This window comes from Lemur catta, chromosome 16 (assembly GCF_020740605.2).
Source record: "Lemur catta isolate mLemCat1 chromosome 16, mLemCat1.pri, whole genome shotgun sequence".
NCBI classification, from domain to species: Eukaryota; Metazoa; Chordata; class Mammalia; order Primates; family Lemuridae; genus Lemur; species Lemur catta.
Genome location: NC_059143.1, coordinates 11,533,060 through 11,677,238, shown reverse-complemented (window position 1 = coordinate 11,677,238; position 144,179 = coordinate 11,533,060). Strand labels below are relative to the sequence as shown.

At 41.2% G+C, this 144,179-nt stretch overlaps 3 protein-coding genes and 1 long non-coding RNA gene across 9 annotated transcripts; 3 read left to right on the top strand and 1 right to left on the bottom strand.

Annotated features, from left to right (window-relative positions):
• Positions 1-33,420: 33,420 nt before the first annotated feature.
• LOC123621703 lies at positions 33,421-35,683 on the top strand. Its single transcript, XM_045527615.1, has 4 exons — positions 33,421-33,942; positions 34,202-34,289; positions 34,846-35,445; positions 35,556-35,683. The coding sequence occupies exons 1-4, from the start codon at positions 33,421-33,423 to the stop codon at positions 35,681-35,683; spliced, it is 1,338 nt and encodes a 445-aa protein (XP_045383571.1).
• Positions 35,551-43,360, top strand: TGIF1 (TGFB induced factor homeobox 1). Of its 5 annotated transcripts, none has more exons than XM_045527390.1 (4): positions 37,601-37,748; positions 37,844-39,856; positions 41,296-41,522; positions 42,308-43,360. In XM_045527390.1, exons 3-4 carry the CDS (start codon positions 41,340-41,342, stop codon positions 42,881-42,883), a joined length of 759 nt encoding a protein of 252 aa, XP_045383346.1. In that variant the 5' UTR covers positions 37,601-37,748; positions 37,844-39,856; positions 41,296-41,339; the 3' UTR covers positions 42,884-43,360. The 5 variants fall into 5 exon arrangements, with proteins under 5 accessions (XP_045383344.1, XP_045383346.1, XP_045383348.1 ...); XM_045527392.1 differs by having other exon boundaries at positions 37,601-38,317; positions 39,778-39,856; XM_045527391.1 differs by having other exon boundaries at positions 37,601-38,317; positions 39,756-39,856.
• An 8,229-nt stretch (positions 43,361-51,589) lies between these two features.
• On the top strand, positions 51,590-58,707 carry LOC123621563. 2 transcript variants are annotated; one of them, XR_006729184.1, is made up of 3 exons: positions 51,590-51,664; positions 54,757-54,869; positions 58,274-58,707. It is a non-coding gene; the product is annotated as an uncharacterized LOC123621563 (long non-coding RNA). The 2 variants fall into 2 exon arrangements; XR_006729183.1 differs by lacking the exon at positions 51,590-51,664 and having other exon boundaries at positions 54,578-54,869.
• A 12,250-nt stretch (positions 58,708-70,957) lies between these two features.
• On the bottom strand, positions 70,958-143,456 carry LOC123621702 (disks large-associated protein 1-like). The gene is made up of 7 exons (XM_045527614.1): positions 143,303-143,456; positions 140,668-141,041; positions 130,956-131,047; positions 104,298-104,719; positions 81,649-81,740; positions 77,256-77,408; positions 70,958-74,355 (listed from the first exon to the last, which is right to left on the bottom strand). The coding sequence occupies exons 1-7, from the start codon at positions 143,454-143,456 to the stop codon at positions 74,146-74,148; spliced, it is 1,497 nt and encodes a 498-aa protein (XP_045383570.1). The 3' UTR covers positions 70,958-74,145.
• Positions 143,457-144,179: the final 723 nt, after the last annotated feature.

The window sequence follows — 144,179 nt, the reverse complement described above, 5'->3', positions numbered from 1 at the left end:
TGAGACTTTCTATGTGACAGAGAAACCAACTTCTGTCCAGTTATTTTAGTGACTATTAAAGCAGCCAAAGCAGTATCCTAATTACTGCAGGGGCCATGCCTCACTTAGACCAGTGGTTCTCAAAGTATGGTCCCTATACCAAGAGCACCAGCATCACCCAGGAGCTTGTGGGAAATGCAGATTCTTGGGCCCGAGCCCACATCTGCTAAGTGGGAATATCTGTGAGCATGTCCCCAGCAACCTGTATTTCTAACAAGCCTTCCAGGTCATTCTGTGCGTACCCAAGTTTGAGAAACTCTGATTAGCCAAGGCTGGATCCACTCTGTCTGGGTGAGAAATGGGGCAAGCCTCCCTGTGAAATTTATGGCCACGTGGAAGAGGATGGACGCTGGAACAAAATCTGGGTCCTTTTAGGTTCTGTTAGGTGAGGTTGGGATGGACGCTGGGTAGGCAACAAATAGCATCTGCCACTGTTATAATGAACATAGGTCATTGATTTTCAGCTTCTAGAATCAACCTAAAGATGACTTTATAGTTTCAAAACAGAATTTAAATGTCATGGCCAGGGATAATATGAAAGTACAGAAGACAGACTGAATAAAGGAAATCAACAGGAGAGGTGGGGGGACAGGGAGATGTTGGTCAAGGGTACAACGTTTCAGTTAGACGGGAGGAGTAAGTTTTTGAGAACTATTGCACAGCACGGTGACTACAGCTGACAATAATGCATGTATATTTCAAAATGGCTAAGAGAGTAAATTTCAAATGTTCTCAACACAAAAAATGACAAGTATGTGAGGTGATGTGTATGATAATTAGCTTGATTTAATCACTTCACATTATATACATATATCAAAACATCACATTGTACTTCACAAATCTATACAATTATAATTAATCAATTAAAAATAAAAAATAAGGCTGGGTGTGGTGGCTCACACCTGTAATCCTAACACTTTGGGAGGCCGAGGCAGGAGGATGGCTTGAGACCAGGAGTTTGAGACCAGCCTAGGCAATAGTGGGGCCCCATTTCTACAAAAAATAAAAACATCAGCTGGGTGCAGTGGTGCACTGTAGCCTGGGTGACAGAGCAAGACTCCGTCTCAAAATAAACAAATAAATTATAAAAAGAGGAGAGGTAAAAGCAAATGGGGTGAAAAGAGATAACGTCCACAGTTGACATCACGAGATATGAAGGCGCTGATTTAAAATTATAGATGCAACTAAAAGAGGAACTCAAAATGAGAATATAATTCTACAGGGAGAGGGGGCTGGGTGAAAGTGAGCTAGATCATCTTTCAGAGTAGGAAGTTGATAGGTAATTTCAGAAAATACTCTATCAAGAAATAGCTGTGTTAGCATATTATTTAAAGACATGAAGTAATCACCATAAGAATAAAAAACAGAGACAATTAAGAGCCGGGCTTGGTGACTCACACCTGTAATCCTAGCACTCTGGGAGGCCGAGGGGGGAGGATCGCTCGAGGTCAGGAGTTTGAGATCAGCCTGAGCAAGAGCAAGACCCCATCTCTACTAAAAATAGAAAGAAATTACCTGGACAACTAAAAAAAAAAAAATGTATATATATATGGAAAAAATTAGCCGGGCATGGTGGCACATGCCTGTAGTCCCAGCTACTCAGGAGGCTGAGGCAGAAGGATTGCTTGAGCCCAGGAGTTTGAGGTTGCTGTGAGCTAGGCTGATGCCACAGCACTCTAGTCCAGGCAACAGAGCCAGAATGTCTCAAAAAAAAAAAAAAAAGAGAGAGACGATTAAAATAGCTAATAACAATGTTGCCTCTCGGGATGGGAACTGTGGGAGGAGTACTGCTGGTTTTCATTATCAGTCCTTCTCTACTACTTGATTTCTTTTATAAACCAAGGGCACGCATTGCTCTGATGAACTATTTAAAAATTATGCTTTCAGAGGGGCTACAGACAAGGTGGGACAGAGTCCTCCTACTCTGAGAATTTCTTTGTAAAGCTCTGCTTTGTCTAGGAAGGGTCACAGAATGTTTGCAGAGCCTTGGCCGGACCTGTCTTGTGAGGCAGCTTTACACACGGTTGGATGGGACAGGGTGTCCGACAAAAGACCCTCTCCTCATTGGCATAATCCTCCGGACAGCTGTGCTGGGTGAATTGGAAGCAGCTCAGAGCAGTCTGTTGGCAGGCTTGCTGCTGTCACCTTTTGTAGAATTCCCTTTCCGGACCACCCTGCCTTCTCGTCCAACGTCAAGCACACGGCCTTAATGGGTCATGGATGTTTTCACCCAGACAATCCTCCTTAGTAGCCTCTCAACCCCAATCAGGCAGCAGAATGTTCACATCATGGAGAGTCATAATATTTCAACAATCCTTGGCCACGAAGTGCACGTCCAGGTAGTAACGGTAGTCGAGTATGTTGTAAGAAGACCAATTAAACCACATCTGTGTCTTTAAATCTAGCTGGTATGTTTCCTCTTACCATACTGTCATTTTTGTGATTTATTCTGTGCCCAAAAGCTGATGTCAGGCTCTCTGCTTTCAACACCAAGTAATTATGGCTGCAAACGGGGGAGGATGAAGTGGTTTGAGAGCCGCGAGGCAGGCCGAGGGCAGCGGTTCCCAGATTGTTTCCGGTGGAGCCGGGGTGCTGCAGAGACACTCATGGAGGCGTTCTAGGGACTCTGGATCCTACCTCACTTAATCAGAGTAGCTCATCACATACCGTCTTATGCAGTAAGGCTCAGTTCCACAACTGGTTTCAGGGGGAGAAGGTTTCAGGATGACTCCTTGCAAGCCAGTGGTGCTGTGAAATAGACAATGGGCTAGGACTGAGAGGCTCTGGGTTTGATCATTATTTTTCTTATCTCCTTCGTGGCTCCACAGCCATGACTATGAATAAGTCATATTACTTTTTTGACTCAGTTTCCTCACTTGTAAAGTGGAGATCACGGTATCTGCTTCACCTATGTTACACTTTGTGAACTTTGTTAATCAGATAAAAAGGATAAATTCTAAATTATTATAAAAATACAAAGGATTATTACCTAATGTACCCAGCTCCATGAACTCCTATATGGTTTTTATAATCCTCTCTCTTAATTAACTACTTGACCCTTTGAGTTGTTTCCCAGAAATGATGGACTCAAACTCCTGGCCTCAAGTGATCCTCTTGCCTCTACCTCCCAAAGTGCTGGGATTATAGGCGTGAGCCCCCACACCAGGCCTGAAATGTATTTTCTACAAGACAAAGGAGTTGAGATTCTGAAGTCCCCAGCGCAGGCTTCCTGAAGCCAAGATTCACCAGTCCCCACAACCTGCCCCCCATGCAGGTAGTCCCTTGTGAGATACACCACGGTCTGCCCCAAGGCACACAGAGCCTCCTTTAAAAGCCCATGACCTCCCTTGGACGGAGAGACAGATTTGAGGCAGCTTCTCCAGTTCTCCTGGCAAATTAAAAATTCCTTTCTTTCTTGGCAATCCTCGTAGTCTCAATAATTAGATCTGTGTGAAGAGCAACTGGATATACACTGAAACCCCATTGTGGTTTTGACAATACTAGGAGGGAGAAGAACACAATCTCAGAACAGTTATTTTATTTTGGTTACATGTTACTAGAGCACTACCCAGACATTTTTTTTTATAGGTGGACCAGAAACACTATGGACAGTTGACATAGTGTGGGGGTAGTTTTTTTTTTCTTTTTGCACACTCTTTTCTCCCAGTGATTATTATTGCACATATAAATGAAACCTGTAGTAACCCTGGTGGTAACTGCTGTTCTTTTTGCTGCAATTAATTTCTCTAAAGACAGTGATAAGCGTCCTGAAATCAACGGGCTGTGCGTGCACCCCCTGCTCCCAAAGGCACGCTTAATCTTAAAGGCAGCCATTCAGTTCATACGACATGGAGGACACAGGATGTGGCAAGGTCATAAAATTACTCAGACCACAGCTCAGATGTGCAAGGAATGTAGTTCATCTTCCCTGTGACTGCTCATTTACAAGCACACCTGCTCCTCGTCACCTCCCAGCTAGCCAGGGAAAGGCTAGATTGAATCACTGTACAATATTTTCACTTCTTTCCACTTATACAGTGTAAACATTTGGTCCATTCAAAGTTCAACTTCCCGCTAGGGCTGATTAATACCTTTATCTGGTGGAGTAAATGTCTTTAAAATACTTGATCTCTCTGATTTAGTTTCCTCTTCCTCTTGCTTGATTTGGGAGAAAGGACGGGACTTACTACATCCTTGCAATGCCTGCAGGATGGAAGGGTGCTTGCATGGTCCACTGTCTCAGGCCCCTTCTAGCCTCAGAAGCAAGGCCCCCTTCCTGCTTGGTGGCTGCGTGCCCTGCTGGTGCGGAGGGAGAAGTCTACTGCCAGAGTAATTGATGGCTCAGTCAGTGCCCTGTGGGCTCTTGAGTACGGTCGTTCCCTCCTCGCGTGTGGCACACCCTCCACCCAGGCGCTCCCCCAGCGGGTCCACTCAAGCTCACGTGCCGGGTCCTCTCACCCGTGCCCCATTGGAATCCACAATTCAACCACCTCTGTGTCTTCCCCAACCCATAAGACCTGCAAGTTCACACTGAAAACAAACAAAAACAGAAACAAAAACAAATAAGATGTCACCGGACATAGTGGTTACTCCAAAATACACTGCGACCGTTTTCTAATGTCAATAAATATTCTAGAATAGTATTTATTTTTTAATTTGGAAAGAAAAAAAAAAAAAAGACCTGCAGGAGCTTCCGAGTCTGGTGACACCCGTTGGGGACCTAGAGCAGCTTGGGCAATGGTGCTCCATTCTCCTCTGCCCCAGACACAATGCATGACCTCACCTCAGCCCCCAGAGAGAAGCCGGGACCCTCTAACCGCCCACCCCCTTACCCTCGCTCGGGTCTTCCACCTGCGCTGACCTAGGTGGACGGGGGCTGTGCCCCTCCTCCTCGTGTCTGAAAGAACCTTTGGCTGCACCACATCCTCCTTTTTGTAGGGGTGACTCCTGCCCGCGGGGCAGGGTGGGCGGGGCTCAGGAAACAGTTACCAGCTTTTCCTAAGGAAAGACGGTCAGGAATCTTTCAAAAAGGCATCTGTTTGTTGGGAGGAAGAAACCTCCAGGACAACAGGGATTTGCCGGGCAAAGGCCAGGCCCCGGTGCAGACCGGAGACCACCCTTCACAGAGGGCCGCAGCGACCCCGAAGGGTCTGGAGCTCAGTCCCGGCCACTCCGCCCCGCGCCCGCAGGAGCCCCGGGTCATAAGGGAAGAGGCCCCGGTAGGAGCAGGACGTGGCCCCATCCTGCTGTCTCTGTATCCTCAGCACCCGGCGCACGGTCTGGCCCGTTAAAGGTTTTCAGACGATACATTAAGGCGAATGAACTAATTCTGGCCTTCGCCGTGAACTCACTGTTTGACCTTGTCCAGTTTCCTCGCGTGAGTTTCAGTTTTTTCCCTCCATAAAGTAGAGCTGAAAATACATAAAACTGACCTCACAAGGTTCTTCCAGGTATGAACTAACAGAATGTATTGAATGTCCCTTGGTCGACTCAGACTTGTTGGGGATAAAAGATACCTAATTCTCAAATTTACTCAGATATTAATAGCGTAGTGTCTAAAAAGGAATGCTATTTAATAATTTCCTCATTGGCATTCTTTTATTTAATAGAGTAGAAAAGAAGTCTTTTTTCATGAGATTAATAAAAGTACTTTCATGTTAAAGGAGGAAAGTGTGGCTTATGAACATTTTATTCTTCTTGGCCTGGCCCTCGTACAATCAAGTTTGCTAATTACTGCCCAAAGGTTATCTCCTGCGCCACTCATTATTCTAAAAAGATTTGTTTAGCATCATTAGCTAATAAGTTCCTGTCCCCAGAATTAAGATTTGATTCAAATTTTATTAAACCTGACATTTTTGTGACACTGAATCTTTCCTTTCTTTTCTCTCCACTGTAGTTTAACTGTTTATAGAAAACACACAGTGAAGGTGCTGATTTTTAAAACTTTGTCCTGCCATAATAATCACGATAGTGATAAAAATTATAGTAGTATCTTACAGTATTAAGTAAATGCCAGGCACTATGCTGTGGGTTTTACATGTATTTCCCCCATGAATCTTCACAATAATCCTATAAATTAATTATAGTTTTTATTCTAATGTGTGGATGAAAAAACTGAAGCCCAGTGAGATTAAATAACCTGCCTGAGGTCACACAGTTTATTACTGAGCACTAATTAATTCTCTTAGGTTTTCTAGATACACAATCATATCATTTATACAAAATGACAATTGTGTCTCCTCCTTCCAAGGCTTATGCCTCCTATTTTTGTTTCATATTGCACTACACTGGTTATAATTATAGTAAAAATGTCAAATAACAATTATTATCTCTTATATATTCCTAAACCTTGGCACTTGGATATGAGTATATGATGCTGTAGTCAACTTCAATAATGATAATAATAATCCTTAACATTAATTGTGCATCCAAGCAGTCTAAGTCTAGAATCAATATTCTCAATAAAGCGACTAATTCAGGAGCTACTATAGCTTGTTCTAGCATATTCCATGCCACATTTGCATGACCACATGTTTCAAACCTTCTCTTTCACCACCTCCCTTGAGTTTTCTGGCTTTGTAGCCAGACGTCATCTCTAAGTCTAGCCCAGATGGGTCAGCAAACCTATTTACTCTGGATCTTATCTCGTACTTCCTTACACCACTTCCAGTAATGGCCCTTTGGCACTACCCAGTGAAATTAAATAAAGAGGTGGCCCATCTCTGTGTCTTCTGTAGACCTTAGAGCTCCATCCTATTTAAGCCCACAGTTTCCTTTTACCAACAGACCCCAGTGAAGTCTCTCCAACATCCCTTTAAAATATCTTTAAAAACATAGAAAACTAGAAATTGGCAAGCTTTTTTTTTTTTTTTTTTTGAGAGAGACAATATCACTCTGTAACCCAGGGTAGAGTACAGTGGGTGTCATCCTGGCTCACTGCAACCTCAAACTTCTGGGCTCAAGCCATCCTCTTGCCTCGACCTCCCCAGTAGCTGGGACTACAGGCTCACACCATCACACCCAGCTAATTTTTTTTATTTTTAGTAGAGATGGGATATTGCACTTGCTTAGGCTGGTCTTGAAAACCTGACCCCAAACAATCCTCTTGCCTCGGCCTCCCAAAGTGCTAGGATCACAGGCACAAGCCACTGCCCCAGGCCTGGGCAAGATTTTTTTATTAATTAAAAACCTACAATATGTAATGTCAAAAAGGCTAAGGAGAAAGTGATGCTCTTCTACACTACACTTCTATATTCTTTCTAAAGGGCAATTTGACAATGCACATAAAAAACAGTTTCACATATTCTTTGACTCAGAAATCTCACTTGGAATTTATCCTAAGTATATCATCATGGATAAGCACAAATATATTTCTACAAAGATGTTTATTTCAATATTCTTCATGGTGGTTAAAATTTTGTAGCATTTGAAAATACATGCCTGACAATGTATCATTTGTACATAAATTATGCTACATCCAGAGGAAATATTTCATAACAAGGAAAAGTTCGTGATATATACTATTAGGTGAAAAAAGTATATCACAACTCAACATGTTAAGTATAATCTCATTGTTGTTTTATATAGGTATATCTATTTGTATATAACTATGTTACTCTAAATTTATCTACCTACCTATGTGTAGATCTATCAGTATAGAAATGACAACAGAAAACAATAATATATATACTTCCAAATATTTATCTCTTAATAATGTGATTATGTAGAAATATGTTGTATTTCTTAATTTTGTTCTCTGTTTTCTGAATTTTCTACAATTGACATATATTACTTTTGGGATAGAAAAAGACATAACTCTTATTCTGAAATAAAATTTTAAAAAAAGAAAGAAAAAGAGTTACTCTTAACAGCTTTTTGTTTAGTTAGGCTAAAGGCTTAAATAAGACAGAAGTTGTTTTTTTCTCTCTCCCTGAACTGTCTACAGGTCAATGCTCTAGTGCTACACTGAAGCTATATTACATGCAGTTATTCAGGGATCCAGATTTCTTTCTTCTTGTGCTGCAGTTATCTAGGTTGGTGTCCTTTCTACCTGGTAGAAGCTGGCTAACCTCCACATCCACCCTCCAGCGCATGGGAGGAGGCCAGGCTAAGTAGATTTGTCTTTAAGGGGATGACCTGGAAGTTGCACCCTTCATTTTCACTCAGCATTTGCTTGAACCTGCTGAATGTGACCATACCAATCAACAAGGCAGGCTGGGATCTGTAGTCTCCAGCTGCCAGCCATATACACTTGTCTCTTGGTTCATGGGGGATTGGTTCTAGGACCCTGCTCAGATACCAAAACGTGTAAATGCTCAAGTCCCTTATACAAAATGGCATAGTATTTGCACATAACCTACACACATCCTCCTGTATACTTTAAACCATCTCTAGATTATTTATGTATACCTAATACAATGTAACTGCTATGTTAATAGTTATTATACTGTATTGTTTAGGGAATAATGACAAGAAAAAAAAGTGTGTACATGCTCAGTACAGATACAGCCATTTTAGGCTAATGTCCATTTTCCATCTAATATTGGTTGAATCTACAGATGTGGAACCCACAGATACAGAGGGCCAACTGTATGCATGTGGGTATGTGTATATATGTTCAGTAAAAATTTAGAGTGAAGGGATTATTACTAAAGAGGAGTAGGAATAAATAGTGGGAGACAATTAATGGACTCTTCCTTAGATATTAAAAAGCTACGATAGTTATAATACTGTGATACTGTTATAAGAATAAATAAAACAATGGAGCAGGGCAGGCCCGGTGGCTCATGCCTGTAATCCTAGCATCCTGGGAGGCCAAGGTGGGAGGATCACTTGAACTGAGGAGTTTGAGACCAGCCTGAGCAAGAGTGAAACCCCATCTCTACTAAAAATAAAAAAAAAAATAGCCAGGCATGGTGGCACATGCCTGTAGTCCCAGCTACTCGGGAGGCTGAGGCAGGAGGATTGCTTGAGCCCAGGAGTTTGAGGTTGCTGTGAGCTAGGCTGACGCCACGGCACTTGCTGAGCAGCAGAGTGAGATTGTCTCAAAAATAAAAATAATAAATAAGTAAATAAATAAAAAACAGTTGAGTGGACTAGGAAAACCAGAAATAGACTCAAATTCATACAAGATTAAACCATATAAATTAGGATGGGGGAGAAAATGAATTATTCAATCAATAATGTTGAGAGAACAGGAAAACCATTTGAAAAAAACAAAGTTAGATGTAGTGACAAAATGCATTCCAAATATATTAAAGACTTAAAGTGCTAGAGGGAAAGATTGATGAAAATGGCCACCAGATCGTGACCTCTGCTTTAATTGACTCCCTATTCCGTAGATCTCTGGACCTTACCGAGCTTAATTTATTTTCCTTGACCTTCAGCAACCAGAACTGCAAACCATACACCATGTGTAGAAGACCATGCTTGTATTAGGTAAGGAGACTGCTTTCTATTTTTTTGTTTGTTGGTTGGTTAGTTGGTTTTTGTATCCTTTCTTATGAAGTGGTCTTTTTTATGTCGACCTTCTTTGTTGATAGGTAAAATGCATAAACTAGTAATCTACATAATGACTTCTAATTCCCATCACTGAACTACCCTAGGTATGTATCTGATTCTGTTTGTTCCATATGATAATTAGTTCTCCACTCATCAAGAAAACAACCCAAATAACCTGACTTAAAAATGGGCAAAGGGCTGGGTGTGGTGGCTCATGCCTGTAATCCTAGCACTTTGGGAGGTGAGGTGGGAGCATCACTGGATTCCAGGAGCTGAGGTTGCAGTGAGCTATGATGACGCCACTACACTCTAGCCAGGGCAACAGAGCAAGAACCTGTCTCAAAAAAAAAAAAAAAAAAAAGTAGGCAAAGGACTTGAATAAACATTTCTCCAAAGATGAAATACAAATGTCCAAAAAACATACGAAAAGAGACTCACCATCAATAATCATTAGAGAAATACAAATCAAAGCCACAATGAGATATCACCTCATACCCAACAGGAAGACTGCTATAAAAAAAACAAAAAACAAAAAAACGAAAGAAAGAAAGAAAAAAAGAAAGAGAAAGAAAGCAGAAAATAAGAAGTGTTGGTGAGGATATAAAAAATTGGAACCCCTATGTACTGTTCATGGGAATGTAAAATGGTATAGACACCATGGGAAATAGTATGGTGGTTCCTCAAAAAGTTAATAAAAATAAAACTACCATATAATCTAGCAACTCCACTTCTAGGTAAATATCCAAAAGAATTAAAAGCAGAGTCTCAAGCCAGGCTCTGTGCCCTGCACCCATAATCCTGGCAAGTTGGGAAGATCACTTGAGCCCGGGAGTTCAAGGCTGCAGTGAGCTGTGATTGCACCACTGCACTGCAGCCTGGATGATAGAGTGAGACCAAAAAAAAAAAGTAACAGGGCCTCAAAGATATTTGCATACCTATGTTCATGGCAGCATTATTCACAATAGCCAAGGGATGGAAGCAAACCAAGTGTCCATCAGTGAATGAATAGATAAACAAAATGTGGTGTATACATACAGTAGAATATTATTCAGCTTTCAAAGTGAAGGAAATTCTGTCACATGCTACAATATGGATAAACCTTGAGGACATTAAGCTAAGTGAAATAAGCCAGTCACAAAAGGACAAATAACTATATGATTTTGCTTATATGAGGTATCTAAAATAGTTAAATTCGGCAGGGCGCAATGGCTCACGCCTGTAATCCTAGCACTCTGGGAGGCCGAGGCGGGAGGATCATTTGAGCTCAGGAGTTTGAGACCAACCTGAGCAAGAGCGAGACCCTCTCTCTACTAAAAATAGAAAGAAATTATATGGACAACTAAAAATATATATAGAAAAAATTAGCCGGGCATGGTGGTACATGCCTGTAGTCCCAGCTACTTGGGAGGCTGAGGCAGGAGGATCGCTTGAGCCCAGGAGTTTGAGGTTGCTGTGAGCTAGGCTCACGGCCATGGCACTCTAGCTCGGGAAACAGAGTGAGACTCTGTCTCAAAATAAATAAATTAATTAATTAATTAAATTAAATAGTTAAATTCATACAAACAGAAAGTAAAATGGTGGTTTCCAGGGGCTTCAGGGGAGAGAGAAATGAGGTGGTATTGTGTAATGGATATAGAGTTTCAATTTTGCAACATGAAAAAATTATGGAGATCTGTTGCAAAATAATGTGAATGTACTTAACACTACTGAACTATACACTTAAAAATAGTTAAGGTGGTAAATTTTATATTTTTTTACCACAATTAAATTTTTTAAAGTAATCTCATCACAGCGTTTGTGCTTTCAGATTGCAAGAATCAGAGATAGCAATTTCTTATACTTGAGCTGTCCAACATGGTAGCCACCAGCCACATGTAGCCATTAAGTATTTGAAGTGCCTTAATTGAGATGTGCTATGATTTAAAAATACACACAGGAGTTCAAAGACCTCATGCAAAATTTTTTAATATATTTAATAATTTTTATATCAATCACATGTTTAGTAAAATATTTTGGATATACTGGATTAAGTAAAATATATTATTAATATTAATTTCACCTTTTTTATTTTTTAATGTGGCAACAAGACATGGTAGAGATTTTGGAATTATCAGAATGGGAATTTAAAATAACTATGAATAACATGCCAAGAGATCTAAGGCAAAAAGTGGACAACATGCAAGAACAGATGGGTAATGTAAGCAGAGAGGTAGAAACTCTAAGAAAAAATTGAATTAAAATGCTAAAAATCAAAACCACTGTGACAGAAATGAAGAATGTCTTTGATGAGTTCATCAATAGATTGGGCATGCTGAGAAAAAAGGAAAATCAGTGAGCCTGAAGATATGTCAATAGGAACTTTCCAAACTGAAAAACAAATAAAAATAATAAATGTGCAATGAAGGATTAAAAAAGAAAAAACAACTAAATATTAATAATTAATAAAATTTAAAAAGGAACAGAATATCCAAGAACTGTGGCATAATTACAAAAGGTATAATATATGTATAATTAGAATACCTGAAGGAGAAGAAAGTTGAAAAAAAAAAAAGAAATTATTGAAGTAATAATGGCTAAGAATTTTCCAAAATGAATGAGAGACACTAAACCACAGATCTAGGAAGTTCAGAGATTACCATGCAGGATAAACAAAAAAAAATCTACACCTGGGCTAAGTATATTCAAACGGCATAAAATCAGAGATGAGAAGAAAATCTTAAAAGAAGCCAGGGGTGGGGTGGGGGAACACCTTGTCTATGGAGGAACAAGAATAAGAATTGCATTGGCCTTCTCTTCAGAAACCGTGCAACCAAGAAGAAAGTGAAATAAAATATTAAAGCATTGAAAGAAAAACCCAGCAACCTAGAATTCTGTATCCAGTAGAATTATCTTTTCAGAGTGAAGGAAAAATAAACACTGTCTCAAACAAAAATTGCAGGGATTTATCTCCAGTAGACCTGTCTTGCAAGAAATGTTAAAAGATGGAAAATGTTATAAGTCAGAAACTTATATCTACATAAAGAAAGAGTGTTCAAGAAATAAAGCATTGAGAAATTAAGGTAAAATAAAATATTTTAGTTTTCTTATTCTTAACTGATCTAAAAGAAAATAGTTTGTTCAAAATAATAATAGTAATAATATAGTGGATATTATAATAACAACATATAGCTTATGAATAAGTGAAATGTATGACATACATGTTTTAAGGGATGGGAGGAAAAATTGGAAATGCTGTATTATAAAGCACCTGCATTACCCACGAAGTGGTATAGTGTTATTTGAAAGTGGACTTAGTTATAAATGTATATTGCAAATTTTAGAGCAACACTAAAAAATTTTTTACAAAAGTGTAATTGATGTACTAAGAAAGAAGAAAAATAGATTCATATAAATGCTCAATTAAAACTAAAAAAGGAAGGAGTGGAAAATGAAAAACAAAAATAAGAGCAATGAAATAAAGACAACTACAAATATGGTAGTATTAATTCAACTACATCAATAATGACTTCAAATGTGAATTGTCTAAATATACCAATTAAAAGATGGAGACTGTCAAGATGGTTAAAATAACAAGACCCAACTATATGTTGTCTACAAGAAACCCACTTTAAATATGAAGGCACAGATTAAAAGTAAAGGGATGAAGAAAGATATACCAAGCTAACACTAATCAAAAGAAAGTTGCAGTAGCTATATTAATTTCAGACAAATTATCTCCTGCAACATCTTGGAAGCCAGTTCCTATTCCAGTTCCCATTCCAGTTCCCTTAGCTCTAGAAGGACTGTTGTGAAAAGTCTATGTTTATGTACATTGATTGGTTTTTGCTGCTTTTAGCCAAGTCCTATGAGACAGATGAATCCAGGCAAGAATTATCCAGTTGGAAAGCAGAATGGAATGGAATACATTTCTCCTAAGGAGGTTTTGTAAAGCCTTTCTGAAGTGTTGGTTACCAGACAACAGGAGCCAGGAAACATAATAAAGTTGCCTTCCAACCCAAGGCTATTGCTTTACATGGCTCAGAGTATCCATCATAATACTGCAAGTGGGGAGTTTGTGCCATGTACCAGCAAGTGAGTAAATGAGGAAAGTTTTCAGCTTTAAGAACTTTTGCCAGGCAAGGTCTATGGCTGTGGTTACTTGACCAAAGAACTGAATGAAAGTAAATATACCAGAAATAGATTAAGAATCCACAAGACTGGCCTTCAAGAATCTGTAACTCTTCAACTCCTAAACCAACCCCTGAAGCTCCTAAAACTGAACCTACACAGGACCATATTCTTCAGTACCACTTCAGATGTGGCTATGGAGGCTAATCAATGGAAGAAACTTCCAGAAGCAAAGCCAGATGATGACAAGGAGATTTCTTGGTGGAGTCAGGGTCATAGTACTTGGCAGTAGTGGGGGCAGGGAGTCTTTGCAATTCAGGCTCAGTGGGAATTTCATCACTGCAGCAGTCCATGGATTGCTTTTTCCCTCCATTTCTTTTCTTTTCTAAAAGAGAGTTTTAATCAACCTATTCCTAATTCACCACTATCTTTTTAGTGGGTGTAGGTGGGAAAAACATGTTTTAGAGATGCTTGCATGTAAGAGTCCCAGGTAGTCCTGATGAAGAAGACTTCGTATCACTGAGATCCTAGACTCTGAACAGAATGCAGCAGCTGGATGGGACTTTGCATTGTTTTACTTGGAAAGGGAAATGTTTGTGTTTTATATATAGGAAGACGAAGGGGAAGCATGGATCTTTGTTAATCAAGAGTAGACTATAGCCGAGACCGCTAGTTGTCTCTCTGGGCCTTCTCATTTGTTTCTCTAGCACAAGGCTATTCATCCAAAGGCTCTATTTCTCAGACTCCTTAGCAGCTGGGTTTGACAGTGTGACTTAGTTCTAGTTAATGGGCTGTGAGAAGGAGTCATATACAATCATGCACTTCATAACAATGTTTCAATCAATGACAGATCATCTGACTGTGATCCCATAAGATTATAATGGAGTTGAAAAATTCCTGTCACCTGATAGGAATTCTTAATCTATTTCTGGTATATTTACTTCTATTCAATAACGTCACAGCCATTGTAATGTCTAGTGCAACACATTACTCACATGTCTGTGGTGATGCTGGTGTAAACTAACTTACTGTGCTGCCAGTCATATAAAAGTATATCACATACAATCATGTATAATACTTAATACTTGATAATAAATGAGTATGTTACTGGTTTATTTACTATACTGTACCTTTTTATCATGACTTTGGAGTACACTCTTTCTACTTATTAAGAAAAAGTTACTGTGAAACGGCCTGAGGCAGATCCTTCAGAAGGGATTGCAGAAGAAGGCATTGGTATTACAGGAGATGACAACTGCACATGTGTTATTGCCCCTGAAGATCTTCCAGATGCAGAGGTGGAAGACAGTGATATTGACGACCCTGATCCCATGTAGGTCCAGGTTACTGTGTTTATTTGTGTCTTGGTTTTTAACAAAACAATTTAAAAAGTAAAAACAATAAAAAATCTTAAGAATACAAAAAAGATTATAGAATAAGGATATAAAGAAAGAAAATATTTTTGTACAGTTGTACAATGTGTTTGTGTTTTGTTTTGTTTTGTTTTTCTGAGACAGAGTCTTGCTCTGTTGCCCTGGCTAGAGTGCCGTGGCATCAGCCTAGCTCACAGCAACCTCAAACTCCTGGGCTTAAGCAATCCTTCTGCCTCAGCCTCCTGAGTAGCTGGGACTACAGGCATGTGTCACCATGCCCGGCTAATTTTTTTCTATATATATTTTTAGCTGTCCAGATCATTTCTTTCTATTTTTTAGTAGAGACAGGGTCTCTTTCTTGCTCAGGCTGGATGTGTTTGTGTTTTAAGCTAAGTATTATTACTAAAGAGTCAAAAAGGGTAAAGATAAAGTTGAAAGCTTATAAAGCAAAAAAGTTACAATAAACTAAGGTTAATTTATCACTGAAGAAAGAAAAATATTTCTTTGTAAATTTAGCGTAGCCTAATTGTACAGTGTTTATAAAGTCACAGCAGTGTACAGTAATGTCCTAGGGCTTCACATTCACTCCCCACTCACTCAGTCACCTAAAGCAACTTCCAGTCCTGCAAGCTCTGTTCATGGTAAGTACCCTCAACAGGTGTACCATTTTTTAAAAAATCTTTCATAACCATATTTTCCTATGTTTATTTAGTTAGTTATTTTTAGAGACAGGGTACTGCTCTGTCACCTATGCTGGAATGCAGTGACACAATCATAGCTCACTGCATCCTTGAACTCCTGGGCTTGAGTGATCTTTAGATATATTTAGCTGCACAAATACGTACCATTGTGCTACAGTTGCCTGTGGTATTCAGTACAGTAGCCTGCTGTACAGGGTTGCAGCTCAGGAGCCATAGGCCATACCATAGAGCCTAGCTGCACAGTAGGCTCTACCGTCTAGGTTTGAGTAAGTATGTTATGTCACCTAGCAACATGTTCCTTAAAACATATACTTGTCATTGAACATTACATGCCTGTATAACGTATTTTTGGGCTGTTTTAAAAACAGACATGCCTCTCCTTGGTCCTTTCTCCCTTCCCAGTGGCCAAGAGGTTGAGAGGTAGTGAGTGCTGAAGCTGCCATCTCATATTACCACACAGCAGCCATGGCAGAGCAGCAAAATAGGAGTCTCAGTCCCTAACGCCACAGAGCTGCCATTTCGGCCCCAGGGTGCTTATGTTCAGACTGTGACACAGAGGGAAATAAAATTCTTTCATGTTTATTTGGGTCTTTGTTAGAGCAACTCAAGCTGTATCCTAATTAATGCATGTTTAGGATCAAGTACATATCTCATTGTATTCTAACTACTTCTCTAATTATGATTCTTTTTCTTATAAATAATCAGCAATAATAATAATATCAGCTACTAATGTCAAAACTGCAAGGCGGTCCAGTTGCTCGTCACACAAAGATCCAATTATTGAGACAACCAGGATTGCCAAAGAAGAAAGGAATTTTTTAATATGACCTATGTCTTGTTGGGAGAGTAAGAGAAGATGTCTCAAATCCATCGTGAGCTTTTAAAGGAGGGACCACGTGCCTTGGGGCAGGTTGTGGTGTAACTAACAAGGGGCTGTGCATTGGGGGTAGGTTGTAGGGCAGGTGAGTCTTGACATCGGTAATTCTGCCCGAGAGGGGCATTCAGGATCTCAGGTCCTTTGTCTTGCACAAAAAATCCAGCATTTCTGGGAAACAACTCAAAAGGTCAAGTAGTTAGTTAAGGGAAAGGATTATAAAAAAACACATAGGGGTCATTGAAATTTGTTCATGGGGCTAGTTGCACTAATAACATGTAGTAAGTCTTGAGGAAAGAAAAGAACTTTCATCTGAGGAATGTGAGCCCTTTCAAATTATTAGGCCCAGAAAGGCATTGAAATGAGACCACAATTCCACCCTGCTCCAATCTTTGAGCAAGGTATTCATCTCTTGAAACTGCTCACTATTGCCACAAGGAGCTATAAATTAACCTAATAATGCCACACTTGACATTCACCCTATAGCGGAACAATGTATAGGCAATCTCCAATTAATGTTATTTCTGTAAACCAGTGAGATTTCCTGACAAAGGACTTGGATCAGCCTACTCCTTGTCCCCCTTTTGTGCCTTTAAAAATCCACTTGTAACTGCTGCTAATCGGAGTGTTTATTCAGGGCAATTTGAATCTAGGCTCCTGGGTTGCAATCCTCAGCCTTGGCCCAAGTAGACTCCCCACTTATATAAATTTTCAACAGTCTTTACTATAATCCAAAGGCTGAAAGTTCAGCTAAGCCTTGCAGGCTCTGGAACAGGAAATAGAGAAGTCATCAGTAACTGAGGTCATTCTCATATCTGCTTCTGCAAACCAGATTTCTCTGCTGTGATATTGTGAAATACATTTTGGTTTTCCACCAGTTTCCTGGCATACAAATCCTAAAATCCTTGGAAACTCCCCAGTGATAATGTCTTTTTGTATGCTAATGAATTCATCTTTGGCTGAGGGCTCCTGGCTTCAGGATGGTGCCACTAGGGGAGCCGACCACATGAGCAGGGATTAGAACTCTCAGCCAACCCCCAACCTCTTGGAGAGGAGAGAGGAGCTGAAGGTTGAGTCAAACACCAATGATGTAATCAATCGTGCCTACATAATGAAGCCTCCATGACAACCCAAAAGGACAGGGATTGGAGAGCTTCCCAGTTGCTGAACATGGGTGACTTGGCCTAAGGGGACACAGAAGCTCCAAGCTCCTGTGCATCTCTTCCATCCAGCGGATCATCTATATCTTTTGTAATAAACAAGTAAACGTAAGTGTTTCCCCGGGTTCTGTGAGCTCTAGCAAATTAATCAAACCTGAGGAAGGGGTCATTGGAACCCCAATTTATAGCCAATTGGTCAGAAGTATGGGTGACTACCTAGTGACATCTGAAGGGGGACTGAATTCTCTACCTCTAGGTAGATTGTGTCGGAACTGGATTGAATTAGAGGACACCTAGCTGATGTCTGATGTCCGCTGGAGACTCTGCTGCTAATCGATGGCTTACTTGCAGCAGCGTTCTGTGTTGTGACAGTACAGCAGGAGAAACTAAGTGGGTTTTTTTATCGTTTGTTTGTTTGTTTGTTTTATATACATCCTTAAATCTACTATTGTTGGTATATGGCTGAATGTGACTGAGCAGGCCCCAAATTTGAGTGTCCAGAGACAGACTCGGACCTCAGTCCTAATTTCAGAGTCTCCAGGATAAGAAATCTGGCCCAGTTTTGGCTAGGGTCCACTTTTCATTCTGTGAACTCCTACATTGATAATGGAGGAGAAAGTTCTCAGAAAAGGTGTTGGCTGTGTGGATAACCTATAGGTCTAATGCAGGATTAATTTACATGTCTATCTTCTGTATTATACTTTGTTGCTAAGGCTATGGAGAAAGAACAATTCTTGTGAAGTAGAATTTGGCAATATCAAGAAAACCACACATGTTTATTTTTTGACACAGCCATTACACTTCTGGAAAGTTGTCCTGAGGATAAACCTTCAATAATATGAAAATAGGTATGAATGAGATTGGTTCATTGAAGCACTGTTTATAATTGTAGTCGAAATGCCCCCAAATAGGAAAGTAATTAAACTATGGTATATCCAAACAGTGGGGTTCTACGCAACTGTAAGAAAAAATTAGTAAGGATGATCTCTATAAATTGATAAAGTGATTTCCAAAATATATTCTTAAGTGCAAAAAAGAAAGTGCAAAAAATCATCTATGGCAGCAGGGGTCCCTGCAACACTTTCAGGTGGTCCATGAGGTCAAAACTATTTTCTAAATAATACTTAAACATTATTTGCCTTTTTCATTGTGCTGACATTTGCATTGATGGAGTGTGAAACTGTGAAACTACTGGTCCCTTCTCGAATCAAGGCCATTGGCAAGTACTCTCCACTGCCACATACTCTCAGTAATCAAGGAAGAGGAGAAGGAGGAGGAAGGAGAAGAAGAGAGTTTCGCTTAAGAATGTCCTTGATGAAACAGTAAAAATTAGTAATTTTATCAAAACTTGACCCTGAGTACACATCTCTTTACTATTCTGTGTAACTAAATTGGAAATTCACATGGACTTCTGATGCAACAGAGTATGATGGTCATCTCTAGGAAAAGTCTTTCTGCAGTTGTTTGAGTTGCAAGCTGAACTAGCTGCTTTTTCATAGAACACCATTTTTACTTGAGACTGATGGGCAAACTACTGTTACTTAGACATGGGTATTTGACAGTTATTTTCTCAACTGAGTGAAGTGAGCTTAACACTTGAAGCAAAACAACTGATACCAATGAGGTTAAGGATGATACTAAATAAAGTAATTTTGTTACTCTGCAATGAAATGTGTCAACATTTGGAAGATCTGGATAATTTAGGGCAGAGGTCCAGAACCTTTTTGGCACCAGGGACTGGTTTCATGGTAGACAGTTTTTCCATGGGGCTGGGGGGATGGTTTCAGGATGATTCAAGCGCATTACATTTATTGTGCAGTCAAACCTCTCTGCTAATGATAGTCTGTATTTGCAGCCACTCCCCAGTGCTAGCATCACCTCCTCAGATCATCAGGCATTAGATTGTCATAAGGAGCACTCAACCTAGTTCCCTCGTATGCGCAGTTTACAGTAGGATTCATACTCCTACGAGAATCTAACACTACTGCTGATCTGACAGGAGGCAGAGTTCAGTCAGTGATGCGAGCGATGGGGAGCAGCTGTAAATACAGATGAAGCTTCACTTGCTCACTTGCTGCTCATCTCCTGGTGTGCGGCCCAGTTCCTAACAGGCCAGTGACCAGTACCAGTCCTCTGCCCAGGGGTTGGGGACCACAGTTTTAGTGAACCATTATTTTCCAAATGACCAAAGCGTGATATTAGAAAATCATGCATGGTTAGGAAATACAATCAACATACAAGATAGATCAATGGATTTTAATGCAACACACAACAGTTTATTGATATGGGTTCAGAATTCACATTGTGACTAACTTTTAAGAAACTATCACTATTGAGTCTTAGTATGGTATCAAAGAAGAACAAACACAGTTATCTGAAAAGACTATTAAAATACTCTTCCCTTTTCCAACTAGGTATCTCTTTGACACCAGGTTTTCTTTAGATACTTCTACCAAAACAACATATTTCAAGAGATTACTTGAAGAAGGAGACTAGAATCCAGCTGTCTTTATTAAACCAGACATTAAGGAGATTTGCAGAAATGTAAAACAATGCCATCCTTTCTACATTTTTGCTTGAGGAAATGGAGTTTTCCATTTCCTTATAGGCAAATTTTTTTAAATTTAAAAAAAGAAAATGGAGTTTTTACTCATAAACACATGAAATGTTATTCATGTTTATATGTCTTGAGGTTATTATTGTTTTTAATTGAATTACTAAATATTTTTATAATTTCTCAGTTTTAATTCCTAATGCTATAAATGTAATAGACGTAGCCCACATAAACAAAAGCTGTTTGGCTCTTCAATAATTTTTAATAAGGTGAAGAGGCCCTGAGACTAAAATTTCGAGAATTATTACCTATTGCATAATAAAGAAATATACATATGTCTGTATGATCTGAAGTGAATGATTCCAGGGCTAGAGTAGGGAAAATACAATAGAAACTTGGAACATTTTTTTGTGCCAAAAAATAAGAAAACCGGCCAGGCGAGGTGGCTCATGACTGCATTCCTAGCTCTTTGGGAGGCTGAGGTGGGGGGATGGATTGAGGTCAGGAGTTCAAGACCAGTCTGAGCAAAATAGAGACCTTGTCTCTACTAAAAATAGAAAAACTTAGCCAGGCAGCTAAAAATAGAAAGAAAAAATTAGCAGAGCGTAGTGGCGCGGCTATAGTCCCAGCTACTCTGGAGGCTGAGGCAGAAGGACTGCTTGAGCCCAGGAGTTTGAGGTTGCTGTGAGCTAGGCTGATACCACAGCACTCTAGCCCGGGCAACAGAGTGAGACTCTGTCTCAAAAAAAAAAAAAAAAAAAAAAAAGAAAGAAAGAAAAGAAAAGAAAACCCTAAAAAAATGATGAAGGCAAGTCAAAAGAATAAGGGAGCCAGTTTAAGGAGCTCCCACTGGCCAAATTCAAGACAATTTGAACATCAAAATAAATAATAGCTGGGTACCTGTAGTCCCAGCTAGGAGGCTGAGGAGGGAGGATCCCCTGAACCCAGGAGATCGAGGCCAGCCTGGGCAACATAGCGAGACCCCCATCTCAAAATAATAATAATAAGAATAAGAATAGTGATGGATTATGGCCCACTGAATAAAACAGGAACTCCATAAATCCATACTGACATAAATAAACAAGCAAACTAATGGAGAAGGTAAAGCTCTTCCTAATAGTGGAAGACCAACAAATAAATGTTGAAAAAATGATATACCATAAAATTAGCAGGTGAAAGTTTGAAGAATAGGACATCTATTAATACTTTGTTTCAAATATTTATCAGTTGTAAAGGGAGAAATAATAACTCTACAGTGGGGAAGCCTGGCAGACACCACCTCAACCAAATAATCAAAGTTAACATTTCCAGTAAGGGGACCAGCCAAACCTGAAATCATGTGCCACCTAATGCAATGCACTGGCAAGGGCATAATACCACTTTTGTGGTACACCTGTTGAAAATGCACAGCCTCAATCTAATTAGGTGTGTACATCAGATAAAGCCAAAATAAGGGATGTGGTATAAAATAACAGGCCTTCAGTTTCAAAAATGCCAAGGTCAGGAATGAGAAATGCAGACTGTTCCAGATTAAAAGAGACTAAAGAGTATGCTAATTAAATCCAATGTGTGAGCCTAGATTGGATCCTAGTCTGGGAATTTTTGTTTTCTTATGAAGGACATTATTTGACAACTAGGAAAATATGAATATGGTCAGTATATTAGGTAATAGCATTATATCAGTGTTAATTTCCTAATTTTGATAATTGCATTACGTAAGAGGATGTCCTTGTTCTTAGGAAACACACAATGAAGTATGTAAGACACAAAGGGCAACATATCTGCAACTTACTCTCAAGGGATGCAGAATAAAAATACATAGATGGAAAATGATTATGTATTTGTGTAAGTGTGTGCCTGTGTGTGTGTGTGTGTATACACACATGGAAAATACTAAACCAAATTGGGGTAATCTGGATGGTGAAGAGTACCTGGGATTTCTTTGTATTATTTTTACAACTTTTCCATAAGGCTGAAAGGACAACAAAAAATTACAAAACAAAAGTAAATGAGAAAGAAATGAAATTCTGATATATGCTATAATAAGGCTGAACCTTGAAGACATTATGCTTAGTGAAATAAGCCAAACCTAGAAGGACAAATACTATATGATTCTACTTTTATGAAGAACCTAGAATAGTCAAATTCATAGCCATTAAAATAGAAAACCTCCATTTTAGAATGGAATAGAGTATAGAATAGCAGTTACCAGGGGCTGGCAGGAGGGAGAGTAGGGAGTTAGTGTTTAATGGGTACAGTTTCAGTTTTGTTAGATGAAAAGAATTCTGGAGACGGATGGTGGTAATGGTTGCACGGTAATGTGAATGTACTTAATGCTACTGAACTGCACTCTTAAAATAGTCAGAATGTCACTCTGTATGCCTGTATCAAAATATCACATGTACCCTATAAAAATATACAACTATTATGTATCTGTAGTAATTAAAATTTTTTTTTAAAAACCATTAAAAAAGTGGTCAAAACAATCTACCTTATGTGATGTCTATTTTACTACGCATACAAAAATAGCAAATGAGGGTTAACAGTCCCAGGCTTATACTCTAACCCACAATGTCAGTGCTCCTTCCCCTGAACTGACAACAAAATATAGTTTCATTCTGTAAAAACGTTTAAGGAACAGCCTCCTTCCACACCAGAGCTCTTGTACCATCTTGCCAATCAAAGTGAGAAACAGGTCATTTAAATAATCATTATGAGCTGGCTCCGGAGGTAATCTTAATCACTGCAGTAATTAGCCAACAGCGGGACTTCAGGGTGACACTTCCCAAGCCTGCTTGGTGACCCTCAGGAATCAAGTATTTTGCAAGCCCTTCCTTTTCACACCCTTTGACCTCTGCAGTGTGAACAGGAAAAATCGAGCAAGGTAAAAATAGCTGACTTACGCAGTCTAAATTCTGTCACCGGCCTGGCCTGGAGGGGGTTCACTTTCTCATCGACGTTGCTCATTACTTTTTTTACACTCTAAGTGATGGTAAAGTGCCTTCTATACTTTAAGTGTCTGTAGTAATTGCCTGCACAGCAGCAAATACCAAGGCACCGTCAATCTCGTCTTATTTTTAGAAACTTAAAATACCAAGTGAAAAACTCATTTCCATTTTCACAGGCACAATGAAATTTCAGGCCTTTAATCTTTTAAAACCCTATTAACCAGACTCTGCCTTTAATTGATTCTGGAGAAAACTGCAAACTTCACCTTCCTCCAGTGTTGTGCACAGTCATCATTTCCTAAAGAGTAAGGCGGCCATCCCACCTCAATCTAGCAATTTGACCTCCATATACCTTTTGAGGTGTACCTTCCACTATTCCTTCTGCATCTGCCAAAGTATTCTACCAACCTTTAGAATAAATCCCCAAGGCATAGTTGCTGGGTCACAGACTGAACCATTTACAAGACTTTGGATAAGGATTGGTGAGTATGGCTCCCTCCTCAGCTGTGAACAAAGGGCCTCTTTTCCCAGCACTTTTGCCACCTCTGCTTCCTTCAATTGTTGATGACTTCTCTTCCTTTGAATGCCTGAGTGCATTCATTTACTGTGCTGTGTTTATTTATTTTATTTTTATACCAACCAGCTTAATACTTTACACATACTGAGCACTCAAGAGTATGTGTCAGTATTTGTCAAGTGAACAATGTCACTATTTCAGCAGCATTTTTTTTTAACTTAAAAAATAATGCCTATTGCTTTTTGTGGTGATAAAACTAAGACAGTACCAGCTCATTGCAAGAAAACTTGCAAAAGACAGAAAAAAGAATGTGGAGTCATAACCCCACAGCTTGGGCACAGGCATTATTTACATTTAGGGTGACAAATAGTCAAACTTGATCCAACAGATGAAGCTGAATCCCAGAGGAGAAGCTCACAATTTTATTTTCATTTTGTTTTGAATGTCTGTGGACATTCGAATAATGTCTAGAGTGGATGTAGGTTAGAGTGTAAATCTAGAAGCCCCCAGGTTAAATAAAATAAACCCTCAATTTCATTAACCCAGAAGAAAGAGTACAAACTCTTTTTTCATGTCCTCCAAACCTTCTCAACCTTATTTGTCAAGAGCAATCGATAGCTGGCACGACTTCTCTGAGTGTGTAGGTATGGACGTGTGGGGTGATGTGCGTTCCTGTCCTACAGATAATCAATGAGGAATGAGTGTAAACTTCCCATTCCACCACACATTTTCTTTTTTCTAGTTTAGCTACCTATTACCAGATAAGGATTCCCTAACAGTAAATTAGTTAAATCTTCTTTACATATCTTAAAGTCCAACAATACAAAATTTGTGTTCTTTTTTTCCTGGACTAAAATTTATGTTGGAATTTTCTATGCAGAAATGGTTTGCTTACTATTTCCAAAATAATAAGCATGTATTTTGAAAGTGAGTGAAGGAGAAATGGGAAGAGAAAGTGTGTGTTCAAGCTATACTAGAGAGAAAACTTTTTTCTAAACAACATTGTTAGGATGAAAAACAGAGAGGTTACTTGTGAATTGGATTTCAAACTACATGGAAGGGCTTGTATTTCAGATGAGGGGGATGGTTTAAGAAATGCTACTTGAACTCAACAAAATGATGACAGAAGGGAAAGTGTCAGTGGTTACAGAATCATTAATCCCTTTGGAAAATGCACCTTGCGATCAGGCAAGTGACAAGTGACTAGTTTTTAAAACCAAATGGGGGGCTGGGTGAGGTAGCTCACGCCTGTAATCCTAGCACTCTGGGAGGCTGAGGTGGGAGGACTGCTTGAGGCCAAGAGTTTGAGACCAGCCTGAGCAAGAGCAAGACCCTATCTCTACAAAAAAATAGAAAAATTAGCCCGGTGTGGTGTCACATGCCTGTGGTCACAGCTACTTGGGAGGCTGAGGCTGGAGAATTGCTTGAGCTCAGGAGTCAGAGGTTTCAGTGAGCTATGATGATGCCGCTGCACTCCAGCTTGGGCAACAGAGCAAGATCTTGTCTCAAAACAAACAAACAAACAAAAAACCAAATGAGATTCTTGTGAAGCACAAAATATTTAGGACAAATCAAGATTTGTGACTTTCAATGAGGCATGGTGTGTGTAAGAATTATAAGAGAAAGGGAGAGAGAGACAGAGAGAAGGGAAGGGAGGAAGGAAGGATGAACATTCAGATATGTTATCTGAAATTCTCCTACTTTTTCAAATCGAATGGTCTGAATGTTATATTTGAAAACTTTGGAGTAAGGCTGTTTGTGTTTTTATGTCACTATCTGGCTGTTCTGACTAAAAACAGCTCCATACTGGATGTTTCAAATCCTTCTAGACTTTACTCCCCCATCTCTGTATTCCTGTCACACACACACACACACACACACACACACACACACACACACACCACACATACATACACATACACTCACACTCACACACACCGTCGTCCCCAATCTTTTTGGCACCAGGGACTGGTTTCATGGAAGACAATTTTTCCACAGACTGGGGCAGGGGGATGGTTTCGGGATGATTCAAGCGCATTACATTTATTGTGCAGTCAAACCTCTCTGCTAATGATAATCTGCATTTGCAGCTGCTCCTCAGTGCTAGCATCACCGCCTCAGCTCCACCTCAGATCATCAGGCATTAGATTCTCATAAGGAGCCACAACCTAGATCCCTCGCATGCGCAGTTTACAGTAGGGTTCTCGCTCCTATGAGAATCTGATGCAGCTGATCTGATAGGAGGCGGAGCTCAAGCATTGATATGAGCGATAGGGAGTGGCTGTAAATACAAATGAAGCTTTGCTTGCTTAACCAACAGTCACCTCATGCTGTGGGGCCCAGTTCCTAACAGGCCAGGAACCAGTACCAGTCTGCAGCCCAGGGGTTGGGGACCATAGCGCGCGCACGCACGCACGCACGCACGCACACACACACACACACACACACACAGGAGAAGGAAATTATTAGCTTTAAAGTCATTTATAGCCATTACTTTTTTAAAAGGTAATTTTGCCTCTAAAGTTAATAAAGTAAAACTATGTTCCCAGAGATCTGAAAGTGAGATACTGATTTGGTGAATGTGTTTCCTGAACCAAAAAAAAAAAAAAAAAAAAAGTCAGGGCTTGTAGTCTGACAAGTGCAAACACAGGAAATGGAGATAAACATTTGAGAGTAGAACTGTCCTAGGAGAGATTTTGCCTCTACTATTAGTCTAAAATAAGGCTAGAAGAACTAAAAGCATTAAAGTACCATCTAAAGATAAAATATAATTGCTCTCTCTGGCAAGAAGAAAATGTTTAAACATAGGAACTGAAGTAGCTAGAAAGAAAAAGGCAAGAGAGCAGAATTCTGGGACTCCTTAGTCCCATTAATAAACAAATAATTTAGATCAGGGAGGAAGGAATTACTGATTGGGTAAACCAGAGCATTAACTCTGAGAGCTTATCCAGAAATGATATGTCTGGGATTTGCTTCAAAATAACACAGGTGAAAAGGAAGTGTAAGAAGATAAAGATGAAATGAGAGAGGTCGTGAGTTGTAACTGTCGAAGCTGCATGATGGGCATTCATTGTACGAGGGTCTCCTCACTATTGAATATGTTTAAAATTTTTCATACTAAAAAGTAAAGAAAGCAAAACAAACAGAAACACTCTGGGCATGATAAAGTCCTTGTTTCTGCGGTCATCTGGCTATTTTTAAGTTTTTTTTTTAAACAAAATTTATTCAGGACTAATAGATGGGTGTAAATTGCTGCCAATCACAGGGGGAAGCAAAGATAAAAGTATGGACTGATTTAGACATTTATTTCACCGTTGAAGAAGAGCTCTGCTAATCTACTCTGTAAATGTGTTGCTGAGGAGAGCTTCCAAAACGGGTTGGAAAAATAAAATAAACTATATCTAAGTTTTAAAAATAAAGTTTGTCTAAGTGGCTTGGAAGAGAATAAGTTTCCTCCCTTTTAAGGTAATATGGGAGAATTGTTTTGGCTTTTGCATGACATTCTGTGGCGGCCTGATGAACACGCTGGGAGATAACAGATTGTTCTCATTTACAAATACCCCACTAGACTAGAAAGCCTTTACTTAACTCTTACAGGCCTTTCAAGGGATGTGCTGACTGCATTCGTACATTGGGGAAAAAACATCTTGCCCCATTTTCACGTTTTTATGTGGGGCCAAATCTTCTATAAAAATTACTTGCATCAAGATTAATGTTTCCGATTTTGCAGATTTGGTCACCCAAACCCAAAACCATTTGATAAATGGTTTGACAGCATTTGTTCTTATTTCTTATAAAAGGCAATGATAATTAGCTCCCAGAGTGTTATGAGGGGTTATTCACACTCGCTAATGATTAACCACCAATGGCTCTTGGACTGCAGAGTCAGACTTAAAGGCCTCAAACACAACTGTGTCTGGTTTTAGATCCCTGCTTAGGTTTTTATGTGAGATTTGTGAAGATGTCTAGTGTAAATGAGAACCAAGCCTAAATGTCCAATACTTGGGTATTGGTATACAAATTATATCTATAGTTACAACAGACTATTATTTAGTCACTAAAAATGATGATGTAGGCCTCTGTGCCACTCTAAGATTGGGCCCATGTCTTCTCCAATCTCAGCTCAACCCCCAAAAGTAGCCATTGTTCATACATCCCTGAGTATCATTCAGAAAAATATAGGCATATGAAAATTTTACACAAAAGGGATAATAAAATACTATAGAGTTCTTTATACCTTGCTTTTAAATAAAACCAATCTAACACATATTATTAATCTTTCCATATCAACTCCATCTGATTTACTTTATTGTTGTAGTAACAGCAAAATAAAGTTTTCATGTTTTTTTGCCCCATGTTTTTTGGTTATTTTGATTCCTTTTTTTGACAAACTACTAATCTATAGACCTTGCAATTTTATAAACAAAGGGTCCTTCTTGCCTAGAGTTTGTATAAGTTCTTCATAAATTAAGTCAATTGGTATTATGCCTGACATGTGCTGCAACTATTTTTCCAACTTTCTTGGCTTTTGAAAATTTTATAGAATTTTCCCTTAAACATAAGTTCTCTCTAAAACACAAAATGCTTATGAACATTTATATCTCTTACTCATTTCTTGATTTTGTGTTCTGATTAGAAAGACCTTCCCCACTCCAAGATCATATATTTACTCTTGCCTTCTTCTAGAACAGGGTGTCTCACCCTTGGCACTGCTGGCCTTTTGAACAGGAGAATTGGTGCTGTGGAGGGGTGTCCCGTGCACGGGAGACTGTGAGCGGCATCCCCGGCCTCTATCCACTAGATGCCAGTAGCATCCCCTCCTCTCCAGTTGCAAGCATCAAAAATGTCTCCAGACATCATCAAATGTTCCCTGGAAGGCAAAATTGCCACACACACCCTGCTTTGAGAATCACTGTTCTACAGTGTACATAGTTGCGTTATTAGTTACTTTTACATTTCTATCTTGATTCAGATGAATTGCACTTTTGTTAAAGGAGTGAGATGGAGATCCAGCTTTATTTTTAACTACAGGTAGTCAATGATCCCAATTCCATTGATCCTTGTTATGAAAAGCCACCTCTGCCAAAATCTAAATCTCCATATATATTCTAATCTGCCTCATTGTTCTTTGTTTCCTCTTTTTTGTTTTTTTTTTTTTTTTTTTTTTTGAGAGAGAGAGACAGTCTCACTCTGTCACCCTGGGTAGGGTGCAGTGGCATCAGCTCACTCCAAGTTCAAACTCCTAGGCTCAAGCCATCCTCTTGCGTGAGCCTCCCGAGTAGTGGGGACTACAGGAGCACCAGGACTCCTGGTTTATTTTTCTATTTTTAGTAACGACAGGGTCTTGCTCTTGTTCAGGCCGATCTTGGACTCCTGAGCTCAAGTTATCCTCCTGCCTTGGCTTTCCAGAGTGCTAGGGTTACAGGCGTGAGCCACTGTGCCCGGTCTGTTTCCTCTTTATTTATTCTCCAGTACAAAACTTTTACATTTTAATTACAAACTTCAAAATATACTTTAATATTTGAGAGGTGTCCCCCGGCCCTCCATCCCCTAGCCCCCAGCTCTTCTCTTTCAGAATTTCCCTGGCTGTGTTTAATTTCAATGAACTGTGGCATTGTTTCATAAATTAAAAAAAAAAAAAAAAAAGCCCTGTTGGTATTTTTATGAAAATTGCTTTGAATTTAAAGATTGATTTGGGGAGACTAAACATCTTTACATAACTTTCACTACTGAATCTTCCTAGAAAGACTAAGTTGTCTTTTATTTTACTTAAGTCTTCCTTTATGTCCCTCAGTGGGGTTTTAAAGTTTTCTTCATAAAACTTGCACATATTTCTTGTTAATTTTATTCCTAGATATTTCATCATTTTACTGCTATTATAAATGGCTCCTCTAGAGCTTTGGAGAAGTAATGGTGATAAATGGAAACATGTGAATGGATTAACCCTTTGATGGAATGAAAGGGAGTAAGTTAAAAACTTGCTGTGGTATTCTGAAGGTCTTTTGCTGCATAAATATGGTACTTATTTCAAACAACATTTTTTTTTTAAATCAGGACACACTGCCACCCTTCATTTATAGTATTAGCTTGCTGCTTTTAACTCTTTGTCGGATGAGCTCTTAAGCTAGTACAAAAACAGTCTGGCTTTTACCAGTTTAAAAAGAAAAGAACAGAAAAAACAACCAATACAATAGAAAGTTTGGCAAAAGTTATGAATAGGCAAGAAAAAAAAATAAAAATGATCAATAATACAAAAAACTGGGCTCACCCTCTCAAAGAAATGTGAACATGAAAAAAATTTGGTGCCATTTATTTACCTAGGAGATAGACAAATAGCAAATTGCTTGATAATGTGCAATGTTCGAAAGGGCATAGACAAAGAGATCTCATATACGTTTGCTGGGATTTTAAATAAGTAAGATCATTTGGAGGGCAATTTAGCAACATCTATTGAAATTTTGAATGCACGTTCCTTTGACACAACCATTCCATCTCCCAGAAGCTCCTACAAATATGCTCACACAAGCCCTAAAGGATCTGCCGGGCCCTGCTGGTTCATTGCAAGCCCCCAGTATGCAATCAGAAAGAGCTCCTTCCAATTGGTTAGTGCCCATAGTCTACCAGTTGTTAAGTCTTTCAAATATAATTGCACTATCTTTTTGTTCTTAGTTACACATTGGAAACAATTAAATGCTCATCACTAAGAAAATTGTTAAATAAATGAAAAATCGAACTGCAGAATCACATTATTAAGATCATTGGTCCAAAGGTTATACTGGCAGGACAAATTAATTAACTCCCCCAGACTTCAACTTCTTCATCTGTAACATGGGGATAATAATAGTGAGTACTTCTAAGGGTTGTTTTTACAAGTAAATAAAATAAAATATGGAAAGTATTTGCACACTGCCTGGCATGCTGTAAAAACAAATGATTGTATTCTTATTATTCTTATAGTCTCATTTTCATGCATTATTTGCTTAATAAATATTTATTGGGTACCTATGATGTGTTAGGCACTGTGCTAAGTGCATAAAGATTTAATAATGAGCATGCATTTTAGTTGGGGGAGGAGACTAGAGGGGGAAAAAACCAAGCTAACAGTTAAATAAGCAAAATAATTAAAAATTGTGTTATCAAAGAAATAAAGGGTTGAGCTTGTGGTTCTCAATCAGAGGTGTCCCCCATCCCCCATTTCTAACCACCTCCCCCCCCCCCCACAGGACATCTGGCAATGTCTGGAGACATTTGTGTTTGTCACAACTTGGGGGAAAGGTGCCACTGGCACATATTGGTTACAGGGCACCGAGGCTGCTACACACCTACAGTGCACAGGACAGTCCCCACACAAAGAATTACCCGGCCCCAAATGATAATAGGGCTGTGGTTGAGAAACCCTGAGCTAGATGATGGCAGTGGGGGTGTCTAATTTCGGTCAGGTGGTCAGGGAAGAGTCCCCTAAGACATTTAGGCCAAGCCTTGACTGGTGAGACACTGCCATACACAAGTGGGGAAGGAACACCCCAGACTGAGCGGACTTGGAAACAACACAGAACAATGGGACATGTATCTATTGTGTGCGGTGCACAAAGGCCCACATGGAGACGGAGAATGGAAGGGGGCAATTAGGAAATCTGTCTTATCTCAATTAATAAATTCTTTCTTGTTTGAATTTTTGAGAATAGTCATGTTTTTTGTAACTAAAAAATGAAGAGAAAAGAAAAAAAGCAGACAGGTTAGAAGAGAGCCTCTTGTAAAACCAGAGGTAGATTCCAGAGAGCAGCCCTCACAGTGGTCAGGAGGCCCTGGTGTCCCTCATGTCATGATCTGAGGTCAAACTTCTCCACCCATCTGACCTTGCGGAATGACAGGATTTCCTAGAGACCACTGATTCAGAACCAGATAATGCATGTTCATTATCTGGTTTTATGCCGAGTACGATTATATTTTCTGTTATATTTGGATGTGTTGGGTAAGTTATCTTGACTTTAAGACAAAAAGAACTTACCTGACTAGTTTGGGTATTAAGGGAGAGCATTAAATAATTCTTCCATAAACTGTACAGCACGACACAGATACGAGGTGTTGAGAATAAAGAGCGGGAAGGCTTTGCTCAACAAATTATCTCTTCGTTGTGTCCTACGGATTCCAAAACCCTTCTAGATAAAGAGAAATGACTTGGCTACAGAGGAGAAAGAAGGGCTGGGAGGGGAAGTGCTCAGGCTAGGGGAAAAGTGATTAAAAATCAAAAGGAGTAGCACCAGTTACATTATTCACACAACAAAGGGGAGGAGAAATATCCCAAGGGTGGATAAAATCACAAGATGGCTGTAGCCCAGCCCCAGGCCCTTGAAAAGCCAATGGTCAACTCCTCCTTAAGCAGCCCAAGACTCTCTGACCTGAGATGTGAGATGATTATGGAGATGATTATAGACCTTCGTGCAGTGTTTAGGGCCCAGCAGTCTGCATATTTCATAAAAATACCAGAACTAGAAGCAAAAAGGGTTCAATGACTGTGTGAGTCATCATTCCTTGACCTAGGACACAGTACCCGATGGAAATCGGGCTTAATCAATTGTTGTTGAGTAGATGAACAAAACAAATACATTCTCCAATCACTTGATGGAGACCTGGTATCAAACAACAACAATAATAATTGCATTTATTGGTACACTTCTTATTTGCCTTTCCAAGTTTCTATTTGAGTTTTTGCCTTTGAAGAGTTTGCAGGCAGTGAAAAGTAACTTAACTTTGTAACAACTCCCTTTCTCTGCCTGGCCTTGAGGCAGCTGCAGAAGATAAGGCACCAAATGGAACTGTGTGTGCCTGGAGAGAAAAAAATAATGGCGAAAACCGTTTATCAGCAGCCTCTGCAAGCACCAAGCAACGCCTCAATTTTACTCCGGCAATCTCCCAATTCAATTAACATTCATAGGAATTCAGCAAATAATATGTAGCAAATGTGAATCCATACACATTTTTTTAGCACTGGAAAGAATCTTAAAAGTCAGTGAATCCGTTTTATTGAGAAGCCCTGAGACATTAAGGGACTGACAGAGCCAGATCTGAAACTCGTTTTTCCACCTTGAGATAAGCGAATAAACAAAAAATATCTTAAGCAATTACTGGTTATTTGAAGCCCACTTTTTTTGGATTGTTTTCCTTTGTTATGTTGTGCAGACCCCAGGCACTTTCTTCCCAAAATGCACCAACAATCCAAAGCGCCAAGCAAGTTTGGGACCAGCCTTGGGGATAGGGTGGGGTCGGGGGGCATCTACCAGGGTGAAAGGGGTGTGGGGGGAGGGGTTATAAGGCTTTGGCTACACCACAGAATTGTATAGTTGTTCCTCTTTGGAGCATCTCGCCAGCTTCAACAACTGCTTCGACATGATTTGCTCGAGCAAAAGGTGTGCATTGGCTGGATCAAGCCGGACTTCTAGCCAAGGTGAGTTTAAATCTCCATTTTTACCTCCCCCCTAATTTGAAAGGAGCTTTTAATTCTCTCTGCCCCTCCCCCTCCCCCCTGTAAAGTTTGTTTTCAAGCTATAAACCCGCTCCAACTCTCAGTTTCCATCTCGGTTGCCTGAGAGCCGCAGTCATTAGCCAAACTCACTTAGGCGAGAGAAAAGCTACCTTTGTGTACATAATGAGAGCCACCGCGTGGCCAAGGAGAGCCACGGAGGAGGAGGAAACATTTCAGTCTCGAGCTGCCGAAAGCGGGCGGGGGAGGGTTAAACCGACCCAAGGCGTGTTTTGCAGAGTGGCTTCGAAAGCGACCGAGGCTGCCGAAGCCGCTTTCGAAGTTAGCAAACAAAGCGTCTCCCCAGTAACCGCCGGGTTCCAGACGAGGCTCCTGCCACTCAGACCGCGGAGTCGCGGCGTGGGCCGGCCCCCCGGCTCCTCCTCCCTGCGTCCCTCCTCCCTCCTCTCCCGGTTCCCCAGCGGATATGAGCCACCAATCCCTGCAACAAACAACCCTTCAAACCAGCTAACGAGGCGGCCCTCTAACGGGCGGCGGGGCGGCGGCCCCCTCCCCGCGCCACATCTGTCCCGCACTCGGGCGCAGCCGCCGATGCATCTGCAGCCAACCCGGGAAGGGACTGCGCTCGGGGCAGCTGCCGGGCCGCGTCCGGACTGCGGGTTTCTCCCCAGGACCGTGTTTGCCCCCGTGCTCTTTTAGATATGTGTTCCCTCGTGTGCCGAGCAGTCAGCAAACCATAGAAGAAAAATATCCTAAGGTTGCTGCCTTCTTAGAGGGATGCTGTTTTCCTTGTTGATTTTAAGTCCTGTAACTGGAAAAGCCACCCAAGCTTTTTAAACTCTGGCCTTAACGCCCTCTCGGGGCGGGGGGGTGTCTTTTTTTGGGGGGGGGAGGAGTTGGAGGGGGTGGCAGGCTGGCTTTAATTCTCAACGTAATCCTAAAACAGGCTCCGAAGCGTAGTCATCCTTTGGCTGCCTTGGTCCTCCTCGGGTTTAACCTTCCCCGGAACGTCGCCCGCCGGGATCTCCGTCGAGGTTAGAGAACAAAAACTGCGCCGAGCCCAGCTGGAGGCAGACCCGGGCGCTGACGTCTCTGCTAGGCTTATTTACGTTTGGGTTTTTTCTTTCTTTCTTTCTTTTTTAAGTGATGGGGAAAGTCTTACAGCGGCATGTGACAGTTCCGTTTGCTTCAAAACAACGGTACATACCCACGCGCAAACTAGACCCAAGGGAGGGGGCGTGCGTTTCTTGAAATCAGCCAAACAGCCTCTGGTCTTTTAAAAGGGCGATTTCATCAAGGAACTTTTGTTAGATTCGTCCTAACTCGCAACCAAAGTAAATCAACAGGAACATGTGTTTACTTAATGGTTAGTTTCTGTTTGATATACCAGGGGGTAGGAGGGCTCCCTTAGCGGGGTTCAAGTTCTAAAAGTAGACCCTGTTTACCGAAACAGATGAGCAGTCACGGCGTGGTCGCCCCTTTCTTATAAAAGCGGCAGCTACCGGGGTCCGTGAATGAGGGTGTCGGGCCAAGTGGCTGCCCCGGCTGTCCCCAGGCAGAGACGTTTAAAGAGCATGTGAGCATGACAAGTGTCTGTCCGCAACGTGTCAGATTTCGAAACTGCCTTGCAATCCAGTCCGGAACTCGCAGCTTTAGCCCGGGGGGAACAGACTACGGTGTCAGTGTCTCATCCCCCCCTGCCCCCCCTTGCCGTTGGAGGAAGAGAGCCCGGGAGGAGAAGGGTGCGACGCGTCGCGCCCGCGTGTCAATGGCAGCCGCGCATTCTGGAAGAAGTTGGTTCTTGTCCCGAATACTTTTCCTCTCGCGCCCCGCCCCTTGAATCAGAAGCGGCTGTCTTCTGCGGCCAGAGCAGGGCCCGTGGAGTTTGGGGCAGCTGTCAAACACGAGACTGGGAGACTTTTTTTCCGTGGGGTGGAGGAGGGGAGGAGGGGCGTCCTTTTTCCCATCTGTTGCAATTTTCTAACCAAACGCACCCTCGCCAGCCCCGAGAAGAAAGGCCCGAAGGAGAAACCCAGGGCGCTCGGCTAGTGTCTCCGCCGCCGCCGGGCGAGGGATGCGGGCGGTGCGCGCGCGGCAGGCAGGAAGGATCGCGTTTCTGGGCCCGGCCGCCCCCGCGAGGGACGGGTGACAGCGGCTGCCGCGCAGGGTCCAGTTCTCCCGGGCTGGAAGGTGCGGGGGAGGGGCGGAGGAGCGGCGGGGCGGGAGGGGGACGGGCAGGCGGCTGGGGGCGGAGGCAGGACCTCCTGTACCTTCCCTCCCCGCCTCTCTCACTCTGACAGCGCGGAGGTGCGCCGAGCAGGAGCGGGGAACAAAGGAGCGGAGAGGGGAGGGGAGCGAGTTGGGCAAGGGAGAGACCCCGGCCGGCTGCCAGAAGATCCCGGCAGGAGGAAGCCCAAGTGTCACTTGAATTCCACCCAAGGAGCGGGCGCCTGGGATCCGAGCGCCTTGTTTAGCAATAACGGCTGGAGCACGTCCTACAAGTTACTGGAGAGTCGGCCGTGAAGGAGGCGATCGCTTGTCCCCTTGTGCCCCCTCTCCTGACCCCTTGAGACCCCAGCACTGCCTCGCGCTGGGAGGGCAGTTCCAGAATGAAAAGCAAGAAAGGTAAGGCGGCCGCGGGCGGTGCGCACCGGGGGACGCCAGTCCCGGGAAACGTGCTGGCCGAGCCGCGCGGGGCTCCGGGCGAGAGTGACTTCTGCACTTTTCCGCCCAGGGGCTCCTGGGCTGGAGCCGTGGCCGTTCTCTTTGTTGAGGCTGCGTCTGAAATGGCAGTGGCTGTTTTCCTTCTAGACACAACACGAGGGGCTGTTGTGGGGAGGCAAGGCTCTCCACGCTGCTGGCACGTTGTCAAGAAACACGCTCAGCGCCTTGTTTGTGCGCCTCCAAGTTTCATTGTCTCCGCCGACACCCCACGCTCTGCCCAGCCGCCGCGTGGCTTCTCGCTCTTTCTCGAGGGCGGGGGTTTGGGGTCCGGCTCGGGGAATCCCGCGCCTCGTTTTTCCGGGCAGGGACCCCCGGCGATCCGGGCTGCCGGGCCGCCGCGCCTTTGTCTGAAAGTTCGACTCCCGGGGCTCCCCGCTCCCGGCCTGGCCACTCTACTTTGGGGATGCTGTGCTTTCACAATCGGAGGAACGTGATTTGACCCTTCGCATCGCCCTGGGGTGTAAACACCTTTGGAAAGCTAGACTTTTTAAAAAAATTCTCAGTCTCTAAAAGTTTTCCCAGGATGAATTTGGGGCAAGATGAAGAGTTAGGACACAGGGCCAACAGCATCAAGCGGCATGCAGTTAAAATGTGTCCAAATGTGACAAGCAGGCTTGGTTGTAAGTGCAAAGAGCCAGGCTGTCATTGTTTCTACAAAGCGTCCTGGAGGCTTTACAACTAAAACTTGCCGTCAGTCTGGTTTAAGAACAAAATAACACGGAGGGGAAGAAAACCACACACAACACCCTGAAAGGTCAAAGAATGTGAAGTCCCTTTAGAAGTTAACTTTTGAGTCCCTGACTGGGAGGTTCCCCGAGTGTTCCGTCGTGGGCTGGAGTTGGCTTTTCTGTTGTGATTTATGTGGAGTGGTTCAAAACAGAAGTTAATCGCTCGGGGAAGCTGGGCGGTGCGACTGCGCATGCCCGGGAGCGTCCCGGAGTCTGTAACTCCACATTCTTTCAGAGCCGCGGGCCGGCGCTCTCCCTGGAAGGGGTCCTCGCGCGGGGTCGCCGCGCCCCCCCCGGGTTCCCCGCGCTGCCTTCCGCGTTCCATGGGACTCCGTGGGAGGCTCTGGGACGCGCGGAGTTTCTCTGTCCCCCCTCCCAGGCTTTCCCAGCGAGAGTGAAATTAAACGTGAAAACCCGGGTCACTTGGTAGTAGGTAGTGGAACTCCCTGCACACCCCTCCCCAGGGGACGCGTAAGTTGGGTCTGGCACAACACGCGCGGGGAGCGTCCGGGGCGCCTCTTGAAAGCCGTGTGGACCTCGGAAGGACCGACAGGTCTACACCCTCACTGGGAGGCGTTCTCTCTGTTCTGGTGGGGCTCACCGGCATAATGGGGGGGGGTTCTGTTTGCGAAGAGCAGTTCTGGTGCGCTCAGGCACAGCCCGGCTTCCGCCGGGGGGTGGGCTTCCCCCATTGTTCGGGCCCTGGCGGGGGCGGCTCCGATTAACCTCCCCGGCCCGCCCCTCCCCTCGGGTACCCCCGGCGCCCCTCCCCCTCTACTTCCCAGGCGTCCCCCTACGTCCTGCCGCACTTTCGGGTCCCTCTCCACCAGCGCCCCCGACCCTCCCTAGCGCCCCCGCCCACATCCCGGGTTCCCCCTGTCACCCCTCCCCGAGTCCCCCATCCGCCCTAACCCCTGGCCCCCGGCCGAGGACCGAAGCTGGGACCCACGGGCCGCGTTGCGTCGGTGGGAACCTCCGTGGTTCCCAGGCCCGGGCGCGCGGGGTCCTGCCACTCAGCGCCGACTCATGGAACAATGAAAGGTGACGTGTTGGAGGGGAAACTTTGCGACTGGTTCAAAGCTCGCGTGGGGGAAGCTGAGACTGCTGAGGTTACGCGGGTTTCTTTCCCTTTTTAGGTTTCCCTGGCGAGTCGTCCGGGGGCGGGCAGGCCCCTGAGAATGCGCGATTCCGGGCCTCGTCGCTCGTTTCTTCCTGTGCCCGGAGCTCCCGAGGGCCTGTGGCCGCGCTCGCTCGTGCGGCGCGCGGGCCGGTCTCAGCCGGGCTGGGGAAGTCACCAGAACAAAAGCTACTTGATTTCCTCCTCGGGCTCCTCCCTCTGCCCGCGTCCTCCTCCCCCGATCTAAAACTACCTGGGAGGGGGAGAGCCTTCCCAGTCGGCTCTGGAAGTACTCAAGGAGTCGGTCCCGCCCATTGTCTGTCTTACAAAAGTCTGTGAAAATCTTTTCAAGTTTCCTTAAAACAGCGGCACCTTCAACTCAGTTACACAGCCCGGGCTTTGGTGAGACTGGTTCGTGAGCATCGTGTGTCCTCTTAAAAAGCTGAGCAGGCCAAAGATCTCCTAAAATGGCTTAAAATCAAGCAGAAAAAAGGTTCGATGGGGAAACCCCCTAAGTCTTTTTGCGCCCAGTTTCCGATTCTCGCTTTAAGATTGCTTCTTGCACGGGCCACCTAGCGCACGTTAGTGACTTGGGTGTTAAGTTCGATTCCTGTTGTCTCTCCTGGGGAGAGTCTCTGATCAGGAACCTTGTTAGGTTAGGTTTGCTTTTTCCTAACTGTGTACTTAGTTTTGCTTCTAGTCTCTTCTAGATTTTTAAAATCCAGCTCCACGGCCGGTCACTCTCTGTCCCCTCCTCCCCCATCTCGATGTTACAGAGCTATTCAGAAAAGAAAGTGCAGAAGCAAGATTGCTCCTTAGTGCTGTGAGATCCTCAGGCCATCTTGTGGCTTTCTAAACAGCATTTCCTTGTGTGCGGATAGAGTAAAAGAAGCTTGTGATCTGACCCCCCCTCCCCCCACCACATTTTTAAAGTGTAAGCAAAGCACGACGTTTGGAAACAAGTCTCAACCGGGAGACTTTTCAAAAGCTCTGTTACAATAGGAAATGAGTAACGAGGAAAAAAGTCTTTTTGTTTTTCCAAGTTGAGCCACAGTCAGGAGGGAGAGTTTTAATGAAAACAGTCCTGACAGCAGCAAACGTGGTTTTACTGCAGTGAAATATCAGCTGGCGGAGCCAAGGAACTGAAGTCTTAACTTCCTGTTACTTCAGCTTTTGTGCACATATTGGAAATATTTGTTAGGGGCCTGGCATTCATTTATTTAAATGAACTGAGAACAGAGTAAAGTCGCGCTGCAGTTTGGTGTTGCTTAACTGAAACCTGCTTTTGTGTGTCACTAACCTATTCTGAAAGATCAAGCCTCTTGTCAGACTAGGCAAGCAGATCAAAGGGCAGGCTTTAGGGGTTTTTTTGTTTGTTTGTTTCAAACTGTTTGCTATTACCAACTTACAGTTGGGGATTCACTGTTCCATGAGCAAATTTTCACACTTTTTCTAGATTAAAAAAAAAAAAAGGAGGCGGTAATAGCCTTGAGAAGAATGTCTGGCTTTTCAGATGTTGGAGAGTTTAAAACAAATCGCTTTATTCAAATTTGCTTTAGTCATTCAATTAACTTCACACGTTTGAAAAGTTAGATTTCTTTAATTATCCAAGCCAATGTGAAACGGGAACTCATTTGTAATTTCTTAAAGTTTTTTTAGTAAATGAATTCTTCATCCCAATTTCATTCAATATGGGTTTTGAAAGTTTCTCATCTTCTCAATAGCGAAATTAGTTTCAGTTTTAAATGTACCCTTTTAAAAAACTTTTTAAAAAATGAAATCTTCAGGGAAGGGAAATTTCAAATATGTGGCAGTTAAAACTTAGGATTCTTGTGCGGTTTAATTGTGGCTCTTTGTTAAGCCTCGAGCTAAAGTGAATTTGCAAGATCATCCACCTCTTTGTTAGAACTTGCTTTATTTTGTTTTTGGAGGGTACTGCCTTTTCTTCTGTAGGAATGCCCTCCAGCACCTTCTGCCCCCTGCAGTCCAAAACTACAAATGTGTCACCAAGTCAAGTCAGTCAATTAAAAAGGTGGGTTTTTGGTTTTTAAAAAAAAATTGTTGAAAATGCGTGCATGATTTATCACTGTGAGGAATATCCTGTTTTTATTTCCTGTCAAGATAAACTGGCTCAATTAAGGTAGAAGCATATTTACAACCAAAATTACATACTACAGAGGGAAAAAAGTATACAAAGCTAAAAATGCATACCTTTAAACTTTTTAATTTGTTGTTTAATTAATTTCCCTTATATAGAAATACTGGTATTTTCAGGCATGGTATGGTTTGTGATTCATTCATGTATTTAAGATTCTAGATTGTCTTCAAAAAAGAGAATGTATTTCTTTAGTCATTTGGAGTGGCCTGTTCTTTGAAAGGCGGAGTTAAGAGCATTTGTTATTTAATTTTAAGTTCAAAATCATGTTTAAATGTCTGTAAAGGCCAGGTCTGAATTTTTGTTGAACCCAGTCTATCTATGATTTAAATATTCTCCATGGCTTGCAAATTCTTAAAATTTCTGGCAAGATTAAAGTATATACAGCTAAAGGAGCTTCCTCTGGGGGTTGTCCATATTCAGTTTTCTTTGTCATGTAATAATTTAAGACTGAGCTCTGCTTATTGATATGTAGCATTCTAGGTTTAGATTTAACAGGCAGCTGAAATGTATGGAAATTTTTAAATTTATTCAGTATTGGGCATTTTTTACCTTACTAAAGTAGTAGCAGTAGAAAAATATTTTTGTGTGATGAAACTGAAAACTTCAGTGGTTGTATTTAATAAAAAGTGACTAGAACTGTTCATTAAAAGTAGGCATCTAATTTTGGATAAATGTAGATAGTAATGAATAAGAAATGACCATGGAATTAGCATAACATTTTAACATGTATTTTACTTTAGAATAGCAACTGGGTTAAGTACAGTGTGTAATTTTCCTTCCTTATTTCAGTGAAAAAATGTACAGATTTCTCCCTTTTATTTCAAACTTTCAGGAAAGGAAGGAGGAAGAACAACACTTAAAATGTACATTAGGATACTGGTTAGATTGCTTTTCCTAGTTAGCAGTGACCTTAAAGAGAAGGTTGTTAGACACATTCCAACTGCTACAGTACCCTTCCTGTTTCAGATGTGGCAAGTTATTCACTTTGGGTGCAGTTTGTCTCCTGTGGATCAGACAAAAGACTTTTCTGAGCATGATTCAAAAGGAATGTGAGAAGTTCAATCCTAGAGGAAAGTGGCTAAGAAAAGACATCTGACAATTGGTTGAGAATCTACCGTGTGGTGCTAGTCAAATTACTCTTGAGGACTTTGCTTGTACCCTGGTAATTCAGGACAGAAAACACTGGCCCTCCCTCCACATCACTCTCAGTAGTTGAGAAAACACAGGGACACTGAATGGTCAGAGTAAATGAGCTATGCAGTAGTTGCTCTGCTTATAAAAGTGATTGACAGCTGGCCTTTGTCCTTCCCTAGGTGTCGTTGCAGTGTCCGGCAGTGAGACTGAGGATGAGGACAGCATGGACATTCCCCTGGACCTTTCTTCCTCAGCTGGTTCAGGCAAGAGAAGGCGAAGGGGCAACCTGCCCAAGGAGTCCGTGCAGATCCTCCGGGATTGGTTGTATGAGCACCGGTACAATGCCTATCCCTCGGAGCAAGAAAAGGCTTTGCTGTCCCAGCAGACACACCTGTCTACACTACAGGTAAGGAAAGAGAACACGAAGTTTATGCCCGCGTATTTGTTTTCAAAGTCATTTTATAGCATTCCTGTGTGTCAAGTCATTAAGCTCCTCTCCACTCAAAAACAGAAGGAATATTCTTTTTATGGTAAACTTCGTAGCGTTAAAAGCTAATAACTGGCTATTTAGAGAACACAGAAACACTTGACAGTCATCTGTCAAATAGCATTTCCTTTAATGCCTAAAAGAGCCTTCCTTTATGCAACAGACATTAAAAGGAGGTTAAACCTTACTCTATTGCCCAGGAAACTGGTTTGATATTTAAACAAGGACAGACTTCAGTGAGGTAATTCATGTTATGTCTGTTGACTTAGTCATTTGAACTGAGAAAAATCAGTTACTGAGAGGAGTGGCCCTTTTCATACAGGAAAGGTTTTCCTGTAGTTGATTAACTTAAATGCTGGGGCAGTAGGTAATGGTTTAAAATGGGGAGAGTTAAAAGGTAAACTTCTCTCCCTCCCTAAAATCATTTTCAGGTATTTGAGATTTTATACTTTTTTCTTCCTCCTGAAAAGGGTTAAGGATGATGAGACAAAAAAGGAAATTTGTATTAAAATAGGAGGAGGTTTATGACAGGACTCACTCTCTTTCTTGGTGGGCTCAAATACCTTGCAATAACTTTGTAAGTCCAGATAAGCCTTTTCATGCCCGTGATACAAAGACATCAGTTAGGCACCCCGTAGAACGTTCCCAGAACCTGTTGGCTGAGTGAACGAGGAAAGTGTTAAAGCATACCGGTGTGATTTCAGGTCTGTAACTGGTTCATCAACGCCCGCCGCAGGCTCCTCCCGGACATGCTGAGAAAGGATGGCAAAGATCCAAATCAGTTCACAATTTCCCGCCGTGGGGCCAAGATTTCTGAAACCAGCTCTGTGGAGTCAGTAATGGGCATCAAAAACTTCATGCCGGCTCTCGAAGAGACCCCATTTCATTCCTGTATAGCTGGGCCAAACCCAACCCTAGGGAGACCACTGTCTCCTAAGCCAGCGTCCCCAGGATCAATTTTGGCTCGTCCATCAGTGATCTGCCATACCACTGTGACTGCATTGAAAGATGTCCCTTTCTCTCTCTGCCAGTCGGTCGGTGTGGGACAAAACACAGACATACAGCAGATAGCAGCCAGCAACTTGACAGACACCTCTCTCACGTACCCTGAGGACACGTGTAAATCGGGACCAAGTACAAACACACAAAGTGGTCTTTTCAACACTCCTCCCCCTACTCCACCGGACCTCAACCAGGATTTTAGTGGATTTCAGCTTCTAGTGGATGTTGCACTCAAACGGGCTGCGGAGATGGAGCTTCAGGCAAAACTTACGGCTTAACCCTTTGTCGAGCAAAACAGTTCTCAGAAATGTCATGATTGCCGGGGTGATGGCAAGAGATGAATTGCATTATTTTATATATTTTTTTATTAATATTTGCACATGGGATTGCTAAAATGAAGCTTCCTGTTACTGAGATGTCTTCAATGGAATACAGTCATTCCAAGAACTGTAAACTCAAAGCTACTGTAGAAACAAAGGGTTTTCTTTTTTAAATGTTTCTTGGTAGATTATTCATAATGTGAGATGGTTCCCAACATCATGTGATTTTTTTTTCCCTCCCCTTCCCCTTTTTTGTTGGTGTTTTTTTCAGACTGTGCAATACTTAGAGAACCTATAGCATCTTCTCATTCCCATGTGGAACAGGATGCCCACATACTGTCTAATTAATAAATTTTCAATTTTTTTTTCAAACAGGTTTGAATCTAGTTGATTGATGCCTTTTTTTCATGACATAATAAAGTATTTTCTTTAAAAGTTATTGTAATGCAGAGTATTTTGTTGAGGGAGGTGCTTAAAAATGAGTAGGAATATAGTACCCCAATGAGCAGGAAGTTGGGGGTAGGGTGCAGTGTGAGTTGGGGGTTGTCACCAGCTCTTTGAAGAACTGTGGACAACAAGCCAGTGTGTATAAACAGGATGTGTGATATTTACTCTTGATAGGAGGCATGGCAGGCCCTTAAAGCTTTACTTACAACTGCAGGGCAAATTGAAATGAATCATTTCATCAGTGTTTCTTGGAAACCTTTCATCTTTTTTAGCCAGCCACTGAATACTTGGTGGTCTGTCCTGCATATTTTAAAACATGGCTGTCTTGAAAAAAAAAGTTTTGAAGCCCCTGGTTACGGTTTATGTTTTCAGATGTAAACAACAACCCAAGCAGTCTCTTAGCATGGTCCCTCTTCCACGTTACCCTTTAAAATAAACTTGGTTCAGTGGTACAATTAGGTAAGGCCTTTACATTCAAATATAGCATTATATTTAAAGAGAAATCGCCTTTTAAAACATCTGAAAACTTACTTGAAAATGATGAAATAAACAATAGTGGTATTGTTAGGTTACATTAGTTTATATTAGGTTAATGTAGTCATTCCAAGTTCACAGTATGTGAAGAAAATGGTGCTATGTATAAGTGCAGTTTGTTGGGACAGACAATTACTTTTAAAGCCCAGATGGCCAGAAGGGAATTGATGAAGCTCCTTCTGCTTATATGGTTGAGCAGATTTGTCACATGCCACAAAACCATTCTGTGTAGTCATGCTTAGTATGAGGTTTCATTGTTGTTACGGCTGTGTCCTTCCCAGCCCTGCCCCAGTTTTGAATTGTCTCACTTTGAGGGAGCATCAGAGCTTTAGTATTACTTCAAGAATGTAGAAAAGTGCTTCCAAATCCAAGTTCCTCTCATTTTGAAACCCTATTTTAGAAAATCCCTACTGTAGAAAGGTAAACTCAAAGAATTTTTTTGTACGTGAAAGAGAAAACCTGACGACGACGACCAGTAGGTGTTGGATAAAGCGAGGGGAAGGCGTGGTGGGCCCGCCTGTGCATGCAACTCTGAAGGGCCCATCAGCAGAGAGTTGTCTGGCCCCAGCTCTGAGGGTCACAGAAATAAATGTAAACCAAAAAAGAGATACTAATAGGAACAGAATAAACATTAATGAAAAATGAAAGCTGAGTGTGGTGGCTCATGCCTGTAATCCTAGCATTTGGGGAGGCCGAAGCAGGAGGATTGATGGAGGCCAGGAGTTCAAGACCAGCCTAGGCAACATAGCGAGACCCCCGTCTCTCCAAAAAATAGAAAAATTAGCTGAGTGTGGTGGTACACACCTGTAGTCCCAACTCCTGGGGAGGCTGAGGAGGATTGCTTGAGCCTGGGAGTTCAAGGCTGCAGTGAGCCGTGATTACACCATTGCACTCCAGCCTAGATAGAGCAAGACCCTGTCTCAAAAAACAAAATAAAAGAAAATGAAATAAAGGTGATTGAGAATCATTGCTTGCTCCAATAGCTAGATCAAAGGCTGAAATTTTTGCTTTGGTACAAACAAGGGAAACCAGCAAATCCTGAAAACTTGCCCTGTTAAGGTGTTTCATCACTAACACTAAAAGGGGGAGAAAAGGAGCCATATGAGTCACTTAAAAGAAAAAAAACTCAAGGGTCAATGAAACCCAATGGTTAAAAAAGAAATCACCCTAAATTGCCTAGGCTTTATTTAATCTTTCCTCTATTGAGTTGTTACAAATCCTAGTTGATAATAGCTGATGTATAATAATTGTAAGTTATTTAAAAACAGGTAAATCTAATTGAAAAGGTAAGTGTAAAAAGCTATTCATATCAAAGCCAAATAGAAATGATTCTGATGCTTACAATTTACATGGTACAGTTTATCTCTTTTCATTTGTTCACTTTTAACCTGTGTTTTTGTGTTAAAGTTCATCTCATAGCATGTAGTTGGGTCTTGCTTTTTTACCTAGTCTAACAATCTCTGCCTTTCACTTTGTTTGCCAATTTACATTTACTATAATTATTGATACGTTTGGATTAAGTTTACCATTTGGTTTTTTTCTTTCCCTATTCCTCTCTTCCTGCCTTCTTTCATTTTGGTTGAATATTTGGGAGGATTTTGTTGTATTTTTTTTTTTTTTATTAATTTTTTGAGACAGAGTCTCACTCTGTTGCCTGGGCCAGAGTGCTGTGGGGTCAGCCTAGCTCACAGCAACCTCAAACTCCTGGGCTCAAGCCTCAGCCTCAGCCTCAGCCTCCCAAGTAGCTGGGACTACAGGCATGAGCCACCATGCCCAGCTAATTTTTTCTATTTTTAGTAGAGATGGGGGTCTCCCTCTTGCTCAGGCTGGTCTTGAACTCTTGACCCCAATTGATCCTCCTGCCTCGGCCTCCCAGAGTGCTAGGATTACAGGTGTGAGCCACCGAGCTGGCCTGTTTTGATTCTTCTATTGCTTTATAAATTATATCTTGTCTGCATTATTATTTTTAATGGTTCTAGGGATTACAATATTCATCTTTAACTTATTACAATCTATTTAGGGTTGATATTATACAAGTTCATATAAAATATAAGACCTTATAACAGTCTAGTTCTATGTACCTTCTTCTCTCTTCCTTTTTCACATATATAACAGCTAAATACATGATAAACCCAACAGTACAGTGCCATAATTTTTGCTTAAAACAGACACGTGTCATTTAAATGATTAAGAGAAAAAAGAATATGCATGTCTTTTTTTTTTTTTTGAAACAACCCAGGCCGGAGTGCAGTGGTGCAAGGCACAATCATAGCTCACTGCAGCCTCAAACCCCTGGGCTCAAGAAATCCTCCTGCCTCAACCTCCTGAGTAGCTAAGACCACAAGTACATGCCACCATGCCTGGCCTGTATATGTCTTTTATATTTGCCAAATATTTGCCATTTCTAGTGTTCCGCATTCTTTCCTATAGATCTGAGTGACATCTGGTGTTCCTTCTCTTCAGCTTGAAGGATTTCTTTGAGAACTGTAGTCCAGGACTGCTGGTGACAAATCTTAGTTTTTGCTCATTAAAAATGACTATTTCACTTTCACCTTTGAAGGATAGGTTTCATTGATGGGGAATTCTGGGTTCATAGCACTTTTTTCGTTTAGCACTTCAAAAGTCTTTTGGCCTCCATTGTTTCTGATGAGACATCAGCTGCCATTTGTATCATTATTCTCTTGTATCTATTAATAATGTCTTTTTCTCTGGCTGTTTTAGTTTTTAATTTAAGCAGTTTTGATGTGACTACGTATGATTTTCTTTGTATTTATCCTGCTGGAGGTTCATTGAGCTTCTTGGGTCTGTAACTTGATGTTTTTATTTTTATTTCTTTTTGACCAAATTTGCGGAAATTTTGGCCATGAATTTACTTATCTATTTTTGAGACAAGTTCTCACTATTGCCCAGACCGCAATGCGGTGACATGATCATAGCTCACTGCAGCCTTGAACTCCTGGGCTTAAGTGATCCTCCCACCTCAGCTTCCCGAGTAGCTGGGACTACAAGTGTGTACCACCATGCCTGGCTAATTTTTAGACAGGATTTGACTATGTTGCCCAGGCCAGTCTTGAGCTTGTGGCCTCAATGGATCCTCCTGCTTTGGCATCCCAAAGTGCTGGGATTACAGGCATGAGCCACCACACCCTGTGTTGGCCATTATTTTTAACTTCAGTAAATTTATGTTAGATCACCTGACATTGTCCACGTTATCTGAGGCTCTTTTTTTCTCAGTCTTGTTTCTACTTCAGAATGAATCATTTGTATAATTTATTTTCAATTCACTAACTCTTCTACTGTCTATAATCTGCTATTGAACACATCCAGTGAAATTTTCATTTCAGTTATTGTGTTTTTCGCATGGAGAATTTCCATTAGGTTCTTTTTTATCATTCCTGTTTCTCTGCTGAGATTCCTCATTGGTTTATTAATTATGAGTATATATTCTTATAAGCTATTGACAATAGCTGCCTTAAAATATTTGTCTGCTAGTGGTAACGTGTCATTATCAGAATCAGTTTCTGTTGATTGCACTTCACTTCAGGGGGTGTACTTTTTATTTTTTTGCTTGTCTAGTGTTTTTTACTGTGCAGTGAACATTATGGATGGTCTATTAATAAAGACTCTGGATTCTGCTGCATTCCTCTGAGGAGTTCATTTTTGTCCTCAGGCAGTTCGCTGAACTCTCTGATCAGTTTTCAGCTCTGGCTGCTGCCGTTCAGTGGGCTCACTGCGATCTCCCCTGCACAAGTCAACCAGGGGCTTGAACAAAATTTATATTCCAAGTTTGAGATTTTTTCCTTCTGTAGCAAACTTCTTTCCGGAATTCCTCTCCTAACTTTCCTAACTTCTGGTCTGCCCACCCCAACTCTGTCCGTGATGTCTCAAGCCACAAAGAGGTGCAGCTTCCTGCCACCCAAAGCCCTCTGAAGAATGAGGACTGCCCTCAGGCATAAAGGCACAAACTTGTACATCTTCAAGTCCTCTTCTTTTAAGGGTGGACAATCCTCCAGTTTCTGCCTGTTTGTGGTTACTCTTCAGGCCTTCAATTAGCTTTTTGTTCACACTTTATGATTGTTATCTGGAGGGGATTAGTCTGAAAAAGAAAAAAAAAAAAAGACTTAATTACTAGAAACTAATATTTTACTATAGTTACTTTTTTTTTTTTTGAGACAGAGTCTCGCTCTGTTGCCCAGGCTAGAGTGAGTGCCTTGGCATCAGCCTAGCTCACAGCAACCTCAAACTCCTGGGCTCAAGCAATCCTCCTGCCTCAGCCTCTCCAGTAGCTGGGACTACAGGCATGTGCCACCATGCCCGGCTAATTTTTTCTGTATATATTTTTAGTTGTCCAGCTAATTTTTTTCTATTTTTAGTAGAGACGGGGGTCTCACTCTTGCTCAGGCTGGTCTTGAACTCCTGAACTCCTGCCTCGGCCTCCCAGAGTGCCAGGATTACAGGTGTGAGCCACCACACCCAGCCGGAAATTTTTAAAAGATCTCTCAGTGATTCGAATGGATAGACAAATTTGGAAACCACCACCCTAAATAATTCTTTAGATCAGCCATTTTTTCTCTTCTTAAGTAGAACATTGGGAGTTGATCATTCTCTTTCTAGATCTAAAAAAAAATTTGTCTTTGTAGTCTTTTTGTTTGACCACTGGACAATTTTTATAAATGAAATATAATTTACTGTAGAATTATTTTGTCACTCAGGTCAACTTATTCAATTAGAGTTGAGCATAAATCTGATATCTGGCACTGGGCTTATACTATAGTATATGCAAAGTCCATACTGTATGTAAAGCCAAGTCCCTAACTAAGACTTGAAAATACTGTAGAAGGTAAACATTCATCTGTATCAAACCAAAAAGTAAAGTCTCTCTCTGGAAACTGGGCAGAGAGCAAAAAGCGATGTTTAGAGACCAGAGTTTTAGTCTTATTAAGCTCATTAATGGGAGATTGTGTCAAATCTTGACCTCTAAAAATCATGACCTCTAATTAAAAACAGACTGTCTTCTGGGCTGAGTTGTATGATTCAGAGTTTGAAAAGAGAAAACATTCAACAAATGCTCTGTGGCTGAAAGAAGAGCAGTGACTATGGTTGATGGTCACAATAGCACAGCCAACAAATAAGGGAAGCATGATAAATTGATGAATAAAAATAATAAGTAGTACAGGGATTTAACCAAATGTCAAGGAAACAGGGTTTTTGAATGAAATGTTTTATAGACACCAATAGAATGTACAACCTTCGAAGCACAGTGCGGACGATTTACAAATGGAATCAAATCCCATGATGGAAATTTACTCAGATTTAGAAAGAACATATTTATAGACAGACATTTAACTAATAGCATGTAGGTTATTAGAATGAAACCCTAGAGGGATTTCAGAAGATACTTCCTTTATGCCTTAGGAAGTGTTGTCAGATTGTTTTGTTTTGTTTAAAATATTCCAAACTATTGTCTCTATAGATAAAATTACTGAACTTGAACACCTCATTTGATCAGTTCATTCAAACTTAGGATCTTAGGACAAATTCATCTCTTCTATCTTGTCTCAAATTATTGTTAATATATATTTTAATACTCTAAAGGCATAAATTCTCTGCATATAAATTTTAATATGAGGATAGGGCTTTCAGAAACTATAAATAGGTTGAAATACAACAAAATGTAGTTATTTAAATTTTTGCATATGCTTCTTTGAAAAAATTGCCCTGTTGCCTTTTGACTTGTTACCTAACCTGATCATTAATGTTTTGTTGCTTTAAAGTTTTTTCTAATGATTTTCATTTGAAATTTCATTTCCTTGAATGATTCTGTGAAAAGCCAATGTGTATTACATTAGTTAACATTTTTCCCCTATCCTACCTGTACGATAAATCTACACAGTCTGGAATATCACTTATTTTAAATTCTCTAATTACCAGTCCCTCCAATATGTTGACTAGCTTGATTTGATCATTTCACAATGTGTATATATATCAAAACACCATGTTGTATACCATAAATATATACAATTTTCATTCACTGAAAAAATAAATGTAAGAGACTTCAAACAAAAAAGAAAACCAGTCCTTCCTATTGCAGTGTTATCTTCCAGTGTCCTCTATAAATCCAGTATTGAACTGAAATTGTTAGATTAATTTTGGGGAGAAAAGATATTTATTAAACACCTTGTTTTATATTATTTATTATATTATTATTATTTAATACTTATTGAATGCCTTATATATTCCTATCTCATTTAATCCTCACAACCTTGATGGGAGGTGTTATTCCCATTGTGTAGCTGAGGAAATTGAGACTTATCCAAGTTCAACTCATCCGTGGTTACCAGCTGTAATGGAGCCCACACCCTTTCCACACACTCTGCCTGAAATGAAACAAGTTGGAACCATTCCCATTTTTATTATACCGTCCAATAAAGATTTGGGGGTTGTTTTGGCAGATGATCCTATGCAAGTTTTACTCTCCAAGTTGAGGTACTGATTTTTCTGCTATCAAATTACTCCCTCCCCTCCCCCACTCCATTTCCTTTTGACCACATCTGCTTGTGGGGGAGACTTGCAGGATCTGACACATCCTCCTGGTTTCCTAAGTCTTATGACTCGCTGGTGTCTGAAATAATGAACAACTCCTCCTTGCCAAGAAATCTGTTTTGTAGCTTCTCTGTGTAAGTATTAACTTAACACTTCATCTATTATTCAATGCATTTCATTTCCCCCTCTAGGTATCAGCTTTCTGAGCCTGCAACCTTGGCCTACTATCTTTTTTAAAATAAATTTCTGTTTTTTATTTGGACTCTGTTAAAATCTTTAGATTTATCCTAGCAGCAACGGTTTACTCTCTGCTCCAACTTTCGATTTCTACTGTACAAAAATTACAGCTTTCAAGCTATATTTCCCCAAATAGAGTTGAGGCAATCCTCTCACACAAATAACACTTGCAGTTTTCAATCCCACCTTCATTAAAAGGAAAGCAAAAATTTATGGCACTGTCTTCCCACTCTTCTCTCTTCCAACCTGGAAACATCCACCTCTTTTGAAACAAGACGATGCATGTTCATTAGAGCCAGAAGTCTTCACTGGTATACCCCATGGGGGTAAAGATCAGCTTTAAAATAGGTAAATACCTCCATGGGAAGAAAATTAAGTAGACCATTACTTGCCTTCAGAGACCTAAGATACAACAGAAACAAACTTAGCCTGTGTAAGTTTTGTGAAAGGATTGCCACCTCTCTTCTTGACAAAAAGATTGACTTGATTTGGTGAAATGTGTTGCTATTTGCAGGCAGGTGCTGTCCTGATTCGCCAACTCCCTGTTAATTTGAGCCTGCAGAGGTACCTTTGATCAACTCTGAGAGCCTTGGCTCGGGAAACATCAAAAGAGCTGTAAAGCGGACTGTAATCTCAGCCTTCCTGTTCTGTGCCTGCCCACTGGGTTCACGCACAGCAGCCTGGTTTCCTTGAAGGGCATTTTCCACATTGTCCTTCCCTGCTTTATAGCTGATTGAGCCGGGTGTCACGACGTTAAACCCTGCATCCACTTCCAGAGGGTTATCAAATCTCTGCAAAAGGAGAGTCTGCACTCAGGCTGGCTTGCAGTGACATGCAGTGTGTATGTAAATTAATGCCTGCTGGCCCGATGCCGGAAGTAACAGGAAGAAGCAGTGCAGTTTGGGGGAACTCTGTGATCATAATGCAGCGCCTAAAGTGCAGCAGGCTCTGTCCGTGACGATGACACTCGGATAGCAGGTTTGGGTGATACTAACTGGGGCTCTGGCAAGGGCTTGGGAATTCTGAGCTAGAAACATGTGGCAATGTCCCTGATTAGACATATTTATAGTCAAAAGTGGTAGGTCAGATAGCATGGACTCTTTTTTTTCAAATTGACTGTCATCCTTTTTACTGTCAGTTACAGGTCCGTGCCTGCCCTGTGGCTTTATTTCCCTTGAAAGGCTAATAGTTTTGTCCTCCAGAATCTTACGTCCTCATATTTGGATTTTTTTTTTTTTTTTAGTCATTTGTTTTTTGCCTTGCATTGGGAGGTATTTTAGAACCACTGGGGACACAGGGGAGAGAAAATTGAACTTATGTAGCTTCCAACAAGTTATTTGGTATCTCTAAACCTGGGTTTCTTCATCTTTCATTTGGTTAAAAAAACCAAAAAACAAAAAAACAACGAATACCTAGATCTCCAGGTTGTTGAGAGGATTGAATGAGGTAACAGAGTGGAAATGCTTCAAAAGTTTTCGAGCAAAGCCGACTGGCTGCAGATGCATGTTATTGTTGGATCTTGGACAGAGTGAACCTACTCAGGTCAGGTTCAGACTCTGGCTGCCACTTGCTGCGGGGTGGGGGAACGTCCCTACCCCGGCTTCTGCCTTTGCACTGGCCCTGGCCCTGCCTGTCCCTCTCACCTCTAGACTCCCCTTCTCCAGCTTCGGACAACAGCACCAGGTAAGTTCCCTGATCCTTGGTGCTTCCCCACTTCTTCTGTCCTGCGGTGTTATACGAGGAAGTTGTGTGAGGGCTTCAGAAATGGGCCGTAGGCTGGAGAGAGTGGCGACTGCTACGCTGGTGACTAAGTAAGTCATCATCTTCTCTGAAACTAAGCTGTTTGATTTTTTTTAACCACCGGCATCATGCCTACTGTGTTGAAAATGACACCAGTTCTTAATGACTAAAGGACTGACCATCCAGAGCCTCCAGCTGGCTTTCTCCTTCTCCCTCTGGGCTCACTTCAGTAGAATACTCTACTTTGCCTTCCGTGATTTGGATATATTATAACTGATGCTTCTGCCTGATGCAGAAGGGAGAGCACTGAGCTTAGCTTCAGAAGACCTGAGTATAATACCAGGCCAGCACAATACTAGTTGGGTGGCTAGGAGTAAACTAACTTTTCTGAGCTAGTTTTCTCACCAGTAAAGCAAAGGGTTGGATTAGATGATCTTTTAGGCTTCTGAAAGCTCTAACTTTCTAAGGCCATAAATAATACATATAGATCTAGTGACAGTGTAGGTTATTTGAAATCAGTAAAAGTTCCATGCAATACTGCCCATCATAAGCCTAGGTGAAAGGTTTGCTATATGACAGGCTGCAAGTAAAAAGATTTAATAGTGGGTTCTCAAAATAATGAAATGATAGATTTGTTCAGGCAAAATCATCAAAAGGGTGATTTGAAACTTTAGGGATGACATTTCAGTCCAGGAAAAAGAACAGTCTATGTTAAAATACTAAATTGGAGCGTCTAAGAGTTTTGTTTCAGGTGGAAGTAACGGGAATTGATGTGAAGAAGAAGCGCCCTGGTGCAGCCGGCAGAGAGAGACAGCAGAGCATGAAGGTGTTGCAGGATGGCGGGTGGGGAGCAGGGGACAGGGGCAAACAGAATGGCGTGAGCAAGGTTGGAGGCAGGAAGAGAGGGTGCACCACAGCCTTGTGGCTGGCGAGTGCCAGGCTAGCCCTGCCGAGACCAGGTGTGATGTTCTTAACTGGAGACAGAAGGTGGGAAGACCTCAAAGACATCCAAGGACAGAAAACTGTAGTTGATCAGGAGGTGATTAGGAAAATGACTGTAACTGTTCTCAATATAAACTTAGTGAGAAGTCAGAGGACCATTTGTAAACCAGAGAAGAAAGACCGTTATGACTACAAGGAATAAAAACACATAGCCTCTGCAGCCAGGCTGTAATGCTTTTAAAACTGAGTTGTCCCTTCAGAGCAGCTGAGCAACCCTATGCTTTAAGGTTAAGGACCCGTGAAGAATAGAGTAAGTTTTATCTGCTATGCAAGGCAGATTACTTTGAGTTCAGGACTGCCTTAGGCAAAGGTGGAGAAGGGCCAGGTGGGTGGTGAAGCAGGCAGGTCAGAATAGAGAACTAGGAAGCCTTTGAAATAGACCCGAGGCCCCAGCCCAGGCTGTGCACCTGAATCTCCTGGGAGGGGCTTTCCAATCCAGGTGTCTGGACTCCCCCCACCCCAACTCCCCCGCTAACTCTGGAATTTGCAGGGCCCAGGGCAAGTGCACGTCTAGGGCCCCTTCCAAAAACAGGAAGAAAATACTGTGAAAGGTACTCAAATGCCTTTATCCTTACTGTAAACTTGTCTTGGTGTTTTCTATTTGCTATTTAATGTGTTTTAGGTAGAGAAAAACTACAATTCAAAATTATTAGCATGAATTTTTACCATTCATCTTTATTGAAAATGTATCTATTATTTCAAAATATCTATTATTTCAAAATATAACGGGGGTACAAATGTTTTTGGTTACGTGGATCACTTTTGTTATGCTTGAGTCTGGGTTATAAGTGTGCCCATCACCCTGATAGTGTTCCTGGTACCCATTAGGTAGGTTTTCACCCATGCCCTTTTCCCTCCTCCCTCCTGTTTGATTTCCACTGAGTTTTACTTCCCTCTGTGCACATGTGCGCTCATTGGTCAGTTCCAATTTAATAGCGAGTACATGTGGTGTTTGTTTGTCCATTCTTTAGGTACTTCACTTAGGAGAATGGTCTCCAATGCCAGTTTCAAGAGGAAGCATAAGAGCATTTAACTTGATGTAGAGTCACCCAAATCACATAATTTCTATTTATTTCATCGCTTCTACATGCATATACATTTTATTCTTACTAGAGCAGTGGAAACACTGCATAAAAGTAATTAAACTTTTTTTTCTTCAATTCTTCATACGTTCATATCCTGCTAACACTCTCTGGCTTTGGTTTTCTAAGGAAAGACTGAAAGGAAAAGGAACTACAGACTCCCTTATCTTCCCCTTCCCTTCTATGTCGTTGTTTATAGTGTGAGCGGTTGGCTAATGGCGTATCTTGCTTTACTGCACTTCACAGATAATGGATTTTTTTAATAAACTGAAGGTTTGTGGTAACGCTGTTTGGAGCAAGCCAACAGCACCATTTTTCCAACAGCATGTGCTCCCTTCCTGCCGCCGTGTTACATTTTGGTAATTCTTGCAATATTTTAAACTTTATTGCTATTATATGTGTTATGGTGATCTGTGATCAGTGATCTTTGGTGTTACTATTATAATTGTTTAGGGGCACCATGAACCACACCCGTGTTAGACAACCAACTTAATCTGTAAATGTGTGTGTTCTGACTGCTCCACCAATGACCCCTTCCCCGTCTCTCCCTCTGCTTAGGCCTCCTGATTCCCTGAGACATAATAATATTGAAATTAGGCCAGTGAATAACCCTGCAATGACCTCTAAGTGTTCAAGTGAAAGGAAGAATCCCATGTCTCTTACTTTAAATCAAAAGCCAGAAATGATTAAGCTTAGTGACGAAGGCATGCCGAAAGCCAAAATAGGCCATAAACTAAGTTTCTTGTGCCGGTTAGCCAAGTTGTGAATACAAAGGAAAAGTTCTTGAAGGAAATTAAAAGTGCTACTCCAATGAACATATGAATGAGAAAGTGAAACACCCTTATTGCTGATATGGGGAATGTTTTAGTGATCAGGATAGAAGATCAAACCAGTCACAACATTTCTTAAGCCAAAGCCTAATCCAGAGCAAGGCTCCAACTCTCTTCAATTCTTTGAAGGCTGAGAGAGGTGAGAAAGCTACAGAAGGAAAGTTGGAAGCTAGTAAATGTTGGTTCATGAAGTTTAAGGAAAGAAGGCATCTCCATAACATAAAAGTCTAAGGTGAAATAGCAGATGCTGGTGGAGAAGTTATCCAGAATATCTAGCTAAGATTATGGATGAAAGTGGCTACACTCAACAATAGATTTTCAATGTAGGCAAAACAGCTTTCTATTGGAAGAAGATGCCATCTAGGCCTTTCATAACTAAAGAGGAGAAGTCAATGCGGGGCTTTAAATCTTCAAAGGACAGGCTGACTCTGTTGTTATGGGCTAAGCAGCTGGTGACTTTAAGTTGAAGCCAATGCTCATTTACCATTCCGAAAATCCTAGGGCCCTTAAGAATTATGCTAAATCTAGTCTGCTTGTGCTTTATAATTGGACAAACAAAACCTGGATGAGAGCACATCTGTTTACAATATGGTTTACTGAATGTATTTTAAGCCTACTGTTGATACCTACTACTGCTCAGAAAAACAGATTCCTTTCAAATTATTAATATTACTGCTCATTGACAATGCACCTGGTCACCCAAGAGCTCTGATGGAGATGTATAAGAAGATTAATGTTGTTTTCATGCCTGCTAATATTCATTCTGCTGTCCATGGATCAAGGAGTAATTCTGACATTTAAGTCTTATAATTTAAGAAATACATTTCATAAGGTTATAGCTGCCATAGAGAGTGGTCCCTCTGAGGATCTGAGCAAAGTCCATTGAAAACCTAGAAAGGATTCACTCTTCTAGAGGCCATTAAGAACATTCATGATTTTGATCTCTTTCCATAAGTCTTAATTCATGGGAGGAGATCAAAATATCAACATTAACAGGAGTTTGGAAGAAGCTGATTCCAACCTTCATGGATGACTTTGAGGGCCTCAAGACTTCACTGGAGGGAGTAACCACAGATGTGGTAGAAATTGCAAGAGAACTAGAATTAGAAGTGGAGCCCATTCCCCACCCCACCGCAAAAAAATTTTAAAAATTAAAAAAAAAATGGAGCCTGAAGATGTGACTGAACTGATGCAATTTCATGATAAAATCTGGATGGATGTGGAATTGCTTCTTATGGATGAGCAAAGGAAGTGGTTTCTTGAGGTGGAATCTACCCCTGGTGAAGATGCTGTGAACATTGTTGAAATGACAACAAAGGATTAAGAATATTCCATCAACCCAGGTGATAAAGCAGTGGCAGGGTTTCAGAGAACCGATTCCGATTTTGAAAGTTCTACTGTGGGGAAAATGCTCTCAAACAGCATCACACGCCACAGAGAAATCGTTCAGGAGAGGAAGAGTGGATCGATGCAGCACACTTCACTGCTGCCTGTTGCAAGACGGCTGTCGCAGAGCACTGGCCCAGTGAGGGCCTTGTGACCGTGCGGTCCTGGGCCACTGCAGAGGACACATGCTTAAGAGCAGCCCTGACCGCACCTCAGTGTTTCTCAACACAGATCTCACTTTGGACCGGTACATTATCCCGATTTCACACCAACATTCTCTAGAATAAAGGCAGAGTGAGAGGGAAGTGAGGAGGTGCCAGGCCCCAATCAATGTAGCTAAAGGCCTGGGTGAAAAATCTGAAAGGAAATGAACTCTGGGTGGCTCTTTCTTTCCCTTTCCTCCTATGTCTTCGTTTTCAGTGTAAGTTGAAGAGTTCATCACAACTAAGCTGCAGGCCAGCACCGGGAAAACTCTGAATAGGTCCACTCTATTTTTGTAATTTTAAGAGTTGGACTGAGGGGCATGGTGGCTCACACCTGTATCCTAGCATTTTGGGAAGCCAAGGTGGGAGGATCACTTGAGGTCAGGAATTTGAGACTGGCCTGAGCAAGAGTGAGACCCCATCTCTAGAAAAAATAGAAAAAATTAGCCAGGCGTGCTGGCGTGCACCTATAGTCCCAGCTACTCAGGATGCTGAGGCAGGAGGATTGCTTGAGCCTGGGAGTTTGAGGTTGCAGTGAGGTAGGATGACACCACTGCATTCTAGCCGTGGCAACAGAGCAAGACCCTACCTCAAGAGAAAAAAAAGAAAGAAGAGTTGGACCAACACGTGTGGCGTTGTGAGGGATATGTCCTTCCTCCCCATTCTGCATTTTGCCCTTAGTCTTTGGAAGCCACAACTCTATGACAGAAGCTAGGCTGAGGTCAGAGTGCTTACCTCTCAGAACCCAAAATAGGAAACCCTGCTCTGTGGGGCTGAGGGGCTGAAGTCCAGTATCATCTACAATCAAATCTACCTGGATAAATCCTAAACCCACTTATGGGAAAGGTTGGTGAAGAACAATCTATTCTCCTTATCAAAGGTGGTATTTCACCCTGTATTCAGACCCAGACATAGATTAGGTGGTATCCAAACTAGTTTTTCCACAACCTTTTCTGGAAATGGAAATTTAAGATGGGAGAGTTAGTTCACAAAAGTAGTACAGTCTGGAGAACATTGCCTGAGTCTAGATTGATAAATTATTTTCATGGCGTAAGAACCATCAGATGGCTCAGCAGCACAGTACCTGACAACGCTTTCATACTGTAGTGGGCAGAGAAAGGGGTAACGTCTGTATAGCATGTGCGGTGGCTCAAGGCTGGAGAACTCCCCTGGTGCTCTGGCTGCTCCAGCCTTGCGTGAAGCTCCATGGTCTGCTGAGATGTCAGCATACCTTAACCCAGTCACTCCACGTGCCCAGGTACCTGGAACGGGAGACTGCAGTAGTAGACGCTTGGTGGTCCCTTCCCAGTAGCCGTTTCATTTCCCCTTTCTCCTTTCCAACAGCATGTTTTTCATCTGGAGGACCGTGTGGTTTAGGGAAAAGTGATACTAGCCCTGGCTCCCAAGGGTGAACACAGGACTTTGGCTAAGTCAATAGGTGCATCCATGGCCCTGGCCTTGGCGACTGGCTCCAGCGTGGACTCCAGCAGTCCATTAAGAGGGAAACTTGCAGCTTTGCCTAGAATGCTGGGACAAACCTGATCTCACTTTGGACAACGTAGGTATAGGTGTGAGACCAGGAACTGCTGTGTCCATTACACCTCCAGGACAGAAACCAGGCCAAAGCAGCAGCCAATGCTTGGAATACGGTAGAGCAAATGAATGAAGTCCAGGAGTTCTGATTGTATCATAAATGTTTAGAAAATCCAGACCTGAGGCTTCCGTGGTTTGTAAAGTCAGTACTTAGAGGAACCAATAAAATTATTTTCTTGTTTCCAGCAGGCCTAGTTACTTTTCATCTTAGTTGTGACTGGCTGTATCCTAACTGACACAAGCTCCCACTCCACATCCAACACCAACGCAGCTACAGCGGGCACCCGAGTTTTACAGTAGCAGTACAGAACCATCTATCCAAATTTTTCATCTATGTAGGATTGTCATTAAGAACAAACACCCATTTGAAAGATGTTTGGCCAGGGTTAGACAAACTGTCTCTGACTATGAGGGGCAATAAAGTGAACTGGGCTATAGAAAGCAAACTAACAACACTGGACGGATGAAGCTCACGAACCAAGTTAAAGCTACTTGTGTTACAAGGTACCACGAGCCACAGGAGATGTAGGGATGCCTTATCATTAAGGATTTCAGAGTAGCCAGGCACAATAGAACGACCTCCACTGTTAGAGATGGAAAACCAGTCTTTAATTTCTGATTCTGCAATTTCCTAGTTCCATGACATTGTATGATCCACAATTTCATCACCTATAAAATGGGAATAACCTTTACCTTATCTATGTCATGGAGATGTTGTAAGGATAAAAAAAGTGGATGTTGATGTGCTTCACAAACTATATTCATTCTACAAATATAGTAGATTATTGGCAGAGAGTTGTTTTTTTTTTTTTTTTTTTTTTTGAGACAGACTCTCACTCTGTTGCCCAGGCTAGAGTGCTGTGGCATCAGCCTCGCTCACAGCAACCTCAACCTCAGCCTCCTGGGCTCAAGTGATCCTCCTGCCTCAGCCTCCTGAGCAGCTGGGACTACAGGCATGCGCCACCATGCCTGGCTGATTTTTTTTTCTGTATATGTTTTTAGTTGTCCAGATAATTTCTTTCTATTTTTTTAGTAGAGATGGAGTCTCGCTCTTATTCAGGCTGGTCTCGAACTTCTGAGCTCAAATGATCCACCTGCCTCGGTCTCCCAAAGTGCTAGCATTACAGGCGTGAGCCACCGCACCCAGCTGGCAGAGTGTTTTTTAAAAGACCTGGTAGTCACTAAAGGGTAATACTTGTTTTGTTGTTTTAGAATACTTAGTTACTATGTGACAATTTTTAAATTAAAAAAATTGTGATAAAATACACATTAAAATTTCCTGTCTTAACCATTTTTAAGTGTACCATTTGGTGGAATTAAGTATGTTTGCATTGTTAAACAACCATCACCACCCTCCATCTCCACAAGTCTTCATCTTGCAGATCTAAAACTCTGTACCCATTAAACACTAACTCCCCGTTACCCCTCTTTTCCCCAGGGAAGGCAGAACCACGATTCTCCTTTCTGCCTCTGTGAATCTGACTGTTCTAGATCTCTCATATAAGTGGGATGACACAGCATTTGTCTTGGTGACTGGCTTACTTCATTTCACATCATGTTCTCAAGGTTTATCCACATCATAACACACGTCGGAATTTTTTCCTGCTCTCCTATACCAGGGTTTCTTTAAAAACAAAGGAAGAATTTTTTCCTTTTTAAGGCAGGATAATATTCTATTGTTGGGTGAGAAGATGAGACTTTCAGAGGAGAGCAAAATTGTTCTGCAGGAAGTAGAGGATTTTACTTTTTTTTTAGAGTGGAAAGTGGAAGAGAACTGAGCAGGGTGCTTCACCCCTATAATCACAGCTATGCAGGAGGCTGAGGTGGGAGGATCACTTAAGCCCAAGAGTTTAAGACCAGCCTAGGCAGCATAGTGAGACGCTATCTCAAAAAAAAAAAAAAAAAAATGAAAGGAGAGTGGGAGAATGTTTGGCAAGAGTGAAGGAAGAGAAAGGAGGGAAGGAGGGTGGGATGAGCAAGATGGGGAGTTGCTGCAAGTAGGTGCAGTGAATTTGGTCTGTGGGCTCTCCATGGCTGAAGGACAAGTTAAGAATGCTGCTACAGGCCGGGCGAGGTGGCTCATGCCTGTAATCCTAGCACTCTGGGAGGCCGAGGCGGGTGGATCGCTCGAGGTCAGGAGTTCGAGACCAGCTTGAGCAAGAGCGAGACCCCGTCTCTACTAAAAAAATAGAAAGAAATTATCTGGCCAACTAAAATATATATAGCAAAAATTAGCCGGGCATGGTGGCGCATGCCTGTAGTCCCAGCTACTCGGGAGGCTGAGGCAGTAGGATCGCTTAAGCCCAGGAGTTTGAGGTTGCTGTGAGCTAGGCTGATGCCACGGCACTCACTCTAGCCCAGGCAAAAAAGTGAGACACTGTCTCCAAAAAAAAAAAAAAAAAAAAAGAATGCTGCTACAGGCCAGGCGTGGTGGCTCACGCCTGAAATCCTAGCACTCTGGGAGGCTGAGGGGAGAGGATCGCTTGAGGTCAGGAGTTCGAGATCAATCTGAGCAAGAGCGAGACCCCATCTCTACTAAAAATAGAAAAATTAGCCAGGTGTGGTGGTGTGTGCCTATAGTCCCAGCTACGTGGGAGGCTAAGGCAAGAGGATTGCTTGAGCCCAGGACTTTGAGGTTGCTGTGAGCTATGATGTGCGCTCTAGCCGGGGTGACAGACAAAGACTCTGTCTCAAAGAAAAAAAAAAAAAGAATGCTGCTGCTACACTTTAAGAACCATTTTTTGCTGCCTGCTTTTTTGTTCTTGTGACATTCACTCTTCTCCTTGTACCCAACATCCTGAATGTACGAAGGCATTTGGATTTCATGTGTGTGTCTGTGAATGGAGGAAGGGACTGAGCGTGGGGTGGGTTCAGCATGCGACAGAACACAGGCATTGTATCTGGAAGCAGGAACCCAAAGGCTAAAAAGACCACAGACTTTAAGTCCCTATGGGAGAATGAATAGCAATCCCGGGCAGAGACTTTGGATTTCCACATGTAAGGAGTTGTGGAAGGGAGGAGGGAGAATGGAATGGGTAGCTCCAAATAATTTTACCTCTAGGGCCCCAGAAAGCCCATGTAACCTCTAATATTTATACACAGTAAGTCCACATGTACATATACAAATATGACCAACAGGCCCGTGAGCAGGGAAGATGACGCTGGAGGCCAGTTAGGTTTGGAAATTATAATCTGTAAGAAAATTTGCACAGATTTCCAAGAGAGAGGAGGAAGCAGCAGTGACTAGAAGAAGGGAAGAGCACCATGCTTCTGAAGCAAAAATCGCGACGCTTGCTATGACAGAGGACTTTCTTTCTGGTTTGTATATGAACGAATATCAACATCTACAGACAAAAACTATAACATCTAAATTGTCCTGGAAAACTCAGGATCTGTGGTTTCCCTCCTTATTGTTCAAGTCTCATTCTTCTATAAAATATCCAGACCTGGTGGCTCAAGCCTAGGGGGGGCGGAGGCAGGAGTGAGACAGGAGTCAGAAGCCCTGCAGGCAGTGAGGGCAGGAGTCGGGAGGAGAAGGCCAACAGGATAAGAAAGTCACAAGAATGCAGCTATGCTCAGCCAAGATAAATGTAACCAATAGGGACACTTTAGTTATTTCGCTTTAGCCATAACATCTTTATCTAAGGTAAAAGGGAGAATTCCTTTAACTGGGGGATGCATATAGTTGAGGCAACAGTGTCCCTAAGTGAACTACCCTTATTAACATGGTAAAAATCACACCCACCAGTGCCATGACAGTTTACATGTACCATGGCAGCTCTCGGAAGTTACTCTATAAGGTCAAGAAAGGGGAGTGTTCCCAGTTCCAGGAACTCTCCACCCCATTCCCAGAAAACTCATGAATATTCCACCCCCAGTTTAGCACAGCATTAAGATTTCATATAAAAGAACGACCCTAACCCTGGGGTGGCACTGTTCCTTGTCACACCAGCCCACTCCTTTGCCTTTCCTTAAGAGCGTACTCTGCCTTCAATAAACCTCTCTGCTTTTGCTTGTATCTCCCGTCTGAACTCTTTGCTCTCACGCTGGGCCCTGTGCTTGAATTCCTTCCTGCGTGGAGGGCAAGAACCCTCTCCCCCCAGCAGGGTCGTGGTCGGTGCCGGTATCAGGAGGATCGCTTGAGCCCAGGAGTTTGAGGCTGCAGTGAGCTATGATCACCCCACTGCACTCCAGCCTGGGCGACAGAGAGTGACCCTGTCTCTTAAAAAATAAATAAAATAACATATTAAATATCTAGAGAGAAATCTCTAACCTGGCTGTAGAGGAAATTCTTTGTAGTGAAGGTTGATTGCAATAAGGTGTCCATTTATAGCCCAGAAGGCTTGAGGATCTTTTAATGACACCTATCACTGTCTTTTTATTGTACAGAATTTGCCCTCTCAGACTTTAAGCCCCTTCCGGAGAAGTAACACTGAAGTAATAGTGTGGGCTACTTTGTAGAAAATTAACTACACATGGCCAATTAGTCTCTGGATTCTGGGGTTACACAAAAGCAGGAAAGTGGTAGATGAAAAAACTGTCATTTTAGTTGATTCCTTATAAGATGCTGATTCTCTGTGCTAGGTGCCTATGGAGAAAAGTCTCATCACATAATAATTGATTTGTATTTTATTGCAAAATATATGTTGGAAAACAAGATGATGCCAGCTAGGCCCTACATAAGCATGTGCTATCCAATGTTGAGCATTCTGCCTTCTCCGTTCTCATGACTGCCAGAGAGCCAGGCTGCCAGAGATGTCCAACCTCGATGGGAAACCCCACACTGGACTGGCATACTCATTTATGCCCCAGACAAACGCCCCCTAGATACAAATTGAGAAATTGTTTGTGTCCCACTATCAAATGCTTCCTAGTGATTTAGCTTTAGGTAAGGATAGATTTTTTTTTTTTTCTTGTACACAGGATACTAGTTCTTACTTGTCCATACCCTGGTGTATGAGTTAAAATACAACCTCCACAATGAGCGGGTCATTCTAGCTGTGCCTATTTACCTGTGACCAAGACATCAAACAGTCACGGCTCCCACCTCCTGTAGGCCTTTGCTCAACCTATTGCTCTTGTTTCAAATGCCTCCACGGTGGAAGTTCTCAACCTCAGCTGCACAAAAACATCCAAAAGCATGGATGTGTTTGTCCTGCCCTACCTCCCGGCCATGTGATGCAATTGGTCTGCTGTGTGGATTTCTTAAAGCTTCCCAGGTTGAAAACCACTGCCGGACGCAGCTTCTCAGAGGGTGGCCTTTGAACTCTACCATTAGCCTCAACTGGGTGACTTGGTTCAAAATGCTGATGGACTCTGTGAGCAGACCTACCCCGTAAACCAGGCGGTTCTCAGGAACACCGAGTTTGAGAACCCTTGTTCTGAGGACTGCCAGGAGCCTGCGAGTCAGACCCCACCTTGTCCATAAATCTTTGCCTATCCCCACTCCAATTTTTCACTTTATGTGTCTATGAGAGCGTTTTGTATTAATAAAAGGCAGAATACGTTGGCCATTTTTTAATGTGTGTTTGGTTTGCATCTGGTGCATTTGCAGTGTGCATCCTTTTTTCTTCCTTCTTTCCCACCTTTCAAACAGCGGTCTGTGGCCGCCAGAGGGGAGGGACAGCTTAGCCCTGTGTTTTACATTTAATAAAGAAATGGTTGTTTAAATTCAATGTGAAAGCATAGTCTTTCCAGGTCTGGGCCTGAAATATTAACCAGACCTTAGAAAATTGTAGCTGCGGTGTGAAGTCCTCTGAGTGCTTTTCCACGCTGAAGAAGAGTCGTCTTAGTGTGTGTTAAAGGGCACAGGGCTCTCTGCCTACATGCAGCTGAGCAGCACGGACACCAGTGGTAGGTGGTAACAGCCTGGAGGGACGCAACGAAGTGTCTTCCGGCCGGTGAGGACCCAGTGGCTGAGGCTGCAGGGCGGAAAGGGTGCACCCTATAGTGTGACAAAGGGACGCCTCTGGGAAACGAAGAGTTCCGGCTCACAGACGAATAGGTCTCCAAAGTCACAGGCTCTGTCTTATATGGCTCCTGTCTGAACAGGAAAACCAGGACTTCTCATTTGTCAAGAGGGCTGCTTTAGAAGAAAAGAGAGGAAAAAGAAAAAACAAAACAACTCGCTGAAATATTGCTTACTTCCTAGAGAGGAGGACACATTCTTGGATTGAACTCTAAAGGATGTTGAACTTAACAAGGATATCGGAACCAACCCCACCTTATTCTGGGACCATTTGTTTGCCAAGAACCAAAAGTCACTTAAACCAGTTAAATAAAAGAGTTGATTTTAAAGATACAATAGTTGTACTTCACTCTATGTGGCCATTTATCAATGTTGGGAGTAGCAAGGTAATGGTGCTGCTGTGAGCACACTCACTAGGTTTGCAGCATATACAAACCATTTTGACAACTTTTTTTTTTTTTTTTTTTTTTGAGACAGAGTGTCACTTTGTTGCCCGGGCTAGAGTGAGTGCCGTGGCATCAGCCTAGCTCACAGCAACCTCAGACTCCTGGGCTTAAGCGATCCTACTGCCTCAGCCTCCTGAGTAGCTGGGACTACAGGCATGAGCCACCATGCCCGGCTAATTTTTTTTGTATATATATTTTTAGTTGGCCAGATAATTTCTTTCTATTTTTTAGTAGAGACGGGGTCTCACTCTTGCTCAGGCTGGTCTCGAACTCCTGACCTCGAGCGATCCACCCGCCTCGGCCTCCCAGAGCTAGGATTACAGGCGTGAGCCACCGCGCCCGGCCCATTTTGACAACTTTTTGAGCATAGAAGAGGCTATTAACTTTTTGGTGTCTCCAAACCGAATGAAGACTAACTTTTCAAAATGCTGACCACTTTGCCCTGGCTCCCGGGAAGCCTAGAGAGAAATTGCATGAGCATTTGCCACAGCTCAGGGACCTTGGTGACCTGGGAGTTAGGGGAAGATATTTACCAATTTTCTTTATCTTTTGTTTGTTTTTTTTCTTTTCATTTAAAATTTTTTTGGTGTTTTATGCTTTAATTCTGTAAGTCACCTTAAAGCTTTTTTAGAAGTGGAGTTTCATTTTTTTAAAAAAGCAAAAAAGTAATAAGGAAAAAAAGAAACTACCAAGCACACGAGTTGGTGTCCTGTGGTATAGACCTAAGCATCTGAGTGCTTCCATTGCATTGTCACTCCCAGGTACCCCCTTGGTGAGCGCCGGCCCTGCGTGGTAGGGAGTTCTTATGCTTGCATCTAAGGTGTGTGCAAATAGATCCAGTTTTCTGATGGGTTCACACCCCAGGGATAAGGTTATTCTTATTCCTTCCTTCAATTCTAGCAGCTTTATTCTGGGAGTAACAGAAAAACTGCATTAAAACCACCTCCATATTTCTAGAGACCCCCTCCATCCTTGTTGAAAGCCAACTAGAAGATGCCTGATATATATATTTTTTAGCATGTTTCTGAATTTACTTTATCAATGCTTTGTTTCACTGTTTGCAAAGGTAGGTGCTAAAGGTGGACTGTGCTTATAATCCCAGCTGCTAGGGAGGCTGAGGCAGAAGGATCACTTAATTCCAGTTCAAGACCAGCTTGGACAACATAATGAGACCTTGTCTCTAAAAAAAAAAACATAAAAAATGAAACAAAGGTGGGTGCTAAAACTCATGCATGTTTGGTGAAGTGGAAACCAATGTAATCTTTTTGGAAAGCCATTTGATAATATTCAAAACAAAAATGCATGTTCATTTGTCTAGGAATAGAATCTATAGATATACACTTCCACATGTACTAGAGATACATTGTACAACAATGTTCACTTCATATGTTTTTGATCTTGGCAAGTGATGGAAACAGCCTACATGTCTATCACTAGGAGGATTAGATAATGTCTTAGGGCTCACCCGTAACATGGAATGCTATGAAGCCATTAAAGAGAATGGGTGGGTCATCATGTTCCACCAAGGACCAATATATTGCAAAATGGAAAAGGCAAACAGTAAAGGAATGTGTGTAGTATGCTTCCATTTTGTGGGAATAAATTTATATACATGTTGAATATTCATAGGTCAATTTTGGGAGGATACACATACACTGCACTGTTCAAAGATGTTGAACATCACAGAAAAGAACTAGAGTGAAAAGTAGGACCACTGTCATTGTGTACCCTTTTGTTCTCTTTGAATTTTTCATATATGTACTTTTTTCCACCAGGGAACAAAAACCAACAACAGATAAATTGCTTTGTCTGCACATCTCACACACATGTGAACAAAGGATCTAGCATCAGACTGGATTTCAGTACTAGCTCTGTCACTTACCAGTGACCTTGGGATGCTCCTTAATCTCTCTGTAACTCACTTGCAGTGACTACCTAATAGGTTACCCTGAGGATGGAGTTATAGAATACACAGAAAACAGTCCAGCCAGGCACAAGGTAGTTTTTTCAGTAAATGTAAAATGTGTAATAATAATATTAATGATAATATTGAACATCTGTTTAGTGTTGACCATGTGGCTGCCACTGTCATAAGAGCTTTATGCATATTAATTCATTCAATCTTATAACAAACCTATGAAACAGGCAATATGTTCATCATAATTGTACAGATGGGGAAACTGAGGCACAGAGAGGTCAAATAACTTGCCCAAAAAGACACAGCTAATAAGGGATAGAGCTGGGATTCAAACCAGGTCGTCTGGCTTCAAATCTGGGCTCTCATCTCACTCCCTCACAGAATGGCCCTGTCCCTGCTTGGCACAATTTTGAGGCTGGTGAGAGGTGAGTCAAGTTTCCAAAAAAAAAAACAAAACAAAACTTGGGAATATTTCTCCAGCATCCAAGAGAAATGCTGGGAACATGTGTAAACATCACATGAGCTTCTGGCAATGCTTTCCTACCCCCCATCCCAAGTCAGAATATTGTAATCAAAGTGGCCTGGATGTTTCCCTCTGTCCTTGGGAACCTGCAGTGACTGGCAGGAGCCCTGCTGGGTGATCAGGACTTTGAGCTGAAGCCAACATGGGTTACAAGGTAGGGAGACAGACCTGTCTTTCTGTATCTACCACCTAATAGACAAATTTAAATCCTAATAGCCATGGAGGACCTGCTGTCTTTAATGAGGATCATGGAGGGGACACAGCTCTGTCAGAGTGACTTCTGTCAGGTGGTGTGTCAAGTTTCTCAGGGCTGTGGAGACTTGCTATTTTCTTTAGGTAAGCATTTTTTAAAATATTTAACCCAAGTTCTCTCAGTGGAATATTTAACCCAAGTCTAATGCGTTGTCTTTGCTAAAAGAATAGCTGGTCCTCGGCCTCCGCATAGCCTATCTTCAAATGAAGTGCCCTTGAGAACACGACGAGTTCAGCCACTGACAGCTCCTGAACACGCTGAGGCCAAAACATCTTAGGTCCTCCCTAGTAAAATGTTTTGCTTTCTATCTCTGTCTCTAGAATTACTCAGAATTATCTGAACAATTATTCCCCACTTCACCACTATTTACAAATTGCTTAACCCTCATTCTGTTTCCATTTTGGAAAGCCCCGTTTTCCTGTGCCAACACACCTCCCCACTGTTCCAAACTATCGATCAAATCTTCACTCCCTCTGTAAGATTTCATTCTAAACAACCGGGTGGTCAAGGGAGCCCTGGTGCACCAACTTGAAACTAGACGCCAGGCACCAGCTCCTTGGACAGGCTCCCCCTTCACTCACGACAGACGCAATACCTTGCTTGACTAATGTTAAGAAACAATTCAGGAGCCCTTGACTTGCTCTTTCGTGTTTGCCAAGCTCAGTGCTAGAAGTGCCAGGCTCATGGAGACCTCCCAGGTACTGCTCCGGCCAGGGGGCCAGGCTGCAGGGAAGAGAAAAGGTCAACTGCTGTCAGTGTCAGCAAAGGCCTCAGGGCTCTTTCCCCTGAGCATGTTGGGGAGGGGAGGCTGCTCCCAAAATGTGTTAAATTAAACAGGAAAGGAATCTAGGGGTACATTATTGAAACTATCCCCTTTTCTCTTTTGTTCAAGGTCTTCCCTTGCAGTTTGCTTCTTCTCTCACTTGGAAATTACAGACAAACATCACATTGGCTAAAGTTGTCGAGTACATTAGGTTTTATTCTAGAAAGGAAATGATGTGAGAAATCTGGTATTTTTAAAATGTCACATACAGAAGTATGACATAGCAAGAACTTACTCCCCAAGACAAAAAAAGAAAAAAGCCCTCTAAAATGGACCCTCCTTTTTCAGGTAGTAGAATATTTTTATTTTAATCTGGGGAGATGTTTCTTTGACTATACTTGATAAGGCCATCTACAGTGTCTTCTAACTCCTTAGATGTTTCTCTTCACCTTTCATAATGGGAACTGCTGGTAGGCATTCGGATGCTAAATCCCTAAAGAGAAGGAATTGTTCATCAACTGATGATGGCTACATATGCAAATCTCAGAGGGCTAGCTATGTGGGAATATTTTCTGTTTGCCAAGCACTGGTCTTCAAAAGCAGTAAAGGCATCAAGATTTAAGACTACAGAGATCTATAATTGTTGTCTATAGTCTCTCTGAGGAGTCAATCGGAAGAATGCATTTCCCCCCACGGAACAGAAAACACTCAGGCTCTATTTGCTTCTACTTCCCCTTTTCCAAAGTGAGAGAGTTTTTCTATTTAATCTCTTCATTGTGATCTCAATAGAAGCTCCCTAGTAACACTGATTCACCTATCAAATTTCCAGATGAAATTAGCATCTACTTCTTCAAGCAGACAGACAAAAAGGGGAAGAGTGGCAATCTTAGTACTAGCAAAAACATTTTTGTGCCATGAATAGCGGCAGAGCACTCGGCTACATGGCAGAGCTTGACTTTTGGCATTTAGGGCAGTTTGCTCGCTTTCAGCCATTTTCTGTAAGTTCAGGCTTGTGCGCATTGACAAAGAAGACCTATTGAAATAATCCCTTGGCTGTCTAAACCGAGACACAGGCATCAGGAATCGGGGCTTCACATTCCTGTGATTTTCTGCTAGTGCCTCCCTGGGCCAGCAGTAAACCCAGAGAAGAACATAGGACAAGGAAGTAGCACGTTATTTCTCCTCTCTCTGCTTCACAGGAGATGATGAGTGACTTACAGAGGAATTTAAGACCTATTTTATAAACTTGTACGAGTAAATGAGTTAGAACGGAGAGAGGGTATTCAGAAAGGGCCATGAGTTTCTGTTTGCAAAAGGAGTTGATTCGATCTTGGCTTAGCAGCTGAAAAGTCAAACAGCCTATTGAGCAAACCCGAGTTAAATTTCGGCACCGTTTAGTATTAAAGGCATTCGACAATGAACACATTCAGACGCTCTGATTTTTTAATATGTCATTTATTTAAACCAAAATCAATTTATATTCTCAAGGGGTGGATCTCAATGATGTAAAAAGGAAATCACGTTCAGAGCAAACAATTTTGTTCAATTTCTATAAAAAATACCTAAATTACATTATTTTTGTTTTGGAGGGCGGACCCTGTAACATGGGAAATTGCTTCACTGAAAATTAGGTGTCTACATACAAAAAGCTAACTTGTTTTGTTTTGGGATTAGTGGAAATGTTTAAAGAAGCCGAATGAAATATAAGAATTAATTTGCAAAAAGGCAAAAAGTATAATCACAGTTCAGACTACGTGAATAGTCAGTTTATGGACCAAAGTAATGAGATCTTTGTAACCTCACAGGGATTCAGTCACTTAATCATCCTTCTTTCAAAGCAGTTTCAGAAGTACAATGTGTTACTTTGGTGACTGGCACAGGTCTTAGTTATGTGCAAAAATTAGAAAAAGTGGTTTATGTGCTTACCAGTTTCCAAGTTTGTTGCATGTAGGTGGATGGGTTTGCCCAAGAACTTGGGAGGATTGGGCGGAAGCAATGGGGACATAGGTTTTTGAGTTTGTGGCACTTTCAAGTAACAGATAAGAGTAGAATAAAGATGTGGATCCTGGACTCAAATCTGTCCCTTAATAATTATGTCACACTGGGCAAGTCATTAAACCTCAAAGAACATGGTTTGTATATTACTGTGAGGACAGAATGAAAACCCTCAAGCAGTGTTCTGATTTCCCCTCCCCTTGAGAACTGTGTAGGAAACAAAATGGATGAAATGTAGGCAAAGAAATCAAAGTACGTGAAATATATATGGATTTGCACATTTGAAAGGCTAACAACTTCCTTCAGAAAATATGCCTGAATCTCACTGAAATCCAGCTCTTGACCAGAAACTTCATATTCATGTGATTATCAGAATAAAAGGACTTGTTAGGTCTTCGGTATTGAAATCCCTTAACTAGGATGCAAGCTCTCCCTACCTGCTGAGCAGTGAATAGCACATGTGAAAGTTAGAATGACACGCGTCTAAATCGCTTAACTCTTCTCCTCACAAACAATTACTTATATTTTGGAAGAAACAGGACTCTGTAGTAAAAACACACAGACCTGAAAGCAGTGCATTAATTATTTTATTAATTTCTTCTTTTTACATTATGGGAAACATTCATCTATTTACAATTTTTTTTTGTCCACACACAATCTAGGTAAATAAGCCTATGAAATTCCAATTCATAAAGCCATAAAAATGTTCCCCACCCCTCCATCTGAAGGCTTTCAAATGAATCTTTTTTTTTTTCCAAACCAAAATAATTTTTAAAAATTACATCTGGGAACTCGGATATGCTAGTGATTTACACTCCAGTTATTTAAAATATGCATCTAGACATGTTTTAAAAAAGAAATGGTAAATTCACAAGGATAAGGCTTAAATTAAAGTGGTAATGCACAGTCAAACATTAAGGAAACATCTATAAATAACAGAAATATATTACAAATAAATTAGTTCTATTTACCATTTCAAATATTAAAAATCTTTAATCCATTTCTTCATCTCTCTTTACAAAAAGGTTATGTGAATTGTATGGAAACATCTGCAAAAAATATAATAAATACTTAATTTCTTTGAATGTTTTTTGATGTGGGAGACAAACTTCTTTTGTAATCCCTCCCTCCCCAAGAAAATGCCCAACACCTTTATACCAAAGTTAAACAAAATAAGTAATTTTTCAGGGTACATACATTTTCCATTATGAACTAAAAAACATTTCTACAAATTACATCAAAAAGAACAATGTAACAAAGGTTATGCTCATGAATGTCAGTTTAAGGGGTCAAGCAGCATTGTGTGGGGTCATGTTCTAACAACAATAATTAGCTTTTTATAAAGTGTTTATACAATTTAAGCTGTGTTTTTAAGGAAGGCAAAGGTCATGATGCCCTGTAGGCGTTGAGCTAAAAGATTTAAAATTCTTACCAAAAATAGCTTATGAATATACAAATACCATTCATTTAGACAAGATAAATAGGCCTTCTCTTATTTCTCTTTAAAATATCCTGGGCTAAAACAGTTTCCAAAGAAATTATTGTAGGATGATCTTGAATCGTATTAGAAATCTATTTCTTAATCCAAATCTTAACTCTACCTCAGGGCACGGAGCTGTAATTATGAATATGGATCTTGGAATGAATGCTGCTTCCTCCTGTTGATCTGGGAGTTCTGAGTCATTCTCACTATTGAATGTGACCATAGGCTACCCAAGTGGCAGTTGGCCTTACTTGATGCAAACTTTGTGTGACTTGTGACTTTTCATTGCTGCTATAAGGTAAAGAAAAGGTGTATTCTTTTTAAAACTAGCAAATACTTGAAGCTCAAAATCTCTGTATGCTCCAATTGTACAAAGCGCTCAAGGTGCTTTGTTCACCCTAGTTAAAAGTTGGTTGGTTGGTTTTAAAATAAGTTAGTAGCCCTTTTCTTGTAAACCACAGCAGTAAACATTTGTGCCCTGTTTATAAAGATAGCTCAAAGCATCAATGGCTCTGAGAGGTAGCGAATTCTCTAGTGGTTTTAGAATATGTTTGTGAAAATATTTGTCGCCAGAACCCATCACCTCTCTTAATTTCATAAATAAAATTAAATTAGCACCTGGCTATGACAGTATATTTTTTACAAAAGCTTCTCTGGTGCAAGCATATTTGATGTATGTTTTTTAAAAGTATTTCACTTTTCAATGGTAATTTCTAATGCTTTAGGGTGTGAGCTGGACATAAAATGCCAGTGATACTTTAAGATCGCCACATTCTAAATGTTTAAACTGCTACAAGTAAGGGCATTTAAAGACAACTTCAGCTAGACACCAATGCATACTGCCCATCAATCATGACTCAAAATGTAAATCAACAATCTCTGCCAAAAGCCTGGATTTCTTTCGTTCTTTATAAATCATGAGTTTTCTCCCTGCCTTATGGTGGTTGACCCTGGCAGGTCAAATTTCTTCTCTCACTATGTAGAACCTCAAGATGACAGCGACAGCTCTTTGGAGTGAGGCAGCATGTCTATTGGGGTAGAAGATTTATTTTTAGCCATTTGACATAGGACAAAATCCTATGCTAGGTACTATTGGACTCTGTCTAGTAGTGAGAGGAGACTAATGGAGAGAAAATATCTGAAATATGAACGACTTGGGTTAAAATAAACGGATGTGTAGCATTCAAAGGGATGGTAGGAAAACCCACACTTTTCTCTGAAAACAGCCTTGCTGCCATTTACAGCGCTTCGTAAGCAGATGTGTACTTATGCGTGTGTCATCGGCCAGGCCCACCAGGATGGACACTAACAAATTAATAGAACCAACACTTTCCCCGTTAACGACCAACACCACAACAACGATATAATATACATAGTACAATAAAAGTCGATAAAGCATTTCAGGTCTAAATTGTCAATAATAGCACAAAAAAAAATCCCTTATGTTATATCTTAAACCATCGGTGCTTCCTTGGCCTTGCCTTTCTTCATTTTATTGCCTTTCGGAATAGATTGATTTCCCTGAAAGATCGAATTTACAATCTTCTGCTGATTGAGACATTTGAAGCTGTGATTGATGAAGTTAACAGTGAGGCAGTTTGTGCAGCTGTGAGCGGCGCAGGTGCCCCCGGCACCTGCAGATTTTGCTTTTCCTTTCCTTGCTACACATCCAGGTCCCCCACCCCCAGGCCAGACTTGGTCCCCCCTCTCTCTCTCTGTCACCTCATTGATACTGGTGAGTTGGTGTGATTTCTGAGGTTGGAAATAAAGTGCTCCATCTGCTTTTGAAAAGAATAACCGTTTAGGGGAAATAAAGGGAGCCCTAGTTTCTTTCACGTGGAAGACGGTAAGTCCCAAAGGATCCCCCTGTAATACTGGATTTCTGAAATACCCTATGGTTGTATATTGCTGAGCTCTAGGAACAGACTAGCTCGAGAGAACTGAGGATGGCGGGTGACCTAAAAGGTGTCATTTCTACACGGGTGGGTTTGGCTCTGCCCAGAAAATAAAGGGTTGGTTTTCCGTATGAGGCAGGGTGACAGCATCGGAACGGGGCGGGGGTGGCGAAGCGCGGTGGAGGAGACGGGCCGAGCGGTCCGGGCGGCGCGGGGGGCGGGCGGGGCCGGCGGACGGCTCCCGCGAGACGGACAACTACGCCACGACAGTGGAGGTCACCGAGCGCAGAGACGGACGGGCTCGGAGGGGACAGGAAGGAGAGACGGCAGAGGGGCGGAGGGGAGGAGGAGGGGGGACAGATACTTGGCCGCGGCGGGCTCAGAGCCGGGTCTGCGCCTCGGGGATGTAGATCTCGATGCTCTCGGCGCTCTCGGTGGCCGAGTTCTGGCGGACGGACGCGGCGCGCTTGGCGGCCATCAGGCGCTTGCGGGCCTCCTGGCGCTGCGAGCTCTCCAGCGAGCGCTCCCGGATCAGCGGCGCGGGGCCCTTCGCCGGCTTCTTTGGCACTGGAGGAGGGGCCCTTCGCTCCTGATCAAAGCAGAAGGTTCAGGACATTACACAGCTTCTCAGGACAAGCTTGGGAACAACTGGGATAGGTCAGTAGTTAGAACACTTTTTTTTTTTTTTTAAAACCTAAAGGTGGTTAGTTCTGATCTGCACACTGTATATATATATTTTTCTTCATTATTCTGGCTTGGGTATTCAAAAGATGCAGGGGGAAAAAAAAATCCCGGTAAGCTTAAGGCCAAGGGTAAGGCTGGGTTGCAGAACTAGGTCTCTCCAAGGGAAGGACGTGGGTATTTAAAATGCCCCCCTGCTGAAAGGCTGCAGCTCCCAGCACATTGAGTGTGGTTCTCTCGGGAGACTCCAGACTCTTCCTGGTACCAGAGAGGGGCTAGGAAGCAGCGGCAGCAGCATCTTAGAACTCTGCACCCCCTCTAAGGAGGCAAGTCATCAGGTGCGAACTTGGCTCAGAGATTAAAAACATCTCCGCCCTCTCCCCCGGCCCACCCGGCCGCCCTCTCCCCCCAAGCCTAAATAACCAAATGAGGAAGAAGAGATATGACTTATGACTGTGGTCGTTAGCTTTGTTGGTGCCACACTGAGTTAGGCCCTTTTGCACATCACACACGAACACACAAGCAATCTACTGGACAGGGCCATCGGAGAGGGGGGACACTGGTGTTTCCTAGGCTCCGGAGTGGAGTCAGTCCCAAGATGACTCTCGTTAGGGGCCTCGGGATGGCTGTGGTGGCCCAAAGGCAATTCCAATCACAGGGACAGAAACTGTGCCACAAAACGTTAACACAGGATGAGAGAGGCTATCCCTCTTATCCGCAGCAAATTATAAAACAGGTAGATATTTTCAATGCCACTGCAAAAACAAAAGACATTCATCCCTTTGGTAGAAAAAAAAAAATGCAGCGTGAAAGAAGGAGCATCTAAACCACAAAGGAATTTTAGGAAGACAGGGTTGAACTTGGCAGACTGTGAGAAGATTCACATAATGGATGTTTTCATTTTAAGTAAAATGCCCTCACTTCTCATAAAACTAAACTTGAAAATTATCTTAGAATACGGATTCTCATATTTTTTTTTAGTTTTTTTATTTCTTAAAAAAAATGTCTTTAATTCGGCACCGTATTCCTTCTGAAGATTCTCATATTTTTATGGAGAACATATCTCCAGTGATATGAATCATTTCGGTGATTCTCCAAAGGGCGCTCTTCATCTTAACACCCATGCTTAGCATAGCAGCTCCTCCTTGCTTGCCAGGGCAGAACCCAGCCCGACTTATCACTCTGGCCTTGCTCCCCTGGCTGTTTAAAGTGGGGTCTGTGTGGCTTAAAGGAGAGAAAAGGAGAGCACAGTGCAGACTGTATGCTACCAACTCCCATTGTGTTTGTTCGTTTTTTCCTTCAGATTCATGGAGTGATGATGTCTGATCATAGACAGTCCATTAAAAAAAAACTTAAAAATCAATCTAACTGATGATTTATTGTGTTACAATAGATCATATATCAATTCTTAACACCACTTCTTTTGGACATTTTAAATCTTCATTGTGGAGTAACTCAGTGGATATTTTTAAAAGTATGAATATTGGATACTTTTTAGTCATTTTCTTTTCCTTGTACATTTTCTTTTTTAACAATAATTTTTCTAAAAAAATCAGTGAATGAGGAATTAGACACATAGATCAGCTCTAGAAACTAAATTACCAGCGTATGCACATCTGTAGTGTTTTCTTAAAATAAGGCTGATTTTAAAAAGCTTATGTAGAAGATTGTTTTAAACATAGATTAAAGAGACTAGACTGGGTGCAAACTTTCGGCTTTCCAAGTGAAAGGCTGCACACATACGTCAATTGTACTTTCAAGCTTACCACTAAACCCCAGTTAGATGGTGACAGAACTTGAGATGGGAGAGAGGGATGAGAGCATCACCCTCCTGCCACCTACAGATGGTCCCTTGGGACTAGATTTCTCCTGGGAGCTCACTGACCCCAGGAACCCTGACAACATGATGCACAGCAGTGGAAGGAATTGGATTGCTATGAGTTCTCTGATAGGCGAGTGACCTGAAAAGGACAGGGACACCAGCACTTCAAAGGAATAGCCATCTCTAATTTTCAGAGATTGACTCTCTTGGAACTATTTGATTTGAGGCCACTGAAAAGCAAAGGCTTAAAAAAGCCGTGCTTGACAGGCCAGTCTGGGGAGCTGGACATTGGATACCTGTGTGAGCCTGCGAGAACCACCATAATCAGATGTGAAAATTACAATTGGTTAATTAAGGTAAAAGAATTTAAGTCTTTATTTCTAAACTGTTGCATAAGGACCCCAGTGAGCAATATTCCCCAAGGCAAATCAACCAAAAGCAAAACTCTTTAAAAAAAAAATCCCAACATTTATGTAATTACTATGAAACTTTATGGTGTATATTTTTAGACTTGAACAACAGTGATTTCTTTATTACTATGTTTATGAAATGATTATCAAAGTCAGTTATTTTTCAGGGCTTCCTATTTTTTCTTGAAAACACATCCTAAGGGTGTAAGGAAGTTGAACTCTTGCTCTATGGATTCATGCACTGAAAATGTCATTTATTTTAGTTTAAAAAGCAAAATGGAGGCAGTTCCTTCCAATGACTAAAATGGTTTAACTTAAAGTTTAATTAACAAAAAAGTGCCACATTCCCATTTTCCAATTCACAAAGACAGGTTTTTCTTTAAAAATATGCCTGAAACATATTACAGATGATATCCCAAATGATTACTATGTAAACATTGTCATTACAATTAAATTAATATGGTATCAGCTCCATTTCACATTGTAAACAGCAGTACTGGATGCAGAAGCCTATTTAGACTGTCCAGTGTTTGTGCAGGTTTTTAAATGAACCATACAAAATCTACATTGTTCTACCTTCTTGTCAAGGGGATCCATCTGTTTCCAATTATTGGCCTTTAACTGATGAAGTTCATCAAATTTCATACTAATATTTTCTATGGACAACTGCAGCATGTCCCAAAACCCGGCCAAATCCTGGGAGGTGGGCCTTGGATGAGCATTAGGATTCTGTACAAGAGAAAGAAAAATATTCGTGTGTTAGAGGCAATTTGCGACAAGCATAGGGCCAAAGAGGCATTTTTAAATATTTCAAATAACATAAGGAGGATGAGTTCCTTTTGGTTTTCAGACAGGAGATAAAAGTGAGGCTACAAATGGTAATTTTATACACTCATCCATTTGAGTCAGTGATTCTCAAATGTCAAGGTTGTAAAACTCTTCTGTTGTGTTATAACATCTATCAATGTGGTATGGGGGAAGGTCTAAACATTTGAAAAATCTCAGAACGTGTGATCTATCACAGGATGCAATTTAAAACACCATATTTAAATAAAAATATCATCTTTGAAAAAAATACAGCATGTTATTATTACAGTTGGCATTTGACTGCATGTCATACAATTTATTTAGAGAACAGATAAGGAATCTAAAATAAGATTAGTTCTAATATTCATGTTGAGTAAAATACTAGGGTAAACAAATGATGAGTAATAAAATATTGGATTTTCAAAGTACTATGTATTTAATAATCAAGATGTTACTAATATAGGAAGTAATTTTATCATGTGACTGCTTTAACAAAATCATTTGGAAATTAGCTTTAAATTGACCATAGCATAATATGGCAAATGTGAGACTACGTTACCTACACATACATATATATGTCTATAATGACCCATTTGCTAGATAATAGTCTACATTCTTCAGCGGTTCAGGATTGACTTTCTTTGCCCCATCCACATATCCCTGACAATAGAAAGTGTGCCCTTAATTTATATCATCTAAGAAAAACCACAACTTAGAGACTGAAGGTGTCATGGTTTTTGTTAATCACTACCTGCAACAGTAGCTGAAGGCATTCATGGTTAGGTGGGGGTCTCTGTATGTCAAAAGCTTCTAGCTGGTGTCTGTTTTGGTTACCTCTCCGTATTTCAGGTAACTGGATAGACTGTGAAACCTCATGTCATACAAAAATGTGAGGCCAATGTGTACTTTTAAAACTAACTGCTAATAAAAAATGGTATTATCAGAATTTCAGAAAGTGCAAGGTCAAAGACCATCAAAATTAATAGGTTGGAAAGAATTTTTAAATCCTTGAATAGACTAGTATTATTGGCCTGGCTCTAAATAAATATAAATAAAGATGTACTTATAAATTTATAGTTCAAAAACTACCCACAGTTCTGAAGGTCATTAGAAGAAATAAATTTTAAAGTTTTTAAGTGTATTAAAATCTATTCTAATAATGCCTGAATTAAAGAAAGGGTTTCTCTGTAGTATTTTGATTTAGTAAACTAAAAAGAAAGTGTTTTTCAGTATCTAGATATTCAGAATAAACAGATAATAGTTTTGACAAAGTGCCTCTCAAATAGAATTTTATGATCTCACGATACATTTGGCTTTATTTCTCTAGTACCTAAAAACTAAACTGTTCATATTTTGAAATTCAGTGATGTCTTGAGGTCACTAGCCCTATTGGCTAAATTGTTTCAGTGCCACAATATATGAAAAGATAGTTCAGGGGGCCCAGAGAGGAGTTAGTGTGAGTACATTGTAGTGTTTTCTTAAATTTACTCAACTCTTTATCATGGGCAATTTGTTCCCTTCTCGTGAAGAAGCTCTTTGCCCCCACATTGTCAAGAAGGTAGATGAGGAAACAGAGAGAAAGAGCTTAGGCTCAGCCATTCCCCAAATCAGTGGATCATGTGACATCCTGTGCACTCGGAGTGACAGCTTGATCCTTAATGTAAGCCAGGCCACCCTGGGGACCAGAGGTGGTGGGGAGAGAGTGGAGGGCCGAGGAGGGCTGGGTTCCTCGGTTTCCTTATGTTGAAAAAGGCGGGTTTCTATGCATTCATTCTAAGCCTGAGAGTCTAGTTTGGGATAACGTGTGTTCTCAAAATAAAGAGCTATGATTTTCTCCTGCTCAGAGTAGGAACTCAAAAAACGAGGGCCGGATCTGATTCTGACCAATCATGGTGCCACTTTTCTGCAGCTGTGGCCCTAAGCAGCGCCACCACCAGGCTGTCGTGCTTCCTGCTGCAGAGCGGGTGGAGCAGACTCTGCTCCAGGGGATGAAGAGCGAACTCAAACCCTGGGTGAGATGTGCAGGGTTGGAGGTCAAATAGACTGGGATTTGAATCGTGGCTCTGCCTTTCACCATGGGGCCCTAGACAAGTTTCTTAGCTTTTTCCGCCCATTTTGCTTATCTGTAAAACTGTCATAAAAATAACGTCACTATCAGCTCCATATGTTCGCTTTGAGAGTTTGACCAGATCAGAAATTGAAAAGCCCTTGGCATGGTGTCAGGCACATTGTGGGCTCTTGACCTTTTTTTGCAGGTGCCATGTTTGACGGCATCATGGCCCTCCTCCCGCAGTGTGCCTCAGTCTACCTCTAACAGTGCTTCTCATATTTTACCACCGAAGTTCCTCTAGTGGCCAAGGAATGTGAGCCCATCAAGAACTAGGAAACGTTAAAAGCTGGCTTTAACAAGATTAACATTTCCTAGAAGTCTGCACGTTTTTCAAAAAATTTTGTCTGCAATTTCGTCTTTAAAAATCTGTACAGTGCTTTAGTTCTACTTCATAATATACTGTTCATCATATAAATCTTTTAACAAAGGTGTGCTATTTTTTTCCCTGCAGCATGTACATGCTGATCTCCTCATGTACCTATTGGCCAGTTGGAGCAATGTGGCTATGAGCTTTCTTACATTTAACTCATTGACTGCCACACTAGAAAAAAAAGTTTTTTCCCTGGGGCCATGGTGTTTTACTACAAAAATAGAATAAAAACTTCCAAAACAAAATGATCCTTTCTAATGTAATGAAAAATTTATTAGTTTTTACTATTTTCTGTGCATAAGTTATAGGCAACGTCAAAAACAGATCATGTGGCCCCCAAGGTGAAGAGATAAGTGAGTTACATATGCTCCACGAGGCCTTGGGCTTAAAACCAGCATGAGTTAAATGCAACTCACATGGCAGTTAATGTGTTAAAGAACGAAGAATCATGTGACACATCAGCAGGTTTGCAAATTAGTGGGAATTCTGTACCTGGCACATAGCTGAAGCTCAGTAAAATATTTGTGGAATTGCACTTATTAATATATTTACTAATATAAATTATCTCATAATCCAGAATAGATTTCTAAAAAGGTAGAATGGTCAGGTTATTTTTGCTGCAAGAGAGGAAAGCACACTATAGGGTGTGTGTGTGTGTGTTGGAGGGGGACAACCTTAGAGAGAGGTTTCAAAAAGAAAAGGCAGGAGAAGAGGGATGGAAAACATCAACTTTTCCAAGCTTTGTATTTTCTCTTGGTTGATCCTTGTCTAAATGAATCTCTTTTCATCTGTATTTGTCCTTGTTAATAAGAAGTGGTTAAAATTCTAAAATCATGCCTGTCGATTGTTGGGGGATGTAAATAAAAGAAAACCCTCTAAAATCATATTTTCAGTCATTTAGATTGCAAATAATTATGTTTTCACTTTCCACAAGATAAACAGGCTGCTTTTCATTTTCTTTTAGATCCAGCATGACCAACAATTGAGCAATAAAAGCTATTCTTATGAATGACAATTGTGGAGACAGTAGCATTTTTTTTTTAAGAAAAAGGCACATATGAGGAAGCTCTAGCCCTTTTATTTTGCAGTCAGTTTTTAAAATGCTGCTGTTGGTAGTGATGCTTTTGTTTCTTTGTTTTGCTCTGTTTTGCTTTTGTATGGCCAAGGAGGATGAATTCTTCATTTGCCTCAGGCAGATCAAATCTATACTTTGTGATGCCCTAGACCTCTGGCACTTGAGTTAAAACAGAGAATTCTGATTAGGAAATAGTCACTGACTGCTATTTTAGAAAGAAAATCACTGTCCCAAATGATTTTTTTGGCAATATCATTTTTGAAATATCAGTCAGGCTGCTTCATATTTTTGTAAGAATAATGAAATCAGAGATGTCATGTGAAAGCCAGGAAAATGGAAATTTTTCAGTTAGAAAAAAGCAGGAAACAGAGTTTTAACTTGATTGGATTTCTTCCTCTAAGACTATTTAAGCGTAAAATAAATATTTTAATTTTAAGAAAAGCAGGAAATAAGATTTCATTGGAAAACTTTCTATTCCAGGTAAGAGACTTCCATGGGCCTTGACTCGGGTTCAAAATCAGTTTTACTTTAGTTGGGCCGGTCTTGATGACACGTTCTTCTTAGGGTACTTAACAGGCACATTGTAGTGAAGGGAAATGTTACCTACCAGGTTTTCTTCACACAGTTCTCTGAACTGGTAGAATTTCTGGGCCATGAGAAGTTGGGCACTGCCCACTGCGGTTCGGATTTTCCCTAGAACTGAAAAGAGCAAACAAACAAGAAGTTTACACATTTTGCCTCACTGCTGAGATTTAGTCTGGTAAAGCAAAGAGGAAGTTATGCTGTAATCACTAGGGAAAACAGAAAACAGCACACACGCACCCAGACAGCCTGATGACTGCGTTACTGTCACAGAGGCGCCTAGGTTCAAGTACAAAATGAACTCAGAAAAACACAGGCTCATCATGCATCTTTCTTGGGAGTAATGGAGTTTTCCAACACAGAACTGGATGTTACCGAGAGAAAAGGCGAATAGTTTTTTGAGTCTTTTTTTTTTTTTTAACCTCTTTTTACCTCAAGGATGAATTTCAAGTGTTTACCAGTATAGTTCTGAATTTAAGGAGTCAGCAATCATGGTCTGCTGGCTTGTCTTTCTAATGGAACCCAAACACAGGAAAAGCGACCCCTCACTTGGAGGGGGAATCTCTTGGCACTCACCACATCCCATCCATAGCCTTCATTATTTTTCCGGAGCTCGGCCACTGGTACAGTCAGGAAAGAGCCACCGCGGGTTGAAAGATTTTTCTAAGGAGTGAACGTGTTCAGCCTGTTGCCTATGGGACGCCAGCACGGTCCCAGCTTTTACTCCTTGCAGCCCAATGCTGCTGTTAGCACAGGTTTCATCTCCTACGCGCTGTGCTGCAAGCCTGGCCCTGTGCAAGCTATTTCTTGCCTTCTGCAGTGTAAGGCGAGCGCCCTGTCCCCGCCGGCGGGCCGGGTGCCCCTGCCCCGCTGGAGCCCTGCCACCCACCGGGCGGTTCTCTGCACGCCCTCCCGGTCGGGACCGAAGGGGACAAGGCTCCCGCATCGCACACTAGAGCGGGAGAGCTGAGAAGAGCACTTGCTCGGTTTAGAAATCTTCACGGGGAGGGACAGTATGGGAAGGAGTTGAGCAATCTCGCTCTTCTGAATTTACAGAGCCAGAGACTCCGGAGCGGAATTAGGTCTCCGTTTCTCGACCTCATTCCACGCAATGTCTAACGAGAAGAAAACACACAAAAAAAGGAACTTCATTCTGGCCCTGGGGGTTCTAGTAATTTGGGACTCCGTTTGTTCGTAACTGCCAGGCTAGATGATGGTTTCGGATGCACATTGTCCCTGGGCTCTACGCAAATATTTCTTTGTTCCCACAGAATGTAACTCCGAGCACTGTCATAAATTCTGTCACATGCCACCAGTCACACCAGCAGCTCACGGGCAGGTATTTGCCGCCTCGGAGATACCAAGCCATCCCCCGACAGCCTCCTAGCAGCAATTCCTTAGGCCTAAGTTTACTTTTTTTCAATCTGCTTTTAAAATTTCTTGGGATGCTTATCCTTTTCCTCTTTCACTGATAAATCACTGTGTGAGGTCTCTTTTCCCTTTCTCAACATCTCAGAAGCAGAAAGGATGACCTATGGAGACACAGGGCACTGCGGGTAAGTTGAGAGTTCAGACCCTGCGTGGGGCGGATTCCTTACCAGCTACCACTGGTCACCGTCTCTGCAGGTCACTATCTCTGTTTTCTCATATGTGACATAGAGCTAATGGTACCTATTTGTAGGGTGGTTGTGAAAGTTAAAAGTGTTAATGTATTTGAATTGCTTAGGACAGTGTTAGATATATCATAAGCACTTAATAAATGCTGATTATTACCTAGCATGAAAAAAGTATGCTTCCTCTATGGGTGTGCCCAGTGTGAGAGCCACTCTTGCTCTGGCCAGAAAAGAAGAGAGAAAAAACCGAAGTCTGGATTATTTAAAGATGGCTGGACATCCTGGTCTCCTGGGCCAGGTATGCCTTCTGGGTGACCTGTCCCAGATCTGAGAAGGTATAGGGACCAGGCACTTCCTAAATGAACACGGGGCTTTGGACAGACTGTGAGGTTTAGGGAAACCTCTCTGAATTATCTTGCTGAAGGGTAGGAGGGTGAGATCAGCAAATCTCAGAACAAATCCTGGGGGCTTAGAACTAGGGTACCTAAGTCTCATTTGCTGGTTGGGATTCCATAGCTCCTGGGAATTATCACAGAGATTGCAGCTATTTGATATGCCTAAAAACTCACCTGAGCTGGGAAACAGACCACCAGAGTAAGAGTAGCTGAGCAGGACAGGGATTCTCCATTGAGGAGAAAGCGCTGCTCTAAGCAATCAAGCACCACATAACCGCATAGGTAGAGGCTAGCTCAGGTATCTTCTAGAAAGTAAAACAATGGACATCTTTCTTTATTCAGCACGGTCTGGCGAGAGCCCTAGCAGTGGGGTGGAGCTGTAGCCCTTCCATTTCCCAGGCGTTGCCATGACATTCCTTGCATGGAAATTCCCTACTGGCTCCAGGACACCAGCATTTCCCCTGTCCAGGAGGTGACATTTCCTAGGCCCAGTGTGGGGAGATGACCACTTGGGCCGAGGGTGAGACCATGAAATAGGAGGCCTTGGGACAAGCAGATGACAACTCACATTTCCTTGCCTTCCACACTTTCTTTTCCAGAGAACTAAAAACTCATTTTAATTTTACAAAAGAAGCTTTCATGGAGTTTCTTTGATTTGTTTTGTTTTTCCATTAGACACTCACTTGGTGTCTGAGATAAATTTTTTCTCCTGAAAGTAAATTTTGTATTCGTTACACATACCTTGAGGAAGTAAGAAATTAATAATAAATGGCAAACACCAGTAGAAGTAAAAAGTAGAAAGAAAAAAGGCTGAAAGTTGGTAAAGAAATGAGATAAAGAAGAAAGAAGCAGCTTGATGTCATTTCGAAACTACTCTAAAACGTTCAATGCCAACCTTCAGCAGGGTGGAAAGGAAAATACTGTTGGCCCTCTGTGTCCGTGGGTTCCACATCTGTGGATTTAACCAACCATGGGTCAAAAATATTGGGGGGGGGGGGGAGATGGTTGTGTCTGCACTGAACATGTAAAGACTTTTTTTCTTGTCATTATTCCCTAGACAATACAGGATAACAACCATTTACATAGCATTTACATTGTGTTAGCTAGTATAAGTCACCTAGAGATGATTTAAAGTATACAGGAGGATGTGCATGGGTTATATGCAAATACCACGCCATCTTATATCAGGGACTTGAGCATCTGTGGATTTTTGTATCTGCAGGGTGGGGGTGGGGGTGGGGTCTTGGAACCAGCCCCCAATACTGAGGAATGACTGTATTTGTTTCAGGAATGCTAGGTAAAAAAGGAAGAAATAGTAAATGAAATATACAGGCTGCAACTGTGGGCTTTTCCCACACATATAAAACATATAAAACAGCCCAATCTGGTTTTAGAAAGTTCTGGAAAAGGCCGAAATATAGTTCACCTTTCCACTAATACCATACAGTTTTGATTGTTCTAGAAACATAACTTTTTTTAAAAGCTTTATTGAGGTATAATGGATATATGAAAATTGCACCCATTGAGGATGTACATATATACTTGTGATTATCAACCATCACCCACTAAGGTACTGTATATCCATTACCTCCAAGAATGTCCTTGTGTTGGTGTGGTTTATGTATATATAAAACAGTAGGCTGCAACTGTGGGCTCTTCCACACATAGAAAACAGCCCAACCTGGTATTAGAAGGTTCTAGAAAGAGCCTAGATATAGTTCATCTTTCTTGAGTTAGTCTTGAATCTCACTATTTTACTGTAGCATGGTGGCAGTTTACTTTGTGGGAGCTGGCCTGGCCCTCAAAGCCAAGGACAAAACAGCTAGAAGAGCCTGAACTGACTCATGGGACCTACTCGGAAGCTGGCAGGCAAGGCATACCTTCCGATGTCGTTTTCAGGGAGCAAGGACACTTCATGTGCGTTCTAGGAACTCATTCATTCCTTCAGCAAATATTCATTAAGGACACGGTATGTGCCAGGCATTATGCTAGATGGATTTGATAAAGTGATAAGCAAAGCAAAGTCCCTGACCTCTGGGAGCTTACATCCTGGTGGGAGGAAATGGGAGAAACTGATAAGAAACATACAAGCATAGACAGAAATGTTTTGGATTTGCTAGATTACTTGTATCAGCACAGGAGCTGAGCATGATTGAGCAATTAAAGAGGTAGTGAATTCCTTAAATGGTCATTAGAGAACATTGCATGTTCTTGGTCTCTCTTCTAAGAAATGGAAAACCAACGAACGACAGACACGGTTTAGTGTGGTTTCAGCTGCAATATGAAAATTGGCTCTGGACTAAACAGTTTGTTTTAGTAGTCACTATTTGATAAAGCGACTCTTTTTCTAATTCAGAAAAAAATGAAAATACATGAAAGTACAAAGGGTGACACAGTAAACATTCATATATGTACTTCCCCCAAAGGAACAAATATTAATTTTTTTCAGATTAGCCTCTGAATTTGTTTTGTTTTCTTTTTTTTTTTTCCCTCTCTCTCTCCAATGAAATGAAGCCCTACAAATAAACTATATGTTCTCCACTCCTATCCAGAGGAAGCCACTGCAGTAGAGAATGAGTATTCCAGTCCCATCACTGAGTTCATTGAGGTCCTGGGAAGGTGACAGCAAAGGGCCTTTTCAAATGTCACAGAAAAAGCATTAGATTGAGGCCATCCCATGAACACAGTTCCCCATGGCTTTAGGCAGCAGATTTTTTCTGGAAGTTAGAATGGAGGTTTTAAGGCTCTGTTGGTGCCGAGTTGGTCTCCTTCACACTCTGGTCCATGTAGTCTTTTCCAGATTGTTCAACCCAAATGTAATTAATAATTTTTACCATTCATCTCCCTTAGGGCACATTCAATGCATCTTCCAGAATAATTATCTCTGCTGTATCCCTCGGTGTGCCATTCAGCCATGACTCACACCATCTATTTGTGTGATACTCAGTTGGGTCATACGCCTTGTTTTGCTGTGCAGCCCTTTTCACGTAAGCAAATCTAGTCTCCCAGACACCTTGTAGGCACCTGACAGGGAGGTTTATAGGCCTTCCTCCCTCTCCTTTCCACCCCAGCTTCATTGTCAGTCTGTCCCTCGATGCAAGTACAAAATAAAACAAAAATGCCATTGAATGAAACTCCCATTTAAGAAGCGGGCACCTCTTTATAAATTCCCCCACTTATAATTCGAAACCCCTCATTCCACAACAGATGCTTAAGGAGAACCACAGCACGGAGGACAGGCCCGGGTTAGTTCACCACAGGAAGCCAGGAGCAGGGTTTGGAAGGCCTTTGTGAAAATGTGCTCACTCACATTATTATTTTGTATTTCGAAACACTCTCAAACACTCATCAGATCCTCACGGGGCAGACAACTTCATTTTATTTGAGAACATACGGGCTCAAACTCTGAAGTGCCCTCGCTGGGACCCCTCCTGTGGGCAATCCCTGTCTTCTCAGGCCAGCTGGGCTCTTTTCTCTCTGCACTTTCCAAACACTGGGTCTGAATCCACTTATGTGAAAGCCATCTCAGCGTGATTTTTTTTTTTAACTGTGGTAAGAATACTTAACATGAAATCTACCCTCTTAACAATTTTTCAAGTGCACAATACAGTATTGTTAACATAGGCACAATATTGTCCAGCAGATCTTTAGAAATTATTCATCTTGCATAACTGAAACTTCAGATCCACTGAACAGCAACTCGCATTTCCCCCCTTTCCCCAGACCCCAGCACCCAACATTCTACTTTCTGCTTCTATGAGTTTGACTATTTTAGATACCTCATGTAAGTGGAATCCTGCAGTATTTGTTCTTCAGTGACTGGCTTATTCCACTTAGCATAATGTCCTCCAGATTCATACATGTTCTTGCATATGACAGGATTTCTTCTTTTTAAAAGCTGAATAATACTCCATTGTGTGTGTGTGTGTGTGTATACACACACCACGTTTTACTTATCCACTGAGTGAGATTTCAGTTTATTTATTTATAGATGGGTTCTCACTATGTTGCCCAGGGTGGAGTACAGTGGCTATTCACAGATGGAGCATAACACACTGCAGCCTCACGCTCCTGGGCTCAAGCCATCCTTGCACCTCAGCCTCCCTAGTAGCTGGGACTAAAGGCACATGTCACTGCACCCGGCTGAGTGTGATTTCTTCATCAGCACTTTCTAGCCAGTGCCAATGGATGGGGGTAAGGGCCATAACAAGTCAATGTGGGAATTTAAAGAATCCACCAGGCTTGATCACTGTTCCACGTCAGGAAGGGGGAGCAAAGCATATCCACATGAAGTGCTCGGTGCACAAGGCAATTTCAATCCTGAAAAGAATAGAGGAACCAAGGGTACCTTGAAAGAGTTGGTGGGTGTAAGTTTCAAGTTCTGTTATTTCTTTTAAAGATTATACATCATAATGAGTAGCATAGAAAGACTATTTGGCTGGGGGGAGGGGGACCTTTTATGCAAACTATGATTTGCAATCCCCTGGCTACATTCAACCATGGACCCAGACATTCAGAAAAGAGCATAGCTCCTCTTCCCCACTGGCCACTGTGGGGAATATTTGTTTGTTTTGGGAATAAGGAGGTAGTATAAGGGGCATGAGGGGAAGGTAAGGAACAATTTCTTTTCACTCTGCCAGTTTATCTACAACAAAACTGCAAGGAGTTTCACTGTGCTGGTGATAGCAAGGTAAGACAAAGGCCATTTCCCTTGGGGATATGCCTGACTTTCTGAGGCCTGGAGCAGTGGCCCACGCCTGTAATCCTAGCACTCCGGGAGGCCGAGACAGGAAAATCACTTGAGCTTAGGAGTTTGAGACCAGCCTGAGCAAGAGTGAAACCCCTTCTCTACAAAAAAAATTAAAAAATTAGCTGGGCATGGTGGCGAGAGCCTGTAGTCCCAACTCAGGAGGCTGAGGCAGGGGGCTCACTTGAACCCAGGAGTTTGAGGTTGCAGTGAACTATGATTGTGCCATGGCACTCTAGTTGGGCGACAGAGTGAGACTCTGCATCAAAAAAAAAAAAAAGTCAGGATTTCAAATCCTTAAATTTAATTTATGTAAGTATCCTTTCATATTCATGAGTTAGCTCTCTAGAATTGAAAATGCGTAAGTGTTGGCTTCTTTGACTACTTCTAATTCTTATATGCCACGCCCAACTTCACAATCATCAGACTCAGAAACAGAGAGGAATAAACATATTTCCTGTACCCTCAACATATTCCCTGAAACCCAGACACTACATGTCACTACAGTGGAGTACCTCTGGCTGCCCCACACTGGTGAGGGTCACTGCAGTGGACGTGCTCGGTAGAGCTCTTCACGTTTCTCTGCCACCTGCACTGTCATTCACCTAGGATGCTTCATTTCAGTCTAACTTTCTCTCTGTGTAACACAGGCATACCTCAGAGATATCGCAGGTTTGGTTCCAGATCACTGCAAAAAAGTGAGTATCACAATCTCTCAAACCCTGCTGCTGCTGCTGTGTCAATTAAGTTGATGTGATATTCTAAATCCTTTGTTGTCATTTCAACAATGTTCACAACATCTTCACCAGGAGTAGCTTCCATCTCAAGAAACCACTGTCTTTGCTCATTCATAAGAAGCAGCTCCTCATCCATTCAAATTTTCTCGTGAGATTGCAGCAATTCAGTCACATCTTTAAGCTCCACTTCTAATTCTCTTGCAGTTTCCACCACATCTGCAATTACTTCCTCCAGTGAAGTCTGGAACCCTTCAAAGTCATCCAAGAGGGTTGCAATCAACTTCTTCCAAACTCCTGTTAATGTTGATATTTTGACCTCCTCCCATGAATCACAAATGTTTTTAATGGCATCTAGAATGGTGAATCCTTTCCAGAACGTTTTCAAGTGACTTTGCCCAGATCCATCAGAGGAATCACTTTCTATGACAGCTATGGCCTTATGAAATGTATTTCTTAAATTATAAGACCTGAAAGCCAAAATCACTCCTTGATCCATGAGCAGCAGAATGGATGTGTTAACAGGCACGAAAACAACATTAATCTTCTTGTACATCTCCTTCAGAGCGCTTGGGTAACCAGGTGCATTGTCAATGAGCAGTAGTATTTCAAAAGGAATTTTTTTTCCTAAGTAGTAGGTTTCAACAGTGGGTTTAAAATATTCAGTAAACCATATATAAGCAGATGTGCTGTCATCTAGGCTCTGTTGTTCCATTTACAGAACATAGGCAGAGTATATGTAGCATAACTCTTAAAGGCCTTAGAGTTTTCAGAATGGTAAGTAAGCATTGGCTTCAACTGAAAGTCACCAGTCACCATTAACCTCTAACAAGAGAGTTAGCCTGTTTGTTGAAGCTTTGAAGTCAGGCATTGACTTCTCCTCTCTGGCTATGAAAGACCTAGATGGCATCTTCTAATTAGAAGGATGTTTTGTCTTTGTGGAACATCTGTTGTTTAGCATAGCCACTTTCATCCATGATCTTAGCTAGATCTTTGGATAACTTGCTGCAGCTTCTCCATCAGCACTTGGGCTTCAGCTTGCACTTCTATGTTGTGGAGCTGGCTTCTTTCCTTAAACCTCATGAACCAACCTCTGCTAGCTTCCAACTTTTCTTCTGCAGCTTCCTCACCCGTCTCAGCCTTCATAGAATTGAATAGAGTCATGGCCTTGCTCTGGATTAGGCTTTTGTTTAAGGGAATGTTGTGGCTGGTTTGGTTTTCTATCTAGACCACTCAAACTTTTTCCATATCAGCAATATGGAGAAAGAGAAGGCTATTTCACTTTCTTGTCACTCAGATGTTCACTAGGGTAGCACTTTTAACTGCAAGTACCTTTCCTTTGCATTCACAGCCTGGCTAATTGTTTTGCACAAGAGGCCTAGCTTCCAATCTTTCTTGGCTTTCAACACGCCTTCTGGACTAAACTTAATTATTTCTGGCTTTTGATTTAAAATGAGAGACATGGGACTCTTCCTTTCACTTGAACACTTAGAAGACATTGTAGAGTTATTAACTGGCCTAATTTCAATATTGTCTTGTCTTAGGCAATAGGGAGGCCCCAGAAGAGGGAGAGAGATGGGGACATTTATTGATTAAGTTCATTGTATTTTATGGGGATCGTTCATGGTGCCCCAAAACAATTACAATAGTAACATCAAAGATTGATCACAGATCACCATAACAGATAAAATAATGATGAAAATTTTTGAAATATTGTGAGTATTACCAAAATGTGACACAGACACAAAGTGAGCACATGCTGTTGGAAGAATGGCACCAACAGACTTGATCAACTCAGGGTTGCCACAAACCTCCAATTTGTAAAAAACACAGTATCTGTGAAGGGCAGAACAGTGAACCACAATAGAGTGAGGTGTGCCTGTGTATGGGAAAGAGTGTGGGCAGTGGTGTCGGCTCACCAAGCATCAGGGGCTGAACTTGGGAGAGTTTGTCAGAGTCTCAGATTCTTTTTTTCTTTATCTGTCAAATGGTAATACTATCTTCATAGCATTGCTGATTATTTAATGAAATAATATGTGTGAATTGTGAGAATGTAGGAGGAATTATAACTCATATCCTATCTACATTGTTTAGTTCTTGGGCATTTACCTGAAAGGTGGCACGATCCCAAACAGGACATTATTTCCCCTGTGGTCTTCACACTCTAGCCTTTCTCCCCAGTAGTGTGGACTGATTGAATGTCCCCCTTTTTTGGTGGCTTTCATCTGGGTAGATTTTCACACATGTCACTGAGTGTTGAATAATTTATTCTGTCTTTATGTATAGGGAATCCATAACATTTTTTCAGGGGCTTAGATTTTAGTGCCTGTCTGTATAATCTAGCAGTTTCCCTCATCTGTGAGAGCTAGACCAGTGGCCAATTGGCTGCTGAGTGACAAAGACACACAGGAGATAAGGACTGCTGGTCAGTAGATCACCCAATCAGCACCTTGCTCAGAAAACAGACTTGTTGCCAAATGAAGGGTCAAAACCATCCTCGTGAATGGCAGCTTCTACTGTAAAACAGGGTCCATCTTCAGGGACAAAGAGTATGCCAGATAAACCCTGCTGGGCTGTAGAGCTGTATTTCCACCCTATTTTCCAAATAGTGCTTAGCCATGTGGTTTGATGCCACTATAAACCCATGGTCTCCAAACTTGACCAATCTGTTGCTGCTGCCCATTGGTCCTTTGTGATGTGCTTGTTTACCTCTCTCTGACCCTGATTTTCTGACTCTTATTCCCTATCAACTCAACCCCTGTTGCCCCATCTTCAACAATAATCTTGCTTCCCATGAGATGAAAACAGAGGAGTCAGGTACAAATACTGGTGTGGTTCAGATGATGGCGTCTCCTCCAAAATTCATGTTGAAACTTAATCCCCAAAGCAACAGTCTTAAGAGGTATGGCCTTTGGGAGGTGATTAAGTCCTGAGGGCTCTGCCCTCATGAATGAGGTTGGTGCCCATATAAGGGCTCAAGGTTGAAGGGAGTGAGTGCCCTCTTGCCCATCTACCCCTCCCTCCGGAGAACACAGCAACAAGGCGCCATCTTGGAAGAGAAAGCAGCCTTCACCAGACACTGAACCTGCTGGTGCCTTGATCTCAGGCTTCCCAGCCACCAGAACAATGAGAAATACATTTCTATTGTTTACAAATTACCCAGTCTGTGGTATTTTGTTATAGCAGCACAAGCCGACTAAGACAAATACTCTCAGTGTTCTGCCTCTCCTAACACTTGCCTCACACACAGTCCTCTGAACCTCTCCAACTGCCCTCACTCTAGTGACTTTTCTATGTCCACTCATCCTATCTACCCGTGTCCCTGGCCTGGTTCCCTCCCCCTACTCTGGGACCTTGCTGTGTGGGGCAGTGCCTTTCTCTGCACACTTTGGCCCTCTGCAAGTGCATCACCCAAGAGGCCCAGAAGCATCCTCAAGTCTCTCCCATTCTAAGGGGGGAAAATCCTCCCCAGCCTCCCGGTCCCCTCCAGCTAACATAAAATTCCTCTTCTGCCATTACTGGCTGAATCGTGTTCTCCCTAGATTCATATGTTGAAGTCCTAACCCCAGTACCTCAGAATGGGACTCTATTTGGAGAAAGGTTCTTAAAAAGGTGCTTAAATTAAAATGAGGTCAGCAGCATGGGCCCTAATGCAGTATGACTGGTGTCCTTGTGAGAATGAGACATGAGGACTCCGCACTCAGACACACACAGAAGGAGACCATGTGAAGACCCAGGGAGACGGCGGCTGTCTGAAAGCCAAGGAAAGAGCCCTCAGGAGAAACTGACGCCTTGATCTCAGACTTCCAGCCTCCAATACCGAGAAAGTAAAATTTCTGTTGTTTAAGCCACCTGGTCTGTGGTGCTTTGCTATGGCCGTCCTCGCAAATTAATGTATTCCCTGTAAACTCCTGACCTCTAAAGGATAGACGAAATGCCTTTGCACTCTCACTTCCTCAGCTCCCCTGTGTCTCCCCTCCCTGCAGCCTGGCTCTCCACCCTCTTCCCTGCCTGGACTCTGCATGTGGCACAGGGAACCCGAGCTCCCTGGGCTCTCACCATAACACACTTTCTGGCTCACCTGAGCTTCTCCGATGGTGCCTTCTCTGTCCTTTAAGGTGGACTTTTCTCATTCCACCTCCGTAAATGTTGAACACAGAATTCAAGCCTGAGCCCACTTCTCTACCCACTTCCCTATTCTCCTTGAGTGATTTCATTCATTCTTCTGGTTTCAACTGTTTTTTAAAAATATGCTCATGTTTCTCAAATTTGTAACTCCACCAGACACTGATCCCTTATGCTTCAGAATACCTAATCTAACCACTAGCTCAACTCTTCCTGTCTCCCCAAATCCATGCTCCCCACAGGATCCCCTAGTTGATCACAGTTAGGGCTACAAGGCTCACTCACTCCATCCACAGTAGGAATAGTCTCCCTCCCTTGTCAATCTTGGAGGCTTGGTTTTATTAAGGGAATTAGAGGATTTTGTTATCTCATGTAATTCACAAGCTTAAAACTTTTCCTTGGTTCCCCACCATCCTTGACATACGCCCAAATCCCCTTTCATGGGGCAGGGGATGCCAAGCTGTCCAGCCTTCCTGCTGCTCACTCTCTCAGTGCTTCAGGTACCCACAGTTTCCCAAATCCCCAAGCTGTTTCCCTCCTCAGTGTCTTTGCTCACTCCAAACACGAAGTCCCCTTGTTGCCCTACACTAACCCCCACCCTACCTCGTGCCTAGCAAAGGCCTCCCCCTCCTGATTCAGCTCAGGCGTGCCTCCCCCAGAAAGCCTTACCTCCTTTCACCTCTCCCATCTCACTGCTCCTAAAATTCCCACGCATAGCTGCCTCTGCCTTCTCCTCATTCTTTCCAGCATGTTCTCTTTATATGTCTGATTTCCAACCAGACTGTGAGCTCTTCGATAGCATAGACTGTACCCATATGACCCTTGATAGCCACTGAAGAAATAAGTTCTGAAATGAACTGAGTCATCTACAAACTCTATGCCGACCAGAAAAATAAATTAATGGCAACATTCTAGTTCTTAAGCATTCTGATTCTTTCAGGTTTTTATCATGTTTAGCATCATTTTTTAAGTTATAGTGTTGACTAATTAGCTGATAGAGTCTTAGCTGCACTATTATTCCTCTTGCGTTGCCATTTATACGTTAGTTGTAGTGGCCAGGCTGGAGAACCAAGCCATCTGGGATAAGCTGAACATGTTTGTGGGTGAGTTAAATTTGCTTTTACTCAAGTTTTGACTTCTTTTTACTACCTGGCTTTTTTTTTAATGTTGTGGACTTTAGGGGTAAAGGAGGAGAAAGAAATTTTTAAAAATCATGTGTGGTCCACTATAATAACTTTCAACAAGGGCACTAAGAGGACACAATAGGGAAAGGACAGTCTCTTCAATAAATGGTGTTAGGAAAACTGGATTTCCACCTGCAAAAGAATGAAATTGGACCTTTATCTTACACCACACACAAAAATGAACTCAAAATGGATAAAAGCCCTAAATGTAAGACCTGAAACCATAAAACTCCCAGAAGAGATCATAGAGGAAAAGTTCCTTGACATTGACCTTGGCAATATTTTGGATATCATACCAAAGCTACAGAAGCTCAGGCTACAAAAGCAAAAATAAATAAATGGGATTACATCAGACTAAAAGCTTTTGCACAGCAAAGAATACAATCAACAAAATGAAAAAGCAATCTATGAACTAGGTAAAATATATGCACACCACATATCTGATAAGGGGTTAATACCCCAAATTTATAAAGAACTCTTACAACTCAATACCAAAAAAGCAAATAACCCAACTAAAAATTGGCAAAAGACCTGAACAGACATTTCTTCAAAGAAGACATAAAAATGGCCAACAGGTATATGAAAAGGTGCTTAATGTCACTAATCATCACGGAAATGCAAATTAAAACCTCTATGGGATATCATCCCACACCTGTTAAGATGGCTATTATTAAAAAGACAAGAGATAACAAATGTAGGTGAGGGTGTGGAGAAACTCTAGCACATTGTTGGTAGGAATGTAGATTGGTACAGCCATTATGGACAACAGTATGGAGGTTTCTAAAGAAATTAAAAATAGAACTACCATATGACCAAGCAATCCCTCTTCTGGGTATATACCCAAAGGAAATGAAATCACCACCTTGTAAAGACACCTGCACCCCCATGATCACTGCAGCATTATTCATGACAGCTAAGATATGGAAACAACCTAAGTATTCAACCATGGGTGAATGGATAAAAAAATGTAGTGTGTGTATATATATATAAAAAATGGAATATTGTGTAGCCTTAGAAAAGTAGGTCCTACCATTTGCCACAACATGGATGAACCTGGAGGACATTATGCTAAGTGAAATAAGCCAGACACAGAAAGAAAAATATTGCATGATCTCACTTACATGTAGAATCTAAAAAAGGGGGGTGGCTGGGCGCGGTGGCTCACGCCTGTAATCCTAGCACTCTGGGAGGCCGAGGCGGGAGAATCGCTCGAGGTCAGGAATTCAAGATCAGCCTGAGAAAGAGCGAGACCCCATCTCTACTAAAAAAATAGAAAGAAATTATCTGGACAACTAAAAATATATAGAAAAAACTAGCTGGGCATGGTGGCTCATGCCTGTAGTCCCAGCGACTCGGGAGGCTGAGGCAGAAGGATCGCTTAAGCCCAGGAGTTTGAGGTTGCTGTAAGCTAGGCTGATGCCACGGCACTCTAGCCAGGGCAAAAGAGCGAGACTGTCTCCAAAAAAATAAAATAAAATAATATAAAAAAGCAGGGGGCTCAAATATACAGAAACAGAGAATAAAAGTTGTTACCAGGGAGAAGAAATGGAGAGATGTAGGGAAAAGGATACAAAGTAGCAGATATGTAGGATGAACAAGTCTGGAGATGTACAACACAAGGACTATAGTTAATAAAATTATCTTATATTAGGGATTTTTGTTAAATAAGTACATTGTATCTGCTCTTGTCACAAAAAAAGTAATTATGTGAGATGATATAATATATATGTTAATTTTCTTCGCTGCTGTAACCATTTTACTATCAACTTGTATCCCGTATTATCTTGTGTCCTCATGACAAAGAATTTCCCCAACTTACTGCTCAGCAGCTGCTTCTCAGACACACTTGTGATCCAGAGGGGCTGTCAACAAAACGTGTCTGTAGAAAACATGGAGCTGTTTCAGTCCCAGCCACTGTGGCTGTTCTGCATTTAACAAGAGTGCTTTTAGCTTTTTTTTTTTTTTTTTCAAGGAGCTGAAACTTGGTGGCTAATCAATAAAGAATGGGATTCTCTAGTAGAAAGTTTCCCATAGACTGAAACCAGAGCTTCCACAGGGTTCTGGGAAGAAACATTGTTTTGTTTTTAAAGAGCAAGATTTCAAAAACTCAGCTAATCTTACATTTTTTTTTTCCAGCCCAGGCTCCTCTAGGTGTCTTAGTTGTAATAGATGGTTCTTCTCCAGATCCGTATCTCAACTTACATCCACCATGAAATAGTAACCTCATGCGTCACAGAGATAAATAAAGACAGCTTTGAGTCTTCGAAAGTTGAATGAGTTGAAATTGGTTTGTATTTTGTACTTAGGTAATCTACACTTGATCTTAGGCAAAAGGCTGAGAAGCGATGGTATTTAGGTAATCTAACAGAAAAGGACTGTATGCTATGTTTGAAGTCCATTGCATTTATATTCCACAGAAATAGTTATTGTTGGAGAAAATGATTGGAGACCTTACTCTGTGAGTCAGTCCTTCTCTCTGCAATCTCTGCAATGATGGAAATGCCACTGGCCTAGGAACAGATCTGTTTCCAGGTCTGGTTCTGCCTCCACTTCACCACATCACTTTGCCTCTTCCTGCCTTAGTGCCCTCCTGGGCCTGGAGACACCACCCACAAAAGGATGCTCTCTGATATCCTTCCAGCACCAGTGCGGTGCAAAGCAAAATGAATAGAGTGTTCTCAAAGGTCAAACATAAGGCACGTTACGCACGGTTTCCTTTTCATTACTGCCACTTCCTCTGTGGTTGCTAATTTCAGGTTGTCAGGAGCTTATAAAAAGAGGCTACCCCAGTGTGTGTGTCTATGTGTATGTGGGGCAGGGGCGGGGGGAGCTCTTTTGAAGGTTCACTTTGAGTAAGATGAGAATAAAACAGGAGGGAGCGAGGCTAGGATGCACCCACTGCTCCTGCTTAGATGCACACATGGGCCGGAGGCAGACGCACTGCAGAACTCACAGAGTGCTGCTTTGTCCGCCACCCACTGTCTGCACCCACGGGCCGCAGAGACACAGCAGAGCTCCCAGGCAGATGAAGCCCGGTGATGGCACCGATAGACAGTCACAATAACGACTGTGCACAGCTTCCGTAACAAAACCTGAAACCAGGCAGAGCCCATTTCAGGTTGCATTACCAGCCCCACGCTCACTGCCAAGGCTCCCCAGCCTTCTGGAGGCCGGCAGGCCAAGTTTCACTCACTTGGATGCTATTACCAGGCAAAATTAAAGTGCAAGAGCTAATCTGCCTCCTGCACACGCTCTCGGTTTATCAGTCCGTTTCAGATAAAGCCTGGAAATTCCACATATGAGTTGTCCACAATTCAGAAGGCAAGGATAGATTTTGAAGTACAATCACTGGTATTTCATCCTAGGGCCATTGAAACCTGAGCGGATGTTTCCCCCCACAGCGGTAGACTGCATTCCTAGTTAGAGGCATTCAGTTCCATCTGGTCATTTCATTCCGGGTTAGATAATACCAGACGTATCTATGTAACATACAAGCCACTGTCAAATAGCACTGAGCCATCTCCCTGAGACAGCTGTTTCACACAAGGGCTTCATTGTCTGAGACAAGCTTGGATCATTTTACTTCAAGTGCTGGGGGAACAAGCATTCTGTCAGCTGCCTTGGCTTGGAGGAAACCCCGCTCATTGCCGTTTCACTACTTTATCATCCAGCCAGAAAAGTACTATCAACTGGAAGGGTTGAAGGTTTAAACTGAGAACTATAAACTCTTCGCTTTCATGGGGAAAATATTATTAGCTCCACACACCCAAAGAATATTCAGTTAATACTTTTCAAAAGACAGACTGAGGTTCCTGGGCTACTCTAAGTGCTTGTTTTCATTCTGCCCTTTGTAAGGCACAGAGAGTCAGTTTCAGGTAAACCGGGAATGTGGGTTCCAGCCCTGCACCACAAAGACAACATCCCTAGGAAGCAGTTGTCAGAGTTAGGATAATGGAACCATAAAATAATTGATAACTGAGTAACTATTTAAAATTAGATGGATTCTTTCTTTTTCAACTCTCTGATGAGGAAAGATGAGGACAACTACCCCATACCCAAAATCTACAACTCAAATTCCCATTGAGTAAATAGGTGTTTTTTCCAATTTTTTTTTTTTTTTTTTTTTTTTTGCCATGGACACACTGTTACTTTGAATTCAAGAAGACATTTAAGAGAATATCTTAGGTTCTTACACAAATGAGATGACAGCCCAGTTGTTCTACCTACCTATAGCTGCTGCAGCCTTTGGGGGGACATTTTTTTTTATTGTGGTAAAAAATACATAAGATTTGCCATTTTAACCATTTTTAAGTGTACGATTTGGAGGCATTCTGTACATCCCCAAACATTTAAATTTTTTTTTTTTTTTTTTTTTTATGAGACAGGGTCTCGCTTTGTTGCCCGGGCTAGAGTGAGTGCCGTGGCGTCAGCCTAGCTCACAGCAACCTCAAACTCCTGGGCTTCAGCGATCCTCCTGCCTCAGCCTCCCGAGTAGCTGGGACTACAGGCATGTGCCACCATGCCCAGCTAATTTTTTTTTTCTATATATATTTTAGTTGTCCATATAATTTCTTTCTATTTTTTTAGTAGAGATGGGGTCTCACTCTTGCTCAGGCTGGTCTTGAACTCCTGACCTTGAGCGATCCACCTGCCTCGGCCTCCCAGAGTGCTAGGATTACAGGCGTGAGCCACCGTGCCCGGCCTAAAAAATATTTTTAAATGGGGATAATTCTGGTACCCCACAAAATAAATTAAGTATGATTAGTACCTTCCTTTCTCTCATTCTGTGCTATTTATCTTTCCATGCTCCAGGGAGAGTTTTGTTAAGGAGCCACCTTGGTTATGTACCCTGAAGAGAGGCCTTCCTTCCATAGGACCCAAAGAACACACAAAGTGGCTTGGCCAAGGGATAGATGTGTATGTGCTTGACCCATTTATCAAAGCTATTTTTCTGGTCTACACAGATTAAAAACAAACAAAAGCTGGTTACTTAGAATTTGGCTATGCTGGCCAAACAGGATTGGCCTCTCCTCCTTCCCACCCCTCTTATAAAAAAGAAAAGGTTAAATCAGAGAATTAGTAAAACAAAGGCCCTCTGCAACTCCAGGCCCAGTTATCAGAAGAGAACTGTGGTTGCCAAGGGATCAGGGACAGACATGTACGGAGAGCGTTAAGAAGGTCAGTGCCAAGCAACACAAAGTGTCATTATCTTGTCAAATGTTATTCATGTTGTATCTGCTCTATCAGACACTTCTGTGTTCTGTGACCTTGGACAAGATACTGCCAGGGAGCTGTTTGGAGGGCAAATAAAACAGCACCTGTCAAAGTCTCTAGCCCATTGTCAGGGGTATTGTGAGGACAAGATGAATATTCTTTCATGTGCTCATAGTCTCCCTGCTTACTGTGGAGGGCTGCTACTGCTTTATGGCAGACTCTCACTGATTTGGGTTTGCCTCATTGGAAATCAGTGACTCTTTGCCCTGGGCACGGAGTTTGTTTAGAATCTTGGAATCCTGGTAGTTTGAAGCTCCTGTTTTGTGTCTCTCAAAGAATGAAATAAACAATGTCTTCAAGTGTTTGTGTACTGGAACTGTGTCTTAAGAACTAGGACACACAAGGTTCATCTGCCAGAGGTGGGGAACATGCAGCTTTCTGATTTCAAGATTGTGCGTTATTAAGCATCAAAGGAGGCAAGAAAAGCTTCAGCTTTCTCTGGTGCACCCCCTTTAATAAAAGAATTTGTTCTGTTAAATTTGGACTCGGCACTTAAGGACCTAGAAGGCCACATGTGACCTAAGGGCCTGAGGTCCACCTTACCAACACAGAAGGCCTTTCCATCACTGCTGTGGCAGGTGCCCACCTCTGCCTGCCAAATCCTTCTCCTGATCAGAAGAGTTCATCAGCTCACAAGGGAACACCTGTTCCAGCTTTTGGCAAAAATAAGTGCTAGTTAGTTGCCAAGATCTGAATGGTTTTTTTTTTTTTTTTTTTTTTTGAGACAGAGTCTCACTCTGTTGCCCGGGCTAGAGTGAGTGCCGTGGTGTCAGCCTAGCTCACAGCAACCTCAAACTCCTGGGCTCAAGCAATCCTCCTGCCTCAGCCTCCCGAGTAGCCGAGACTACAGGCGTGCGCCACCATGCCCGGCTAATTTTTTCTGTATATATTTTTTTAGCTGTCTAGATAATTTCTTTCTATTTTTAGTAGAGACGGGGTCTCCCTCTTGCTCAGGCTGGTCTTGAACTCCTGAGCTCAAGTGATCCACCCGCCTTGGCCTCCCAGCGTGCTAGGATTACAGGCGTGAGCCACCAGAATGTTTTTGCCCCTCTAAAGTTCATAAGTTGAAACGTAATCACCAATATGATAGTATTAAGAGGTGGGACCTGGAGGAGATGATTAGATCATGGAGCAGAGCCCTCATGAAAAAGATTCCTGCTCTTATAAAAGAGGCCTGAGGGAGCTTGTTCACGCCTTCCACAGTGTGAAGGTGCAGCAAGAAGGCAGCACCTCTGAAGCAGAGTGAGCCCTCACCAGACATCAGACCTGCCAGTGCATTGATCTTGGACTTCCCAGCTTCCAGGACTATGAGCAAAAAATTTCTATTGTTTATAAATTCCCCACTCTAGGCCAGGAACAGTGGCTAAGGCCTAATCCCAGCACTTTGGGAGGCCAAGGCGGGAGGATCACTTGAGGCCAGGAGGTCAAGACCAACCTAGGCAGCATAGCCAGACCCTGTGGCTACAAAAAGCAAAAAAAAAAAAAAAAAATTAGCTAGGGTTGGTGGTGTGCACCTGTAGTCTTGTCCCAGCTACTCCAGAGGCTGAGGTGGGAGGACCATTTAAGCCCAGGAGTTTGAAGTTACAGTGAGCTATGATGACACCACTACACTCTAATCGAGGCAGCAGAGTGAGACCCTGTCTTTATTAATAAATAAATAAACAAATAACCAAACAACCCAGTCTAGGGTATTTTGTTATAGTAGCCTGAAAAGTCAAAGACATTACTTATTGAGTATTTTTTTATGCTAATTAGGAAGAAAGGTTTTGCTAAGTAAAACAACATTTTTAAAACAGAATTTCCAAAATGTTTTGAGGACTCAAATAGATCCCCTACTATTAATATGTGTCAGAGGGTCTAGAGATATAGAGATGAATAAGATAAGAACAGTTTTTGTCTTTAGAAAGCTTACTTTTCAGTGGGGGAGAGAGATATAGACTATTATAAAATGACGGTGAAAGTTCCTGATGGACAATTGCACAGAGCACTACAGAAGCCCCAGGGAGGCACACTCAGTTTAGCCTGAACAGTAAATTCGGCCTAGAACAACAAATAGTGGGGCCATTGCTTCATGTTCACTACTGTGGGACTTCACCCGTCGTGTACATTTCAAACTACAAATATTCTTCACTTTCAGCCCAAACACATGATAAGAATCTGGTTTTCTGGCAAGATTTTCACCTTTGGAATATATTGCTATGTTAGAATACACTGACTTTTTTTCATACATATAGTCTCAAGGAAGATTTTCCTGAATCGACGACTATCCTCATGCATCATCGTAAAGTTGAGTTGGGAGAAGGAGATCTCCTCTCGGGTCGTAAGGCCAATTAAAAGAAAACGTCAGCTGAGCAGCTTCCCAGAGACCTATTGAAAGCCAACCGGGAAGCTAGGAGTCCCGACTTAATGACTTGAATGAATGGAGACAGAAAGATAGCTTGTCCTGTTGAGCGGCAGCACCAGATGCCACTGTTCCTTAGATGCTGGCATTTTTCTTAGAAAAATCTAATAAATTTGGGGTACACCTACAAGGGGAAAAGAGAGTAAGATGACGCAGCTAAGACTCTCTTACTGAAACCTACCCCTGGCCCCACCCGCTGCTGCCCAGCGGTGCCTCGGTGACCTGTCACCAGGGCAAAAAGCTAATTCTGCCTGTGGATCAACACTCCGGGGAGTCTGCAGGGGTCCTAACAGGTAGGGGCAAATGTCAAGGTGATTTGCTTTCCCACTGCCACATTGTTTGCACTTATAATATGAAAGAGTGAAAGGAAACCCACGTATGATTTCCCTAACTTGCTCATAAAGGCAAGCAATAAGCTAGGGAGTCATTTGACGGGGTTCGAGCGGGAGGAGATGAGAGCTGTGACTGAGGGAGTGGACACGGTGAGGACATCCCGCAACCTGCTGCCTCTTATTTTCCAAATTCCATTTTCATAAAAAATAATTCTCTTGGGGAACAACTCACTGCTGCTTGACACAAGTAGTTTGGTGCCTTTAGTAAATCTATTTAACATGATTCACTGTAGATGCTAGATCTAATTATTAAGAAATTATGGTTATTTTTGTTAGGGATGATAACATGTAGTTATGTAAAACAATGTCATTTATCAGTGTGAGCTACATAGAGAAATGACACAATGCTTTGGATTTTATTAAAAATACTCTTCGCTGGGCGTGGTGGCTCATGCCTGTAATCCCAGCTCTTTGGGAGGCCGAGGAGGGGGGATTGCTTGAGGCCAGGACTTAGAAATCAGCCTGGGCAACATAACAAGACCTCATCTCTACAAAAAATAGAAAGATTAGCTGGGCATGGTGGCGTGCACCTCCAGTCCTAGCTACTCGGGAGGCTGAGGCAGGAGGATCACTTGAGCCCAGGAGTTTGAGGCTGCAGTGAGCTATGATGATGCCACGGCACTGTAGCTGGAGTGACAGAGCAAGATTTTGTCTCAAAAAAACAAAACAAAAACAAACAAACAAAAACGCTGGCAAAAATGACAACAAATGGGGAAAAATAAGCCTTGGGCAATTGCTGGACTGGGTGATGAGCACATGGGAATCATTATATTCAACTCTCTACTTTTGTGCATGTTTTTAAATGTTCATGTAAGAAAATTAAAAGATAATTTAAAAAACAAACCTAAAAAGCTACATCATGACAATACTCTTCCAGATGGTTGCCACACAAAAACGAAGCTTTACTGCCTACCACTAGATTTCTTTGATTCAGAAGATATCATCAGTAAGACAATCCACCATTAATTTAGTAATAGTTTTTCAGAAGAGAACAAACACACAGCATTAAAATATGCACTGATTATAAACTATATCCCAATTTCAGAATTGTTGAAAATGTATAAAATGTGCCTCAGAACTGAGGTAATTTGATAATTTTTCTTTGTCAATTGTTAATAGGAATTGTGGTTGTGAAAAGGCCAAATTTGGAGATATTAGTGTTCAAAAATGGTGTCCACTATTCATTTTATTTATTTTATTTATTTATTCATCATTTATTTTATTTTATGATTTATTTTAGCCCATTCAATTGGAATTTGTGTTAATGACTTAGCGGCTGGAAGCTTTGCTTCCCGAAGAGCATGCTACACGGGCTCACGAACACAAGTAGGCATGAGTTCCTCCTGGCTCGTACAGTATGAGCCTTGTGTTAATATTGTATGTGATTGAGAGTAATTAAATTGTAAAGATTATACATGCTCAAAGCACATAGATCTCTGCACCTTGAAACTATTTGGAATTATGTTTAATCCCCTGAGAATCAGCAACATTTCAGGCTCATCTTGGGGAGGAGGGACACAGGTAGAGACAGGAAACCACGTCCACGTGGAGCTTGCTATTTTCTAGGTCACGGATCTAGAGCTAAGGACAGTGCAGTACCTGCCCAGTGGGTGCTCGTTACTGTGCAACACAGGAGCGTGTGGACTCGGCTGGAATTGCCCAGCTGTTCTGCATGTTCTGGTTTAGAGTGCGAACAGCCAAGGACATGCAAGGGAAGCTGGCAGAGAAGAAAACAACAAATCCTGCAAACGCAACGTCACCCCAGCCCCTAGCGAAGGGTGTGCAGACACCCATGGTGGCTTTACTTACTGTCTTCGGGCAGGTTGTTCTCCCGTTCTTCCCTCTCCATCTGCTGGCACCAGCCTTCCATGCGGTCTCGCTCTGCCTGGAGAAGCTTCAGAAACCAGTGGCCGTCCCGATGGCACACTGACCTCTGCACGGCCTCCAGAGGGTCTTCTGTGATAGAGTCAATCCAGGGGTCCGGAGGAGGCAGAATAGAGGGGTCAAAATCTGCATCAAAGTCATCGTCGGCTGCACAGGCATGGTAATGGTTTCCTGAGCCCTGAATGCTGACTGTGGAGGTGCTGGCATCCCGGGAGAACTGTCTGGCCATGGGGCCAGGACACGAATTGTCCTCTATAGATTCCAGGGAGTTTTCCAGGTTATCGTGGAAGTCCAGGTCGGCCTGTACTGCTGTCGTCACACTGTTGGATCGAGTGAACCTGCGGAAGCTTGGGAGAATAGGGAAAGGAGATTTAGTTTCAGGATATTTCTTGCAGTAAAACTACATTCTACTTTTCTTGGTGGGTAAGACCATGGGGTCTCGTCTTCTCAGTTTGTGTGTGTGTGTCTGTGTGTGGTGAGACCCTTTATGAAAGCACACTGTTTGCCGTAGCTCCAATGTAAAAAATACAGATCTGTCATCTTGGTTCAATATGGGATATTAAAGCATACCTAGAGAAATTTCACAGGTGGGACAAAGCCAGTAGAATGTCCAATGTACCACTTCCCCCCCAAACCTGGGGTGGGTTAAATCCTGAAATTCAGGTTGGCGATGGCTAAGGAAACCAAAATAAGTTATACCTTAGTCTGGGTAATTTGCTTAGAAATCGGGGGAAAAATCACAACCTAACCTGGACCGAGACTATCATGAATCCTGCGAAGCCACATTTTTCCAGGAACAGTTCTTACAAGTTTAACACTTCCTGAAAGCAAACTAAAGTTTTAATAGATTCCTCTTGAATTAAAACTCCTTTCCCTGGTAAGGATTTACCTGTCTCTTGGTTATATAGGTCATCATTACAATTTGGTACAAAGTTTTTAGGGCAAATATCAGCTTACGGTTCTAGAATTCTCTATCACTGTCCTGTGTGTGCTTTAATTTCCCTTTCCACAGTTCTACTGAGGTGATAAAAGACACCTTGTTCACAGATCCAACCTGAGCATTTTGCATGAACACCTGTGAGATCACTGTCTCTCCACCAAGGAGTCCTGAGCGTCTCAGGCTGAAGCCTACAGCCAAGGGGAGGCGTGAGGAGAGGGGCAGCAGAGGGGGACGGACAGAGGAGCGATGAATTCTTTCTCAGACAAGGGGCACAGAAGGCATGGGCCTGAGTTAATTTAAAACACACAAAAAGAGCTTCTCTGGCCTCCAGGGAAGGCAGGAAACAATGACAGAGAATGTAAGTCCACTGCAGGCGGCACCACGTGTCCATTACCCAGCTCTGTACTTCTTTTTTTTTTTTTTTTTTAATGTCCCTTCCTGACCTAATATTTTATTTATTTTTTATTGTGATAAAATATATATAACATAAAATTTGCTAGCTTAACCATTATTAAGCGTATGGTTTAGTGGCATTAAGTACACTCATATCACATGTGCAACTAACACCACCACCCATTTCCAGAACTTTATCATCTTTTCCAGCTGAAACTCTGCACCCGTTAAACACTCACTCCCCATCCCCCTCCCCCAGCCCCTGGCAACCAGGGGCTGTCTCTGAGTCTGACTACTCTAGGTACCACCCATCAGTGGAATCATGTAGTATGTTTCCTTTTGTGACAGGCTCATTACCATAATGTCTTCAAAGTTTCATCCATGTTGTAGCATGTGTCAGAATTTCCTTCCTTCTAAAGGCTGAATAGTATTCCATTGTATATATTTACCACATTTTGTTTATCCAATCCATTTTGTTTATTCATGATCACTTGGGTTGATTCCATCTTTTGGCTATTGTAAATAATGCTACTGTGAACAAGGGTGTATAAATATCTCTTGAGACCCTGCTTTCAATTCTTTGGGGTATATACCCAGAATTGGAATGACTGAATCACATGGTAATTCTTTTCTCCAGTTTTCTGAGGAACTATGATAATGTTTTCCATAGTGGCTGCACCATTTTACATTCCCACCAACAGTGCACAAGGGTTCCAATTTCTCCACATCCTCATCGACATTTGTTGTATTGTTGATAGGATGTATGTTCTGTGATTTCTGTATTTTTGAATGGGTGTGGGGTGGTGCATTTTCATTTTAACGTAGTTTGTTTGCCAGTTGATTTTCAATCAATGTTCCACATTCAGTAGTGTCAGCCTTAAAGGATAGTGCACTAAATAATGTCTATGCTACATTAAGTATACCAGATTATGCAATTTTTTCTTACTGTCCTGATCTACACTATTAAAGCCAATCAAAACTAATATTCTGATCCATCAAAAATAAAGAATGGTCAGAACAGTACAGGCAAATAGTTATTTGCAAGACTGTAGAAAGTCTGCGAGTCACAAAAAGGAATACAGTCATCTCAAGAAATCTATTTTTTCCCTAGAGAATAACTGTCAAGAAAGAAATGTGGCAGCAGTACCGATCTGTGTTAGTTATTAGGATGGTCAAGATGATCAAATATGTTGTGATTCTGGCCGTTTTATGAAGATAAACCAGCCCAAGTTGGCCCATTTCACCATTTGCTGTTTTTAAGAAATCACTTCTGCTGAAAGTATCAGGCGTAGTCATTTTTGTAAGTTCTTTAATTCTCAAATGGGCCAAAAAAAAAAAAAAATCGCATAGTGTGAAAGGCTGAATGCAATGTTACAAGTCTCTTGTACCAGCAATAAAAGGAAGAACAATTTTGCTAAAGTGGTGCTTCCAACAACCACTCATTTCTTGGCTGCAGTCGGCTGTTTCTGCATTCTTCCCGTTCATTCCCCAAATGTTAAATGTCAGCTCCTGAAGCTAAGCTTTCTCTCCAGCTGCATATGTGTGAATTGGATGACTCTCCTTGCAACAGTTGACATTTTGGCTGTTCTACTAACATGCAATCCCAACTATGAAAACATTAGCCTCCACTCTCCAAGATCACGTATTGCCAAAGGCATTACATTTCCAAACTTAAAGAAGTACTAGTCCCTTATTGTTTTCAATCAGAGAAAACTTGCCAGAGACGGAATCTGTTCCACATATAAAGCAGAATGACCTACTTTCCCGTGCTTCTGTTTTTATCTACACAAAACTGTACTACCAGCATTCCTGACAGCCGTCTCCTGGCTATGGCTCGTGTAAAGTATCCACCTTCTTAAGAAAAATTACTTGGCAGTAGATTAATAGAAGTTTGCAGTTTAGTCACCCAGAAAGAAATAAAAGTTAAGTAAAATTAAAATGGTTTGGGATTAAAAGCGGTGCCTTTGAACTCAGGCAGCCCTGTCCAAGCTGCTGGTTTCTATCAATTAAGTTCCTTAAGCAAGTGCTTTCTTCTACTCAGAGCTTTCAAAGAATGTTCTGCTCTAAAAAACGTTTTATGTCTTTCATGTGCAAAGTTCCTTCTGGGTGAAGGGTGCAGTCAAGTTGTTATTGTTGTTTTAAAATTTTGATAGGAACACAGAAGGAGGTCACTTGATTAATTTCAGTGTTTTTTTTTTTTTCAAAAGAATTGATGAGTTGCTGGTTGATGGTGTAAATCTAAAAGTTGAACCCAGTGGCTTGCTGTTTCCAAACCCACAATTTCCAGCCTTGAAGCTTCTTTGGTCCTTTGTGCCCCGCAGGCACAGTGTGTAATAATTACAACTTCTGAAAAATGCCGGCCAATATTCTGGCCTAAGGAGCAGAAAACCATGAAACCAAAGGACTGGATCAACCAGTATGGAACACAATGCCCTACCTGTTCTGAACAGCCAGAAGAAAGTCACTTATTAGCATTCACCTCTGCTGTTGCTTTGTGTTCCTTCTATGAAACAAGTTTGTATTTCTTTTTCTTCTTCTTTTGTTTTTTTTTTTTTTGATACAGAGCCTTGCTCTGTTGCCTAGGCTAGAGTGCCATGGCTTCAGCTTAGCTCACAGCAACCTTGAACTCCTGAGCTCAAGGGATCCTCCTGCCTCGGCCTCTCAAGTACCTGGGACTACAGGCATGCGCCACCATGCCAGGCTAATTTTTTCTATTTTTGGTAGAGATGAGGTCTTGCTCTTGCTCAGGCTGGTCTCGAACTCCTGACCTCAAGTAATCCTCCCACCTCGGCCTCCCAAAGTGCCTCCCACAGGCATGAGCCACTGCGCCGGGCCTGTATTTCTAATTAGAGGATTTTCTACCCCACCCTACCCCAACAACTCTGCTGTACAGCAGGTTACAAAGCAACACATAGGTGGCTAAATTGCAGAGGTCCATTCTTCCCCCACTGTCAGATGGAGTTGCAGTTCAGCAAAGTAAGTCATGAATGAAAACCAAGCACAGTCAGTGTATTTATAACGTACATGCTTTGGACCTGCAAGGCATGCAGCTAGTGAGACTCAAGTCATAAACTTATTTTAAGGAGACTAACCCAGTCATTCCATCACAGAATCCTCCGGCCTCCGGTTAGCTTCTTTGTCCCTCTCATTCACATAAAGGTTGCTTTTCAGAGCTAAATCTAGTTTCAGAGGGGAAAATGCTAGTCCTGTGCTGATTTTTCTTTCTTTGCAGGAGCCTTTAGCCATTTTTAACTAAGCCTTCTGTCAAGGCTGAGTGTATGCGCGATCTGAAAATGCTACCCCTTGAAAGCGCAACCGTCATGGTATTTTGTGAAATGGCACGCTGTAACTGACGTCAGACCCAAGATGTCTCATTATATAAAATAAAAGCTAGATGAAAAGAAGGCATGGGGGTGAGGAAACTGAGATAAAGCATGAAAACTTCCCAAAAAAGAGGTTTCCTTTTAGTTGTCAGATCAGCTTCCTACATAGAATAGTGTATGGAGGAACGAAGGTATAAGGCAAACCTTGTTCAAAAATTCAGTTGGAAGAAACTCTCCTGCTCTCCATTTGTATGTGGTTAGCACTGTCTTACCACCAGATTTTAAAACTATCCCAAACAATCATCTGTTGGTTATTTAAAATCCTCCATGTTCGTCATTCTTTTGCTTGAAGATCTCTTTAAGCAAAGGAAAATCAAAGAGGCTTTCTATATAACGATTCTCTCCGGCCTAAATACTTGTGATGTATTTGTCAAACAAAAGAAAGGGAAAAATGGCAAATAGCCACAGTGGACCTGTTATCACCTGATAACTTCTGAGAGGGTCAGGCATGTTGCCATACTCCTTTTAGCGCCAGCTGGACAGGTGCTAATATCTTTGATGGCTGTCACTACAGGAACCTTGGTTACGAGTCTCAACAAAATACCCTTGAATTGAATATGTGCCCCAGAAGGAACTGCTTTCCTTGAGCAAGTGGAGTGTTAGGTCACTCCCTGGCGCCTGACCCGAGCTAAGTAACAAAAGCACGAGAGGTCTCGCTAACAGTTATTTTTGTAGAGTCTTGTTTTTGGTCAAATGAAGGCCATAGGCTTGTGAGTCAGATGGTTTTATTTCTGCAAACAATTATCTTGAAAAACATGTAAAAAGCAAAAAAGAAAGAGAAAGAGAAAGAGAAAGAGAGGGAATTCTGAAAGACAGAAGGAAAGAGGGAAGGACGGAGGGAGAACGGGAAGGAAGGAAGGAAGAAAGAAAGGGAGGTAGGGAGGAGGCCTATTAGAAATTAAGCCAAGTTTCAGGCTTTTGAAATTTGAAACGCACCAATGCCACACCTGTACAACTCAGGTGTATGCAAGGAACTGTTTGGCTAGCTCGTGGTATTGTTAAGTTGGCCAAGGAAAGAGATTATTTGCCAAGTGCAACAGCAAGGGTGGGTACTGGGCTACATGGTACTCCAAGGAAACTGTGAGGAGTGGGGATTGATCCAAAGCTCTGGGTTGGCAAGAAGGGCTGTTTTGATTGCCAAAGGCCTTTCCAAGTCTGTGGTCCCTAAACTGGCTGTCAGAAGATGCTGTCTCAATTTTTACTTTCCGTGTTAACATCCTGCTTAGTTGAAAAGGCACAAATCACTACAAGCCCAAATGTTTACATATTTAAGTCACTTGTGATCAAAAGAGATCTTTTATACTAGTTGACGCTGTGCTAAAAGAGCAAACAATGCCACCTTTCCACCGGCTTGCTCCACCAGTTACGGGGCTGTGAGGTTTAATGTGTGAAGCAAGGAAGATTCTAAAATCTCAGAATGAGGTCATTTATGGAAATGCAAATGGAAACAGAGGCAGTATTTGGTGAAAAAAGAAAAGTATAAGAATCCTATTCACGAGGCATTTGTTTCTAGAAATGGGGAGTGGCTCTCAAAATCTGTTAAAGGTGCTTTCCTCCAGCACCTCTGGATCAGCCTGTGCACACGCAGATCCGCTGGAATGGCGGGTGTCATTCACAAGCACATTTTGATGCCAGCATTCCCCCCCCCCTTAGCATCAAGTATATCCTGGAGGTCTGAGTATTATGCATAATGTATAAAAGGTGTACTAGGAGAGAAGGAGGTGGCTCCACCAGCTGGAGATCAGGAAGAGCGGAAGCTTTTATGAGAATTATCAAAATACCCATCTGCTCCCATTCCCATCCCACCCACACAGATGCAAAGATCCTGGCCCCTTTGGGCACACACACCTCCAAACACAAAGCCTGCTCTAGACATTCACTGTTAGCCAACTTTCCCTGTTTAACAAAAAAAAAAAAATGACAAGGGTAGGGAAGTTGATGAGGCAGAAAAAGAGGCCACAGAGTGGTTTGTCACCCATTTATTCTGAAAGTTTTCTCTTCTAATTCCCTGGATGCGGAAGGCAAATAGTTCTTGTAGCGACACCAGCTCCCACCTGGAGGATCTCTAGGTAAAGATCCCTAGAGTTAAGAAATAGTTTACGAAGATATAGATGGAAATATTAAATAAGCATACACCAGAAAAATAACACTCTGGAGTTTTCTTCCCAGAAAATTGTTGTGAGACCAGTAGCTTCTGTCTATGCAACCACTAATGACAGATGTTCATTTGCAAGTTGACACTGTTGATAAGGAACCAAGAAGGACACAATTTTGAAGTTTCTACCTCCCCTTAACACTTTCAGTTATGAAGATGGGAGATGATTGCTTTATAAATTGTTACTTACATCATTAAAATCTCATCTTAGGAAAGGTAGCTGAATTATGATGGAGGCAGGAGGCCAGAGCCTGTACTGCACACTTACCTACACTTACTCTTGTTTCTGAAGTAGTGATTATGACAGTGATATAGCTACCTGGGAAATACAGCAATAGCAGAAAGGCAAGACCTGGGACACTGGTCCCAAACTTCAACCAAGAGTTTCCTTCTATATCTAACGCTACTCTGAAATTGAGGAAATGCTGTTGAATCAGAGAACTTACACTAAAAAAGGTTATTGATGTTAATAGTAGCCAACTCTCAAATTTTAGATAAATAGAAAGGTAAAGTGACTTTCAATCTGGATCTCTTTCCAAGAACTCCCTCTTTTCTCCACAGCTCCAGTATTTTTCTAGTGACCTTGCAAGCCCAAGGGAGTGCTAAGTCACAGGGCTTGCCCCGTTTATAGACCAAATAAAGCCCATATGGACGACTTCTGCTTCTGCCCAACATGGAGTAAGAATGACTAAATTTACTCTACCCTATGAAACAACTAAAAAACTGGCGAAATATATGAAACAACTTTTTTCAAGACATCAGATATCAGACAGTGAAGGACAGTGATCCCTGGGATGTGGGAATAAATGCGGCCTGTGACTGCCCCTTTCACTGATTGCAGAAAGTTTCCAGGGAGGGTCCCCACATAGAGTCAGCTGTGTCCCCGACCTGAAGAGACTTTACTGGGTGTCCCAGGGGACAATGCAGCTAGAGTTTGCAGGGCGGAGTATGGAAGACGAAGAACTGCACAGAGAGAAGTCAGATCTGTACAGGGTCCCAGTAGAGTATTCACCTAAGTACTGTTCAGTGCACGGAATGAGAAACCTACCCAAGACTGGAGTACCTTTATTCCTCTTTGAAAGAAAAAGCCATCAACCTAGAGTGTTATATGTAGCAAAAATACCTTTTAAAAATGAAGACAAAAGGTGGTGGTGGTGGTGGGAGAAAAAAAAAATGAGGACAAAATAATGACTTTTTAAGATAGACTAATGCTGAAAGAATTCGTCACCAACAGACATGTACTATAAGAAAGGCCAAAAGAAGTGCTTCGGCCGGGTGCAGTGGCTCACACCTGTAATCCTAGCACTCTGGGAGGCCCAGGCCAGAGGATTGCTTGAGGTCAGGAGTCCAAGACCAGCCTGAGCAAGAGCAAGATCCCTGTCTCTACCAAAAATAGAAAAATTAGCCAGGGTGGTGGCGTGTGCCTGTAGTCCCAGCTACTCAGCTATTCAGCACAAGTTGAGGTAGGAGGATGGCTTGAGCCCAGGAGTCTGAGGCTACAGTGAGCTATGATAACGTCACTGCACATTACCGGGGTAACAGAGTGAGACTCTGTCTCAAAAAAAAAAAAAAGAAGTGTTTCAAGGAGAAAGAAAATGAATCTATTGAAATTAAAGAAAAAAAAGGAGAAGGAAAATGATGTTAGATGGAAATTTGGATCTACACAAAGGAATGAAGAACATTGGGAATTTTAACTTCATGGATAAATAAGACCTTTTTTTCCTATGATTTAAATTTCTTTAAAGATAATTGACTGCTTGAAGCAAAAATAATAACAATATATTATGGGGCTTATATGTAGAAGTATTATGTTTGATAACAAAAGCACAAAGCCTAGGAGTGGTGAAATGAAAGCATACTATCATGAGATTTTTATATGTGAAATTACATAATTTTACTTGAAGGTTGATTATTGTAAGTTAAAGATACATGCTATCATCCCATAGCAACCACTAAAAAATACAATAGTTACAGCTAATAAGCTAATAAAGGAAATGAAATGGAATCATACATATAAATCTGTCAGATTTTGACAGATTTAGGTTGAGAAATTTAGAATTTCACGGTAAGGTAAAATAAATTCACCACACCACAAGTTAATTAGACCTGGGTTTTAGTCATAACCCTGTAAATATCTAAACTAGAGAACAGATCAAGTGACAAAAATTATATAACACCACCAGCATGAAATGTGTCACAAGGGATCTGTGAAACTAAAAGAAAAAGAAAAAATGAACACGCCAACATTTTGAAAAGAATCAAGTAGTCTTTTAACAGTGACCGGTATATGATTATTGAAATAATGAGTTCTATTCCTCACTCCTGTTTTCATTCATTAAAAAAAAAGCCTCTCACAAGTTTTCACTGTCAACAATTATCTCGCTCTGATGCTGTTCTGTGTCCATTCAGTTGATTTCATGGCTAGTAACCAGAGCCTGAACAGGCTGCAGATTCACAGATCTTTAACTCAAACATTGTTGTTGCAGCTTCTCCATTTAACCAGAAGCCTCTATCAGGATCGGTAATCTTTCAACCTCCCTAGTCATCAGTTTCCCAATTGTTACTTTTTCCTCTCACCCCAGCATTGCGATTTGTTTTAGACAACATAATTTTAAAAATTTATTCTATTGATATAGTATCCACAATTCAATAAATTTTGGCCTCCATTAAATTCTGTTTTGTGTATATACATCAATAAAACCATTTTGATTTCACCATTAAAAAAAAGAAATGGAATCATAGAAAGACAATCCAAAAGAAGGTAGAAAAAGATGAAAAATAGGACAAAGAGGAGATACAAATAAAAAATAAATACAAGATGGCATACTTAAACCCAAGCATATCAATAGAATAGTCACATTAAGTGTCAATGGTCTGTCTAATCACCCCATTTAAAAGGAAGAGGTTATAAGATTGGAATAAAAAGCAAGAGTTGGGGACAGGTAAATTCATACCCAATGGGTACAATGCACACTATCTTGCTGATGGGCACACTTATAACTCTGACTCAAATGGCACAAAAGCAATTGATATAACCAAAACATTTGTACCCCTGCAATACTCTGAAATAAAAAAATAAGAAAATAAATATACTGTCTACAAAAATTCCACATTAAATATAGAGACACAAATAGTTTAAAAGTAAAAGAATGAAAAAAGATACACCATGCTAATCCTAATGAAAAGAAAGGTAGATTGGTTGTCTTAATATCAGACAAGGTAGATTTCAGAACAAAAAATAGTACCAGGGAGGATTCAGGTTGTTTTGTAATGATAAAGAGGTCAATTTACCAAGAGGATATAACAATCCAAAAATTTATGTACCTAATAAAAGAGTTTCAGAATACATGAAGCAAATATTGATAGAACTATTCAGAGAAATACACAAATTCACAATTACAGTCAGATATTTCAACATCACTTTCTTGATAATTGATAGAACATGTAGACAGAAAATAAGAAAGACTATAGAATAATTCAGCAACTAACCTGATCTAATTGTCATTTGCAGAACACTCCACTAAAAAATAACAGAATACACATTTTTTAAAGTACACACGTAGCATTTAGCAAGACAGACTGTATTTTAGGCCATCAAACAAATTTCTATGAATTTTAAAGGATTCAAGACAAAGTATGTTGTCTGACCACAATAGAATTAAATAGAAATCAATTGCTAAAAGATATTTGGAAAATCCCAAAATATCTGGGAACTAGATAACATACTCTAAGTAGCCCATGCACTACAGAAAAAAATCGAAGGGGAAAATAGAAAGTATTTTGAACTGAATGAAAAAAGAAACACAATATATCAAAATTTATGGGATTTAGTTAAAGTAATTCTTAGAGGGAAAGTATCTAAACACCAATAGTAGAAAAGGTCCCAAATCAATGCTCAGCTTACATCTTAAACTAAAAATATTAAAGGAAAGATTTTGTTATCAATTAACCATTTTCTTATGCCTTGCTATTGACATATTCCTGCTCTTTCTATGTTTAGTGGCTGAAAATGTTTGCATTTGTTCATTTGAATAATGGTGTAATTTTTTGTTTCTATATTATTTGACATGTAATGTATTAAAATGTATTTTATTAAATTTGGACTGGATTAAAAAAAAGAAACTAAAAATAGAAGAACAAATGCAAACCATGATAAACAGAATAAAGGAAATGATAAATGCAGAAATCAATGAAATAGAAAACAGAAAAACTACAGAGAATAATCAGTGAAATCAAAAGCAGATTATTTTAAAAAATAAACCTGATAATCCTCTAGTCACACTGATAAGGAAAAAAAAAGAGAGAGAGAGAGAAGACACATATTACCAATATCAGAAATAAGAGAAGTGACAGCACTAGAGATTCTATAGATATTAAAATGATATTAGGGGAATATTAGGACCAACTTTATACCAACACATTGGACAACTTAGATAAAATAAACAAATTCACTGAAAGGCACAAATTATCAAACTCTAGCAAGAAGGAATCAATGGCCTGAATAGCCCTATATCTGTTAAAGAGATTGAATTTGTATTTAAAAGCTTTCCCACAAGGTAAATTCCAGATCCAAATTGCTTCACTGGTGACTTCAATGAAATGTTAATTAAAAAAAAAATGCCAATTTTACGTAAAATCATCCAGAAAACTTAAAAGGACAAAATACTTCCTATTACATGGGGGGTAGCATTATTCCAGTATGAAAAACACAAAGACATTACAAGAAAACTACAGAACACTATCCCTCATGAATACAGACACAAAAATTCTTAGCCAAATTTTAGCCAATCAAATCCAATAACATATAAAATGGATTGTACATGATGACAAAATTGGCTTTATCCCAGAAATACAAAAAATTGGATTAGCATTCAGGAATCAATCAATGTGAGATAATTGGATATCCACATGCAAAGGAATGAAGTTGGTCCCTTACCTCACACCATTTATCAATACAAAAATTAGTTCAACATGGATCAAAGGCCTTAAGAGCCATGTAATATTCTTAGAAGAAAATATAGGGGTAAATCCTGATGATCTTGGATTTGGCAATGATTTCTTAAATATGACACTGAAAGGCACAAGCAACAACAACAACAACAACAACAAAATAAGCCAGACTACCATAAGGCCCAATTGTTCCACTCCTAGGTTTTTATCTAAAAGAAATGAGGCCAGGTGCAGTGGCTCACGCCTGTAATCCTAGCACTCCGGGAGGCCAAGGTGGGACGATCGCTTGAGGTCAGGAGTTCGAGATCAGCCTGAGCAAGAGTGAGACCCTGTCTCTACTAAAAATAGGAAAAAAAAAAAAAAAATAGACTACATGTGCCTGTAGTCCCAGCTACTTGGGAGGCTGAGGCAGGAGGATCACTTGAGCCCAGGAGTTTGAGGTTGCTGTGAGCTAGGCTGACGCCATGGCACTCTAGCCCATTGTAACAGAGTAAGACTCAGTCTCAAAAAAAAAAATTTTTTTTTTGCTTAATTTTTCTGCACTTAGCATTACTGTAAAGGGGCCTAAGGAAGTGTTTGGGGGTGATGGAAATGTCCTTTATCTTTATGGTGGTGATAATTTCACCTCATTTACATATATATGCCCAAACTTCTCAAATTGGAGACTTTCAATATATGCAGTTTATTGTATGTCAATGAAAACCTTCAAAGTTCCTCCAGATGTGTAAAGCTTTTCTCCGTGCCCTGAGACACGTTTGGTATTCTGTCGGTCTTCCTGAGTCCACCTTTCACAGAGCTTCTCACCTGTCCTGCAGCACCTGGCTTCTCCTCACACCTGCACACACCCGTGGTCTGGAGACTTCCCTTCCCCACCCTCCCAAGGCTCCCTTCTCCCTTTCTTGGGTTGGATCAATTATTTCCTGGATTCTACATTTTCTTCGTTCTTTTTTATGCTTTTATGCTTTTCTCCTTTTTATGCTTTTTTCTAGAAAATTCTTCAGATTCATCTTCTAACTCCTCTGTTGGGTTTTCAGTTCTGCTAGTAAGTTTTTAGTTTCTAAGAGCACTTTTCTTTCTCTACCCCTTCTCTCTCCCTACTCCCCAGGTGCATGAGAGGATGCTCTGTGAGAGATCTTAACAACTTCCGCATCCCTCATGGCGCAGTCTTCACTCACCCTTCCTCTCTTTTCTCTCAAAAATCAACTTTTTAATTTTCTGAATGTTCCTTAAAAATTTCAGTTCTAGTCTTCTGGCTCCTGAGTTTGCTGATCCTTGGCTGTCTGCTCACACTGCGAGGCAAGCTAAAAGCCAGGTTACAAAAGTCTGTGCTTTCAGGAAGGGCTTATCCACTCTAATCCTCACTGTAGGGTGAGCCGGCTGGGCTTTTATCTTGCAAATCCCTGATGTCAGCATCTTTGGGACTTTGGGCTCAGGCTGGTCAGTTCTCCACAATAGACTCTTCCAGATTCCCGCCTAAAGGATGGAGGGGATGTGCCTCTTGACCAGGATCTGGGCGCTGGGCGAGGGCGGGCTCAGGACAGGCACCATGACGTTCTGTTTGTAGATTTTCACTTATCCTCCTATTTCAGTATAGCCACCTGCCCTCAACTGTGCTGGCATCTTCCAGACCGGAGACCCTCAGTTTTAGCTTCTGAAGAAGAGAAACCTCCAGTCTCTGCCAGGGTAGAGAAGGACTGCCACTTGGCTCTGCAGATTCAAGGAGTTTTTAGCTCCATCTTCATCCCCACTTTCAGAGCATCCACTACTACCAATCCCCATTCTTTTTGCAGGTTCTGAAATTTCAACGGAATTACATCTTGGATTTCTGCACTGCTGGCGTTAGATTCAGCTTTCTCTGAGTCAGTTACAGCTTGCCTATCTGCCTTCTAGCTTGCTACATCTTGATGTTGCTTTTCTCTCTCCTGTTCTTTTCCTCCTTGGGAATTTATGCCAAAACAAACAAAAAATCCTTGTATTGTCATTTAGTTCCACCAGAAAGCCTCAAAGATAGACGTGTGTACTTTGTCACTATCATTAATCAGAAATCAATTTAGAAATAATGCAGATAATCCAGCCGTGGCAGAAAGGAGCTGCAGATGATGGCTCATCCATAGACTTAAATATTGTGCAGCCACTAAAAGAGGTAGTTGCTAAGAATTTTTAATAAGGAGAAAACTTTTGTAATAAAGTTAGTTGATTTTTAAAATGTGACAAGATTGTTTACATAAGATGATTTCACCAACTTTTAAAATGTTCAAGGAAAAAGTGTAGGTAAAAATATACTCATTTATTAGTTCATGGTTCATGGATAGGATTATGGGGAACTTTATTTCTGTAATTTATAAATTTTTACAACGTATAAATAAATCTTAATTTTCTCATCATGAATTGGATTATTCAATAATACATAATTACTGTAGAAAAGTTAGATAATATATAAAAAGAAGATACGCACACACATACACTGTTTTTAATTACTCCAAAGTCCATCAAAGAGTTATAAACTGTTAACATGTTGCCGTATGTTTTCCTCCCAGTAAATTTACACACTGCTTTTATAATGAAAACAGTAATGTTCTTCCACTTTGTGTGCACTGTTAGAATCTTAGAGTCAACAGTGGGCAAATACAAGAAAGGCTAGTTTGGAGCCACTGTTAAAATACAATTGTTACCTGGAAGGAAATGGGAGATCCCTGGGAGCCTCTTAGCTTTCTCACCTAAGTCAACAGAAAGGATTGGTTTACTAGGTTTGCTAATTATCAGCCTGAAAGACAAGAGGACCTCATACAAATTCCTGGGGAGCATCAAAAGGATGAGAGAGAATGCGGACAGCACGCTGGAGACATCCGCATGGAGAGAGCTGGCCCAGGTGTGCTGCCAAGATTTGCCCGCCTTGCTTAGGATCAGTCCTGCATATCAGCAAACACATGCCCTGTGTGTCCTGTAGATCATGCCACCAGCTGACCTGTAAGCAGGAATTGGGGGGAAGATAGCTACTGTTTGATGAGGATGATGGGTTTCTTCATTGGCATAAAAGGAGCAGTCTCCCTTCAAGATGACATATGCATTCATTATCCCTGGCTTGCTTCTGCCGTGACATTTAAACTAGTGAACTTTAGACAGCATTCCTCTGTGCACGGTCCCTATCACGAGGTAGCCCAAGAATGGACAAGGCACATTTTTTTTTTTTTTTTTTTGAGACAGAGTCTCACTTTGTTGCCTGGGCTAGAGTGAGTGCCGTGGCGTCAGCCTAGCTCACAGCAACCTCAAACTCCTGGGCTTAAGCAATCCTTCTGCCTCAGCCTCCCGAGTAGCTGGGGCTACAGGCATGCGCCACCATGCCCGGCTAATTTTTTCTATATATATTTTTAGTTGTCCAGATAATTTTTATTTGTATTTTTAGTAGAGCCAGGGTCTCACTCAGGCTGGTCTCAAACTCCTGACCTCGAGCGATCCACCCGCCTCGGCCTCCCAGAGTGCTAGGATTACAGGCGTGAGCCACCGCACCCGGCCAAGGCACATTTTTGATCCATGGCATTTTGAGGATGCCATGGTTACCTGCAAATGTACCAGGAAGATTTTGATTCTTCTTCTTGAAGCAGATTGGTTACTTGGTGTGTTTTATTTTTTACTAATGGGTTATCAACTTCTTCCTTTTGTTTCGATTTGGAACACTGAAGAGCACCCCATATTTATAAGTTTACTCCAATCAGTTAGGGGGACCTTGCTGGGTTAGTTTTGGTTCCAAAACTGTGACAGGTTCAAAGTCTCTTGCCTCTTGCAAGGTCTTTTAATCTTCATATCTTTTACTATCTCTTTCTCTGGCTCTATTTTCTTTCTTTTTCTCACTTTTTGTTAGGTTGCTGTCTTTTATCAGTCCGTTTATTTGAGGAAAGAAGAGATGGATTGTTACTGGCGAGTTAGTGTGAAAACAACAGTCTCATCTTTATCACTAGATAATTAAAAAAAAAATCCCCCAGCTACCAATAAGTTATCTCATCTGCCCAGTTTTGCTTTTTAAGATCCTATCTAAATGAATTACAACCAGCAAAATTATAAAAAGAATTATAGTTAGAGGCAGAAGATATTGGTAATCCCTTCCTGTTTGACAATGGATTTCTTTTGAGGAGGTTGAAAACAATCATTAACATCAATTTAAATGCTTATTTACTTTACAGTGGTTAACTATGAAGTGATCTTTGAGGAAGGGTATGTTCTGGAAAGTTAAGCACTGAAATTAGTCTGTCTGCTCTTTTGAGGATGAGTTTTAAATAAATTGCCCAGTTTACTGAGGAGCTGACCATCCTACAAACTTCAATAATTCAATAAATATTCAACTTTTAAAAAACACGATAGAAGTGGCTTATTTGAAGCTTAGGAGTTGCTATTAGGTAGGTCCAAACGATGCAATATTTAGCATTCTTGTGGAAATAGAATTTGGAAAGATAGATTGCTTGCAGGGGAAATGTTTGAAGTCAAACAAAAGACTGAAATGACTTTCTCCTGATTTGGAAGAAAAGGCGGTATAATTGCTTTCTTGAAACCTCAATGTGTAGAGCGATTCTACTAGAATACTTAATAGACTGGGAAAAAGTTAGAGCATTCTACATGTCAAATATTGTTCTAAAAGTTTTACAAATATTAAATAACACACGCCAGGACAACACACTGAGGTTAATGCTAGTGTCTGCTCTCCTCCACCCCCTCCTTTAAATTAATAAATTTTATTGTTTAGAACAGTTTTAGTTTCACAGCAAAATTAAGCAAAATGTACAGAGTTCCCACATCCCACTCCACCCAACCCCAGGCACAGCCTCCCCACTATTCCCGTCCCCACCAGAGTGGAACATTCCATGCAATCCACGAACCTGTGCTGACACATCGTTATCACCCAAGGTCCATAGTTTACATTAGGGTTCACTCTTGGTGTTGTACATTCTATTGGTTTGGAGAAATGTCTAATGACATGTATCCACCATTGAAATATCATACAGAATAGTTCCACTGCCCTAAACATCCTCTCTGCTCCACCTATTCGTCCCTCCCTCTCCCCAGTTCCTGGCAACCTGATCTTTTTATTATCTTTCTAGTTTTGCCTTTTCTAGGATGTCGTATAGTTGGAATCATACAATATGGAGTTGTTTTTTTTTTTCCTTCAGATTGGCTTGTTTCACTTAGTAATGTGCATTTACGTTTCCTCCAATGTCTTTTTGTGGCTTGAGAACTTATTTCTTTTTAGCGCTGAATACTACCCTATTATCTGTATGTACCATAGTTTATTTATCCATTCACCTACTTGAAGGATATCTTGGTTGCTTCCAAGTTTTGGTAATTATGAATAAAACTGCTATAAACATCCATATGCAGGTTTTTAAGTGGACATAAGTTTTCGATTCATTTGGATAAATTCCAAGAAGCCCAATTGCTGGATTGTATTATAGGAGTATATTAAATTTTATAAGACACTATCAAACTGTCTTCCCAAGTGGCTGAACCATTTTGCATTCCCACCAGCGGTGAATGCGAGTTGCTGTTATTCCAGATCTGCACCAGATTTTGGTGTTATTGGTGCTTTGGATTTTGGCCATTCTAATAGGTGTCTAGGGGTATCTCATTCTTGTTTTAATTTGCAATTTCCTAATGACATGTGATGTTAAACACCTTTTAATATGCTTACTTGCCTGTATATCAACAGGCTATGCTTACTTGATCTGTATATCAACATTGGTAAGGTGTCTATTCGAGTCTTTTGCTCATTTTTAAATCAGGTTGTTTGCTTTCTAATTGTTGAGTCTTCAGAGTTCTTTTATGTCTTGGATAACAGTTCTTTATCAGATGTGTCTTTTGTAAATATTTTCTTCCAATATGTGGCTTGTCTTCTCATTCTCTTGCCATTGTCTTTCACAGAGTAGTTGTTTTTAATTTTAATAAAGTTCAACATCAATTATTTCTTTCATGGATCACATCTTTGGTGCTGTATAGAAAAAGTCATTGCCATATCCAAGGTGACCTATAATTTCCCCATATTATTTTCTAAGAGTTCCATAGTTTTGTGTTTTATATTTAGGTCTAATGGCCCACTTTGAGTTAATTTTTGCAAAAGGTGTAAGATCTGTGTCTAGATTCATTTTTTTTTTTTTTGCATGTGGATGTCCACTTGTTCTAGTATCATTGGTTGAAAAGACAGACTATCTTTTCGCCATTGTATTGCATTTGCTCCTTTGTCAAAGATCAGTTTACTATATTTATGTGGATCTATTTCTGGGCTTTCTATTCAGTTCCATTGATCTATTTGTCTATTTTTTTTCACCAGTACCACACTGTCTTGATTACTGTAGCTCTACAGTAAGTCTTGAAGTCAGGTAGTGTCAGACCTCCAGCTTTGTTCTTCTGCTTTGATATTGAGTTGCTTATTCTAAATCTTTTGTCTCTCCACATAAACTTTAGAATCAGTTTGTTGATATCCACAAAACAACTTACTGGGATTTTCACTGGGTTTATGTTGACTCCATAGATAAAGTTGAGAAGAATTGACATCTTGAAAATATTGAGTCTTCCTATTCATAAATATGGAATATCTCTCTGTTTATTTAGTTCTCTGACAGCTTTCGTCAGAGTTTTGTACCCATATACTTCTTGCATATATTTTGTTAGATTTATACTTGTGTTTAATTTTTGAGATGCTAATGTAAATGGTAATATATTTTTAATTGCAAATTCTACTTGCTCATTGCTGGCATATAGGAAAATGACTGAATTTTATAAATTAAATTTATATTCTATAACTTGCTATAATTGCTTATTAGTTTCAGGAATTTTTGTTGATTCTTTTGGATTTTCTACATAGATGATCTTGTCATGTGTGAACAAAGACAGTTTTATTTCTTCCTCTCCAATCTGTATATCTTTTACCTTCTTTTCTTGTCTTATTGCATTAGCTAGGTCTTCCAATATGGTGTTAAAAAAGAGGAGTGAGAGAAGACAGGCTGCCTTGTTCTTGATCTTAGCAGGAAAGCTATGAGTTTTCCCATCATTAAGTGTGATATTGGCCAGGCGAGGTGACTCATGCCTGTAATCCTAGCACTCTGGGAGGCCGAGGCTGGAGGATCGCTTGATCTCAGGAGTTGGAGCCTGAGCAAGAGCAAAACTCCATCTCTATCAAAAATAGAAAAAAATTATCTGGGCATGGTGGCATGTGACAGTAGTCCCAGCTACTTGGGAGGCTGAGGCAGGAGGATCATTTCAGCCCAGGAGTTTGAGGTTGCAATGAGCTATGATGACGCCACTGCACTCTACCCGGGTGGGGCGACAGAGCAAGAATCTCTCTCAAAAAAAAAAGTATGTTAGCTATAGATTTTTGTAAATGCTCTTTACCAAGTTGAGGAAGTTCTAGTCCTAGTTTGCTAAGAGTTTTTATTATGATTGAATGTTGGATTTTGTCAAATGCTTTTTCTGCATCCATTAATGGGATCATGTGATTTTTCTTCTTCAGCCTGTTCATGTGATGGACTACATTCATTGATTTTTGAATGTTGAGCAAGCTTTACATGCCTGAAATAAATCCCAATTGGTTGTGCTGTATAATTTATTTTATACATTGCTAGATTCAATTTGCTAATATTTTGTTGAGAAGTTTTGCATCCTCATCTTATGTTTAGCATCTTATGTTCATGAGAGATACTGGCATGTAGTTTTTTTTTTTTTCATAATGTCTTTGTCTGGTTTGGGTATTAGGCTGGTCTTGTAGAATGAGTTAGGAAGTATTCACTCTGTTTCTATCTTCTGGAAGAGATCATAGAGATAGCCAAATGTATAATTTCTTCCTTAAATGTTTGGTAGAATTTGCTAGTGAACCCATCTAGGCTTGGTGCTTTCTGTTTTGGAAGATTATTAATTATGGATTTGATTTCTTATATATATATGTAGTTTATTCAGATCATTTATTTCTTCTAGTGTGAATTTTGGCAGATTGTGTCTTTCAAAAAGTTGGTCCATTTCATCTAGATTATCAAATCTGTAGGCACAGAATTGTTCATAATATTCCTTTATTATTCTTTTAATGTCCATGGGATCTAGAGTGTTGTCCCCTCTTTCATGTCTGATATTAGTAATTTGTATTTTCTCTCTTTTCTTAGCATGTCTAGAGGCTTATTTTATAAATCTTTTCAAATAGTAAGGTTTAGGTTTTGCTGATTTTCTCTATTGATTTATAGTCTTCAATTTCGCTGATTTCTGTTCTGATTTTTATTATTTCTTTTCTTCTATTTACTTTGGATTTAATTTGTTCTTCTTTTTCTAGTTTCCTATCTATGGTGGAAGCTTAGATAATTGACTTTAGATCTTTCTTCTTTGCTAATATATGCATTCAATGCTATAAATGTCCCTCTAAGCACTGCTTTTGCTGCATCCCATAAATTTTAATAAGTTGCATTTTCATTTTGTTTAATTCAAAATATTTTCATTTTTTTGAGATTTATTTGACCCACTTGTAATTTACAAGTGTATTGTTCAATCTCTAAGTATTTGGGGAATTTCCAGCTATCTTTCTCTTGCTGGTTTCTAGTTTAATTCCATTGTGGTCTGAGGGCAGACATTTGTATGATTTATATTCTTTTAAATTTGTTAAGGTGAGTTTTATGCCCCAGAATGTAGTGTGCTCTCTAGGTGAATGTCTCATGTGAGCTTGAGAAGAATATATAATCTGCTGTTGTTGGATAAAGTAGTCAGTCTATAGATGTCAATTATATTCAGTTGACTGATAGTGCTATTGAGTTCAACTGTGTCCTTACTGATTTTCTGCCTTCTGCCTTTCTGATAAATAGGTGTTGAAGTCTCCAACTATACTGGTAGATTCATCTTGTTCTCCTTGCAGTTCTATCAGTTCAACAACTCGTGTATTTTGAAGCTCTGTTGTTAGGTGCATACATGTTAAAGATTTTTATGTTCTTCTTTGAGAATCTATCTCTTTATCATTACATAGTACCTCTTTTTATCCCTGATAACGTGCCTTGCTCTGAAGTCTGCTATGTCTAAGATTAATATATCTACTCCCAGTTTCTTTTGATTAGTGTTAGACAGTATATCTTACTCCATCCCTTTACTTTTTAATCTATATGTGTCTTTATATTTAAAGTGGGTTTCTTTTACACAACATAATTGAGCCTTGTTTTATGATCTACTCTAACAATCTCTGTTTTTTAATGGTATATTTTATACCATTGATGTTTAAAGTGATTATTTATCTAGTTGGACTAATATCTACCAATTTTTTTACTGTTTCTATTTTTTTTGCCTTTGTTCTTTCTTCCTATTTTTGTCTTCCACACTTTTTATGTTTTTAGTGATTTTTCATTGAGCATTTATATGATTCCATTTTCCCTCCTTTCTTAGCATACCAATTTTACTTCTTTTTCAACTCTTTTTAGTGGTTGCTCCAGGGTTTGCATTATATACATTTACCACAAATCCAAGTCCACTTTCAAATAACACTATGCCACTTCACAGGTATGTAAATACTTTATAATAACTAGATATTTCTAATTCCTACCTCCTGTCACTTATATCATTGCTGTCATTCATTTCCCTTGTAAATAAGTAGACAGCTGTACATATATTTGAATACGTTGTTGCTATTTTTTTTTTTTTTTTTTGAGACAGAGTCTCACTCTCTTGCCTGGGCCAGAGTGCCGTGGCATCAGCCTAGTTCACAGCAACCTCAAACTCCTGGGCTCAAGCGATCCTCCTGCCTCAGCTGGGACTACAGGCATGTGCCACCATGCCTGGCTAATTTTTTCTAATTTTAGTTGTTTTGCTAATTTCTTTCTCTTTTTAGTAGAGACAGGGTCTCACTCTTGCTCAGACTGGTCTCTGAACTCTTGAGCTCAAGGAATCCTCCTGCCTCGGCCTCCCAGAGTGCTAGGATTACAGGCGTAAGCCACCATGCCCGGCCTGTTGTTGCTATTATTATTAAGAAACTGTTATATGTTAGATCAATTAAGAATAAGAAAAATAAAAGGTTTTATTTTAGTTTCTGACCTATGTCATTTTCCTTCTCTCTGAAAGAATTTTTTTTTTTTTCTTTTGAGGACAAATTAGAATTTGCTTTAAATATTTCTTTGGAGAAGGGGAAACCACACTGCTACGCAATAAAGAGAACATTTTTACAGTCCGGGAGTCTTATTTTTCACACATCTTATGCCATGAATTCATAGGGACTAGGTCCAGCAGCTCAGGCTTCTCACAAAATGTGCTTCTCTGGGTGCAGCAGGCTGGTGCTTCAGTTGAACCCAGGTACTTTCTCTTTGGCTTCCTTCTTTTTCTGATTGTTTTCCTTCACATATTTCAAGAAGCTATCTCAGCTCTTAGAGTGCTTAATATGCTCAATATGCACATTAATCCTCCTGGCAAGAATCTTGCCCTTAATTTGTTTGTTTACAACAATGCCAACAGCGTGCTGGGTAACAGTGTAGACTCTGCCAGTGTTGCCATGGTGACATCTGTGGGGCATGCCTTTTTGAACAGTACCCATTCCCTTGATGTCTACAATATCACCTTTTTTGTAGAGTCTCATGTATGTGGCCAAAGGAACAACTCCATGTTTCCCTTTGTGTTCATCATTTTGGTGAATTACTAGAAGATGGCGTCTCCAGCCAAAAGGAAGCTCAGAAGAACTTTTTAACTTTTCTTGCAAGGCAAGTCAGCTGGCAACAAATACCCTCATTTTTGTTTGAGAAAGTCTTTATTTCTCCTTCACTTTTTAAGGATAATATCAAAGGCACAGAATTTAGGGTTGGTTTTTGTTTTTGTTTTTCTCTCAACCCTTTAAACACTTTACTCTTGCATGAGTTTTGAGAAGTCTGATGTTATTCTCATCCTTCCTCCTCTATAGGTAAGATGTTCTTTCCCTCTGGCTTCTTTCAAGATTTCTTTTTTTATTTTTTATTTTCTGAAGTTTGAATATGACATGCCTAGGTCTAATTTTTTTTTTTTTTTTTGGCATTTATCCTGCTTGGTGTTCTCTGAGCTTCTTGGATCTGTGATGTCTGGCATTCATTTGGGGAAGTTCTCAATCATTGCTGCTTCAAATATTGCTTCTATTCCTTTCTCCTCTCCTTCTTTTTTTCTTAGGACAGAGTCTCACCTGTTGCACAGGCTACAGTGCCATGGCATCAGCCTAGCTCAGAGCAACCTCAAACTACTGAGCTCAAGTGATCCTCCTGCCTCAGCTTTCTGAGTAGCTGGGACTACAGGCAAGCATCATCATGCCCAGATAATTTTTTTCTATTTTTGGTCACCAGGCTAATTTTTATTAATTTTAGTAGAGACAGGGTCTCGCTCTTGCTCAGGCTGGTCTCAAACTCCTGACCTCAAGCCATCCTCCTGCCTTGGCCTCCCAGAGTGCAAGGATTACAGGTGTGAGCCACGGTGCCTCTCCTTGCCTTCTTGTATTCCCCCTACACATAATGTTACACCTTTTGTAGCTGTCCCACAGCTCTCAGCTAGTCTGTAGTATTTTTCTAGGTATTTTTTGTTTTTGCTTTTCAGATTTGGACATTTCTATTATTATATCTTTACATTCAGAGATTAGTGTCCAGTTTACTAATGAGCCCATCAAAGACATTCTTCATTTGTTACAGTGTTTTTGATTTCTTGCATTTCTTTTTTATTCTTAGAATTTCCATCTCTTTGCTAACATTATCTGTCTGTTCTTTTTTTTTTTTTTTGAGACAGTCTCTCTGTTGCCTGGGCTAGAGTGCCGTGGCGTCAGCCTAGCTCACAGTGACCTCAAACTCCTGGGCTCAAGCAATCCTCCTGCCTCAGCCTCCTGAGTAGCTGGGACTACAGGCATGTGCCACCATGCCCGGCTAATTTTTTTATATATATATATTTTTAGTTGTCCAGCTAATTTCTTTCTTTCTTTCTTTCTTTTTTTTTTTTTTTTTAGTAAATATGGGGTCTCGCTCTTGCTCAGGCTGGTCTCGAACTCCTGAGCTCAAAGGATCCGCCCGCCTCGGCCTCCCAGAGTGCTAGGATTACAGGCGTGAACCACCACGCCCAGCCCTATCCGTCTGTTCTTGCATGTTATTCACTTCTTTCATTAGAGCCTTTAGCATATTAATCTGAGTTTAAACAATTTTTTTGGTCTGGTGATCCCAACATTCCTGCCACATCTGACTCTGGTTCTGGTGCTTGTTCCAACTCTTTAAACTGTGTTTTTTACCTTTTAGTATGCCTTGTAATTTTTTTTTTTAAGTAGACATGATGTGCTGGGTAAAAGGAATTGTAGCAAATAGGCCTTTAGAAATGTTCTGCTCAGTCTTTTGGTGACCCTTTCCTCTGGACTGTGGGCTTCACCAGTGTTTCTTAGATTTTTTTCTCCCTTATGTGGGATAAGACAGCTAAAGGGGGCTGGATTTGAGTATTTTCCTTTCCCCATGTAGGTTAGCCTGTGATAAAACCCCAGCAGGCAAAAGGTTCTGGTAAAACAGTTTCTGCTGAGTGCAGGCCTTGTGAAAAAGAACAGAATGTTCTGGCATGTTTTAAAATGGTTCTTTTTTCCTTCCCCTTGCTGGAAGCATAAGGGGATTTTTCTCTGCTGGTCCACTGTGAGGACCTGGTAGAGCTCCTGGTGGTAAAACTTACATAAGTGCGGGGCCTCCCTGTGACTGGTTCCCCTGGAGTTCCAGCCTCCAGTACTTCTTCAATTGCAGTTCAGCTTTTCCCACCCTGCATGGTTCTTGAAGCGGTTTCTGCTTGTGGGTTTCTACTCTAGTAAGTTGTGATTCTCTGTGTCTGTCTGTCTGTTTCTCCAATTTTGCGGGGAGCAGTTTGCCCTGTGACCTCACTTCTCTGACAGATATCAGAGGAGTTATTGGTTTTTCAGTTTATTCAGATGTTTACTTGTTAAGCTAGAGTAGTGACTTCTAAGCTCCTTACCGGCCAGAGTGGAGACTGCCTATTACCTCCCTTTTACACATGAGGAAACAGAGGCACAAACGTGTAGTATAATAATTTGCTCGAGGCCCCTTAGTTAGTAAGTGGCAGAGCCAGGGTTTGGTGTTCTGGTTCAGGAGTCTGTGCTCTCCTGCACCACTGAGAAAAGCAAACTAGTGGGAGATGGAGAAATGTGTTTTCTTAATATGAGATCTTTCATGTCTACTAAATTTATGCTTTCAAAAAATTTTCTAAAACATTTAATAAAGAAACATACGCCCAGAAAAGTTGACAGGAAAACAAAGATTACTAAAACTTGAAGTAAATATAATAAGTAAACATTTTAGAGTAAAAGAAAAAAGTCATTCCTAGACATAACTTTTGTGCATATTACATTTTAGTCATTGTCTATCTGTGGATATTACGTGTTCAACTTTTTCACTTAACATTGTGTCCTGGAAATTTCCCCATATTTCTCTATCTTTTTTTTATAAATGACATTTAAGAGCTGTATAATAGTCTACCTAGGTGATATACTATAAATTATAAAACCTTGCTATTGTTGTTTGACACTTGATAATTCATGATTTTCTTTTACAATGATAGATAATGTTTCATGATTGTTTACCTTCTGTTGAGTGATTTCATTCAAGATGGCCCCATGAATATGATCACTGGGTCAATGAGTATGGATAGATATATAACTATTGCTGACTTTTGTTATATTAGTTTCCAGAAAGATTGTACCAATTTTCTGCGCTTTCAGCATTATAAAATTATATATATATATATATATATATAAAATACATATGATATATACACATGCACACATATACTTCTTACATAAAAGTACAATGTCTATCAATACTCAGAGGCTCTAAAATAAGACCACTTCCATAAACTGATGTGTGACTTTTCAGATTTTCAGTTTATGTTACATGTAGCCTTGCATATAGCAGGCATTTCATGGATATTTATTGAATGGATGAATGATGGAAGGATGGATGGATGATATTCAAATGATTCTTCCTAATTAACACACAGAAAGTTAGTGGCAAAATTGAGATATCTTGATTTACAATCTAGAGCTCTTTCTCCTACCACAACTTCAGTTTTACTTTCTTCTGCCAATATTTATTGTATACTTAGTATGTACCATGCACAATGCTGGAAGCTGGGGGTACTACTATCAATAAAATGTAATTCCACTCATCAAAGACCTCCCAGTTTGACTGAGACTCATATGCCTCTCTCCATTGAGTCCTCATTTACAAAACGCAAGTGTTGATCCCAGATTCTGTGATTTTATGAAACCCTAAACTTTCTATTTCTAGATACCAGGACTTCAAAGTAAGCTTATTTTAAAGAGCAATCTAAAGGAACTCGTGATTCAGGATAATGATAGTGAATATTCTCTCTTTTTTTCCTCATTCATTCATTCATTCACTCATTGAACACATACTAAACACCAGACACTATTCAGTTCTGGAAATAAAAATAGAAACAAGGTAAATCCTCTTCTCATAAAATGTCTACATTCTAAAATTTTTTTTTAAGGGGAATAATTTGGCAACCCAAGAGTACTGCACACAGTGTCTATGTGTATGTGATGTGCGCATAGTACTATTTTAGTAAAAACTTAAATGGAGTGGTCTCTCGTATTAAAGTATAGGAGAGAATCAGCTAATATTGATGCAAGCTTACCCTTTAAATGCTCCCAAAAGTTAGTGGAAAATATCATTGAATTTTGCAGGTTTATCATGAGGAAAAATACTTCTACAACAGGTGCCAGCATTAGGACGAAAGAGAATGAATGCACGTGGACTCACCACTTCTCTTCCTCTACTTGCACTCCCACGGACTGGAACTTACTGGGCGCTTTATTCTCCCCTGTTTTGTCAGGTTCATCAGCATCATCCACCTGAACAAATCATCAAATAGTTACTCCATTTTCATAGCCTTGCTTGAAAAACAAATGTCACATTTTATCAGACACATCTGTGGTATTACTGGAATGTTCTGTGATTTGTAACTTCTTTTTCAATATTTGTCTATTTGATGGGTGCCATTCCTACCTTATGGGCACGCTCTTTGACTCTGCTGATCTTAGTGAAATGCAATTTTTTTCACTCCCAAGGTGGCTGATGAATGCCCATGACTCCTCCACAGATTTGCAAGCACATACTCACCTGTGAGCACTGTATCAGAGGGGAGTGCTACATGGAAACATGTTCTTGGAAGTTTTGAATTCGAAGACAATAAAATACAAAAGAAGAAGGAAAATTCATTTACTGTAGTTACAAATGTTGATGCTGGGAGCTATAGATATCAACCTTATTAAGATAAATTATACAATATCTTTATTTTTCCCCTTACATTAAAGAATTGGCTTTGCATATCACTCTATAGTTGCTAAATAGCTATGTATATATTATAGCTCATATAAAAAATATGTCCGTATATAACTGATAGCCTATATGACAGGTTCACCCCAACCCAAATTTGAAGTAAATTTTAGAACTATTCAAAGCAATTAGGTTTATTCCTTTTTCCTCCATGTATTTAATAAATTATTGTTTCCTAAATATAAAAGCAATTTAATGTAAGTTATATACAATTAAATACAGAAAAATATAATGTAGAAAATCTCCCAAGAATCACTGTCAATTCTTTGATGCATACTTGTCTGTCTTCTTTTATATATGTAAACATATATCATATATATTTAGATGTCCATATAAATGATTATTAATACTAAAATTACACAGATGAGATTATGCTATATATATTTTTCCTTCAATTTGCTTTATTCATTAACACTGCTTTCTTTTGGACATTTTATCATCTTAGTAAATGTAGCTATAACTCAATCCTTCTGTTGGCTACATGAATATTTCTTTTAATGACTACTTACTTAAGCAACATAGGCCCAGGGTAATTTGCTCTTTGTTACTATTATGTATAATATTACAAATAATATTTCACATGTATCTTTTTGAACAGTTGTACAAATATTGTTTAGGAAAAATTCTTAGAAGTAGAAATGCCAGGTAGAAGCTACTGAGCATGTGCAACTGTAAGAGACATCTCATCAAACCATTTACCATCCCCCAGAGTCAGTGCACAGGAATATCCATTTCCCCACACCCTCCCCAATACCAAATGGCAAACTTTTACATTTTTGCTAATACCACAAGTGAAAAATATTTATTGGCCTCTTCTACTTCTATTTCTAAATTACCTCTTCACATCATTTACTAGTTCCTCCTCCCCTAATTGAGTTGTTTTTGATTTTCTTATTCACAGTATCTCTTAATATCTTTTGATCCAAAACCTTTCTCTGTTATGTTAATATATACTGCAAATATTTTCTCTCCATTTATCATTTGTCTTTTAAACTTTGTCCTTCATTGTAGAGAACGTTATTATGTGGTCATAGCTAGCCTTTATGGTTTGGGAAGGCCTTCTTTTCCCTGAGCATTGCCTTTTTTTTAGTAATGGGATCTCACTGTGTTGCTCAGGCTAGTCTCAAACTCCTGGCCTCAAGCAATGCTCCTTCCTCAGTCTTCCAAATAACTGGGACTACAGGTGTGCATCACCATGCCTGGCTTCGGAACATATTCTTTAAAGTTCTCCTGTATTTACTTTTATACTTTCAAATTTTTTCTTTCATATTTAGTTTTTAAATCTACTATCCTGAAATGTTTGTGTGTAAGATATATATGCAGAGATCTAACATTCCCCGGTCCCCCACCCCTTGGATTATCAATGGATCTGGCTCCATTCATTAACTAATTCGTCTTTTTGATTTAAGATGATAACTTTATCTCATACCAAATTTTACCTATACAGGTAGCCCCTGGGTTACGGACGACCCGCCTTAAGGTGTTGCGTGTGCTTACAAACAGGCTCCCAAGGCTCCCCATAGGATAATTTATAACTAAATAATTAAATTAATAATTGGGGAACTAGTTTATTCTGTGCATGATGTAAGCGGTCCCTTGGCACAGCATCTTTACGCTAGCGGCTAGTCTCATAGATAGAGAGAAAAGCAACTGATAGAAACACAAGAACATGAAGAATCAGAAGATCCAGATCCAAGAAAATTTACACAAAAGAATTCACTGAAGCAGGATTTGCTAAGCTTGTAAAAAGGAAAATGGCTGTGCAAACAACCCTGGATACCTTTTTCTTTCTTTCTTTCTTCCTTTTTTTTTTTGAGACAGAGTCTTGCTCTGTCACCTTGGCTAGAGTGCAGTGGTGTCATCATAGCTCACTGCAACCTCAAACTCCTGGGCTCAAGCGATCCTCCTACCTCAGCCTCCCGAGTAGCTGGGACTACAGGCATGCGCCACCACACCCACCCAATTTTGAAATTGTTTTGTAGAGAGTGGGATCTCGTTCTTGCTCAGGCTGGTCTCGAACTCCTGACCTCAAGCGATCCTTCCTCCTTGGCCTCCCACAGTGCCAGGATTACAGGCGTGAGCCACCGCGCCCGGCCCCTCTAAATACCTCTTTCAAGAAACCAACTTCAGTGGTCAGCTCCCCTCGCCCAGCAACACAATCAGTTCCGGATTCTGCTGCACCCACTCCGTCCTCTCCAGCACCACCTCCATCATCTTCCAATTAATGTTCCCTATCTTCCTGCCTCAAAAACGCCCCTTCCAGTAAGCAAGATGCTGATGCAACATTAGGTGAGTGTTAACCTTTAATATTCTTTTTTGAAATGTCTCCTATCTCCTATCTAAACATTTTGTATGAGCTTGTTTTTAGGTTCTGTGTGTTGAATTAAAAGAAAGAGCACAACAGTTTCTATAACTTATTATTACATTACAGGGTATTATTATTATTACAGTATTACACTGTATTATTATCACATGTGAGCCATTTTAGTATTGCTATTGCTATTATTACCATATATGCTTTATATTTTAACTTATTTATTTATTTATTTTTGAGACAGAGTTTCACTCTGTCACCCAGGCTGGAGTACAGTGGCACAATCATAGCTCACTGCAGCCTCAAACTCCTGGGCTCAAGCGATCCTCCTGCCTCAGCCTCCCGAGTAGCTGGGATGGAGTGTCACCATGTTGCCCAGATTGGTCTCAAAATCCTAGCCTCAAGTGATCCTCTCTTCTGCCTCAGCCTCCCAAAGTGCTAGCAACACAGGCATGAGCCACTGCACTCGGCCTGTTTTGTTTTCTAATACATTTATCTCCACTTTCATCATTAGTAATTCCTTCCTTTTAATTTTTTGTTCTTTTTCTAGCTTTGTGAATTGAATGTTTAGTTAATATTGTAATATTTCTTCCTTAATTATGAAAGAACATAGGGCTATGAATTCTTAGATCATAGGTATCAACACAGCCCATAGTGATGATTTATAAGATTTCTGTTGTTACTTATTTCATAATAATCTTGAATTTCTTCTTTAACTCAAATGTTTTAAAAAATGTTTTAATGTTTTCAAATGGTTAGATTTTGGTATCTATTTAGCATTAATTTCTTTTTTTATATTTGTATAAATTTGTGGGGTACAAGTGGAATTTTGTTATATTCATAGATTGTGTAGTGGACAAGGCTTTTTGGGTATCCATGACCCAAATAACTTACATTGTAACCATTAAGTAATTTCTCATCATGTACCCCGTCTCTTCCCCTCGCCTTCCCGAGTTTCCACTGTGATCATTCCACTGTCTACATCCATGTATATACACTATTTAGCTTCCACTTATGAATGACAACATGTGATATTTTTCTTTCTGTTTCTGTTTCACATAAGATAATGGCCTCCAGTTCCACCAATGTTGCTGCAAAAGACACGATTTCATTCTTTTTATGGCTGAATAGTATTCCATTGTGTATATATACCACGTTTTCTTTACATTTAGTGTTAATTTCTAGTTTTAAGGCATAATAGTAAGAAAACATGACTGTTATATTTCTTCTTTTGGGAATCCATTAAATTATCTCTGTAGGTTCATTAATTTTGACTTGGAATAAATATTCCCCAAATCTCTTCCCAAATGCACATTGACACTGACTTCTAAGAAATCAAAATAAAGTTTGCAAAGTAAAAATATAGTGAAACTACCTCCTTAGTTTTCCTTTACTGTTTTAAGCCAATCAATTATATTAATAAATCAGAGCTAAGGTGATCTTTTTATTTTTCAGAGCCCTCTTTCAAATCATCACAACAATTCATTTGTTTTGTATTGTTTGTGAAAATAGTTTACTCAACTTGGTAGAGATAAGTTTTGTCATTAGCAGATGGATTTATTTCTTCACATAGGGCATAAAATATATGTGTACACTTGGGACAGGTATTAAAGGAAATAAGTCTTAGGGGTGCAATCTCAATTTTCTTTTATTTTTAATTCAAAGCATGAGAAAGCAACTGCATTTCACATAACGTGAAATATTAAGCTTAAAGTTTTTTTAGTCTGTTTTGCAACATGATCATAGATGGAAGTCACAGTCTACCACCTAGAGGTGGAGGAGTGAGGGTCTAAAGCTAACAGATCAAACTCATATATAGTCAGAGTTGCTCTTGAGACTCAAGGACGGCATAGCCAACTGTTGCCAGGGGTCACCTTTGCAGAATAGAGTAGGAATAGGAGCTGAGGGTGGGAAAGAAGGAAGAATTTTGTATTTTGTTCTATATGTTCCTCTACCATATGAACCCTTTATAATAATACTGTGTGCATGAATTACTCATTTTGTAATTTTAAGAAAAAAAAATTATCCTTAATAGTGCCCATGACTTTTCATATAAAGACATACAACTTTGCTCTAAATCTGAAGCAACAAGTCCCTATGTCTCCCACCCAACCACCCAGCACTAGAACACCAAAAAAAAAAAAAAAAAAGCATGAGATAAAGTATTTGACTTGACTTTTGGAGCCATATCATATAAAAATACAATCTTTAAATATTCTAAAATCCTCCTTAGTGCCGTGACATGTTCCCACTAGAGGATGGGAACCAAGGCTGCATGTTCATCATGCCCATCGTAGGCTTTGCAATGCACATGCTCTTTGAAAGAAATAGAACATTTATTTATCTATCAGACAAAGTGCCTTGTTCTGGTGGTTTGCTTACTGTCTAGCAGCTCCAAGCTTGTCTTCTACACCCATCTGCCCTGTGACACTGGGCCAGGACTGCCAAACTACATCTCCCAGGCTTCCTTGCTGCCCGGCTTCCAGTTAGGTTCCAACAAAACAAAGTGGGAGAAGGGAAGGGACTTCCTTCCTGTTTCTACCTTCTGTGGGCATCGCTCCAGCCTCCCAGCGCAGCCTTGGCTCCAGCCTCCAGCTCCTTTCAACAGCTCATGCACCAGCTGTGCTGCACCCTCAGCGGTACCGGCACCAGCTGACCGCGCCAGCCTCCTGGTCTGAGCACTGGCTGTACCAGGGCCTTTCTTCCGAGCGCCTAAATTCTGCTAACCCCACCGTTCCCTTTTTGTTTCCCTGGCCCTAGGAGTGGGAACTGCCTCCTGCATCCCTTATTGCTCTCTCAGCCTTTCCGTACCTGTGTAACCAATTTTGTGTACTAAACTGCCTCTGTTTGAGAAACGAGCCTGGCTTCTGATTTCCTGAACAGGACGCTAACCAATTCCATATGGCTGCAGACACATGTAGATTAAAAATGCTTAGGATGTCAGCCAGAGCAGGATGTTGCGGCCTTACACTCTGCGGTTATATCAAAATTACCCAGTGAAGCTTTTTTCAAAAGATGGAACCACTGTCCTCAATGCATAGAGAATAGAGAAAAAAAAAGAAAGGACAGGGGTCACAGGGATTACAAGAAGGGGAACGGAGGAATGTTCTCTTCCTGGCTCTGCCTCACCTCACCTATCCTACTGCAGGCTCATGTGCATCCAAGTGTTAGCAACTTCTAAGCTTTAGTCATTGTATGCAAATTTATCTCTGTGACTTCTACCCTCTTGGTTAAATCCAAATATTGACAAATGTCACCTTTCTTATATGGTATCTAGGGTCATCTACTTAAATTTATGAAGTGGCTTTTCAAAACTTTAAAAGAAGTTGCAGGGCCGGGGTGCAGTGGCTCACACCTGTGATCCTAGCACTCTAGGAGGCCGAGGAGGGAGGATCCCTTGAGGTCAGGAGTTCAAGATCAGCCTGAGCAAGAGCAAGACCCCGTCTCTACTAAAAATAGAAAAAAAAAATTAGCCAGTCAACTAAAAATAGAAACAAAAAATTAGCCAGACATGGTGGCGCATGCCTGTAGTCCCAGCTACTCAGGAGGCTGAGGCAAGAGGATCACTTGAACCCAGGAGTTTGAGGTTGCTGTGAGCTAGGCTGATGCCATGGCATTCACTCTAGCCCAGGCAACAAAGCGAGACTCTGTCTCAAAAAAAAAAAAAAAAAAAGAAAGAAAGAAATTTCAGGGTACTTAAATCTCTGTCTTAATCAAAAATTGAGAAAGCCCTCAGGTGATAAAATTTCAATATTTTTGGCTAATTGTGAAATTAGGTAATTGGTCTATGTTCACCGAGGTGGTAAGGAAAATGGGTGTAATATTAGCTATTAGGTATGGATTAAATTAATAGTGTCAGGAAAGGCTTGGAAGCTCTGGCCCTAAAGAGGCACAGCATGGGAGGGAGTCCAAGATCCTAGTGTTGCATATTTTGGGGATTAGTATGTAAATTAGATTTCTGTATAATGAAATTCAATGAATATTTTACATCTTGAATTTCTAACCTGCTCCATGAACCCCTATATGTTTTTTATAATCCTTTCCCTTAACTAACTACTTGACCTTTGAATTATTTCCCAATAATGAGGGCCTGGAACTCCTGGTCTCAAGTAATCCTCCCGCCTCCACCTCCCAAAGTGTTGGGATTACAGGCATGAGCCACCACATGGGTCCGAAACGATGGATTTTCTATAAGACAAAGGAGGTAAGGTTCTGAAGTCCCCAGGGCAGGCTTCCTGATGTCAAGATTCACCATCCCCCACAACCTGCCCCCAATGCATAAATGTATCTTGTGAGATACACCAAGACCTGCCCCAACGCACAGGCCCCCTTGTTTGCAAGCCCATGATATCCCTTAGTTGGAGAGATGGATTTTATGCAGTTTCTCCTGTTCTCCAGACAAGACATCTGTCCTATTAAAAATTCCTTTCTTCCTCGGCAATCCTCGTCGTCTCAATAATTGGATTTTTGTGTGACAAGCAACTAGACCTAGACTGAAACCCCCTTGCAGTTTTGACAACAAGTTTTTTTTTTTTGTTTTAACTTATTATTCCCTATCAAAGAAGCAGTATGGCATGGTCATTTTCAGCATCTAAGCACAATCTTAGCTTTGTCAACATAAGGTGGGTGATATTGGGCTAGCTACCCAACCTCTCTGCTCTCATCTGTAGGTTAGAGATAACTGTAACAGCTATGCCATAGAGTTGTCGTAGGGCTAAATGAGAGACTCATGTAAAGTATTTAGTACTTTGATATAATTTACATAGCAGTGCACAACGATGGGAGGAAGAATAACAGTGTTTTTGCTCACTAAAATGGCTAAGTATTTAAGAAGTAGGATAATTTCTGAAGCAAAACTTTTCTCCCCAACATTCTGTGTGAATTTCAGGGTAGTTCCGTCTTGCTAGGTGAAATTAATAATGATAGAAGTTGGATTTCATCTATGTGAATACTTTATTCTAAGTAAGAATTATTTTGGAAGTAACCTCTAAGACCAACCAGTCAGATCGATTGATAAACAATTATCTTCAAAATATATTGTTAAGTGAAAAGCAGCAAGATGTAGAATAGTGCGAGATACATGCTAACATCTGGGTAAAAAAAAATAAAATATATACTTTCGTGAATATGCACAAAATATCTCGGGGTGGAAATGCAAATGTTGATTATACTTGTTTCCTCCAGGAAGAACTGACTTGCTATTGAACAGGAACAGTAAAGAAGCTTGTGACTCTATACCTTTCTATAAGGTTAGAATTTTGAACAATGGGAATATATTACCTATTGAAAGTAATATAAAATAAAATAAGAAAAAAAGAAATGAATATTGAGAAAGTAGAAGCAAACTAACATTCCTCAGTGCCAACTTTGTGCCAGATAGGAAGGTACATGTTTTTTGTTGTGGTAAAATTTTTATAATATAAAATTTACCGTTTTAGCCATTTTTAAGTGTGTAGTTCAGTGACACTACGTACATTCCCACTGGGGTGCAACCACCACCACTATCCATCTCCAGAATTTTTTCATCATCCCAAACTGAAACTCTGTACCTATTAAACAATAACCCCCATAGGAAGCTAGATTTTTTTAAAACTCAGTTTTCAAAATAATGTAAGGGATAAATGAAGAAATCAAGTTCTGATCGATTAAGTAATTGCCTAGGACAACACAGAGAACCAACCTCTGCTCTTCCCCATTCCTCAAAATCCTTTGGGTGGCGGGAGGAGCATTAGCTTCCAGTAGAAACTTAGAGAGATGTGGGGGTCCGGGCTGGCCTTGGGCACTTGTCCCCTACAGCATCATCTACTCCTGCTCACCAATGCTACAAGTTCTTTTAGCAAACTTGACAGCTTGTGCTATGGTAACCTGTAGGTTATAAAAAGGCCTTTGGCTCATTGCTGCTAGAGGAAGATTAATTGCCCTTTAAACGTGAACTTTGCAGATCGGACTGTAAAAATACACTATCATTGTGAGATTATACCCCATGCCTGGCTTTTAGAGGAGCCTTAGAGTTGGTTGTGTGGATAGATTTGTTGCACACCAAGTCGAGAAGTTCTTATTCAAAGGGCATCTGCAGAATGATACAGCACAACAAAACTGGGGAAGAAAGAATGATTCTTCTCCTGTGATAGAAGGAAACTTCTAGCAGGATAACCCAAGCCAAACAGATGTTAAAAAAAAAAAAAATAGGCAGCATCAGTTTGATCTTATCTTTGAAGAGCAGAAAACAGTGAACTGAACTGAGAATCCTGCTGAGTTTTCTACCATTTTTATGAAATGCATGATTAGGCTGAAACTAATGCACATTCCTTCCTCATGACGCCGTGACGTGAGTTATGCTCTCCACACTATCAGTGCCTCTGGTCTGTTTCTCCCTCACTCCCACATCTGTGCGAAGTGATTCACATTTTTGTTCTCAAATGGTCAGTCAATTGTGTTGAACCGTACTGTAACACCACTCGGTGACCCGGGTTATCCTTGGATCCCCGCTCCTTTTCTGTGAATCAAAATGTGCATTAGGAATTGATGGCACCTTATGTTTGATTGTGTTCATGTTCCTGGAATTATCCTATAGTTTGAGTCCCATGTTCCGTTTAGAGAACAAAAATCACAGCTGCTAATAATGTCTACAGACAAAATACCTTCCAATCTCAATCACATTTAACCACGTAGGGAGTCCAGAGTCAATAACTTAAAAATCTGGTCCTACGTACAGATATACCATCCAAAATGGCAAGAGAGCAAATCTCCTAGGGGGAAAAAATGTGTTACATTTCTGAGTTTTGAGTTCCCATTTCAAAGGACAGAAAGGGAGGCCGTTACCTGTATCCCGATAGACAGGCATCGATTCTTCTTAAAGTGGTCCTTCTTTCTGTCCTCCGTGGTGACCGTGGCTATGGTGGTAGTGGTGGTGACGGTGGCAGTGTTATTGCCCATGTGTTGACTTGCAGGGCCGTGGATCTGGGCGTTTGCAGCTTCGATGGCAGCTGTCAGAGCCTTCATACTGTCCAGGCTCTCCGTGGAGTTGCTGAGTCCAGACTGGCTGACAATATCTCCGCGCTGGCCCTGTCCGTCCATGTAGGCGTCCTGGGCAGACTCTGTGCTACTCTGGGCTGTGATAGAAATGAAAGGTTTCGTGGTAGTTCTGGGTGGGACTGGAGGTGGTGTCTTCTTATAGGTTGTAATGCAAGATGACACTGGAAGACAGTGAAAACAAAGACACTGTGATTTCTGCGTGGGTCTTAATTTCTGATATCGTAACTGACAGCCACTGGGAAATTAGGGCACATGAAACACACCGAGACGTTAACACGAACACAAGTCCATGGACAGACTAAGTGAGGTCCGTGCTTTTGGGGAGAATTGGGCCTCCCTCCCACGAGGTGATATCACCACAAAATTGAGGGGAAAAAAGACTAGGAAACATCAACCTCTGACATGGAAGTTTCTGAAACGGAAATTAATGTGCATCAACATAAACGAGACAAGATTAGCCCTCTGCAGAAATCGTCCTGGGCAACGATGCGCAGATACATGTGGATAAGGTGAGGGGGGTCGCTGCCTCCTCAGGAAAACAGTGAACACGGCTAACGTGAAACACAGTAACACATCAGAGAAGATTCTAGCGGTTGATAATAAACATTGACAAAGAAGGGAAAGCAAAGAGGGTGCACGGATGCGGACTCTGATCCTAATGACAAGTGGGAGGTGTCTGGGAGACCACAGCCGCCATCATAGCACCTCAGATTCTCCATCAACACCAGTTCATTCATTCCTGTGTCCAGTCCTTCCTTCTTTCATTTCTTCCCTTCCTCTCCCTTCTTTCCTGCCTCTCTTTCTTTCTGTCCTCCTGACTTTCCTTTTCTTCCTCTCTTTCCTTCTTTGTCTTTCCCCTCCTCCCTTCCTCCCTTCCTCTCTGCCCCGCCCCCCATTTCTGGACAGGTGCTCACTCTATAAACTTAACACATTGGCGTTCAGCTTCCCATTTGTAGAAAAAGATTTAGGAAAATAAAGACCAAAAAAGAATTATTAAGTTTCCTGTCAGTAACGAACAATTTCTTAACCAGCTTTCTGAACCTTTTTATTTAGTCCCCTTTAAAAATGATTCAAATCATTGTTGCCACCACTTTCTCCCTCGCCCCACCCCCTCCCTGTCCACACCTTCCCCGCTCACAGCTGGCACCAGCGTGGTCCTGTCACATCGGCCAGACCCGGCCACACAACCCCACCTTGTTGCCTACGGCTCCAGCTGCAACACTCGCTGCAGTGTTGAACGTGGATGTTTCCTCAGGCCACTCGGAACATCCTGTCATGAACAACAAGCAAAGGGACCCTGTGACGCTGTCCTGCTGATCTACTGCCCTGTGATTTGGAATAAATTCTTTAACTATAAAAGGGGTAGAGACCGTAATGTTTGGCTACTTCCTAGGGTCTCCCTGAGAATTGAAGGAACAAATCATCATGCACATGTCACATTACAATAGGACGTGGACGCTGGAAGGGGGCAGGGTGACGGTGACGTGCGGAAAGCAGATGCAGTCACCTCGCAGTCACCCGGATGGACGGCCGGCAGAGGCTCACCCCAGGAAGACCTTCCCTCTAAGCTCACTGCACGCGACACACATGTTTACCGTGTGAACTCAGCTCAGCGACAAGCACACCGGCTTCCTTATTTCTCAGCTGAGGTGCCTGAGAGGAAATGCGACGTGCGGAGGGCACAGCGCCTGCAAGGTGCGGGTCAGGAGCAGAGCCAGCCAGCCCCAGGTTCCTCCCGCTAGCCCAGGGCTAAGCCTCTGACTCAGTCATGCAAGAGCGCACGTTGCTGCTCCTTTGCCTTACTCAGTTTACTTTCTGGCCCCTAAACCACCGTGGAGCTCTGGTCCCCAGACAGTTGGAATGACGGGTGCCCTGCTTGGAGAATGCTCAGTCTCAGTGATTCATCCGCAGCCCCAGGGTGGGTGGGAGGCGGACGAAGCCATCATTAGGACAGAATCTATTCTCTATTAGAACCGAATGAAACGAGATCATTGTATTACTTCTCCTAAGGCAAGCCTTTACAATGTGAACTCATTATTTTGTTCAAAGTGGATTCTCAGGACGTTTGGCCCACTCATATTCCAAGGAAGCTAAATAACACATGCTGACATCCAACGTCTAATCTTTCGGATTATTTATTGCTTCTTGTTAGTTCTCCCCAGTTTTCTCTCTGTGAGCATAATCAAAAGCGGACAATGCAGCCACATCTAGTGTCATTTCATTGGCTGTGATACACAGAGAAAACCCTGCTGTGATGTGATGTGTGATAACAAGGAGGGGGGAGGTGGGGGGTCAGGCCACATTATTGCCAATGTTTGACTGGACTTGGGGACCTGAGCCTCCTGTGTGGTCCATGCACGCCCCAGGCCTGCCTGGTGGCTGTTGTCAGCCCCTTAGTATCAGTAGGGATAACTCTGGGTACCTTGGTCAACTGAGACTTCCAGTGCCGAGACGGTAATGCTGGAAAGGTACGAGGGTGAGGTCGGCCAGGGAGAGTAATGGGCACGTGGCTTCTCCAGCAGGCTGGCCCAGCCCCCAGCGCCCGAAGGAGATAAGAGTTTGAGATCACCCCACATCGGGAATAGTGGACCTGAACAGGAAAACTACTTTCCACGTGTTATGTCATAGGGGCTTTATTATGAGGTTTTATTGCAATATGATGCACCCTCCAGTCATCAAATAGGAACTTAAAAGCAATTCAAATCTTTAATGGTGCCTTTTGAAGGAGAAGAAAGGAGGTTTCAATCACAACTTGCACTTCTCATAATTTCCTCTCTCATTCCCCAATTCTTTTGCAAACTCATACAACTAAATCCAATTTTCCACCGCATCACTTTTTTCCTAACTTTGCAGGCTAAGTCCTAAACCCCTCCTTCTCTCCTAAAGAGGTCTTTTTTTTTTTTTAGTTCAACTCTCATGATTCAGCACTAGGAGTGGTTTAGAACCCACTGAGAAAGTCTGAGCACCAACAGGTGTGTGGTAGGTAGAATCAGGCCCAAGGAGTGCGGAGACACAAGCCAGTAAATATTGTCTGGTCAAAACAGAAAGAGAAAATGAGAGGCTTATACATAGTAAGTGAAACACCTCACTTGTTTAAGAGTAACATTCTCAAAAAAGAATAATTTAAAAATGCATGTGGAACTTGAAAAAAGAAACTTTGTATTTTTAATCATTAGTATTGCTTTCTTTTGCCCAGATTTGTTTATTTGTTCATTTCAAATAAAATGATCGTTCTTCCTTCTCTTGATCCCGATCCACTACCCCAGTGAAAAACTGGCTGAAAGGACTCCTTTGCATTT

Excerpts from the sequence above, each read along its gene's own strand:
- TGIF1 (XM_045527388.1), top strand. Across the intron at positions 41,523-42,307 it reads CACACCTGTCTACACTACAG|GTCTGTAACTGGTTCATCAA; the intron begins GTAAGGAAAGAG and ends GTGTGATTTCAG.
- LOC123621702 (XM_045527614.1), bottom strand. The coding sequence starts at position 143,456 with ATGTGGGGTGATCTCAAACTCTTATCTCCTTCGGGCGCTGGGGGCTGG. Across the intron at positions 131,048-140,667 it reads GCCTGTCTATCGGGATACAG|GTGGATGATGCTGATGAACC; the intron begins GTAACGGCCTCC and ends TGATTTGTTCAG. Across the intron at positions 74,356-77,255 it reads TGGATCCCCTTGACAAGAAG|GAGCGAAGGGCCCCTCCTCC; the intron begins GTAGAACAATGT and ends TGCTTTGATCAG.
- LOC123621703 (XM_045527615.1), top strand. The coding sequence starts at position 33,421 with ATGAGAGCCACCGCGTGGCCAAGGAGAGCCACGGAGGAGGAGGAAACA. Across the intron at positions 34,290-34,845 it reads CCGCCGGGATCTCCGTCGAG|TGTCTGTCCGCAACGTGTCA; the intron begins GTTAGAGAACAA and ends GAGCATGACAAG. Across the intron at positions 35,446-35,555 it reads CAGTTCTCCCGGGCTGGAAG|CGCGGAGGTGCGCCGAGCAG; the intron begins GTGCGGGGGAGG and ends TCACTCTGACAG.